Source organism: Zalophus californianus, chromosome 11 (genome assembly GCF_009762305.2).
Source record: "Zalophus californianus isolate mZalCal1 chromosome 11, mZalCal1.pri.v2, whole genome shotgun sequence".
Lineage (NCBI taxonomy): Eukaryota > Metazoa > Chordata > Mammalia > Carnivora > Otariidae > Zalophus > Zalophus californianus.
Genome location: NC_045605.1, coordinates 101,129,084 through 101,250,979, shown reverse-complemented (window position 1 = coordinate 101,250,979; position 121,896 = coordinate 101,129,084). Strand labels below are relative to the sequence as shown.

The following is a 121,896-nucleotide window of genomic DNA, read 5'->3' as shown; positions in this document are numbered from 1 at the left end:
GAATCCAAGCTATTTGAGCCATTTTTTACTTGTATTCTCTATGTTTGTATGTCATTCACAAGTACTTTCAGATACTTGTCTAAACCATCAATCAACCTGTGAAGTTGTCATTTCCATTTCATAAATGAGGAAGCTCAGAAAAGGTGACTTGTCTCAAAAGTTTGGAAACTTACCAGGTTTGTCACAGAGCAGGATTTGGCACAAGTTTACACTGGCTTGATCCAAGGAAAGTGAATTACAGAGATCGAGAACGGATTCCAACATAAAATGATCTCAATTGCTAGGTGGCCCATGGCAGTGGGGTGTAGTGAGTCTGGGAGCCATAACTAAAACTCCAAACCTGTCAGGTACTAGGAGAGGGACTTGGGCAAGCTAATGCGCATTCTCACTTCCCTCACTTATGAGATGGTCTCTCAGAAGATAAAGGATAATATCTGACATAAGTAAATGCAGTACTCATACTACCTTGAACATGAGGATAAAAGTACAGCACCTCTTGGTAATTTTTCTTTCCCAACTTAGTTTCTACCTTCAAACTAGACTAGAAATGGGCTAATTGCGGTTCTTCTCTGTCCTTCAAGTTTGCCTGGGGTTCAAATACTTGAAATTTAACCATACGAAAGGAAATTTGCCTCATCTGCAGGCTAGCTGATAGGTATGGGGCAATCTACCTTTTCTGGGTAGACTGGCCTTGGGAGTTTATCCCAGTGGCCTGGCATCATGGTGATTTACCTGGCACGCTTGACTGAGCATGGCCCTGGCTGGGAGGATTACATTTCATCCAATGTTGAAATCACTTGAAATTCTTCTTGCTCATCCAAAGATACAGAAATAAAAGAAGCAACTCATGGTCCTGCTGAGGCGAGATCTTTATTGTTAGCCGTTCTTGGATCTTTATTTTCTATCTGCCAAAAATAGATGGATCCAAGTAATGTAAGAATCACATGCACATGGATGTTACTGCACACCCCACACACATTTCACCAAAAGATCAAATTATATTTTTACTGTCTTTATCTGTAGACTTTAGAGCTCTATAGAAACTTTTGAATGGAAAGATGGCATTTTTATCATTTCCACTTTTTCAACGTACCAACATTCAGAGGGTTCATTCTTGGGTGGGACGAAGCAGGAGGCCAAACCATTCTTTTTAAATGCCCTGGCCTAAACACTGTCTAGAGACTAACCCACATGCACACACACCGTAAGTCAATCGAAGTAATATCCAAACTCCTTTTTTCCCCCTTTTCTCTTCACCAGTCCCTTTCTCATCATGGTGAAAGCCCCTTTGCTTCCTGCATTTCTATTTTACTCCTTAGTATTAATATAGAGAAGGTGCTCAGCTACTTGCGGAGCTAAGGATTCAGTCATTCTAAACCACTTCTGAGATAGGTCTCCCTAAAATATTTACTGGTCCTCTGCTTGTTTGAGGCTGGAATGACAGCAGTACCAAGGCTATGACTTTATTAAAAACTCTCAATTCCCTCAGACCCATTTCAAAGCTAATTTTATTCGATGCTTGGCCTATGAGTTTGTGCCAATTTGCAAATTTTTTCCAAATCACCTTCTCAAATCAATGTAAAAAGAGTTTATCTTCTCTCATATATGCAATTCCTTAACAGATTCAAGAAAACAGAATCTCTCTCCCGCAGAGGACTTCTACAGGCTGTGGGAATACTCTTTACAAAATACAAGTTAGGGGTTAGGAACTACATTCATGCCTTTTTATTATTACACACACACACACATATAACATATATATCACTATATAGTTACATGTTATACATTATATATAAATTTTATATTTATGTATTATGTAATATAGTTTACACATATATAAAAATATGATTCCCCAGAGATCCGATCCATATATAGATCTAAGGAACAAGGAAACTAAAATCTAAAGGCCAAAAATCTCTTTTCGGTTCTGGATCCTTAAAGAAACCATACTTCCACAGTGTTGCCATTATTCCTATCTGTATTTAAGACACACACCTAGAACATGGACCTATTGTTGGTCCCTTCTTCACGGTGTTGTCCATTTCAGATAAGCATGATGCAGTCTACACATTTAGATCCATTCACGCTTATGACTTTGTTTTTAAAGTTAAGTGCTCACTTCTCCCTTATTTTATCTACACTTTTCTAAGGATTTTCTCTATACTTCTTTTGAGGCATATTGCAAGTTTTTTTGAAGAAGAAACTGGTACGGAACTCTTAGCCCAACGCTGGGAGTACACTCTCGAGACTTGCTGCTTGTGACCTAATCGAGACTTCTAGAGCTTCCTATTTCCTCCCATTCAATAGTTAGTACTTGTACCTCTTCTGGACCCTCTGCCACTTTAAATATGCCTCTTATATGTATAAATACTCCTTCACATGTAACTCAGGGCTTAAGCCATGTTCCATTGACTTTTGAAACTTCTGCCGACATCTGCTCTGCCACATCTGCTGAATATAAGGACAAACCCTCGGAGAGGGGTCACTCCTTTCAGATTCCGCAAGTCTGTAATCAGTCATTCCCCACTAAGAATTTGTAGTCACATCTTTCTCATTTGGTACTCAGACAACCTCTGAGACACAACTGAACTCTGCCCTCCTCCAGAAAGGGATTTTGGGCCCTTGCTGAGCTCCTTTTAACACCCTAACACTTAAACCTGTGCCTCCCTCCCAATTCCAACCATTATTGATGTTTTCTACGCATACAAGCTCATTTCCACAAATGCAGACTACAGAGCAGGGCCTTATGTCCTGTTTTGCCACGGTGCCCAACCCAGAATCCTCCTAACACTGACCTCGGGGAGTTTTGGACACAAACCCTTGTGGGAAAAAGACACGAGCTAGGTCACCCCATCCCATCTCATGCAACTATGTGTGCTAGCCCCCTCTGACTCATGGTTCACTTAAGAGCACAGGAGCTTCAAATAAGTAAACTAAATTGATTTGGGTCCCACATCCGAGATGGTGGGTTTAACTGGTAGTGTGAAGTAACATTATACCTGAGAACTTTTGAATTTACATTGCACCACTAGTTTCACAGGCATGACCACAAATGACCTTTCCATTAATGCCCACATTTACCAGTTGTCTTTCACACTGTTTCTCTCAAGAACATTAAACAGGGCATCCTGCCCCTCTGTTGTGAAGCATGGAAGCTGTGCTCTATATTGTTTCAGAATCGCTGGCATTCCCGCGGGGAACAGAGTGGGCCTCACCCTCTCCTCATGACTAAGTCCAGAGAATGTGTGGTAAAGGAGTTTGTGACATTTTAACCTGAGTACTATTCCAACCATTGTCCATGAATGCTTGCTTACAGTGCCTGTATCGCCACACTGCTGATCACAGTAAACGTGAGGTAGGCTGCTATGAGCTGTGCCTAACCCAAAACATTTGTGGATACTTTATAAAGCAGGCTGTATTACTGCACATCCTCAGTTTCCTAATTTCAGAAGTCTGGTGAGCCTACTCTTTTCCCCAAACAGAATCTTAACATCTCCACTGCTCTCATCTTTGCCAAGCGTGGGCAACAAATACTGCCTCTTTAACACAATTATGTCACTGACCTATCAGGACATATAATGGGGATTGTTTTCCAGTGCTGAGGATAGAATACTTGAATGTATTTTCCAACCCCGTGGCAAAGAGGTGCAGTGATAAAGGGTCATAATCAGGCCTCTGAAGTGAAGGACACATAGCCTTTGGGATGAGAAATATCTGGGTTCAAACTTAAGTGTGCCATTTGCTAGCTGGGTAACCTTGACCAAGTTATAATTTTTCTCATCTGCCAGATGGGAATAACACTACCTCCCTCAACAGGGTTGTTGTGAAGATTATAATATACACAGAGCCCCTGGCATACCACTACAATATAGTAGATACTCAATAAATGTTAGTATTTTTATTATCCAAGAGTTTGAATTGGCTAGAGTCCAGGATTTTTAATTAAGCTTCAATCTTCCCAGAAAAGTCATCTAGGACTAAAGTTAAACATATTATTTATCCTGTCAGACTGTTAAATCCTTGTAAACTTAAACTTAGTGGGTAGAAAAGGTTAGAGCACTAAGGTGGAAGGATGCTGCCCTTGCCCCCATTCCCTTATGCTCCCCCCCACACACACGCACGCCCAATTGTCCATGTCTCCAACCCTACTTGATGATGAAAATGCCTATGGTCTCAAAGGTTAGAAACTTTCAACCTTTCAAAACTTAAGAATGGGAAAGTGAGGTCTCAGGCCTGTGTATATTCCATTAGAAAAGGAAGGAGGGAGAGAGAGGAGGGATAACTGTTATATTTTCTTGTCATTAGCAATATAATGGCTCCCATGCATTGGAATCCCAGTCTGATGAGAAATGACTCGAAGGTCATGGATGGACCTCACTGTCCACTGTGAAAGCTCTCGCAACACCTTTAGGCCCCATAGCTTCTTCTCAAAGAGACCACCATCTCCACCAATGATGGGCATCCCATCAGCCTCGTTGGGGGGGATCTTGTGTTCCAGGAACATCATTAGTTCCTCCAGCTGGTAAGCAAAGGCAGCAACTTGGAGTAGAATGGTATGTATTGCTTGATGGAAATCCCCTTCAGCTGGAGTTAAATGCACCTGCTGGTCTTCTAAAAGCCTGCCCAACATAACATGGAAGGCACGGTAAGCTTGGAGGTTCTCTTGGAGTCGCTCTGCCTCAGTCAGCTCACTCCACTGATCAGTGCTTGCCAATGGCACACCATCCACAGAGTCCAGGTTTATGTTCTCGTTCAGGCCCTGATGCTTCATCTGGCCAAGGATACATAAAAACATCACATCTTCTGTAATTATCCCAAAATTCTCATTTAATCCCTAAATCTCATGTAAAGTCTTATTCACCTTCCTTGTCAAGGATCCAAATTGTAAAGAAAATAAAAATGACTAGACTTTAGGAAGACCTTATTCTCTCTGAAATGATACATACTGCTTTGACTACCTAGTCACTTTTGTGGGAGAATCTGCAGCTTTCATTAGATTCTAAAGGTTGAAAAACACTAGTCTACAATTTTTCCTTCCCACTTTGAACTCCCTCCTGGAAACTGGAGTACCTGAATCATACTGGAGTTTTAAGTATTTTAAACATACTTGAAGACACTGACCAGACCTTAGGAAGCCCTAGAATTAACCCAATGCAGCATTTTTCTAACCCCCTCTCCTTCATTATCCACTCTCAATGGTGAGGACAATCCTTTAGAGAATTCAGTGGGAATTAGTTAAATAAAAATTAAAAAATAAAAAAAAGGCACTAAAGAGTCTGATTTCTAACTGGTGAGGCTGTACAAAGATAAACCAATTCTCAGAGAACTTAAATTTAGAACTCTCCTTCAGTGTTTCTATAATAGTAAGCCTTAGGTGGAGACTGATGGTGATCTCCCTCTATCAGAAAACCAATCTGGAACTCCATGGTTAGTTCCTCTGACACTTCCCTAAGTACCCAATGAATCTTCTAGGGAATCCTTTTGATAGTGTAGGTGACCATTCTATTTAGACACACAGAAACTTGATATATGTAATGAAAAAGTGGGTGGCTAATACTGTACAGAAGAAATTCTTTGGGTTTATGCTGCTCAAAAATTCAGAACAATGTGAATGAAGAACCCACACTTAGAGGGCACATGGTTAATCTATTCTGGTAGAATTCAGATTGTAAGCAAATTAGGAACAGCCTCCATGACATGCAGCCAATCCCACTCAGAAGCCTATGTCTATTTTTCTTATTCATAGATCAGGTCTCCTAAACAGCCTAGAGAAAAAAATAAGGGCACAGGAGTTTCCTTAAGGTAAGGAACCATGTCAAATAATAGGTGCCCAATCTATGAATGACTATATGATTAGGGCCTTCAATGATTGGTATTGGGAGCTGGAACATGATAGGAAGGGGCTGCATCAGAAGAGATGAAGCGAAAACAGACAACAGCAAATCAGGCAACTTACATAAGATTCCAAAAGAGCAGTCAGGTCTGAACGAATCTTCCTTGCTAGCCAGATAGAGCGGCTACAGAGGTCCCGGCGGTGAGGGGTCAGCGGTGAGTGCTCTGCAAAAGCCATCCCCTAACTCAACTGTCCCAGGAAACAAGTGAGCTGGGTTTGCTACTGTCTACACTGGTCCAAATAAGAAATGTGACTCTCAGACTAAATCCACTGGGCATTCTCTACTAATGGGATTGTGCACCCCACCCCCACATCCCTGCCTGACTCAGAGGTGGCAGCAAATTCCTGGCTGTGGATTTTTGTGCCTGTGGAATCAAAGGCCCCTTTTTAATCAGCTTTTTTTCCTGCAGTGTCTGCCTCCATCCCTCTCCTCCACTCAGTGCTGAGCCTACTTGTTTTTATGTCATTGTTTTGCTTTTGCACTTAGCAACAAGGTCACTATCACACTAATCCTCATGACACCCCTGCCTAATGTGATCTACTTTACATACACATTTTGTTATCACCCTCCCTTGCACTCCCCATGTCCTCTTCTTTCTCTCTCCTTTTTTGGCCTAGTAAAGTATTCAATAATATTATGTTATTATTATCAATACAGCTGCCACTGATTAAGCCTAGCTACTCTGGGCCAGACACTGTGTGAAAGGCTTTAAAGCCTTTATTTGAGTTTTAGAATAGTTCTATGAGATAAATATTATTTTCATTTTACATTAAGAAACTGAGGCTTAACGAAACTAAATAATGTGCACAAAACCCAGCAAGCAGGCACAAAACTTAAATTAGGTCTCTGATTCTCCCATTGACTTTGCAATTTCATTCTGTAGGATTTTCACATTTTGTTCAAGAAACAAAATTTATGCAAAATAGGTCCTTTAAAAATATAGCATCTTTTCATTGTGTATTTAAAGTTAGTTTCATTTACACTCAACTAAAAATCAGCAAAGTAAGTCATCTCTAACCTTGATCATGGTGCCTTCCTTGCAGCTACAGGATGAGGAAGGTACTGTTCAGGCCTGTTCTCTTCCAAAGGACAGGAAACACCCAACCCTGACTGGGAAACATTTCTACGGCAGTCTCAAGTGACAACATGCTTTCCTTTTTCTTCCTTATCCCAGTCATACCACATTGCTTCTTAACAAAATACGAGAATGAGCTGGGCTTTGAAATGAGGACAAAAGAGTTTAAAAGCACGTGCAGAGTTCTCTTCTATTGCATCTAACTTAACTCTGTAGGTTAGATAATGCTCCCTGAGCAAGAGCTGCAAGTGTCATCCCCAAATCAATTAACTTTCACTATTTCATACCATAGACATCATCTCTAAATCGAAACACATGCCTTTTCAGGTGCAAACTTCCATAGGGAAACAATAAACAAGGGGTGGAGAGGAGGAAAACTGAGACTGGCACTCACAGTAGGCCTTTTAAGAAGGTAGGAGGATTCTATTTTTATCTTTTTTTTAAGTTAGTACTCATTGTGGACACTGAGTTTTATGAAAAAGCACTGATATTAAATGCTATCAAGGTTCTGTCATTATCAGACTAACATAAACCTCATAGCATCCTTAACGTTCTTTCTACTAGATTAATAAGGCCATCTTTTCTGGAACTCTGTCAAAACACTGGAGGGGTTTCCAAGTTGGCCAGCTGATCAAAGAATCCTATGGCAACTCAGCATTAGAGATCAAGAACGAAAGAGTCAGAAGTGAACTGACTCTGCCGGAGAGAAGCAATAGTACCTGCCACATAAACCCTGCGCTGGGGTCACTGGATTCTCAGCAGCAATCAATTGTTTTAACCCTTAGGATAACTGTAACTCAGTACAATCAAGGAAGACAAGTTGCTTCCATGAAGACAACTTTTATTTTTCTTCTTTACATATTTATTTTGGATATGCCTTACCTAGATTAAGAGAAAACAAGGATTTGAAAAGCAGAGTATCCCTTTTATTATAATTTCTTTTTACATAACCTTTTCAACCTAGATTCAGGTAACTACCTGTCTCTCCCATCAAAGGAGAAGGGTCCTGCACATTATAACAGGCAAAAAAGGCTTTTAGGAAATAAAAATATTTTAAATTGATCCATTACAATTTTTCAATTTTCTTGAGTACATTGGAAAGTGGGAAAAAGAAGGAGGGAAAAATGGTACTTCAAACAACCAGACTGTAATAACCTTAGCTGGGTTTAGTACACTCTTTGTATTTTTTCCAACAGGTACAAAGGAGGTTCAAGTGCTCTATGTAGAGGCTTTCCATACCTGAATTCCTTTTTAACTTCCAGTAATCCTGGCCAGTGTTTATCCAAACTCTCTGGAGCACAGTAAGTCTCAATTATGCAAGTAACCCTGGGCAACCAGAGACTAGGGGAAAGCGCATCTCCCAGAAATAATACTTGTATCTCAAACTACCTTTTCAGAATTTTGAACTGCCAATTCAAATTGGAGAATGTGCAATGGGAAGAGTTATTAAAAAGGTTACCCAATTTGATTAAGAGTACAAAATGCAGAATTTTAAGACTAAAAGGGCTCCTTGGAAGGACACAGAAGTAAACAGCATGAGAAGCAGACAGGGAAAGGGAAGAGGGCCTAGTTAAAGACGGCTTACTTACACCACTCTTATTGTGCTACCATCCCTTTATCAAAAGGAAAAAAGATAAAGTCCAGGGAGAATATTTGAAGACTGATTGCAAACTGCTATAATAATTTATTGAAGGAAACGGTAGGCAAGTGGTACCTATAAAGAGGTCAAAAAACAAAAGGAGAAAGAACAGAAAATTTCTAATTATTAGAACTAACTTGTTGCTTTGGTGGGGAGGAGTGTGGTATAGGGAAGAACGTATTTTCCCTCAATCTCATCAAGTTTTTTTATGCAGTTTGCTTCTGTGTAGGTGGTTAAAATATCTGATGACTAACCACTGCAAAAACAACTTACAGAGACAAAGGAGAAGATAAATGTGACAAAGACAAAAGGTAATAGTGTGGGGTACAGATGCGAGCTAGTGAAAAAGTACAAAATGGACTTATAATGGGAGTGGAACAACTTTGTTGTAAACCCACCCAATCAACCTGATAGTATTTTCAAATGTACTCAACATACCAAGTCAATTCCAAATCCTTACTGTGGGCAGGAAAGCATATTCTATATCCCTTCTATCCTTATTCCATTTTCTACCCCCACACTGGAGGGATGGCAAATCTGCAACACTCTGAAAAGAAACAATAGTGCATTTAAGTCTATTCTCTGTAGGTGTCTGACTCCCTATTCCCTGGCATCCCAACCACTGACATCAGTGGGTGTAAAGTAAGCCTCTTTCAGAGATGACATTGTTACCCCTCTTTTTGGGAAAAAAATAAATCAAAGAGAAAACTGATAAACTTTATAGTTTTAGTGTTTGTGAAAAACAAGCTGTTCCTTATTTTGCTCTCAGCAAAACTTCATTCTTTTCCAGCAGCCATCACACATTTCTGACAAACAATGAATAGGGAGAGCCTTTAATTCCAGCTTGTGAGGTACACAGAAGGAGAGATACTGCCCTTCTAATTCTCTAAAAATGAGCCAAAATAGGTTTTTAGTCTTCTGGGAGCTATAAACGTACAAAAACACCTCCTGCCTCTCCCATGGCCAGTAATAGGCAATCCACCCCAAGAAAATCCCTATCTCAATGGAAGCGGTTATTCCCAGAATTTTAGGTGAAAGCCAAAGCCATTATTATAGATTATTGTCTATGGAAGCTTTCCTCTTCTGAAGTGTTACTTTTATAAAAGGGAAACAAAACAGAGTAATTTTGACTTCAAACTGTACGAGTCATAGACTATCTCTTCACTAATGGTAGTGTCCTTCACTAATTGGGAGCTGGAATGAAACAATGATAAAGCAAAGCAAAACCAAAAACAAAGCAAGGGGCCAGAATTGGGCCAATAGGAAGGTGTATAGAAAGAATTGATGGGGATAAAAAAAGAAAATAAATTCACAAGAGAAAATCTTTTATCTGTAATTCAGACCCTGAACAACCCTTCTCTCATCCCCTCAAAATTCCTAAATCGCAATGCTCTAAAAACTGAAAGAGCACTAGTTACCAAAAACCTAACATCCTTCCCTAAAAAGGCTTCTTCTGAAAAAGCACTAGGCTACTGTAGTGATTTTGTTAGTGCTGAGGACCAGCTTTCTTTAAAGGCCACTGGAGAGCTATGATTTTAGAGGCTGGCTGTGCTTCTTCAACCCTATATCTTGCCTTCAAAAGTACCTCTTATGGAAAGGACCCCATGTCAGAATAACCTAATCTCTCCCAGCCCCACAAAATATAGCAACGAAGACCCCCCCCCCAAAAATATCAGACTTTCCGTTAATAAATAAGGAATCTCAGGTTCCACAACACAAAAACACACATGTTCAAAGTGCAAATTTCTGCCATTAGTCTGGGACTTTTCTCACTGATACAGAGCCCTCCCTTATGGTCAGAGAAACCATGTAGAGGGCAGCACCCCCCCCCCCACGTTGGGAGCCTGCTTCCAAGCTAGTGAGCACCACTGAGAACCAGATGGAGGTGTTGGAAGGGGACTGAAGTGCTGGGGTCACAGAGGAGGGAGGTTGTCCCCGTGAATCCTTCCTTTCCAAAACCCAGCGGGGAATGGAGGGAATGGGCTTGAGTGAGAGAGGTGTGCTGTTTTAACAGCTCACCCTAAGGGGCCTAAAGTGCCAAGTCAAGCTGCCAGCCTCCAGAGATTAGAACTGTATGATACTTTGGGGATAAGTGTGCTGCAGTGGGTAGAAGCCAGAACCATAGGGCAGCAGTGAAGGAGAAGGGGTTTAGAGGACAGTAATATACTATCAAGAGTTAAAAGCTGATCCAGAGCACATCAGAGTTACAGGTTTAAGAAGGGATCTGCCGGTGAGCAGGAAGTCTGCCTGGCTGGAACTGAGTAGGAGGATAACTCTCACTTTAAGAGCTTCTTTTTTGCCTACCTTTTTGGTAAAGGCAACATCAATTTTATAAAGGGGACAATAGAGGGAGAAGAGGGTGGGTGTAGGTGTGTGTGCTGTGATCCACAATGGAAAGAGCAGGCCCTTCAGTTATTTTACTAGATTTTAAATGCTTTAAATTTTTTTTGTCCTTTTTATCTTTTAAATACAAAGTCTGAGCTGTCCCAGTGCCCAAAGTCTTCCCTTCCACTAAGGTCCAGTAGAGTCTGAATCTTCAATCAGAACCTCTGTGGTAGCACCGAGTATATCCGAGTTCATGACCAGCCCTTCAGTGCCCCCACTGCTGCCACTTCCCACAAAGATCTTCCCATCAGCCATCAGGCTCACCCGTTCTGTCCCACTACAGTATGACTTTGACATCCCTTCAGCTTCTAGCAGGAGGCACTCTCCAGAGGTGGAGTTTCCCAATGGCTCAGGAAGAAGAGGAAGACCCTGCCCATCTGCAGGTTGTGTTAGGGACTCTGGGTTAGTGCCCAAGATATCTGTGCTGGTGATGAGGGCGCCTGCATTGGCAGCCAGAGCTTCGGCAATCAGCACCTCAGGGTGGCTTTTTGCTTTGTGTGCCACTACGCTGTCCTTCTTCTCAAATTTTTTGCCACAGATATTGCAAGAGAACTGGTAGAAGGAATCTGCATCATGCTTCTTCATGTGCCAATTAAGGGATGCCTTCTGCCGACACGTAAATCCACAGATCTCGCATCTAGGAAGAGTGGAAGAGGAAATGGATGATCAAACAAGAGAAATGAAGAGGGCTCTTCTTCAGGGTCAGGACAAGAATTTAGAGGTCACATATATAGGCAATAGTCAGTAACACACTTCTTGGGAAAAATTAGAAAAAGCTAACCAGATGGAAAATTCATCTGTTTCGTTTGTTTAAAAAAACTGAGGGAATGAGAAAAAGTTCACTAAGTAGCATCCCCAATCAATAATCACTCTAATTTGGTAAAAGTCAATAGCAGTGGCGACTGAAAAGTCTGCACAGGGACTAACCAGCAAGTAGGGGAGATCTGCGCTTTCCCACATGTCCACCAGTAAATAACACTCACTGTAATGGCTTCTCGCCAGTGTGAATCATTCGGTGCACTGCCAGATTGTGAGAACTCTTGAAGGCCCTAGCACAATATTCACAGATATAATCCCTTTGATCTAAAAAGAAAAATAATGTGGTTAGTGTTCCATTTAGAATCCTTCTAAGTATTTAATTTTCCCAGTTCACAATAAGTAAGCAGATAATCAGTCAAGTCAGTTACAATAAAAGCAATACTGTTTTCAATGTACAAAACACCTTGGATAAACAAAATTTTAAAAAGAAATATACCATTTTCAATTTTTTTTAAAGTCCACACACTCAGTAGCATAAGGACTCGTTTTAAAAAAAAAACTAAACAAAGCAAAACAAAAACTAATGGGACTATGAGAATTAGAACCCCAATCTCAATCCCAGTAATCCAGATCTTGGATAAATTGCTTAGTAGTAAAGAACATTTTCCCTGGATTTTATTCTTTAAAACAGTTTTTTCTGGTTGTGAAAGCTGAAAGCTTATATATAAAGAATTTGGCACTGAGACCACCACCACCACCACCACCACCACCACCACCACCACAGAATTTGGTATTCCCTAGAAGAAAAGTGATCCACGATTAAAGTGGTAATCATATCTTCTGTTTCAGGTTTAAAAATTGTTACCCAAAATAAACAATTTAAATTTCTCTCAGAAGGTTCAAGTTGCTGCTATCAAACATATGCAAACAGTACCTGTATTCTTTACCTTATTCTCCTACCCCACCCACATCTTCTGCACCATTCAACTACCTCCCTTTCTTTCATTTCACAATCCCCCCACATTTCACAGGATTTTTGATGTATTTGGTAACATGGTGTAGAATCTAAAGGGCATTGCACTTAATTATTTCTTTATCACTTGGTTGGGAGAGAAGCAGATAAGGAGATGCTCTGTATCTCTTGAATAAATGACCACTACTGTTTTCTATGCCTTTCACTTAAAATTGCTACAAAAAGTCTCAGTGAAAACATGAGGGTAAGTTAAAAGGCAAACAATATGCAATTTAATTCTATATTCCATCCCAAACAGTTCTAAAGCCAAGTGTCGAAGAAGAGCCAAGTTTGTCCCAGGCTTGAATACATTTAGGAATCACTGGGGGAATCTTAGTAAATGCAGATGCTAGCTGAGCAGGTGTGAGACAGAGTTTGAGATGCGGTATCTCTAACAGCGGCTCAAGTGACGCCAGTGCCTGCTGGCCTATCTTCTACATGCTGAGTAGGCAAGGTCTAAAAATGCACTTTTAACCCAGGGACAATTCTTAGTGTCTCCCAGGTCTTGTCCACCTTTCTAGCTTCATCGTTGCATGGCAAACCTGGGTGGGGCATCCACTTGCTTAAATAAATCACATCTTCAAAGGGAATCTGCACTAATTTGGAAAAAGAGAACTACAATAACATCATAAAACTATACTAACCAGATGTAAATATTTGGAATGGACTGAACTTCTAAAACACTAGTTTGTCATAGTAGGCCTATGACATTTAGCTAAAGCTGGTTGTCAGAAACTACTTTGTAGAGAATAAAACATAATTAACAGGGAGAAGGAGTGGAGAAAAGGCAGCACACAGCAAGGAACAGAGTGGAGACAGCTCTCTCCCCGAGGCCACACAGTACAATGCAGAGACTGGAGACTCAGCAGTGATTCAGGCCTGACCTCAAGTCCTGGTGCTCTGAAATGTCCATTGTGTGCCAGACCCCGTGCAGCAAACAGCACTTTATATGTGATCTCATTTTAACCTTACACTAACTCCACAATATCGGCGACATTATTATCCCCTTTTTTCAGATGAGGGAAAGTGAGAAGTAACTTCTCTAAGTCACACATACAATAAAAGTAACCCTGGGTAGGAGACAACCAGAATTCCTAGTCTTACCCTCTACAACTGCTGGGAAGATGGTGTGTAATAATCCAGTGTCTGGCACCTACTCAATTAGCTCTAATACCCAGCTTCATTTGTTCCCATGAGCTGAACTGCATGGAGATTGTCAGTGGCTACAAATGAATGGAATTTGAAATCATTCTACATTATGTATAACGAAGACATTAGGTTTCTCTTTTTGAGTCAACAGTTCCTACAGGAGATGACACGTGAGGTCAGTGGCTAGCTTTCACAACTGCAGCAGCACAGAAGTGCCAGGAGCTACTTACTAGTTACCATAAACCAACAGGCAAGCCTCTTTATCACTGAGGCTCTCTCTTCATACTCCTCACTTCTAGTCCATAAGAGCTACTGCAAGTATCTCCTGGAAATGGAATCAGAAAATCCTGGTTCTGCTAAAAACTAGCAGTGTGACCAAAGGCAAGTTATGTAATATGCAAAGCCTCTGGTTTCTTAGCTGTAAAACAAGGATAATACAAGCAAACTTGGTGATGCTGAACGGATGGATAAGCAATAACAGTTGATACAGGATATGTGCTCAATAAAAAATTATCCTGGTCATAAAAGTCAAAGAATAAAAGTAAAAAGCCCTCATTTGTTCATCCCTTATAAAATTTGTTTTATTACATTTTATTTTCATACCTTTCCCTCACACTTGACTGTAGACTCTTAAGATTTACATTAGAAAAAAATATTACCAATCTACACATTTAAAAGTAGAATGCATTTAACACTTGATAAAACATTTTATTTCAGAAAGTACCTGTATGATGTTTGGCATGTCGTAGAAGTTGCTTCTGGAGCCTGAAGAGTCGCCCACAGGAGGGATGAGGACATACGTATTTCTTCTTCAGCAAATGCTGATACTTAATGTGGTGCTAACACAGTAAGAGAAAATAAAGAGAGATAAAAATGAAGACTTCCTCAAAGTTTGTTCCTTTGCTAAGTCAAAAGTTTTAATGAGGGGCGCCGAGGTGGCTCAGTTAAGCGTCCAAATCTTGATTTTGGCTCAGATCATGATCTCAGGGTCCTGAGATAGAGCCCCACATCAGGCTCCGTGCTCAGTGGGGAGTTAGCTTGAGATTCTCTCTCTCCCTCTCCCTCTGCCCCCATCCCCGCCCCCTTAAAAAAGTGCTAAAGGGAAACCAAATATTCTGAATATGGAAGGGGGGTGCAGTATAATAAAACAGTTAAGAACACAGGCTATGGAAATAGACAGACCTGGATTCCAATCTGGGTCTATCATTCACGAGCAGTGTGACCTCAGGAAATGTGCTTAAATACTATGAGCTACAGTTCTCATTTGTAAAATGAAGACAACTGTAAGTGTCTCACAGCATTACTGCAAGGATACAGAGATCATGTGTTGTATGGTGCTTAGCAGAGCACACGGCATACAGTGGAAGAACAGAAGCAATCACTATTAGCACAGAGACAGAATCAGAGAGTAGGGCCTTAGTCTCATATTATCCTTGCTGCTCAACTAAAAATCAAACAGGCATTTCTTAAGCTTTAGTGATAAACATTTCACTTTCATGCTTTCTGCCAGACCTAAATAGAAGCTGTATCTTTTAATTCATTAAAAAAAAAAACTACTAAAAACAGAAAAAAATAAAAACTCTAAAAATTAATTTACTTTAAACATTATTCAAGAAATCACAGGTTAGAGTTGCTAATTTTATTTTTTAAAAATACACATTAAAATAAAGTGTGTTCATCTGTGCCTTTGGTTTGTTGGTACCATCATCTCTTGTATCAGAAGTATTTATATCACAATGGGAAACACTGGACTATTCCAAGATTCCAAGGAAATCCTTTATTTGACCTCATGTTGTTAGACATTTTTAACACAATGACTTAAGTAATTTTATGCCTTTTTAAAGAAAGATTTTTCTTGACACTGTATGTCAATGATAAAGCCTACACACAAGTGCACGAATTATAGCATCCCATGAAATAGAAAAATCAGTAATGGAACATAACCTGAAAGGCTGCCTTACATAACAATTTACTGACCTGCAAATAGCGAGGGTGAGCCAGAACAGTTCCACATCCTTCCATCTCACAACGGACATACTGGATTGGAGGCTTTTTTCTATTATCAATATGTAGGAGAAAAGTTAGTAAACAGAAGAGGCACTCTGCACAGTGGCTTAACTCAATGCACTATAGGGAACAGCAATTTTATAGCATTTTAAAATCTCTTTACTAGTATATAGCTTGCACAGAATTTATGTTAGAAATAAGCAGAAACTATCAAATGTTTGATAAGAGTTTTAAAAAAAACAGCACAAAATAAACTAGTGACCTCCCAAAAGAAGTGTTAAGATTTTTAGAAACTTAAAGACCCTACAATGGAAATAAAAACACAGGAACTCTGCATCAAGGACATTAATAAAGTTGCTTTTGAGAGATTTTTACATAGCCATTCCTGCAGGGTAATTATAAGTAATTATGTGAGTAAAGTGCTTACCACCAGGAATAAGGAACATAGTAAGAGTATAAATTACCTCCTTTTGGGTAATCGTGGACTTTTGTCATCTTTTCGCCTTCTTCCTCTCCTATAATTAAAGAACAGAGTAACTGTCCACATATCCCAGATTGAAGCTTACAGGGTGAAGGATGGCGAAAGACATATACTCAAGACCAAAGAGCAGGTGGCAGAAACAAAGGATAACACAGAATACACAGAGTCAAAAACGTATCTGAGAAGCTGAACAAAGATGTCATTCTGAAGTAATTTCACTTAAATAAATCTGCACTACAAGTTAAATACATACCTATCACAAACTATACATTACTATGGAAGATTTGGATAAACCTCAAGGTTACTACTTGAAGAATCATTCCAGTAAAAAGTCTATCACTTAAATTTAATCAATTTAAAAAGTAGAATAATCTATTATCTAAAAACCCTAAGAATATAAGCTATACTCTCCTTTTAATAGAACGAAAAAGACTAAACACTTAAAAGAAATCTTATTTCTGCAACAGGCAATGGTTGCTGGACAGGAAGTCAAGATTCTTCAATCACTTGCCCTCATCTGCCCTTCTTTTGAGGATTCACATTTGGCATACTTTTTCTTGCTACCCCTACTCCCTCTGCATCCCATTAGCTGCTGTCCTGCCCACTCATTTAGACATCTTTAAGTATTGCTTTGGATTAAATTTAAACTTTTCAGAGAGCCTCTGCAATAAAACTGTCAGCTGCTTGAGGCAGCAGCATGCACCTGTCAATGGCCCCCCTCACACTCCCACTCTTTTTCCCACCAGTGGCTTCAAAATCTGTTAGGTTTCCATTTTTAGTAGTAATTGCCTACTCACTTCCTAGGAGGTTCCTCATCCTCCCTAATTTCATTCTCTTCTTCTTTCACCTCTACCTCAACTTCCACTTTAATTTCTTTCTTCTCCTTCTCTTCTTTCACCTTCCCTGATTTTCTCCGTGGTTTTGGGGTTTCCCTGAAAACACAAACACATTTCAACACTGGTATCCAGCAAAGGATCTTTGCAAAAGGAACTGTAGACAAAAGGGTAAAACCTGCGATTATCATCGATTTATTGTAAAATTATGATCCTTAGCTCATGAAATGTGATTTCCAGTCAATTGTTCCTCACATGCACAGTAAAAGCCGTTAGGCTAACAATACCTGGGAATCAGAATGCACTACAGTTGTAAAGAGAAAGACAAAAGTAAAAAATTCTAAATATTCAGGCAATTGATGATACTTTGTATCATCAAGGTAAAACATGCAGACAGCCAATAATTTGGATATGATCAAAATAAAGTTATATGACTAGAAGAGAAGGCTGTGTGAAGGAGTTATAGGATAATGTTAAATTGGCAAAACAAGTGCATGATTAATTACTCATTTAAAATTAAGTCTATACCCATCAGTTCAGCAACAAGGTGAAATAAAAGCATGCAACAGTGCTTTCCTAACTTATTTTTCATCGACACGTCTATAGTAAAATCTGAGACATGCCTCTCTAAGTGAGGTTTGTAGGTCTCATCTCTTGGGTCATCTTTGAATGGTATTTCCTCTTCACTGATTAACATCTCTTCTTCCTCTTCCTCCTCCTCATCACTACTAAAAAGAAGCAAATTTCTGGATTAGAAATTCCAGTTGTAAGGATTTTATCTGACTGGATTTTATTTGCTAATTTATTTAGAGGTTGCCAAAGAGTCACACAGTAAGTTATCTAGAATTTTCATCCTTATGGTCTAATTGGACTGCAATCTAGCTGTTTTATCCTCACAATGATAATTGTAACTAAAAATACATAAATCCTAGAAATGCTATTACTCGATTAAATAAAGGTAAGAGATGACAGCCCAATGGCACTAAGAGCTAAACAAAACAAAACAAAACAAAACAAAAAACAACGGACTTTATGAGGTGCCTGAGTGGTTCAGTTGGTTAAGCGTCTCTTGATTTCAGCTCAGGTCATGATCTCAGAGTTGTGAGATGGAGCCCCACGTCAAGATTCTCTCTCCATCTCCCTCTATCCTTAAACCCCCCTTCTCCCTCTCTTAAAACACAAACAAAAACAATGGACTTTATAATCCTGTGTCTAGTAATCCAATGATCTGCTTTACCAAAAAGATCAACAAAGCAAAAAAAAAAAAGAAGAAGAAAAAAGTTCACATGATTTACCATGGAATACAAATTTCAAAAATCCTAGTCAAAACATCCACACTTCCCATCAGTGGCTAGCACAGAATAAGCCAGAATACAGAAAGTACTCAAGACCTGCTTTCTGGAGGTGCCTGGGTGGCTCAGTCGGTAAGCATCTGCCTTCGGCTCAGGTCATGATCCCAGGGTCTTGGGATCGAGCCCCGCATTGGGCTCCTTGCTCGGCAGGAAGCCTGCTTCTCCCTCTCCCACTCCCCCTGCTTGTGTTCCTGCTCTCGCTATCTCTCTGTCAAGTAAGTAAAATCTTAAAAAAAAAAAAAAAAAGACCTGCTTTCGGAACTAAGGTAACTAAAGATTACGTGGTTAAAGCTCTAATCAAGAACAAAGTGACATCTAAACTAAATACTAAAACCAAATTTTTTTTTAAAGGCTCAATGTTCTTTCAAGCAAAAAACAACTTTTGTGTGTACTCTATGTCCCCAAAGGTGTAAATATGAAATATGAAGTTTCTTACCTAATGCCACCTGGAGACTGATGTTCTTCTGCCCCATCTGGATAAAGAAAGCATAACAAAACCTTATCTTTATAAAGGAAGCCTGTATCACCACACCTACCCCTGAAAGGTAAGCTGTTCAACATTACATTTAAAATCAGCAGGCAATTGGTTATTAAATAACCATACTCCACTTGTACTGTACCATAATCAAGCTGATCTGTATTTGGTTCTGACTTGCAGATGAGCTGCAATGAACCAGTCTTTGACCTAGAACTTCGGGTGTTCTCTGTGTCATGATGCCTAGAAACAGACGTCCTGGTACTGCTGCGCCAGCCCCGGCTAGGCCTAGTTGCAGCAATGGAAACTTCCTGAGGGAGGGTAGAATCATCTTCTTCCTCTTTCTCTTCCTTAGGATCTGGATGAAAACATATACCATTTGTTTATGGTTAACCAATAACCGTCTCAGTATACCAACTATTGTAAATAAAAAGTTAATAAAAAAGAAGGTAAATTAATTTTTTGTTCAAGCCCCTCAGATTTTTATATTGAGATAACAGAAACAAGATAGGAGAAAACTTACCCTTACTGTCATCACTCTAAAAACGTCCATGTTGTCAAGCAGTTTTATATCGTCTTATTTACTAAAAAATGCACTGCTAAGAAGTATGTAAAATACACCAAATTCAATTCATGGGATTTTAACCTTTACATCTGAGACAAAAGAAACTGGGAATGGTCCCAGAAAGGTGGCCAGAACTTCTTATAGAAGTACAAGAAAGAAAGAACCACAGGTCCAGATGTTTTAACAATCGAACAACGCTGAAAGAAATTGTGAAAGAGGGATCCCGTATTAAAAATGCCTTCCCTTGACTCTATTCAATAGTTCTTAGAACCACACCATGAATTTGAATTGGTCTATAGCGCAATCATGACAAGCTCTGCTTCAATCATCCTATGAGATGCTGTGCAAAGGTACACAATCTGGCCCTGTTATCCTATATTTTCTTCATGCTTTGAAGGGCAAATGAAGTGAGGTAGGGCCATTCACTCCTGAGCAATAAATAAATAATAAAAAGCTCAATTTAACTTTCATCCCCAGAGTAACTTATTACGTATATATAAGTATATATATACGTTAGTATATTAAAAGTATATTCTGATTATGGACAATTCTTATAATATGTATGTATATATACACGTTAGTATATTAAAAGTATATTCTGATTATGGACAATTCTTTTAATAATCTCAGGATGGGAAAGGCCTTTCTAAGAATAACACAAAATTTTAGGTCTTAATACTGAGACCTGTAACTATATAAACATAAAAACAATTTTCAGCATGGCAAATTCCACTGTAAGCGAAGTCTAACAGCCCAACAGAAAAAGAGCAGTTCAGTAAAAACACATGGCTTTCACACAAACAAAAAGGTCAATCCTCTCATAATGGGAGAAACTCAAATGAAAAGGATTAGTGTGACACCACTGTTCCCCTATCATACTGGCAATGATCCGAATGTTTGACAAGTGTATATTGGGAACGCTGGGGGAAAGAGACAGTAACACAGATGATGGCACGTGCACTGGCAAAACCTCTAGGAAGGACAATTTGGCAGTATCTATCAGAATTATAAATGCGTATCTTTTCACATTAATTTCAGCTACTAGGAATTTATCCTACAATTACAATCACACTTATGAAATGACTTATGTATAGAGGTAGTCATTACAGCACTGTTTTTACTAGTGAAAGAGCAGAAAACTAAACATCAGGAGAGGCCTGGTTACGTGAATTATGATACATCTAGTCAGTAGGCAACTGCATGGAAATAACTCCATGACACTTTATTATGAAAAAAAACCCATATCATAGGTATACATTTGTTTTATATGTAGACATAGAAATAAATATGCTATACATCTAAGAATGTATCTTTTATAGGATAATATTATTTCTGGACAGATATACAAGAAATTGATAAATACCGGTCACTTCCAGAGAAGGTACAAAAATATGCCCAGTAATTCCTCAGTATCTACCCTAGGAAAACAAACTGGCATATGGGGGTTCATGTTTATAAAAGCTAAAGAATGGAAACGACCTATCCCTCACTCAACAAGAAATGTTCAAATAAACCATGGCATATTACTGAGATCGTATATAGAGGTATCTGTAAAGAATGCCATGGAATTGTTGGAAAAATATTGTTAAACAGAAATTAAGCAAAAAATAAGACACAAAACTATATATAACATTTTTTTAAGATCTGAAAAATATAGTTTCCTCCACTGTGGAACACGGTGGTGAATGGGGGGCTACTTCAACTTTAACTATACTCTTTGAAAGTTTTATGAAAATACATTTAAGTAATGAAATAAAACTAGTTTGAAACGCACAGAACAGCAGTGGGAAGTTCTAATAACCTGACATAATTATTAAATCAGATATGCATTTCCTTTCAGTTTTCCTTCCCACTCATTCATTCTCAAAAACTGTTGGACAAAAAAGGACACTGTATATTGATAAAAGGGTCAATTGAGAAGATATAAAGATTATAAACATATACACACCTAATGTATGAAGCAAAAAAATGACAGAATTAAAGGGAGAAATAACCAGTACTAAAATGAGAGAGAGAGACTTCAATACCTTACTTTCAGTAATGGATAGAGTAACTAGTCAGAAGTCCAGTTAGGAAATAGAGGACTTGAGCAATACTATGAAAAAATCAAACCTAACAGATATATAAAAAATACTTCACACAAAACCAGAATACACAGTCTTCTCAAGTGCACACAGAAGATTCTCCAGGGAAGACCATATGCTAGGCCACAAAACAAGTCTCAAGAAATTTAAAAAGACAGATCATATAAAGAACGTTCTCTAATCACAATGGCATGAAACTAGGTATCAGTATCAGAAAAAAAACTAGAAAATTCACAAATATGTGGAAATTAAACACACTCTTCAAACAAACAGGTTACAGAAATCACAAAGGAAATTAGAAAACACTTAAAGATGAGTGAAAAGGAAAACACAAGATAGCATAACTTACTGCAGCAAAAGCAATGTTTGGGGAGAAATTTATAGCTATAAACGCTTACATTAAAATAGGAAAAAAAAAAAAAAAAAACCTCCACATGTCAATAATCTACACCTTAAAGAAAAAAAGGGAAAAAGGAAGCCAAAGCTAGCAGAAGGAAGGAATTGAAACTTTCAACTAAACTATTAAAAAAAAGGCTCAAATTACTAAAATTAGAAATTAAAGTGACTACATTAGACCTTACATAAATAAAAAGGATTGAGAACACAATTAACAACTGTATGCGAACAAATTAGATAACCTACATGAAATAAACACCTAGACATACACAAAAACTAACTCAAGAGGAAGAACACACAAGTGAAGACAAAGAATCAGTAATCAAAAACCTCCCAAAGAACATTATCAACCATAGTCAAACTATGGAAAGAGCCTAAATGTCTACTCACTGATGAATGGATAAAGACACACACACACACACACACACACACACACACACACACACGGAGTATTACTCAGCCATCAAAAAGAATGAAATCTTGCCATTTGCAATGAAATGGATAGAGCTAGAGAGTATTAACCTAAGTAAAATAAGTTAGTTGAGAAAGACAAATACCATACGATTTCACTCATATGTGGAATTTAAGAAATAAAACAGATGAACATGTGGGAAAGGGGTAAAAAAAAAAAAAGAGGGAAGCAAACCATAAGAGTCTCTTAACTACAGAGAACAAACTGAGGGTGGACGGAAGGAGGTGGATGGGGTTGGGCCAAATGGGTGATGGGTTTTAAGTAAGGAGGGCATGTGATGTTATGAGCACTGAGCATTGTATGTAAGTAATGCATCAATGAATTCTACATCTGAACCAACATTACACTATTATGTTAACTAGAATTTAAATAATTTGAAACAAACAAAAAAATAAATACAATGACGACTTCCAAAACCAAATACCTCCCAATAGAAAAAAAAGCCCAGGAGCAGATGGTTTCACTGGTGAATTCTACTAATCATTTAAAGAATCAACACTAACCCTTCTCAAATTCTTCCAAAGAAATAAAAGAGGGAACACTTCTCAATTCATTCTGTAAGGCCATCATTACTCTTGATGCCAAAGACAAAGACTCCACAAGAAAACTACTGAACAATTTCCCTTGCAAACCAAAGTCAGCAGCACATGAAGACTATGCAGCATTTTAACACTAAGATCAAATGGGATGTATCCTAGGATTATGAGGGTGGTTCAATATACAAAAATCAACTGTTGATATACCACACTAATAGAATGAAGGGAAAAACCCCACACAATCATCCCAAATGATGTAGAAAAAGCATTTAACAAAATTTAGCAGACTTTCATGGTTAGAACACACAGCAAACTACAACAGAATGAAACTTCCTCAACCCGATAGAGGGCACTTATCAAAACCCCAGGGCTAACATACTCAATGGCAAAAGACTAAGAGCTCTCTCTCTAAGATCAGGAACAAGACAAGGATGCCCCCTTTCCTCCATTTCTTTTCAAAGCTATACTGGAAGTTCTAGCCCTCTGGCTAGAATTAGCCAAGGGGGTGGGGGAAGCCACCCAAATTGGAAAGAAAGAGGTAAAACTACCTCTATTTGCAGATGAAATGATCCTATTTCTAAAGAAAATTCTGAAGATTCCGCAAAACTTAGGTAACAAATTTAGCAAAGTTGCAAAATACAAGATCAACACACAAAAATATTGTTTTAAATGTACCAAATGAGTAATTGAAAAAGGGAAATAACAATTCCATTTACAATTAAAAACAATAAAATACTTAAATACAGGTAAAATGTCAAGAGTCCCCAAATTGATCTACAGATTAAATAAAATCCCTATCAAAATCCCAGCTTCCTTTTTTGCAGAAATTGAGAACATGATCCTAAAATTCATATGAAAATGTAAGGGACCTAGATTATCCAAAAACAATCTTGAAAAAAGACTCATTTTGTTCTTACCAGTCTTCACAATTTACAACTCACAACAAAGCTGCAGGAAACAGGGCGCCTGGGTGGCTCAGTCCATTAAACGACTGCCTTCAGCTCAGGTCATGATCTCAGGGTCCTGTGTTAGAGCCACACATCAGGCTCCCTGCTCACCAGGAAGCCTGCTTCTCCCTCTCCCTCTGCTGCTCCCCCTACTTGTGCTCTCTCTCTAGAATAAATAAAATCTTAAACACCCCCCTACACTCACACAAACAAAAAACAAAACTGCAGTAATCAATCAGTACCACAGTGTGGTACTGGCATAAGGACAGACAGAATGACCAAAGGAACTGAATTCAGAGTCTCAATATAAACCCATACATCTATGGTCAACAGATTTTCAACAAGTTTGCTGAGACCATTAATGGGGAAAGAATAGTCTCCTCAACAAAGAGTGCTAGGACAACTACATATCCACATGCAAAGAATGAAGTTGAACTCTTACTTTATGCCATATGTAAAAATTAATTCAAAACAGATCAAAGACCTAAATAGAAGAGCTAACGCTAATAAACTTTTAGATAAGAGCCTAATATTCAGAACATATAAAGAACTCACAGTTCAACAAAAAGACAAACACCAACTAAAAAATGAGCAAAGAACTTTAAGACATTTCTCCAAGGAAGATATACGAATGGCAAGAAAAAAAAATACACAAAAGATGCTCAATATAAATCATCTGAGATGCAAATAAAAACCATAATGAGATTACCATTTCACACTAACTAGGATAGCTCTAATAACCTAAAAACAACCCAGAAATGGGGTGCCTGGGTGGCTCAGTCGTTAAGCATCTGCCTTCGGCTCAGGTCATGATCCCAGGGTCCTGGGATGTAGCTCCGGGTCGGGCTCTCTGCTCGGCGGGAAGCCTGCTTCTCCCTCTCCCACTCCCCCTGCTTGTGTTCCCTCTCTCGCTGTCTCTCTCTGTCAAATAAAGAAATAAAAATCTTAAAAAATAAAACAAAAACAAAAGCCCAGAAATAAATGTCGGAGAGATGTGGAGAAACTACAACTCTTGTACACTGCTGGTGGGAATGTGAAAGGCTGCAGCCACTGTGGAAAACAGGCAGTTCCTCAAAAACAAATATAAAATTACCATATAACCCAGCAATTCCACTCTTAGATATGGTCCCCCAAAATTGAGAACAGGTATCCAAACAAATACTTGTACATGAATGTTCATTTCAGTACAATTCACAAAAGCCAAAATGTGAAAACAATCCAAATGTCCATCAAAAACTGAAAGGATGAACAAAATGACGTATATCCATACAGTAGCATATTACTCATAAAAAGGAATGAAATACTAATATGTATTAACACATGCTACAACATTGATGAACCTTGAAAGTACTATGCTATATAACAGGAGACATGAAAGTCATATGTAGAATTCCACTTACACAAAATATTCAGAATAGGTAAATTCAAATTAATGTTTTAAGGTACATGAGGTAAAAGCAGATTAATCTTTGTTAGAGGCTAGGGAGGGGGGTAATAGAGAATGACTATTTTAATGGGCATGGGGTCTTGTTTGGTGGGAATGAAAATGTTTGGAACTAGATAGAAATGATGTTGTATAAATAACATTATAAATGTACTAAATGTCACTAAATTGTAGGCTTTAAAATAGTTAATTTTGGGGCGCCTGGGTGGCAAAGTTGGTTAAGTGTCCAACTCTTGATTTCAGCTCAGGTCATGATCTCAGGGTTGTGAGATCGAGCCCGGAGACAGGTTCCACACTGGGCATGGAGCCTGCTTGAGATTCCCTCCACCCCTACCCACTCTCTTTCTCTCTCTAAAAAGTAAAATAAAATACGAAAATAATATGGTTAATTTTGTTGGGTGAATTTAACCTCAAAAAATCCCCAAACAAAAGGCACTGTCAGGTTCCCACAGCAGAAATTGACAACCAAAGGATAACCCATACATTAGGATAAACAATCATGACCAGACAGAAAAGAACCAAGTTTCTTTTGTGTGACACTTTAAAGATAACTTCTAGCTGTTTCTTATAATAGCAGTTGACTTTGAAGAGGCTCCTTGATATATAGTAAGAAAGAAGAAAAAACCCCCACAATACCCTAAGTGAAGGAAGACATCAGGCAAACTACTGTCTGAGCAACATAACATGGAGGCACAGAGAATACAACCACATTCTTGAAAGAGGAAAAAGGGACAAAGAAAGAATAGTTGATAGTATAATTACGACAAAAAGATACTGTCACTAATGGCAGGGAAGTTACTCCTAATTCTTTTAGGTAGCAAAAGATGAAATTTAACAGTAATTTATCTCAATCCTACAGCAACAGATAATTCTTTCAAAACAACCTAACTCAACAAATTCCAAAAGATGAGAGCCACTTCATCATGATAAAACACTTCAAGGCAGAAGGGCTATTCTACTATGATCTGGTTTTCCTTCAGGTTGCCCTAGTTTTCTAACTGAAGCTTAGAGAAATTAAATGCCTTGTTCAAGATTACAAAGCTAACATTGACTGTGGGGTGAAACAGAATGGTTGGTTGGTAAGCTGGGAAGAAACCACAGTAAAGATCTTCTCATTTCTATTTAAATATTTACATTTTTTCCCTGGAAAACTAAAAAATACTTGACAAGTATTAAGTGCCTGACAGTATGATGATATATTTTTTTCAAATTTAGTCCTCATAACTTTGTCTATTCTTGTTTGTACAGATGAGGAAAGTAAGTAACTAACTTCCCCAGCCTCACAAATTAAGCTGTGGAGCTGGGATTTGAACCCAGGTATATTCAAGCCCAAAGTCTGTATTCTTTCTATTATACCACTCCTAACCATACAAAAGAGAAATGGCAAAAGCGCCGGGGAAGGGCTTAATTCAGATTTGGCTTATTTCCACTCAGCCGAAGGTTCAAGGTGCCAAGAGAGGGTCTCATTTATGCAATATAATGACTTAAAGACCACAAGAATTATTCCATGAAAGTGAATTTTTAATCTAAAACTGCACATATTTGTTTTAAAACAGAGAAACAGAAGGCATATTTTATGATTAAAAACCAGAACAAAGCTGAGAGATTTTCAAACTTCAATTAAGAAATTAAATGATTAGTATATTTCAGTCTGGTTCACTCATTTTTAAATCAACAAGACTGTGTGTGTGTGTACATATGTGTTAATACTTAGGATTTTTCTTTCTTATTCCAGTCATTTTCTTCACCACTTACTATATCTGTGCTTTTATTTTCTTTCTTACTGGGCAGCTGTCAGCCACTGGAACACTGACAGAAAGAAAGTGAAGGATAAAAAAATACTAAGGAGCATTTATAAAATTTCTATGAATCTTAAAATTTTAGGTCAAAAAATGAGAATCACAAACTAAGTTATTAATTTTCAAAGTACAGGCATTAGGTGAATTAGTTCTGTCTCTTAAAGAGACTTTGCTTAGATGCAGGTTTGAGAAAGTGAAAGGATGTATTCTTGACACTGTTGCTTTGAAAACTAGTGTTAACTGAACAGTCTCTATAGCTCAAAATTTAATATTTAAATTTGAAAAGATATGGTTGGACTCTGAAGGATGAGTAAGTGCTAGCTAGGTGATAGACGGGAAGTAGGAAGAAGAGCATGTGCAAATATCAGGAGATGCGGACTGGAAGTAAGAAGACCAGTATGACTGGAGCAGAGAGAACAGGACAACTGTCATCATTTATACTGTTGCTGAAAAGGCAGGAAAATGTCTAATAAAGAAGGTCCCTGGGGAGCCTAGGTGGCTTATAGTTGGCTAAGCGCCCAACTTTTGATTCTGGCTCAGGTCATGATCTCAGGGTCGTGAGATGGGAGCCCCAAGTCGAGCCCTGCATGGGGCTCTGTGATCAGCACAGAGTCTGCTTGAGATTCTCTCTCCCTCTGCTCTCCCACCGCCCCTGCCCCCGCCACTGTACTCAAGTGCTCTTTCTCTCTCTCAAATAAATCTTGGGGGAAAAAAAAAAGATCAAAGATCCTTGAAGGATTTTAGATTTTATCCTAATAGCCACAGAAAGCCAGAGGAAGAATTTTAAGTCAGAATGTGGCGTGATAACATTTGCAGTTTTAATGTTCACTCTGGTTGCAGGCTAGAGAATCACCTCTCTGGGGCGGGGGGGGGGGGGGGGGGGGGGCGCGGGGAGAGTGGACTCAGAGGGACCTAGCTAAAAGTCTACTGCAACTGACCAGGCAACAAACAATAGCTTGAAAAGGAGTAATAGCACTGGAGATGAAAAGAACTGGAGATTTGCAAAATACTTAGAAGACAGACCAGAGAGGACTAGAAGAATGACTTCATAAAAGGATAGAGGGGGACAGAAAAAGGTCATGGATTTAGTTTCTAGATTTATGACCTGGACAACTGGATAGATGGTGAAAGTATTCACAGAGAAAGATCAGGTGTCTTTTGTTGTTTTGAGGAAACAGTAGCAAGAATATGTATTCCATTCTGGACAAGTTCAATTTGAGATGTCTGCTGAGTAAAACATCAGTGGGTCTGAAGTTCAGAGGAAGGGGTCTGGGCTACCTACCTACAAATGGGAATTGCCATTATCATATTCAATTATAGTGCTATGATCTAGATTTAGCATTGTCCACATAAAATGATCATTTTCAACTTTCATGAAATACGTTTTTAGCTATTCCCAACATTTGCTTATTCACTGGTTTCTCTGTTCCAGAAGTAGTTTTGTATTATAAAATCTATTTAAAAAAATTAACCATAATATAGTTTTGCTTTGTTCAGGTCTTTGAATCCATTCTCTCCTAAGTATTCTGTCCTATTTTGATGGTAAAATGTAGCGTAGCAGGGTATCTGGGCATATAAAGACAGTTGTACTGAAGTATGGGTGTGACGCTGACAATGAAGATAAATCTAGGAAAAGGAAAAAGCACAACAGTGCTGCAAAAACAGAAAAGCTCAGAGATAATGGGGAACTGGAAATATTATAGGGAGAAATTTGGGAGTCCACCTAAGGAGAATTATGAACAATAAGGCTGAAGAAATATAATTCATTTACACTGTAGAGGCTCTGGATCTAAGCCTAAGAAATTTGAAGTTAGAGAGATACTACAGGATCTCTGAAGGTTATAGGGTAAGAGTTACAGGACTCGAATGGAGATCAATCTGGCACATGGTGAATTCATAATAAAGGAGCCATACTGAGCCTCAACTCAACTCAGTTCAACAGTTGTGTTGTTGCAATTAAGAAAATCAACTGGGATGCAACTGTAGTATATCTAATTTTACTAAGGACCTTACTTAAAAAAAATTTTTTTTAAGATTTTATTTATTTGACAGAGAGACACAGTGAGAGATGAAACACAAGCAGGGGGAGTGGGAGAGGGAGAAGAAGGTTTCCTGTGGAGCAGGGAGCCCGATGTGGGGCTTGATCCCAGGACCCTGGGATCAGGACCTGAGCCGAAGGCAGATGCTTAACGACTGAGCCACCCAGGTGTCCCTTAAAAATTCTAATAGATAAAAGGTTGATAGACTTGAGGTCAGGTTTGGTGGGGGGGGGGGGGGGTTTACACAAAACAAGAAGATCCTGACCATAGTGAGATGTAGAGGTAAGGAAGAAAGGGGCATCCTGGCTATGTGGCCTCTGACCCTGCTATTCCACCAGAACAGCCGTTGTTCAGGTTCCCAGCGTCTCCCATGGAGTTAGATCTGACATTTTTCAGTTCCCATCTTATCTTTTGACAGTTGGCTTTCACAGTTTCACACTTTCTTGGTCTTTTTTTCCTACTTCCCTGGTTTCCCCTTTTCAGTTTTCCTTGGTAGATTCTCCTCCTCCTCCTCTGTCCTTTAGATTTAAATGCCAAAGCTCAGTCCTAGAGTCTCCTCTTATTCTATACCATTCTCTCTGTAATCTACTTTTGCCTGTCAAATAGTATCCATAATAATAGCCACCTTCCTAGGGGTTTCAATATGTACTCAGTATAATGGGTGAGAGACAATGGTGATGCCATGTACTATGAAAGAGCTGCCTTTTAAATAATTAAAGTACAAATCAATATAAAATGAATATAAAATGAAAATACAGCACATATGCAAAATCACCTAAAATGAATCTAGCATGTGAGCTAACCTAATAAATGACCAATAATAAGAAATATTATCATGTGACTGCCAGTGTTCTAAGTAGTTCACATGAATCACCTTACATTGAATTCTCAAAATACTCCCATTAAGTACTTATTACATACTTTCCTAATTTTATAGACAGGCAAACTGAGAGACCTGGAAAAGTTAAGAAAACTTCCCAAGGTCACATGGTAAGTTCAGAGCAAAGCAGAGTTCAAATCCAGGTTGTCTGATTTTGAAAACTCTGCTCTTTAACGGTGATACTTACAGTAAAGAAACCCTGAACTCACTTCTGCTCTACATGCACTTTCTCTATCTCAGCATTATACATCATCATTTCTAGATCTTGCACTTTGGTTGTGATACTACTGTTCCTCTAAGACTGCTTTTGCCAAGGTCAACAATGTTGAGCAGGAGCTCTTACCTTTGTGTGTTATGGACTCCTCTGGGGGATGTGGTAAAGCTTATATACTCCTTCCCAGGATTACTATTTTTAAGTATACAAAATAAAATAGGATTTGAAAAGAAGACTTACAAAGAAAACTATAATGGAATATGGTTAATCCACAGATCCCTTGAACTAAAGCTAACGGTATGATACCTTTTTGTTCTTAATCATGCATAATCTTTCGGTAGCCTTTGCCACTACTGTCCCAGTTACCCTCTCCGAAAAATTAAAATGCTTTGCCTTTCCTTCACTTCTACCATTTGTTCTTGGACCTTTCATCCTTCTCGGTCTCATTTGGGCTCTCCATACTCTACCTGAAATGTTGGTGTTTACAGGCCTGCTTCTCTTCTTACCAAAACACCCGCATGATCTCATCCACTCCAAGTTCAAGGACGGTCTAAAAGCCCAAACTTTTATAACCAACTATCTACTGATCATCTCCTCTTTAATTTCGAGACTTGTGAGACCCGAAGTGGAAGACCTAGCTAAGCTGTGTCCAGACTCCTGACCCAGAGGAACTAACAGATGATAAATGGGTGCTGTTTTCAGCTTGTGGTAATTTGTTACACAGCAACAGAAAACTAATCCAGTGGTCAAACATGGTGGTTCTAGCAACACCTTTAAAAAAGAATGCATGAGTTACCAAGTAACCTGATGCTAGGAAATGCTGGAATCACATAATTCTCCTTCTCCTAGAACCTCTTTTTTTCTAACACCAAGTCCACCAAGCAACTTTCTAATCCTCTGGTTTTACAGCAAAGCCCAAGATTTTTAGTGATACAGAAAGGTCCAAAACAACAGAAGAGAGTTCTGGTGATGGAATATAAGATGCAAATGTGACACAAACAGAGGTTGAGAGGCACTTTTGCAAGTGAGTCTTGCCGTTTTGGAAAGCTGCCCAGAAACTGCCATGTTATTAAGAAGCTGGACTAGCCTAGTGGAGGATGAGAGGCCATGAGGAGGAAAACCATGGTGCTGGCTCACAGCCAGCAACAACTGCCACACATGCTGGCGTAGCCATCTTGCTCCATCAAGCCCTTTCAGCTGTTATGTGACTGCAGCTGCCCAATGAGCCCAGGAGAACAGCAGGAGAACCATCCAGCCAACCAAAGAACAATAATAAACTGTATTAAGACACTAATTCAGGATGATGTGTCCTAAAGCAAAGACATAGCTGATAGTCTCAAATTTTCTCATTTATAAACTGAAGGATTAGAGATGATCTCTGAGATCGTCCCCAACATAATGATTCAGTCTTTCACTCTTCACATTCTCAGATATAAGAAACAAAACAACAAAAATAGATTTGGTGGGATGTTACATAGGTTAGACGGAATAAGAGGAATATTAGAATTAATCAAGGTTTTAAGTTTTAAATAATGTGCGGGGGACTTCAATACTGTTAAACACAGCAGACTGAAATATACCTTTTTTTTTTGTTTCCTTCTAAAATGTCATTAAAATGACTAAGAAACACAAAGTCAAAGGAACTCAAAAGGAGACAACAGTCCTATGATTTCATTTAACAAAATTTTAGAAGACCAAAACCAGGAGAATGATAAAGATTTTATACATCAAGAGGAGTTTAAATTTACACTAAAGGTGGGGAAATAAACGAGTAGCAAGCAAGCACACATACACATATACACTTTTAGCCACTTCAGAAAGGAATAGGAATCAGAGTCACAGGTACCTCTGAAAGAGGTTACAAAGAATAAGACTGAAAAGAGAAAAGAGCAGGTGGAAGGTTTTAAAAGCAGTAAGAACAACCAGACCCTTTCATCCCATGCTGCCAGCAACTATCCCTCCTTTTGAGCAGAGGTTTACTATTTAGGAAAGGCTGAACTAGACAGGCTCTGACGGCAACAATTTCAGGTAAGAGCAGAGGTGAAGTATTATCAGAGAATAGGGGTAATTAAATGGAAGCAAAAATAATAAATGCTAAGGACCCTCCTCATCGATCTCCCACCTACCTCATGTAACCAGATAGCAGAATTTCTCTCTGAAGAAACAGAAATGGCCTACAGAAAGACCAGGCCCACATCATCTCTTTATAGCAGATAGAAGTCTAATCTGTGTACACAGACCTCCCAATCAGCATTTTAGTACTTTACTCTAAAAAGTCAGAAGAAAGTTAGGGAACACCCAGAACTTAATAAAAATTTCTGAGAGGCTAAAGAAACAAATGGGAAAAACAACTTGAAAGAAATGGGCAATTCAGGGAACAGAAAAAAAAAAAAAAAATATATATATATATATACCCATAAACATATCCTAGGATGGGAGGCAAGTATATCGTTAAAGAATATAGCCACCTGGGTGGCTCAGTCAGTTAAAAGAGCCGACTTTTTTTTTTTTTTGAAGATTTTATTTTATATTTTATTTATTTGACAGAGAGAGATTCAGTGAGAAAGGGAACACAAGCAGGGGGAGTGGGAGAGGGAGAAGCAGGCTTCCCGTGGAGCAGGGAGCCCAATGTGGGGCTCGATCTCAAGACCCTGGGATCATGACCTGAGCTGAAGGCAAACGCGTTAACACCTGAGCCACCCAGGTGCCCCTAAACAGCCGACTCTTGATTATGGCTTCGGTGGTGATCTCAGGGTCATGAGATCAAGCCCTGCATTGGGCTCCGTGATCAGCGGGGAGTCTGCTTAAGATTCTCTCTCTCTTCCCCTCTCTACCTCTCCCCCAACTCACACTTGCTCTCTAAAATAAATACATCTTTTAAAAAAACCAATAGTAATACACTCAAAAAAAAGTTTTTGGAAATTAAAAATATGATAGCAAGAATTAAAACCCTGAAGAAAAGGTGTTACGCTGAGAAAATAGAACAAAAGTAGAAAGGGTTAAGAAATGGGATAAAAGATCAAATTAAACAGAGAAAGCAAAAGTAACAGTTAACAAGAACATAAAACCTGCTATAAATTGAAGACATGAATTTTAATTTAATTTAAAGTCATTCATGTGTTAATTTTATGTGTCAACTTGGCTAGTGTGATGTTGTGATCTGTAAGAAATATATTAGGTCTTCATCACAAGTTCCTAACTTGCAGCTCCCCAAACCCTTGGAATTTCCTGTTAAGAGTGACAAAGATGTTTCTTGTCATGTTAATAACAAGACTTCTGGACCCCATCTGAGGAAGGTAGTTGGTTGCCAGAAGGTTGAACCTTTATTCTCCTGCCCCCTACTTCTGGGGAGACGAGGGCCTGGAGGATGAATGGAACAACAACAGCCAATGATTTAATCAATCGTGGCCGCAATGAAGCCTCTATAAAAACCCAAGACAGGGTTCAAAGAGCTTCCAGGTTGGTAAAGACATGGAGATTTGGGGAGAATGGCATGCTCTGACTGGGGAGGGAAGGGAAATGACACCAGCTAGACCCCAAGACCTGACCTTTACTGCCCACCTGCTTGTACTCACCGACCTCTGTCTCACATTTTTTACTTAAAACTCTTCTTTCTAGCTTATCTCTTAACTCAGGCAAATGGAAACTGCAACCACCCCTCAAGCAATAGTGACTGTCCAGACAAGACCTCCAGCCAGCCCACACCACCCAAACCAGTTTGGATATAACCCCTGACTTGTGCCTGCCCAGATGGATCATGGAGTAACCCCTAGAATGACCAACTACTGTCACCTCATTATAATACTAAAATCTCTGGCCAAGAAGGAGCACAAGCGTCATTTACAAATATATATGTATAGGCATGTTACCTTAAGGCACATACATGGCCTTACACCAGCCTCTACATATGATAAGGCTTCTCTATCTAAATATTCATCCTAACCCTAAACTAACCCTAACCCTAACTCCTTACTAGGAGAGTCACAGCTTTGGAAGTTATTCTCCGAGATCACCTTATTTGTTGCAAATAAAAGTTTCCTTTCTTTTTTTCTGGTGTAGTTTCTATCTATGATTCACCAAGGAGCTAACTCATGTTGGTTCCGTTACAGAAGCTTCTCGCCCTTTCCCCCATACCTTGCCCTATACATCTCTTTCACCTGGCTGTTCCTTAGTTATATCCTTTTATAATAAACAAGTGATCCGGTAAGTAAAATGTTTCTGAGTTCTGTGAGCAGCTCTAGCAAATTAACTGAACACAAGGAGGGGGTCATGGGAACCTTTGATTTATAGCCAGTTGTTCAGAACAGGTAACTACCTGGACCTGCTACTGGCATCTGAATGGGGAGTGGGGGAGCAGTCTTGTAGGACTGAGCGCTTAACCTTTGGAATCTGATGCTATTTCCTTATAGACAGTGACAGACTGAGTTGAATTCTTGGATATCCCGCTGGTGTCTGAGAATTGCTTGGCTGCTGTGTGGGAAACCCTCTCCTCTCCAACCCCACTATGGTGCCTAGCTGTTTGGTCAAACACCAGACTAAATGTTGCTGTGAAGGCCCTTTTTAGATAAGATTAACATTTAAATCAGTAGACTTTGAGTAAACTACCCTCTATAATGTGGGTGGGCCTTATCCAATCAGTTGAAGGCCTAACCGCAAAGACAGATTTCACCGAGTTTGGCTTCACGATTCCAAGACCACCTCTTATCTGAATTTCCAGTCTGCTGATTTGCCCTGTGGATTTTGAGAGCCACCACCATCACAGAAGCTAATTCCTTAAAATAAACCTCTCTCTGTATATGTCCTATTGGTTCTGCTTCACTCAAGGGCCCCAACTAATACAGACTCTGGTACTGAAAGTGGTTCTAGAGGAAGAGAATACATTTTTTAAATTTCAGTAACATTTTTAAAATTTTAAATCCAGTATAATTAACACAGTGTGATACTAGTTTCAGGTATACAATACAGCAATTCTACACATTACTCAGCGCTCATCATAGTAAGTGCATCTTAATCCCCGGGCGCCTGGGTGGCTCAGTCGTTAAGCGCCTGCCTTCAGCTCAGGTCATGGACCTAGGGTCCTGGGATCGAGCCCCACATTGGGCTCCCTGCTTGGCAGGAAGCCTGCTTCTCCCTCTCCCACCCCCCCCCACCTGTGTTCCCTCTCTCGCCATGTCTCTGTCAAAAAAAAAAAAAAGAAAAGAAAAGAAAAAGTGTATCTTAGTCCCCTTCACCTATTTCACCCATCCTCCCTGGACCTACCTCACCTCTGGTAACCATCAGTTTTTTCTATTTAAGAATCTGGGTATTTTTCTTTTTTCTTTGTTCATTTATTTCTTAAATTCCACATATGAGTGAAATCATAGGATAGATGGCTTTCTCTCATTTATTTCACTTAGCATTACACCCTCTAGATCCAACCATGTTGTTGTAAATGGCAAAATTTCACTCTTTTTTCATGGCTGAGTAATATCCCATTATACATGTATATATAGCCACTTCTTGTTTACCCACTCTTCTATCGATGGACACAAGTTGCTTCCATAATTTGGCTATTATAAGTATTGCTGCAATAAACACAGGGATACAAGTATCTTTTCGAATTGGTGTTTCCTTATTCTTTGGGTAGATACCCAGTAGTGGAATTACTGAATCATTCAGGAGTTCTGTTTTTAATTTTCTGAGGAACTTCCATACTGTCTTCCACAGTTGCTGCACCAGTTTGCATTCCTGCCAACAGTGCAGGAGTGTTTTTTCTCCACATCCTCACCAACACTTGTTTCTTGTGTTTTTGATTTTAGCCATTCTGACAGGTGTGAGGTGGTATCTCTTTTTTTTTTTTCCCACTGTGGTCTGACCTGCATTTTCCTGATGATGAGTGATGTTGAGCATCTTTTCATGTGTCTATTAGCCATATGGAGGTCTTCTTTGGAGAAATGTCTGTTCATGTCTTCTGCCCGTTTTTTTAAATTGGATTTTTTTTTGGTGTTGAGTTGTAGTTTTTTTTATATATTTTGTATACTAAAACTTTATTGGGTATGTCATTTGCAAATACCTTTTCCCATTCAGTAGACTGTTTTGTTGATTGTTTCCTTTGCTGCACAGAAGCATTTTGATGTAAATCCCAAGAGTTTATTTTTGCTTTTGTTTCCCCTGCCTCAGGAGACAGAAAAAGTTGGTATGGCCAGTATCAGAAAAATTACTGCCTATGCTCTTTTCCAGGATTTTTATGGCTTTCAGGTCTCACATTTAGGTCTTTAATTCAAGTTTTTTTTTGTATATGGTATAATAAAGTGGTCCATTTCATTCTTTTGCATGCAGCTATCCAGTTTTCCCAACACCATTTATTAAGGGGACTGTCTTTTTCCCCATTGGATATTCTTGCCTCCTTTACCAAAGACAAATTGGCCAGAAAATCATGGGTTTATTTCTGGGCTCTCTATTCTGTTCCACTGATATGTGTGTCTATTTTTGTGCCAGTATCATACTGTTTTATTATAGCTTTGTAGTATAGCTTGAAATCAGGGATTGTGATATCTCCAGTTTTGTTCTTTTTCAAGACTGTTTTGGTTACTCAGGGTCTTCTCTGGTTTGCTATAAATTTTAGGATTATTTGTTCTAGTTTTGTAAAAAATGCTATTCGTATTCTGATAGGGACTGCATTAAATTTGTAGATTGCTTTAGGTCACATGAGACATTTTAACAGTATTTGTTCCCCCAATCCATGAGCATGAAATATCTTTCCATTTGTTTGTGTCATCTCAATTTATTTCATCAATGTGTTACAGTTTCTTTCACCTCCTTGATTAAATTTATTCCTGGTATTTTATTATTTTTGGTGCAATTGTAAATGAGACTTTTCTTAATTTCTCTACTACTTTATTATTAGTGTATACAAATACAATGGATTTCTCTATATTGATTTTATATCATGGGACCTTACTGAATTCATTTATCAGTTCTAGCAGCTTTTTGGTGGAGTCTTTAGGGCTTTCTGTATCTGCAAATAGTACGAGTTTCACTTCTTCCTTACCAATTTGGATACATTTTACTTCTTTTTCTTGTCTGAGTGCCATGGTTAGGATTTCCAGTACTATGTTGAATAAAAAAGTGCTAAGAGTAGACATGCTTGTCTTGTCCCTGATCTTAGGAAAAAAGTGCTCAGTTTTTCACAAATGAGTATGATGTTAGCTGTGGGTTTTTCATTTTTTTTTTTTTATTCTGTTGAGGTTTGTTCCCTCTAAACTTTGTTGAGGGTTTTTCTCATGAACAGATAATGTACTTTGTCACATGCTTTTCCTGCATCTATTGAAATGATCATGTTTTTATCCTTTCTCTTACTGATGTAATGTATCATGCTGATTGCTTTGCAAATACTGAGCCACTCTTGTGTCCCAGGAAAAAAAATCCCACTTGATTGTGGTGAATGATTTTTTAAATGTATCGACAGATTCAGTCTGCTAGTATTTTGTTGAGGAATTTTGCATCTATGTTCACCAGATATACTGGCCTCTAGTTCTCTTTTTTTTGTAGTGTCTTTATCTGGTATTGATATCAAGGTAATGCTGGCCTCATAGAATGAATTTGGAAGCTTTCCCTCCTCTTCTAGTTTTTGGAATAGTTTGAGAAGAATAGGTATTAACTCTTCTTTAAATGTTTGGTAGAATTCACCTGTGAGGCCCTCTGGTCCTGGACTTTTGCTTGTTGGGAGTTTTTTGATTACTGATTCAATTTCATTGCTGGTAATGAGTCTGTTCAAATGTTCTATTTCTTCTTGATTCAGTTTTGGGAGGTTATACGTTTCTAGGAATTTATCCATTTCTTATAGGTTATCCCATTTTTTGGCATTTAATTTTTCATAATATTCTCTTATAAATCTTCTGTATTTTTTTTAAAGTAGGTTCTATGCCCAGTGTGGAGCCCAATGTGGGGCCTGAACCCACAACCCTGAGATCAAGACCTGAGCTAAGATCGAATCAGACACTTAACCAACAGAGCCCCCCAGGTGCCCCAGTCCTTTGTGTTTCTGTGGTGTTGGTTTTTATTTCTCCTCTTTCATTTCTGATTTTGAGTTCTCACTCTCTCTTTTTAAATGACTCTGGCTAAAGGTTTACCAATTTATTTTTATTTTATATTATATTTATTTATTTATTTTAGAGACAGCATGTGTGCACACATGCGTGAGCAGGGGAAGGGGCAGAAGGAGAAAAGAATGTCAAGTAGACATCCCACTGAGTGCAGAGCCGGAAGCCCAATGCAGGGCTCAATCTCACAACCCTGAGATCATGACCTGAGCCGAAATCATGAGTCAGACGCTTAGCCAACTAAGCCACCCAGATGCCCCTAATTCTGTTGATTTTTTCAAAGAACCAGCTCCTGGTTTCATTGATCTGTTGTAATTTTTTTCGGTTTCTATTTTGTCTATTTCTACTCTACTCTTTATTATTTCCTTCCTACTACTGGGTTTGGGTTTTGCTTGTTCTTTTTCTAACTCCTTTAGGTGTAAGGTTAGGTTGTTTATTTGAGATTTATACAATACAGGCCTGTATTGCTATAAACTCCCTAGAAGAAGAGAATCTTAAGGATGAGTTTTCTGAATTGGTTCTGGGATTTCTGGAGTTGTTTCTCTGATTAGATTTAAAGATACTAATGACTAATTTTCAGAGGTAAAGAGAACACTGAAAGTCTCTGGCATGATATGGTAACAGAAATAGGTAAAAAATCACCAATGCATACTCCTGATCAAATACTTATTAAATAAGAGACAAGGTTCTGGTTATCATGTACTTGATACCTTAGCTAATGAACATGAAATTGGCTAGCTGCTTCTAATTGCACTGAAGTTGAGAAACTTATAGGCATGTGCTTAGGGATTCAAATTCCTAGCTCAAGCATCACATAAATGACCTGAAAGTTTCTACGCCTGCCCTGAAAGAAATCTCTACCTCCTACAGCTGCACAGCTGAGATTGCTGGAAACCAAACCAGAGTCTCACCAAGGCCAATCTCCAGTATAGGCACTGCCGAGTGCCATCTGCTAGCCGCAGAGACCAGCAATAAGTCCCTGATATGATACCATTCCCCAGGATTATCAGCCAGCTACCTAATGGCAGGTTCATTAAAATGGACCACTTCCATTATGGAAGTGGTAATGTTTTGATCTTAGTTGAATCAACACTCTGGATATAGATTTGCCTTCCCTGCCTACAGTGCTTCTGTAAAAAGTCCATTTGTGGACTTACAGAATGCCTTATCCCAGTCATGGTTTTCCACACAGCATTTCTTCTGAACAAGGAACTCACTTCTCAGCAAATGAAATGCAGCAATGGACCCAGACTCATGGAATTCACTGGTCTTACCATGTACCCCACCATCCTAAAGTAGCTGGCTTGACAGAATACTGCAATGACAACAACAAACACTGGTGAAGTTGTGGAGAAACAGAAATCCTCATCTATCACTAGGGAACATAAATGTCACAACCACTATGGAAAACTCTTTGCCAGTCTCTTTAACATACATTTACCATATACAATCCAGAAATTTCACTCGTAGATATCTACGCATATATACCCAAAAGAAATAAAAACATCCATCCACACAAAAGCTTGCCCATGAATATTCACACTATCATTATTCATGATAGCTAAAAAGTGGATTAACTGATAAATGGATAAATCAAATGGAGTATTTCCATACAAGAAATACCACACAAAGGAATGAAAATACTGATATGTGCCACAACATGAATTAATCTCAAAATTATGCAGTGAAAGAAGCCAGAGACAAAAACAAAAAACACATATTCTATGGACAAGTCCATTTATAAAATGCCCAGAAAAGGAAAACCTATATGGATAGAATTATAGACTTGAAATGGGTGTATTTTATAATGGTAAGTTATGTCTCAATAAAATCATATTAATAATATATGCATCACAGCACCAGTTATAAAAGCCAGTAACTAAAAGCTACCCAAATATCAATCAACAGTAATATGAATAAATCATACTTTCACAATGGAATACTATGCAACAACAAAAATGAACAATAACAAACACAACCTAGAGAAACCTCACATAATGATGAGCAAAGAAGTTCTACCCGAGAGTACATACTCTATTATTCCATTTATGTAGAATCCACAAAATGGCAAAACAGATCTGTGCCATTCAAAGTCAGAGCGGTGGTTATGGTTGGGGGTAACTGATCTGGTTCTGTTTCTTGAGCTGGGTGATGATTACCTAACTGAGCTTGCCTCGTCAACATTCACAGCTGTACGTTTATGCTAAGTGTTCTTTTGCATATGTATCGTGTATCTTAAAAGACTTTCAAAAAGACCACCTGTAATCCTAGAAAAAAACCCTGAGAATTATCAAGTGTCCTTTAATCAGGTAAGGGTTAAACAAATTGTAGAATATACCCCATCCATAACAACAAGAGTAACTAAAAACAGTAAAATGATTTTGAATAAAAGGTGAGACTGAGAGTTTAATACAAATTTTTAAGCACCCAGTGCTTCAAAATATGTTTTCCACAAATTCTAATTTTATGAACTATCCATTCAAAGGGGGGGCTATCTTATAATCAATTAAGTTAGGTAGTTACTGCATATTTTGGTACTTATATTGCCTTTTTTTTTTAAAGATTTTATTTATTTGTCAGAGATACAGAGCAAGCGTGCACAAGCAGTGGGAGTGGCAGGCAGAGGCAGAGAGAGAAGCAGGTTTCCCGCTGAGCAAGGAGCCAATGTGAGACTTGATCCCAGGACTCTGGGATCATGACCTGAGCCAAAGGTAAACACTTAACTGACTGAGCCACCCAGGCGTCCCAGTATTTATATTGCTTATTACTCACAATCAAAATTTCGAGAGGTCCTGCAACAAATAAACCAGCACACTGATGACTCCAGCACCTACACTGACTCTAATACTCATTATTCCACGAAACACGTGAAACTCACTTTAGTAAACATTAAGATATTATAGTCTCCCTTTTTAGTAAGGCTTTATCTTGCACAGTTTTAGTTGGAGGTTTGAAAGTGAAAGAAAATTAGTGGATAAGGTAACACTAGAATTACTAATAAACTACACTGAGACATAATCGCTATACTTCATTACTGTATTAGTTGAAAACAGAGAACAGAACGAAAACACAAAGCCAAGTTAAAAAGGACCCTGCCAGGGGCGCCTGGGTGACTCAGTTGTTAAGTGGCTGCCTTCGACTCAGGTCATGATCCCAGGGTCCTGGGATCGAGCCCCGCATCGGGTTCCCTGCTCTGCGAGAAGCCTGCTTCTCCCTTTCCCACTCCCCCTGCTTGTGTTCCCTCTCTCGCTATGTCTCTGTCAAATGAATAAATAAAATCTTTTAAAAAAAAAGACCCTGCCAGGCTCCACCTCTCAAAATTTCTGCTAACACTCTTGGAAGCCCCACTGTGATGATGATAATCCTCTGGCAGTGGTAAACTAAGTTTTCATGTTTCAAGTTTTCCCCTTTTTGCTTCTTCTGTGTGGGATGCTCTTCATCTGGCTATTTGCATATATTCAGGTCTCAGCTCAAATGTCACCTTCTCAAAAGAGGTCTTCCCTTGACATCTTAACTTCATCAAACACTTTATCACATTATTTTAATCAAGTGTTTCATTGCACTGATTTGATTATCGGCACAATCTAGTACCTAGAATAGTGCTGGACACATGGTGGGGTGCTCAACAATTACTTGTTTAATGAATTAATAAACACTATCTTTGCAAATTTCCACTTGTTTTTATATATACCCATCAGGATTAAATAAATATAGCAAGAACAGGGACCACTATTACTTCAGTGTGAAGAATGAACATGGCACTTTGCAACTTAATAATTTTAAAACAACAGCAAGTTGCTTTTTGTGTGTGTGCAAAACTATTTGTTCAAACATGTCAAAGGTTCTTATTTTTGACTGAAGGAAAGTATATTTCAAGTCATTTGGAGTAAATAAGAACAATCCTGAAAACAAAACAATCCTGAAAACATCTTGTCAATATTCATGAAACAGAGAGCTAGTAGTACCTCTAGAAAATATCAAAACCTGTTCAAAGTTTTTAAAAAAACCTCAACCTCTGAAACAAGTACAAGTTACTTCAGTTAAAATTCAGCAGACTGAACATGAAAACTACTCCTGAGTAACAGAACAACTTTCTGAGAAGTGACAAGAAAAAGGGAAAGAATTGAGGTGAATTCTAAATATTACAGAGCACAGGGAAAAGTGACCATCACAGCCTCCATTTCTTTATTTCCTGATCTAGTTGTTTAAATGTATGTAAGAATCAGTTCTTATGTACCTATTTACTACTCAAAGTTGAACAGCTACCATAATAGATAAAACCAAGAGATGAAGATGGGAGTTGGAGAGTATTTTTTCAAAATTTTACAAACAGCTACCTTTTACTACGTGTTCACTGGATTCCAGGTACTGAATTTGCAATAAAAGGCAGAACTTGAATTCAAACCCTGAGCTCTAACTCTAGATCCAGAGCATTTAACAAGTGAATTAGAGCGGGATTGATTTTGAAACCGAGGTTACCCAGAATGGAGTTGTGATCTCGCCACAGCTGCACAACTACCTAACAAGCCAACTTTTCTGGTTTAAGACAGCTACACAAAGAGCAATTAATTTATCTCCAACAGGGATTCAAAATTTCCACCACATCCTCCAAGTTCTCCTCAAGGCAACCCAAGTAATTTCTTTATACATACTCTTTAGACACGTGAAGTACTCTTAGCTTATAAAGACAGGTTGGGGGTTTTGTCTTTTGTTTTAATAAAAACTGCTCTGGTACTTGACTGCCACCTGTCTCTACATTTTCACATCATAACATTTCAAAATGATCTCTGAATAAGGAGCACAAGACCTTCCATGCTTGGCAGACATACCCTATTTTTCAAGCAACAGCAGCAACAAAACCGAAAATCTGCTAGACAAATTAGTCATGCAAAGTTTTCTACATAAAAAATTTGCCTAGAACAAATACTTCTGCCTGGTAAACTATGAAATACTAGCCTCAGATTCTAAAATTCAGAGAAAAAAGAAAACTGATCACTGATAGCTAATTATTTACAAAGCAGCCACCAATTCAAGTTACTGGTTCCTAACCACAGTATCATTCTTCTAAGTAGCGTAAAATCCAGGTTTTAAACTTGCCTTATACATGTTATATATATTTTACATATTCTCAAAGCATTCTTTGTGAAGAGAAAAATCTTAATTTTTTATATATAAACACATGCACATATATAATAAATTGGCTAACCCTCAGTTACTAAGTAGATTTCTGTCAGACATAATAAATGAAATATGCTTAGGAGTATATCTATTCAAGTTGTAAAAAGGGTGCTGCATATTAGAATTTAGCATCAAGAAATGTAGCCAATAACTAGAAAATATAGCATTTTTTATACGAATATATTTTATATGAATAATGAATGAGCAACTGGTCCAGCATATTAGGGGCAATTTTAATAACCCAAACTGCAAAGCCAGAATGAAATCTTTTTAAAGAAATGTTTAAAAAGAGAAAGGTAGACATTAGCTTTCCTTCGTAATCCTGATAAGCAGAAGACCACCTTTAATACATATATTTGTTTTGGTAAAACTCTTTAAAGAGAAACCACCAAATGATCCCATTTAATTATTCACCAGGCTGAAATCTCAGAACACATTTCTTCCCGCATTCTCCAAACTGCATTTATAATTTGAGTCTCTACCAGTACTAAGATTTTGTCTACACTTTACTCTGTGTTGTGTATCATTCCTCTCCTTGTTACTTTACTAAAAATAGCTAAAAACAAATTGTAATAAATTAACATTAAATAATCTGATTTCCCATCATTAGGTTTCCAAATAATGCCAAAATGTTTCACCAGCCCAAACTATTAGCCAAACAGGTTCTAACTACATCAATTATTTTTTTTTTTACTAAATGAAGGTCACTTTTAAATGGGAATGATCTGAATTATCAGGCTGAAGCTTATTCTATTTCCTATCAGATCGTAAAGTTATCAGTGTTAATATACATGACAGATTAAGAATGACCAAGTCTTACCTTTGTCAGTTGTCACTTTGTCTACACATCTGAAAGAAATGAGAACCAAACATTAAATAAACAATCTTGCATACTTTCCTAAAACACAGATATTTATCTCTTTCAGGTTCATCTTCAGAGTGATACAGAAAGCATCTAGAGTAGTGTGGTAAATAAACTTTCTGCAGTGATGAAAATATTCTGTATCTGCACTGTCTAATATGATAGTCATGTGTTGCTACTGAGTGCTTGAAATAGCTTGTTTGTAATTGAGGAAGTGAATTTTTAATTTTAATTAATGTAAATTTAAGTAGATACCATGCAGCTATCAAAGCTTACAGCATACAACTAGAGTATCATTCAAAAAGTTTTTAACTGTAAAAAAAATTAATACAAAGAAAATATTACTAATTTTGTTATATTAAGTGGTTATATAAGAAAATGTCCTTGTTTTACTAAATGCAGTAACTAGGGGTGAAATAATGTTTGAGATTTCCTCTAAAGTACTTCAGCAAAAAAAAATAAATTAATTAATTAAAAAAATAAAAAGAGGCAAAGGGAGATAAAGATAACAAGCATGGCAAAATCTTGATAACTGCTAAATCTAGTGGTAAATATTGGGCATTTCACTGTACTATTTTTTCTACTTTGTGTATACTTGACAATTTTCATAATAAAAATTTAATGAACCTAACAGAAAACCCCAAATTATTATTTGTTATACCCAAGTCAAAATCTATTTCTATAAAGGCAATAGACTGGACCTCAGAAATTAATATAACTTGTACTTTACAAATTAGCAACAGTGAAGAGTCTAATGTTGTAACAGTTATAAACTGTTAAAAAATGTTGTCATGTTTTTAATTTGGTAACATTTCTTTCATTCCTAACTGTTAAGCACAGTATAATGAACCTCTATGCTGGAGCCATTACCCAAATTCAAAAGTCCACAGGTCCTGGATCTTTACTATAAAGATGTCACATGGTATCTCTGAGCTAGTACAAAGTTTTTTTGTTTTTGTTTTTTGTTTTTTTGAAAGTAAACCTGATGTAAATGAGGACTGTTATGTCACAAAGAATATCCAAACAGAGAAGCAATGTAATACAAATTCGTTCTCTTTAGAAAAAATAGCTGTCATTTTCTCATCCCACTTTTTAAAAAGCTGGGTATTACTTTATTTTAAATTATATCATCAACATCCCAAATAATAATTAACACAAGACAACTCTAAAGAGAAATACAGATGTAATACCTAAATTTTGAAACATTACACAATAAACTTCCCTCCAAAAACCTTTTGGAACAGGAAGATGTTTCTTTACCATACTGATTGCCCTGGGAGGAAAAGCCAGAATTTTAAACTTATACAACTGTAACTTTCTCCAAAGAGCCACAAAAGTTGTTTCAATTCAGAATATTACTGCCTTTTCATTCTCACTATCCATGACATTCACTTTTTCCATACAAAATGATATAGCAAGAAAGTGTCATCTGAAGCTTTATTATTATTTTACCTTAAGAAAAAAATAAAGCAAAAATGGAGTTCCATATCCCAGAAAATAGAGCAATATTCAGGAACCCACCTGAACTTATAGAAGTATCTCTAAGAATATGCAGTTTTAGCCAATAGGGTTACTCAATACCTAAATTAGAAGTTTAAAAAAGTATTTATTGAAGTTTTATATGAAATGCATTGGATATGAAATGCAGAGGACTTATTATCATGGTAGAATGAAAAGAAGCCTTTTTGCAATTTAAACTAGTCTTAGTCTAACAATTAGTTTCCGTATTAGTAGAAAGCCTGGGTGTTTTAACTTTATGAATCAGAAAAAAATTGGTACTATATATACTGAAAATTAGACATGTATATAAACATCTGCATTTAAAATATAAGAATCTGGGGGCGCCTGGGTGGCTCAGTCGTTAAGTGTCTGCCTTCGGCTCAGGTCATGATCCCAGCGTCCTGGGATCGAGCCCCACATCGGGCTCCCTGCTCGGCACGAAGCCTGCTTCTCCCTCTCCCACTCCCACTGCTTGTGTTCCTGCTCTTGCTCTCTCTCTGTGAAATAAATAAATAAAATCTTTAAAAAAATAAATAAATAAAATATAAGAATCTGAACTCGAGTTTATGGACGAAAATACAGTAAATGATGAGCCTAATTCTTAAGTAGTACTGATAGATATAACCTTTCTTCAAATTTGGTTTCTTTCCTTGTAACTGGCTTTAAGTTTTATTTTAAAATTATTTTAGCATTTAACTTTATGCCTTTCTCTTGAGCAAATTGCACTAAAAAATTATTTCCTTTCACAAGGATTTCCTGCTCTTTTCATTAACTTTTCAATGTTTCAATGCAAATGAAAATGTTATAAACATAAATGTGTATAAAAATTGTAACTTAATTATCATTTATACACATTTATGCTTGTAACAAATCATAAATTACCAGTTATAGATAAAGACACAGATTTAAAGAACTTAAGTGACTTGCCTGGGGTCACTCATTTAGTAGAAAGCTGAGACCTGAAACTTTCTGACTATACAGTCCAATGCTTTTTCCACTGCACTACTTTGCCTTCTAGCAGAAAGGTTTCAATCAATCCAAATTTCTGTATTTACTGACCTTTTAAAGTACTGTACATTTTGCTGTCTCTTCAATCAAGAGAAACAAATGTAGGTGAAACAGCCATTACTGAGAACTTATAGGAGGAAATGGTGGGATATGGTAAAAGAACCTGAATAGAACAAGTAATTAAGATAGAAATAAATCTCTTACTTCCTTTTTTAAAAGGGTCACATGTTGTTAGGAATATACAGGTCAGAAGGTACTTGACCAAGACTCAGTAAACTGATACTCAAAATCTCATGAAATGTCTTACAGTATTAAATTTCTTACTTAAAGTTTATCACTCTGAAAATCTGTAAACCATGCGTACATTTGACAAACCTCCACTAATCAATTCATCTTCCCCTCATACTGCAAGGTCCTTGAAGACTAGGGCCATGTCTCATTTACCTTTATAAAACCTATCACACAACAGCACCAGGCCCAGTTACTGCTCAATCATGATTTCCAGGGCATGCAGTAAATTAAAAATGTGTAACAAATAAATTATCACTTAAAATTTAACAATCTGATCAAAACTGTGTAACTTAAAATACATAATAAAGAGACAGTTCTGAGGCTAAGAGAAGGCAAAAGAACACTACTATCTTTCATGATATTGGATGTGAGAGGGAGGGACACTAAGAATTAAGACTGTATTTCTCTCCCCACAGGGAATAACATGGAGAAAAAATTGAAGGGATTTAATTAAGTCATCTTCATCCAAGTTCAACTGTTTTAACATTTATATTGTAGAAATAAAAACTCATAAGTACTTTTTTGCCAAGAGTTAGTAAAAAAAAACCCACAAAACATGAAGTGGAAAAAACTACCACACTAGGTGTCATTATCTTAAAATATCATTTCTATAAGTAAACTGGTAGAACAGTGGGAGGGAAATGTGGCAAGGAAACCTAGGTATATTTAACTCTCAAATGGGTAGATGAGGATGGAAGGGCATTTAAAAAATATATTGTTATTAACCTTCCCAGGTATGGCAATAGAAATAAATGAAAAAAATTCTGCAGCGTTTACATGAAAATCGCTACACACCACTTATACCTCTATCATTCCATTACCACTCAAAACAATAATTTTTAACAAATATTGTATGTACTACGTGCCAGGCTTTGTTAAGTGCTTCACATGCTATATTTAATTCTAACTAATTCATCTCATAAGGATTAACATTATTTCCTACAGATAATGAAACTAAGGCATATACAGTTTAACAAATTTGTTCAAGGAATTTAATCCAAGTAAGGGTAATGACAGCTCTTTTCAAATTGGTAAAATGAAATATAGAATCTTAAAATTTTTGTGACTGTGAAAATTCATCTATAGCAATTAGAATCCTAATTGCAGCCAAGTGATTTGTAAGTACAGATCTTTGTTGTCCACAGAACTGTAGTCACACAATAAATTCTCTAAATTATATTAACTTCAATAACATTCAAAAATTTGAAGCACATCTAATACCGCAATATGATACCTTTGAATTTTCTCTTCTTCTAAGGCAAGCAAGTCACAGACTTAATTCTTAACTTTGGAACAGGAGTGTTTCAAGTTTTAAATTTGGTATAAGCCAAATCTTGGCATAATCTCTATGGGAGGGGACCCTTAAAACTGTGATTCCCCCACTCCAATTTGTCCTTTTATCAATTTTTTTCACTTGAAAGTCAAAAGACACAAACGATGTTTTCAGTAACGAATTCAATGACTAATATGATTAATTTCTACAATTTACAAACACATGCACTTCAGTATTTTCAACAGAGGAACATTTTAATACTAACAATTTAAAATATGTATGTATGTTCCTGGGCACCTGGGTGGCTCAGATGGTTGAGCGTCTGCCTTCAGCTCAGGTCGTGATCCCAGGGTCCTGGGATCAAGTCCCGCATGGGGCTCCCTGCTCCTTGGGAGCCTGCTTCTCCCTCTGCTTCTCTCTATCCCTCTCTCTCTCTGTCTCTCATGAATAAATAAAAATAAAATATGTATGTTCCTAGTCCCTCCACTATCTCTAGGTAATAAAGTAATTCCTTTCAGAGTAGCCTAAGTTTTAAGAACGAAGTTCCTACATTAAAACATAAGCACAAGCAGACAAGCAAAACTAAAAAAACAAAAAAAACACTAAAAAATACCCAGCTAATCCTGTTGTATGAACGACTACACTTAAAATTGACAGAGCTACGTTTTACACTAAGTACCAGATTTCTAGAACAGGTGAAACGTGATGTGAAAATTTAGCAGAGTGGAAAAAGCTATATGAAGCTACTAGTACAACTAGCCCTTGAGCTAATTAATGGGGGGTGGGAGGGAGACACACACTTTTGAAGGCTAGGATGGTGTTGTTGATTTCCTAATGGGGATGTGATGTAATACCGGAGAGCCGCCGTACGAGGGGAAGGGACAGGCTGACAAAGGGAGTGCAGATGCCAGAGTGCGGGCGAAGCCTGCGGCGGCAGGAAAGAATACGGTCACTAAGGAGCGAAAGAGGTGTATCCCACAAAGAACGACTTCAGGGAGAGGGGAAGTGGCCCCACAGTCAGAGGACACGGGGGGAGGGCCAAAGAGCAGCGACAAGACAGGAGCAGGGGAGCGGCGTGACATCTGGCGTGCGAGCGGCAGGGGGCAGAGCAGGCAGGATGTCACGTGGAGTGGGCGCTACGGGAGCCGAGAGGGTTGCGTGCGGACAGAGGGGGGTCTTTCCCACCGCCTGAAAGACTGCGTTACTCACAGGAGTCGCGGACTCTTCTTGCCCTGAGCTGGAGACGGGGGCTTCGTGGCCTGGGACTGCTGCCCTGGGGCGTCGGGAGGCCTGGCGCTGGGGCTGCTCCTCCGCCGGCGGGGATACTCGGCCTTCCTCCGGCGAGACACAGCGGCGGCGGCGGCGGCCGCAGCGGCCCGGCCCCGGTCCCGACCTCCCCTCAGCACGCGGCTGCTAGTGGTCCCCGCAGGCGCCGCCGCCGCCGCCGCCTCAGGGGGCCGTTGTTGGGGCTCCTCTGGAGCCGCCTTGGCCGCCGCCGCCTCTCCCCCTTCCTGGTCCTGCTGCTCCGGGGGTCTCGGCTCTTCCGTCTCCCCCGGCATCGGGGCTCGTCCGTCCCCCACCCCCTCGTCCCAGGCGGCGGAGGCGGAGGCGGCGGCGGCCGCGGCGCTACTCCCCCCGCCCCCTTTGCCTCCCGGAGCGTCCGGCTCAATCTCACTCTGCGCTCCTCTTTCCCCCCCCTCCCCTCTGCCCGGCTCCGAGGGCGCCCCCCCCGCCCCCTGCCACTCAAGGCCCGCTACCGCTGGCGGCGCGCGCGCGCTCGCCACAGACGTTCAGCGGACCAATCAGAGAGGAGGGACGGCTTCTTCGCCCTGCCCCTCGTGGTCTCTCACGCAGCGACGTCCCGGGTTCCCTCCCCCACCCCTTCCTTCGACCAATCAGGAAACGGCTCTAAGGGAGCGCGCGAGGTTTCCTTCCCCGCGCACCCGTTCTCACCGTTAAACGGCTGCGTCTCGCGACAATCCTAAAGTGACCTTCCTCCACCCCCACCCCCCGCGCCACGAGCTCAACGCGCGCTAGGAGCAGTGGGAGGAGCAGGTCCCGCGAGGAGATTGGTGGAAGGAAAACGCACCTTTTTCCCCGCCTCGCGCGCACCCTGGACTGGCTGCGCGCGCACCTGCCTCCCTAAGGAGCCGCTAATGCCACAGGGCTCTTTCTATCCTTCTTCCTTAAGCCGCGGAAGTAGCCTTGGCGTTCTTCTGCCTCCACCCAGATCCCACTTTCCTGTCTGTGACCTTTCTGTCCCCAGCGCCGCCAGGTCTTGCGGGAAGAAGGGGGAAATTTTTTGAGTTGTCGCTTCTCCTTTAAGAAAAAAAACCCCGTCGACTGCCGGATGAAAGTCTCTGAAAAAATGGCGGCGGTAGAACAGAGGCGGGGTCGTGAGGGCAAGGAGGGCCCTCCTCTTGGCGCATGCGCAAAACTAACTTGTCAAAAGGCATCTTGGGAAATGAAGTCCTAAATATCCTGAGCTTTAAAGATGAGAAACCAGAGGCGGAGAGGATGCTGGGAGGTTTTTGACTGATGCACAATGGGAAAGGTAGTTTACTCTTTCTGTGGTCGGCGTTTGCTCCTTCAGGGAGGTAGTAGTTCCGGGTTAGGCCGCGACGCCCGCACAGATCTGAGCAGAAATGGCGAGCTAGTTGCTGGTTGGGATAGCTTGGGATGGTTTTCCTGACTTTTAAGTTGGTGTTGGCGAAACATTTCTTGGGTGGCCACGTTAGTAGCCCTTAGTTTGGTTACTTCGCACCGCTTAGCGTTCATGCCTGCGGTATTCGCCTCGTCATCCTGTGTGTGACTCCCTAATCTGTGAGCTCCCGGAGGTCAGGGACTGAATCTGGATCCGTCGGGTGCTCGGGGTGTAGCACAGTTCTCAGCACTCCTTTGGTTCTTAATAAAAGTCTGGAAAGAATTGTAGAGTTGCTGTTCTACTAGATGTTTTCGGCGCCAAGGAGCTGGCGTCGTCTGCTTGGCTGTGGTCCCTGGGCTGCAGGGAAAGGGGAAGGGTTGTTAGTGTGATTCTGTGACCTACTCAGAAACCGAAGGCCTCCTGCGTGCTCCCTGCCTCGAAGCCACTTGGCTTCTGTGGTTTTGAATGTTTCTGCTGCACAGGAAGCACAGTTAGAATAGCAGCTTTGTCAGAAACTACTTTTCTGCCCACTAGCGCGTGCAACTAAATTATCCTAATGCGTCAAATGGGAGTTTCCATTTGTTTTCCAAGTTGCATTCAGTGACAGCAGTGGGCCTCCAGCATTCCTTCCTTTCTTCCTTTCATGCACTATAATCAAGGAGCAATTTGAAAGAACGGTTCTTACCCCTGGAAAATAAAGCTGCTGGGGTTAACCCCCCGTGTGCCCCTACCCTCCCCGCCCCCCCAGAAAGCGGATGGAAACAAGATCTAGGGATCCAATTCTAAATTTCACATTAATCATTCATTTAACCTACAGAGAGAGTCTAATATTTGCAAGCCAAGTGCTGAAGTGCATTTTTCCTCTCGGTGTTTTGGCTCAGTTACCACCATAGATTAGGCAAATGTTTTATATTCGCTATCAAATGTTCTGCACTTTCATAGGACTAGTGGCATTTCAGTTGTAAAAACTATGGATTAGTGTGGATGGGAATTTTTTCAAACCCATTTGGATTTTTGGAACAAACTTTTGGAACAGCACTGACATCCAATGGCTGCTCAAAGTAATGCAGAGTGGGAATCTCCTTTTTATTAAAGAAAAAAAATCTTAGCATCACAATGGAATGGGAGAATGAATGATTCCGTTACATCACCCTAAAAAAAGACCACGTATTGCAGAGGAAAAATCACAGGGATTGAAACTAAATCTGGACTATAGTAAATAGTAAAGCTACCTATAATTCTGTTATCTTTAGCAAGTTACTATTCCTTGAATCTATTTCACCACTGGTAAAAATGGAGATAATATTATGTTTCACCGAGCCATAATTACAGTTCTTTACATACTGCTTTCTCATAGTAGGCCTTTTGTAAATGTTTTATTTAATTCAAGGTGAATAAAATCACAGTGGTAGAAAAGGTGAAAGTTAATCTCAGAGTCCCTTTTCAGAGAAACTGCTCTTAGGCAACATAACTAGGCAGGAATTGTGCTTCCCTGAGGCATCTGCAGCTTAACACCTTGTGTCTTGCCTTCCAGTTTCATTCTTTATGATCACTATAGTTGTTTGTGTTTTGGACCACAGAAATAACCCTGAAAATCCAAATGTGACTGCTACTCTGCCCTGCTTTTAATGGATTTACAGTCTATTCAGGAAAGGAGGTAAGCATAATTTCTGGATCATTAAGTAAATAGAGACAGCAGAATGAATTGGGTGCTGGTTAACTCTGATGGAAATTTTATGAAGGCAACCACTTCCATGGTCATCAGCTTTACACACACACGCACACACACACATACACACATTCACACACATACAGGTTTTCTGATGCACAGTCACGGTGGGATACCCACACTGGGAAAAAACACAAGTGCAAATCTGCCATCCCATGAATTCAAGATGAATCCTGGTGCATAGTAGGTGCCCAATTTTTTAAAGTTAATTTTAAATCTTTCTCACCCTCACCAATGCACTAACAGAATAACAGAATTCAGATCCCACTACCCACCTTTCTATGTCCCATTTTCAAAACTAACATCGAAATGAAAGAAAGAAAGAAAGAAAGAAAGAAAGAAAGAAAAAAAAAAAAAGAAAAGGAACTCACCAAATCAAAAGAAAGGAAGTGCTAAGCAAATACAGGAACCAAAAAGGGTTATAGAGGCTGCTTCACGCTGTCTCATTCAGTTCCTTTGCGGTCCTCTTCTTCAGCACATGCCAAAGCAGTTCCTCACAACCTGTGGGACCAGAGCATCTTGGGTGTGTGACAATGGAAGAGTTGGGTGAGTGAGGACCTTCTTGGAGGAGAAACTGAGGGAATGAAGACTTGGCTGCCATCTCTGTGGTGGGGTGTACTTCTAGCCAGAGGGAGGGTGGTGCTGGAAGATTTTGTTTCCACTTCTCTCATGACCTCAGCCCAACCAAGAGTGAAGCATGAGGAACTATGATTGTTTTGGGGAACTACAGGTTCACTCTTTTCAGTGGCACAAATAGGCTGAGAGTGTGGTACTCACCAGGGTAAACTATGCACAAATACGTTTGGACCGAATTGTGATTGAGATTGTCATTTTATTATGAGTATTTGCTTCTTGGGGGCTGTTGCAGGTCATAGGGTGGTCACACAGTTGGCACCTGCAGATTTGTGATTTAGGAAGAAAAAAAAAAGAAGGGAGAGGGACAAAGGCGGTGTTATAAGGAGAAGAAATGGAATAGAAGAACAAGAATGAGACATCTGTAAACGTTGGACAAAGGCCAGGGTAGTTTCATTTGTTCCATGGTTTAGTATTAAATCATGGAGAATTAGTGCTAAAACTCCAGTGATTCTGTTGCTAAGCTTTTTATTCAGAGGAATTCTGAAGGAACAGATTACTGTGGCCTGCAAATATGATACTCTTTCCATTTCAAACAATTAAAACCAGCAGTGAAACAATTGGCCACATTGCTCAGACAGATCCCTGATTTCCAATCTTTGGAGTAATGGAAGGTTTGTCATTCTTGGGATTCATTCCTTATCCTTTGCTGACTTTTGTTGCTGGCATCCTTACTAATACTGAGTCACTAACCTTTTACTCAATTTCCAAGCTGTATTAATTCCACAATGTTCTGGGTTTTTGTATGTTTGGGGTATGTCAAAAGTGTGATTTGAGGGCTGGAGGAGCAGAGAAAGGAAGATAGGCAAATTACAGGAGGGAAGAGATGTTAATGAAGAGGGAAAAGTGTTATTTAATAAATATTGAACTGTTTTGGAGGCAAAGTCTATTTTGATGCTTGGGGTAGAATGTGTTTTGGACTTGGAGTAGAGTCCAGATTCTTACTCTGTGTGAGAATTGGGGAAGTTCACATTTCTGCCTGAGTTCAAAGTCCAGCGCACTAGAATCTAGCCCTTCTTTCTTATTTTAGCAATACCTAATGGCTTTCATGCAGGTAATTCAAAAGGGAAGTAATACGTATTTAGTGACTTAAACTAAAACTTGACATTTTTACATATATTAATCATGTTAGTGTCTGAAGCAACTCTCTGAAATAAGTATTGTCCACTTTTTTTTTCCAATGAGATAACTAAGAAAAAAAATAAATGTGTTCAATATCGCTCTCAGGTGCCCCTGACACCAAAACTGATTAAGCTACAAGGCAATCTCCTATTTTAGCAGTGCGTTGGCTCAGGAGTTCCAAACAATAGAACAACCCAGATAAGTAAAAAATTAAAAATTAGATTTGCACAGTTTTGCACTACTTGAGCAGGATGAATGGTAGAGAAATATGGTGCAGAAATGTAGAAAGTACCAAGCCTCCTGGAAAGTAACATTCATATAATCTATCTGGGTGGCTAAACCTCAGCTGTTTCTTCAGATTATCAGCATTTCAGTAACTACCCAAAAGACTTAGGGTGGGTCTTTCTTCCCTGCTGCAGAGAAATAGGGTGCAAGACAGGTCAGCAAAGGCAGGCGGATATTTCCTTTTTGTAGTACTTCCTCCAACGTTGATGGTTTGTTTCCACCCAGCAGATTTTACCTAAACCTTCATTACTTGGGGATGCTAGATAAAGGAGAACCAGGAGCAGACTCTAGCTCTGAATGAAATCATTCCAATCCAGTGAGATCCCCCAAGAGACCTCACTTTATTCCTTTCATGTTACTGTTGACATTATCGGATTTCTGCAGATGAAGGGCCGTAGGGAAGGACTACAGAGTTTTCCGTATAATATTTCCCTCCACCCCTTATAATCCCACATTTGTCATACTGAAATTAGTCATCTGCAAATTACGGAATTTGGCAGAAGGCAAGATAATCTTGAGTATTGGTGTTATGTGCACTCCTAGGAAACAGGAAGAGAAAAGCCTGTTAACTCATGACTCAGAGGGGAGAGTTTCACTAAACTTTGGTTCACTGGTGCGTCTAAGGGTAACCTTCTCCTCTTAGAGATATGGTTTGCTTCTCTTACAGAGGGTCTCCCCTCTCCCCTAATCTTTACTGTAAATGTCTTTTTATTTTGAATACAAGAAGATCCATGATTTCTGATTGGAGCAAAGCTTAGAAAATAGAAAAGGGCTATATCTTAATAGAGGGGTACAGAACAAAAATTGGGAACCCAGAAGTTTGGCATTCAATCTGGCTAATAAAGTTATGAGAAAACAAGTTTTTCTTTCTCTTTCTACATTAGTTTTCTCTCTCTTTTTAAAAACCTTTTATTATGAGGAATTTTAAAATATACAAAAGTAAAGAAAATAGTTTAATAAAGTCTAGTATACCCATCAACCAGCTTAAACAGTCATCAACTCTTGACCAATCTTATTTCATTAATACACCCACCCATTCCTTACACTCCTGGATTATTTTAAAGCAATATCAGATAATGTCATGTTCATTGGTGAATATTTCCCTATAGCCCTTCATCTGCAGAAATCAAATAATGTCAAATAATAGAATCCACTGTTTTGCAAACTTAAAAATCATGACCTGTGGTAAAAAATCCAATTAAAGATCCACTAATGGGTCTCAACCCACAATTTGAAAAAATTTGTAATAGAATTGCTTCATTATGTAGATGAGGAAGTGGCTTCAGAGAAGAGCATATCATGCCAAGATGATCCTGAGAATCCACATGAAGATGGGGACCGGAATTTTTGACATGAAGTTAGTGCAGGGGCTGGGATCAGATAGCCCAGGATCAGATAGGATCTGCATTAGTAGCAGTGATGCTACTTTTTTTCTTTCTTCTTTTCTTTTCTTTTTTTTTTTTAGAGGGAGGAGGGAGGTAGGGACAGAGGAAGAGGGAGAGAGAGAATCTTAAGCAGGCTCCGCGGTGCTCAATCCCACAACTCTGAAATCCTGATCTGAGCCGAAATCAAGAGTTGGATGCTTAGCCAATTGAGCCACTCAGGCGCCCCAGTCTCTTTCTTGATCTACAAGATAAGGACAATAATATCACCTGCCTTAAAGCATTAGGGTGACTAAATTAAATATATAAATTCCTAAGCATAGTGCCTGTAATGTGTAAATTTTTATTAATTATTATTAATTTCATCATAACAGAAAAGTGGTAGTGTGATACTTGTAAAGTGCATTGGTTTTTTCCAAGAAAACTACAGGAGAAACAAATCTCAAGATTTGGATTGCAACATCTTCTTGCTTGATTTCACAATATCTATTTTCTCCTTGATCCCCCCCCCTTTTTTTTACCCTATATGCCCTAAAAGACAGAACACTTCTACTTTGTTTTGAAAATTTTGTTACATGCTTGGGATATAAGAAAAAAATAATCAGGTTAAGAATAAGCATTACTCCCCAACACTCCAGCGGTAGTGGGGGGTGGGAGGGATGGGGTGGCTGGGTGATAGACGTTGGGGAGGGTATGTGCTATGGTGAGCACTGTGAATTGTGCAAGACTGTTGAATCACAGACCTGTACCTCTGAAACAAATAATACATTATATGTTAAAAAAAAAAAGAAGAGGGTGCCTGGGTGGCTCAGTCAGTTAAGCGACTGCCTTCGGCTCAGGTCATGATCCTGGAGTCCCGGGATCGAGTCCCGCATCGGGCTCCCTGCTCAGCAGGGAGTCTGCTTCTCCCTCTGACCCTCTTCCCTCTCGTGCTCTCTATCTCTCATTCTCTCTCTCTCAAATAAATAAATAAAATCTTTAAAAAAAAATAAAAAATAAAAAAAAAAGAAGAATATAGCAGGAAGGGAAAAATGAAGGGGGGGAATCGGGGGGGAGGTGAACCATGAGAGACTATGGACTCTGAGAAACAAACTGAGGGTTCTAGAGGGGACAGGGGTGGGGGAATGGGTTAGCCTGGTGGTGGGTATTAAGGAGGGCACGTATTGAATGGAGCACTGGGTGTTATATGCAAACAATGAATCATGGAACACTACACCAAAACAAATTATGTAATATATGGTGATTAACATAACAATAAAAAATTTAAAAAACTAATGATGTAATATATGGTGATTAACATAACAATAAAATAAAAAAATAAAATGAAGCATTACTGTCTTGGTACATTTAGAAAAAAATGTGATTACTTACACTTTTCTGATAGGAAAAATATATAGGATTTACTTTTTTTCTAATTGGGGATCTTTGTGGACAACCCACCCTTCATGAATGATAAAAATTAATACCCTGCAATATAAGAAATCAAATGCTTGAGTGATGCTGTGAAATTGGATGCAACCATAGGAAATAGGTCACAGTATGTGGAGGCATTAAACATCCTCTGGGAGAATAGACTACATTCTTGAAGTAAAATAAAGAGTAAGGGAAGATATTTGAAGATAGCCTTAACCCAAGAGAAGAAGGAGGTGAATGGAGGCACAGGAGCGATATTTAAGGAGGAAATCATCCCAGAAGAGGAATCATCCCATGTTCTGTATTATGATTCTCTCATATCTTATGATACAGATGCCTTATTGGAGGAACTGGAGCGCTCCACCCTCCAAGACAGTGATGAATCCTCCAACCCAGCTCCTCTTTCCCTGGATCAGCGCTCCAGAAAGGAGAGTAACCTTGCTAAGACTTCAGAGACCCCTTCTGTTCAGAATGATGCAAGTCCCTTGCCGGTAACTTTTCATTTATTGCAGTACCTTGAATATACATGTTTGAGTGCCTTTCTGAAAATTAATTGTATCTCACATAAAATGATATGAAGGGAGAATCGTGTATCCAGGAAAGAGAAAGAAAAATCCCTTATGAAAAACTTGAAGGTGACTATTTTTGGAAAGGATGAGAATTGAGAAAATCATCATAGAAGAATAAGCCTTTGAGAACTGAATTTTTTCTAATGAGGGCATGGTAACACAGTATTCCCTATTTTACTCAGACTCTTCTGGTAGGACTGTCTGGGCATCAGAGCTGCATGTTGCAGTTTGACTGGAATGGCACTCACCAAGACTGGGGGTCACCTGGGCAAGGCCGAGTGGCAGCTCAGACAAGTCTTTTCAGGGTGACTTTTTAAAGTCACAACTTTCCAGGTCTTATTTTCTGTTGAATTATTAGGAAACCCAATTAGTAGTACACCTACAGGTGATGGCACTCTAGGGAACCGACACAAACAAGCTATACTCATAAGAGATGGTATATAAGAAAAACCCAGAAATCCAATTTATTAATTTCTGGTTAGAGTCAAAACCATCAAGTACAACGGAGAACAGTATTTGCTGATTCGCATATTCCCTTCCTGTTGGTAAGTCTACATGAATCTACTTTATAATGAGGAAGTTGCTTGATGAAAATGGCATTAGTTTAAGAGGAATTAAGTAGATACTCTTCATATGCAGTGTTTTGAACAGTATTCTGATTCATCCTTGCGCACTTGGTATGAACTCATGGTTGCATGGCCCTAAAATTTGAGCCTGTGTTTCTTTCCCCCTTTAACTGTTCTTCCCTTCAGCTACATATATACAGTTTTTTTTTTTTTTCATATATATAGTTTTAAGGATGCACATTTATTTCCCTCCTAGGATGCTATTGTCTTTTCTCCTCAAGGCAAGATCACAGCCACAGGCTCTTAGCTGGTTTGCTACACTTGCCCCCTGCATTTTATTTTCAGAGTAGCAGCCAAAGTGATCCCGTAAAACTTAAATCAGATCTCATCATTCCTCTACTCAGAATCCCACTGTGAATTTCCATCTCCAATTGAAGTAAAAGCCATGGTCTTTACACTGACCTTAGTGGCGTGACTGAATGTCCTTGTTCACTTGGAAAAGCCCTGGGTTTTTGCTTGTTTTCTCAACATTCTGTTATTGGCTTTGCCATTTACCGTAGATTTTCCATATTTTATGAAGTTTTCTTGTTAGCGTTTCCACTAACGTAAACCAGGTTGGGTTGATAGACCTCCATTTGGTTCTTCTGGCTTCTTCCAACGTCTCGTCTAGTAGCATGTGAAATATATTCAGTGAACAGAATTCTAACTTTATTATGGCTAAATCCAAAAGATGGCTAATGATAACTCATCTCTTCTTTCCCTGATCCTGTTCAGACAAATCCTAACCGGTAAGCACCCTTTCAGGGATAATATGCAGAGTGCTGATTGTTAAAGCTAAGAGCTTAAGCACAATCAGTCAGGAACAGCCAACTCCTCTGGTGTTAGGTGGTGGCAGGAAAACTTTCGAGGCTTTTCCCCCAGCTGGCCACTTGGTATACCACCACTCGTGCTTATGAGGTACATAGAGCCTCCTCAGGATCAGAAAAAAACATGGGAAACTTTGGCTTAATGTCATACAAATTATGTTTAGGAAATAGAGGCCAAGCATTCTTGCCATTGAGTGTAGCATAATCTAAAAGTTCTCAGTAAAGCAGTTTTGGCCTTAATGGTATATGTAAAGCTGTAGCTATTTATTTCATTATTTGGCAATGTTTTTATTTTTGCATTCGATGCTTTGAGCAGCATTTGGCTCAAACCAAAACCAAATCCAAAATTACATGTTTAATTTTCTCAAGAAATTGATGGGGGATGTGTAATTTGCCCCAAATATTTGCCAACATTTCCTGGCCACCCTGGAGGCAAGTAGATTACTGCCCCCTTGGAAGACAGGAAAACACAGGTATGGGGAAGAAGCATCAGCCTCTACTTCAGAAGTTAATAGTTTAAGAAGAGTGTGCCCAATGATTTAACATGTACAACTGCAGGAGATGTGTCTACATGTCATGGCGAAGCACACCTTTCCATTTGGGTCAAGTGACGCCTCTAAATTGGTTTTGCTCATTGTCAGTTTCAAGTTATCTTGTGCTTGTAACTAAAGTGTAAACGTGATGATTGAGTTGATGCCCTTTGTAAACCACCAAATAATGTCAGCTTTATATCAGTGCCACCTCAGTCAGGACATTTGTTAATTCCAAAAGCTTTCGTTTTTTTATCCAATCCAAAGGATCGAAGTAAAGTACTTGGAAATTCATTCTTCTGTCAAAAAGAATTGAAACATCCGATATTGTTAATGCTATTGTAAATTTAGTTGAGACGTTCAACATTGAAGAAAAAGTGGGTGGTTTTTTTTTTGGTGGTAATATGAATATAAATTTTGGTGGAGCACAGATTTATGATAAAAAAAATGTTCTTTACAGACTTAAAAACCTATGAAGCAGAAACGTGCCTGGAATTGGTTGTGATGTACACAAAATTCATGACTGCATCCAAAGAAGCTGCAGGATTCCATCAATCAAACTAGAAACTGCAAATGTCAAAACTTACAAATATATATTTACACATAATCACAGTACATGTATAACTCATCTACAAAGCTCTCGTGACAGAAGCTGATGTTGAATACAGAAACATTTCAGTATGGCTGCATATGCTTTTCTGTGTTGCCTGTCATCAGGTTTTAGAAATGCCTGAGCCTTTGAAAAAATGCTTTGTAAAGCAACTTAAATATAGGTTACATTATGTGCAAGATCAGTCAGAAATATTTAATCAAATTATTCAGTGAATGTAGCATGGAAATTCAGCTTTTGAAGCTTTTAGCAAGTTGCAATTATGTAAAACAAAGCTTGCAGAAAGGAAAGGGCTCAAATGTCTCTTGACAAAAGCTGGGGAGGAATTGAACAAGTTAAAAGATGAGAGCTCAAATGGTTTAATTACCTAATTTGAAAATCGTGCTTTGGAAAAATCTTGCCTTTGGTGGAGTTTCTAATTTTAATTGGATAAATTTATATTCTCCACCAGAATGGGATGGAATTGTGAAGGCCTATGATTTTGCAGTATCTACATTTGGCAACATGTTAAAAAGAATCTTGAATAGAGACAACTTAAGAGCTCATCTTGTAAAAACATTACTAAAGAAAGGTGCTCCGGATGGAGGCAGAAATACAGCACCTGTGAAAATATTGGGGCAGAAATATTTATACATTTTAATATGGGAAACAATTGAGGATATTCTCCATTTAGCAGAATATGCCCTGAATTTAGAGGATCAACAGCAGCTGAGTGGGAGCCTTTGCTTAATTGAAAAAATTATGGTTTATAGAGAAGCATCAATTAAAAGTGTCAACAACTTCAAAATATATTAATTATGAAATCAGCTCTGCGGAAGTTTGCAATTTTATTAAAAATATGAAAATAAGATCAGATTAAAAAAAGACATCTTTCAGAAAAATTTCCACATCACAATGTTAGAGGCAACAATGGCTAGGTAACCAATTAAGGGATATGAATCTATATCAAGAGTAATTATTTACTGTGCTGTTTAAAAATATTCAAATAATATAAAAGTATTTTTGTTGGTTTTTTTTTTTTAGTTAATGTTTGGGGCGACTGGGTAGCTCAGTTGGTTAAGCATCTGACCCTTGATTTTGGCTCAGGTCATGATCTCAGGATCATGAGATCAAGCCTCAAGTCAGACTCTGCACTCAGTGGGGAGTCTGCTTGAGATTCTCTCTCTTTCTCCCTCTGCCCCTCCCCTGCATGCGTGCACTTTCTTTCTCAAGTAAATAAATAAATCTTAAAAGAAATTAATGTTTTTAGCTATGTGTCATTTTAAAATATTCTAGAAAATTTTATTTTGAAAATAAGTTTTCAACAATTATTTTGTAGGTCCATCAATACAATAAAACCAAGCTTTTGGTCAATAAATATATATTTTAAAAATTATAGAGTATTAATTATTTTTGGTACCTTCCCCTCGTTCACTTTCAAGAACATCCCAGTTTGAACAATAAATTATATGGTCACCCTACCTGCTTGATCTGGCCTCTTTTACTCCCATCCCTGTCTCACCAGTTCACTGTGCAGGCCACCCCAGCCTCCTTTCTGTTCCACAGATGCTCCAGGGTGCTGGCCCCCTGAACCATGTTCCCCCTGATATCTGCTTACTTCCCTTACCTTCTATGAATCCTCACTCAAGTGTCCCCTTCTCAGTGAGTCCTTCCCTGATCAATATATTTTTAATTGCCATCTCTCCCCCATTTCTCATCTCCCACCTCCTGATGAGTTTTACATATTAATGGATTTATTCTTTTTCTTATTAATGTTTTTATTACCTGTTTCTCACCACCATAATGTAAGGTCAGGGTAGACAATTTTTGTTTGTTCGTTTAGTTTTGTTTTTTGACTGCTGCATCCCTGGCCCTGGCACATGACAGGTATTCAATAAATATTTGTTCAATAAATGAGTGAGTTGCTAGGCAACTACCGTTTAGAGACACACATTATTATTATTTTTTTTGTATGTTAAATTTAGTTGTGTTATAGTCTTCCCCTAGACACCATCCTGTCTAGTTAAAGAGCTTTGTTCTGATTCATTTTGTTTGTTTTGTGGTTCCTATGTGAGTACGATCAACTTCTCGATTTCAGTGCTTTGGGGGCAGGGAGAGGGACATTATTATTTGCTTAGAATGTGGCCTTTTGCTGTGGGATGGCTGTTTTTCCTCTCCCTTGTGAAAGATCTCAGAGATACGCTAGTTACCAGTCCCGTTTAGAAGCTAAAAACATCCCCTAATTCTGGGTGTAGATGAGTGTCAACATTCTCCTAACAGACACTCATTCTCTGCTCTTCTCTGTCGCTTACATGTCTTAGGTGCAGCTCGTGTATACTACCCATATCCAGGAGCACAATATCTACAGGTATGTTTTTTATTAAATACTTAAAAAAATTAAAGTTATTAGATAATTTTATCAATCTGTGTTTGGATGCTTTTGCGTGTGTTCATTATTAGAACTCCTGCTAAGTCACTCCTCCTCTTCCCCAGTGTTTGAACAGAGGTGGAATTCTGCCAAACTCACTTGGCAGTTTCTCAGGGTACGTGGCTTCTAGATGGGTTGTCTGGGCTGGTGGGCTCTGCTATTTCCTTCACCACCTGAGAAAAGTGTAAATAGTTTGAGTCACCACACATGTTTTGGCTGGGCTACTCTAAATAGCATGTTCCAGATCATGGAACAGGAAGTACCTAATGAAATTTCAGCAAGATGCCAACAAAACCAGAGCTAGGATTAGGATCAAACCGAGACAAGAGGGTCTCTGCAGCATACTACTGAATGTGTACTTCTAATGAATCTGTACTTCTTTCTATATTTGCTCAAGATTTATTTAGCCAGGGAAGGGGGTTTCCTTTTAAAAACATTACATACTGAAACAGACCCACTTACTAAATCATTTCTTCTGGCCAAGGCTGCTTTTCTTGTTCTCTCTTCAGGTAGTGCTTGTCATTTAAAAAAAAAAAAAAAATCAGCTTTCTGGGAAACAAATGGAAGGGCTTAAGAAATTAAAAGGGAAACAAGATAGCAAAGGCTCATGTGTGGTAAAGAGTACCACACCACACCTTATTTGGTTCTAGAATTGCAGCCAGTAGCGCACACATGATGCCAAATAAGGGAAGGACCTGTGTTATCATGAAGTCTTTTTATAACTTCCCACCTGAGTACTCTTTCTACTTCGATGGGAGTAAGGCCAGTTTATTAATATAATTGCCAGTTTATTCCAGTTCCAGGAGATGGCCTGGTGGGATGTCCCCTAGACCACCCTGTCCATCCTTCTTTTAAAAAAAATAAAATCAAAACAAGTAAAACAACAAGAAAACAGTGCCTGGTGCACATAGACTTGCAGTAAATATTGATTTTTAAAAACTAGGAAACCAAGACTTCAACAGAAATATTAGTGAACACAGGCACCCAGAACATAAAAGCCAGCACAACTGACAGCGATTTTTCTGTACATCTGGCATTGTGGTCAATTGATGGCACACCAATGTATAAGTCTTTGATCTTTTTCCCATTTCTTTCTCTTTTCTTGCTCTGCTCTGTATTCCAGGGGAGCTGACCCCTGTCGGTTGGGTTTTCCAGGCTCCAGGATTATTAGTTGGCTTTCTCTGGCTTTGACCAATGGGAGGCACTGTGCAGAGAGAGCTGGAGGGCGAAAGGCAAGGCAAGTCAGGACATTTCTTCCCCTAGTCTCTCTCCACAGGTCATCCAGGTCAGCAAGCTACACCTCCTTTATGGCTTCAGCTCGAGCAAGACAGAGCCGCTGTGATTCCAGCATGTGCCTATCTGCCTTGGCCCCTGGCTTTTAGTAACTTTGCTTTTTTTTTTTTTTTTTTTTTTGTCCCTTTGGCATAATGGTTACAGGCTGTGGCTTATCTCTGAGTTACCTCAATATCTTCTGTTTAGTTCTGCCATCACCTGTGTAATCAAATTTCTGGATTAAATTCCTTCGGCTTACTCCCAGTATGTTTGCATTTTCCGGAGTGGGCCGTGACTGATACACCTCCCCAAGTACGGAGTGATACTTGCCCTGAAGATTTGCGTGAGAGATTGATAGGAAATCCAGGTGGCCTAGTCAGTATGTAATAGACTGAAACAAATCCATATGGCTGGTGTAACTCAGAGCCGAAAATGCTCCCAGGCATAGGTAGAGCTTGAGACTCAGAAACCAGATTCCCGCATCCCACTTTCACAATTTCCTCTGTCTTGTTTAAGTGAACTGAATGTTGCTCTCAACCTTGAAACTATTCAATACTAGTTGCGAGTATAGTGACGTGATAATATTTCTAATGTAGTTATATATCAGTAGCAATATGAACAATAATTTAGAAATGTACACATGAACAAAAATAATTTTGGTAAGAATGAGGAGAAAAAATTCATAAAAACATTTGCAGAAGAATGAATAGGAGAAAACTCCAGCACAGTGAAGCCCCTCACGTGAGGAGTCTGTATTCTTTTAAACGCATCTCTTGTATTTGGATATTATTAAAATCTCTGACTCATGAATTACACTGTTGCTCATGACATAGCAGAGCACTTTTACCATCTTCAAGACATGAGGGTACAATTCAAAGGAGCTCTGATTTTGAGGTTCCTCTCTTTTGAGGAACACTTCCTGTAGTTATGTAATCACCAACTCTTTAAGGCCTTTCCATTCTTAGTTAGAATATTATATTGTCGACTCAGTTACTATTAGGGTATCACAAATATGATTACTTCTCTTTCCATACTGCTCTAGGAATCTTGCTAAAAACCAAAAACAATTTTTTTGAGTAAGCACAAGGATGCCCCAACTGTGAGACAGACAGGTTTTTAGGGTCGTACAGACCCATATAAGAAGCTACATTTATTCTACACGGGGAAGCAGAGCAGAGAATGTGCTGACAGCCCTGTTGCCTTTCGTACTTTCAAGACACATGCCTGTGGCAGCAATGACTGTGGGATTATGACTTAAAAGTGTTGTGAGGAGCTCCCCTGCACTTTCTTGGAAGCCTCCAAGGACCAAATCAAGCACTTGCATACCTGACCGTTTTTGTTCCTAGATTAGACAAAAAAAATTATGCCTGACAGGAGGCCATGTTGTACCTAAAAGACAAAATCTTTTATCTTTGGAGGGGAAGATATCCACTTCCTCCTACTTTTTTCTTATAGCTAAATACTCAAAAATAAGTTAGTAGTGGGACATGTGGTACCCAAAAGACAGTCTTTTTTCCCTAAGAGAGGAAGGTATTTTCCTTCTGCCTTTTGGCTGGTTGATAAATACACAAAAATAAGTAAAGTAGTACATCTATGTTTTCATCTTTGAAAATATATTTAGTGGAAGACTTACAATATTTGGTTTATTTATGGCTTTGCGTGCATGTGTGCATGTGTGTGAGAGAGAGAGAGAGAGAGAGAATGTGTCAGAGTCAGTTTGGTGGATTGTTAGCTAAGCTTAGTTAATGTTGGTTACAACATTACTCCAGAGTCAGTTACCTATATGATTCAAATTCCACTTCTCAAAATTTACTCTGGAAATAATCAAATATGGGTGCAGATATTTATTTACTGTATTATAACAGTGAAAATCAGAAACAATCTAGGTGTCTAGTGATAAATGGTTGGTTTAATAAAGTATGGTACATTCTACATTTGAAAGCTGGATAGCCTTTAAAGATCATTTTGGAGGATAGTTGAGTGTGGTGCTAGAGGACATAAGCTTTGCAGTCTGTGGGCCCAAATTCTGTTACTTACCAGCTGTATTATATAGAGCAAAGCTTTTTACTTCTCTAAGCCCCAGTGTTTTCTTCTGGGGGTGAGAATACCTAGCTTTTAAGGTTGTTATAAGGATTTAAGGAGAACATGTGTAAAACCCTTTATGGAGGGCCTGACATAGAGTGGACAGAAAGTGCTAGCTGTGGATGCCAAGTTAGATAAGAAAATACATAAAGATACTTCAAAATACGAAAAAAGGTCATTCTAATTTTCCAAAATTAGGCACAATCATAGAAGGGCATAATGGTTTAAGCCAACATGTCCAGAATGATTAATTGCCTCTCAAAAGGAGAATTAAGTGTGATTTTAATTTTTTCTTTATATCTCTCTGCATCTTTAAAATTTTCTGTACTTACATTAACTTTATATTTAACCTGTTAATAGTAAAAATAACTAAGAATTCAGAAATATACAGAGTAAAAAGTTAGACCATCTCCCTTTGAACGCATCCTCCTACCACCATTAATTGCTATCCCCATAGGTAACTGCTGTCAGATATGTCTCCTTATAGACCTTTGTGTATGCAAAGTCACACTTAGGTTTATGTGCTTATAAATTCACATGAATGGAAGGATAGTTTTCATATTGTTGTGGGCTTTGCTTTCTTAACAATGTATCTTAGAAGTCTTCCTTAATTTGGGGTGCTTGGGTGGCTCAGTTGGTTAAGCGTCTGCCTTTGGCTAAGGTCATGATCCCAGGGTCCTGGGATCAAGTCCCACATTGGGCTCCTTGCTCAGTGGGAAGCCTGCTTCTCCCTCTGCCTCTGCCCCCCCGCCTGTGCGCGCTCTCTCTCTCTCTTTGTCTCTCTGTCAAATAAATAAATAAAATCTTTAAAAAAAAAAAGAAGTCTTCCTTAATTCATATAAATCTATGCCTGCATTCTTTTTAGCAGCTGCATGGTATTCTGTAGCATGTATCTATAATTTATTTAGCTATATGTCCATTTATTTTATTTTTAATTTGTTTATAAAGACTGTACTTTTTTGTCTTAAGGAACATCGACATATACCTTTTTATGTATATCTTCATTTTCTTGTAGGATAGAATCTTGGAAGTGAGATTGCTAAATCCCAGGATATATGCATATGAATTATTGATAGATACTGCCTTGCAAAGGATATAATAAATTTACATTGCTACCTATGATGTATGTAAATGTATATGTGTAAGATAATCCTGACTTTTGCCACCACTGCATGTTATTAGTCTTTCAGATTTTTGACTAATGGGTAAAAATTGGTATCTCACTATTTAATTTGGATATTAAAGATTGAGATTGAACATATTTTTATATGGTAATAAAAATTCAAATTTCTTTTTCTGAAACTTGCTTTTCTTCTTTTAATCCCCTAGCCCATGTTTCTATTAGCTTGCCTTATTTGTAGACTTTTTAATATTTGGATATTATTTATGTTTTAAATACTTATGTATGTTTAAATTTTTTTGAGATTAGCCCTATTAATATTTTTTCTTTTTTTTTCCTTCACTTCAGAGTTTATGCCTTTCTTAGGAAAGTCTTCATCACCCCAAATTATAAAAAGTGTCCTCCATTTCCTTTTTTGTTAATGTTTAAACGTATTTATGTCTTTAATTCATTTAAAACTTATTCATGTGTAGAGTTTGTTAGAGATCTAAATTTATTGTGTTTCAAATAGGTTGTCATGCATTTTGTGTCTAATAGTCTATTTCTGATGATTTGAAATGGCACATTTAGCATATGCAAAATTCTCATGGTTCAGGAGTCTCTTTCTGGGCTTTCTCTCTCTTCCATTCCTTTGATCTGTTTGTCCATTTCTTTACCAACATCACACAAATTTTATTGTTAATTTATAGGAAAGCACAGCAATTGGACAGATCTTCCTTCTTCATCTCTTTTTTTTTCCCCAAAATTATCTTGAGTATTTTAGCCCACGAATTTTAGCATCAACTTATTAATGAACTTGAATAATTCTATTAGGATTTCTGTATGAATTACATTGAATTTATAGTTTAACTGGAGAAACTGACATCATATTATGTATCATGATTTATGTGCATCTTGTATGTCTACCAGTGGGTTTCTCTTCATAGAAGTCTTGTTAGAGTGATTCTTTAATATTTTATAGTTTTTTTGTTGGTATTATGAACATGTTCTTTTTTCCCAGTGGATTTTCAAATCAGCTACTACTGGTCTATAGGAAAGATACTAATTATTTCATTTTATTCTTTTTTTATTTTTAAATTAATTTTTAATTTTTTTTTTAATTTTAAGTAGGCTCCATGCCCAGTGTGGGGCTTGAACTCACGACCCCAGTATCAAGAGTCACATGCCCTGGGGCCCCTGGGTGGCTCTGTGGGTTAAGTGTCTGGCTCTTGATTTCACTTAGGTCATGATCTCAGGGTCATGATCACAGGGCTCCAGGCTGAGTGTGGAGTCTGCTTAAGAGTCTCTCTCTCCCACTGACGCTTCCTGCTCCCTCCGCCCCCTCCCCAGCTCATGTCCCCACACACATGTTCTTTCTTTAAAAAACACAAAAAGAGTCACATGCTCTACCTACTGAGCCAGCCAGGCACCCCCTCATTTTATTCTTGTGCCTAGTAACCATCCTGGTATTTTCTATACATTCTAATAATTATCCAGTCACTTATCTTGCTTTTTCCAGGTAAGTGATCATACCATCCAGTTAAAAGAGAAAATAGGAATGAGAATGTTTTACCTTTTTCTTTCCAATATATAAATCTCGTATTTGTATTCTTAAATGCATCCAGTAATGCGGTCTGCAGTGACACCGCAGAGCAGCAGTGATAGTAGGGTCCTTGTTCTTCTCATCCTTCTCTTTTTTAAAGATTTTATTTTATTTTAGAGAGGTGGGGGAGGGGCAGAGGGAGAGGGAGAGAATCTTCAGCAGACTCACCGCTGAGCACGGAGCTCTTCTCTTAATTAGAAATGTGTTTAGTATTTGCACATTAAATATGAGGTTCATTATAGATTTTACACTTTATCAGGTTACGAAACTTCTTTTCCTCGATTCTCCACAACAGGAATGGTGGTAGAATTTGTTTTCTACTGCTTTTCAACACCTATCAATATGTTTATAAAGCTTTTCTCTGTTCTTGGGTATAATGAATTATAGTAATCCTTTTTCTAATGTTGAACCACACTTGAAAGACTGGCATAACACTATCTAGCCAGGATGTTTTTAAAACTCATTTCTGCTGTTTTTATTGAACTTCCCTCCCTCCCCCGCCCCATGCACCCATGCACATACGCGTACACACGTACACTGTGCTCTTTTTGTCTGGTTTTAGTATTGAGTGTCTGTGATATTTCTAGAACTTATTTGGTGATTTTCCATATTTTTCTATGTACTTGAAATTTACACAATTCTCCCCCAAACCTCAGTTTCTGTTTGTTTTCTGTTTCAATAATTTACGCTTTTAGTTCTTCTGTTTAATTATTTTAGGTTTTTTTTTTTTTTAGATTCTTGAGTTGAATGTTTTGTTTATTTGCTTCTAGCCTCTTATTTTTCAATATTGCACTTAAATCCATTTGTATTTTTTCCTGTTAATAGCATATTGGTGGGACGTCTGGGTGGCTCAATTGGTTAAGAGTCTGCCTTTGACTCAGGTCATGATCCCAGGGTCCTGGGATCGAGTCCCACATTGGGCTCCTTGCTCAGCAGGGAGTCTGCTTCTCTGTCTCCCTCTGACCCTCCCCCTTCTCATGTGCCCACACACATGCATGCACACTCTCTCTGACAAATAAATAAATAAATAAAATCTTTAAAAATATATATATTGGTTCCACTTTGAAGGGTGTGTGTGTGTGTATGTGCTTTCATTGCTATTTCTAAATAGGTTGAAAATTCAGTTTATTTTTTTCTTCACAAGAATTATTTGGCAGTGCTTTATTTTTTCCTAAGCGGGTAGATTTCTTATGATTAATTTGTATTAAAGCAATAGAAGAATATGGTCTGTATTTACTTCTCAGAATTTATTGAGCTTTTATTCTGTGCTCTCATACACAGTTAATTTGCTAACAATTGGCTGGGATGCCTGGGTGGCTCAGTTGGTTAAGCATCTGCCTTTGGCTCAAGTCATGATCCCGGGGTTCTGGGATCGAGCCTTGTCGGGTCTCCCTGCTCAGTGGTGAGTCTGTTTCTCTCTCTGCCTGCCGCTCCCCCTGCTTGTGCTTTCTCTCTCTCTCTCTGACAAATAAAATCTTTAAAAAAAAATTTACTAACAATTGGGCAAGTATTTGAATAGACTCTGTATTCTGTTTCTTGGGTCCAAATTTTAATCATCAATTTAGTCACAATTATATGGTTGTAAAACGAACATCATGTACATTGTCTAAACTCTCTCAGTGGTCTTTTTCTGTAAAGGGCAGACAGTAAATATTTTGACCTTGGACCACAAGGTCTCTGTTGGAACTATCCAACTCTGTAAGAAAGCAGCAGTATGTAAATGAACGGGCATGGCCAAATTTGGCCCATGGACCTTAGTTTGCTGTTGCTTGCTCTTTATTCTTACTTAGTTTTTATCTTTCACCTGACAATGAGAGAAAGTGTAATACTTTATAATTTCAAAAATAATGCTTTGCAAATAAAAAATGTATATTGGGCCATTGTCTTCTTTTTTTTTGTTAAAGATTTTATTTATTTATTTGACAGAGAGAGACCACTAGAGAGGAAACACAAGCAGGGGGGAGTGGGAGAGAGAGAAGCAGGCTCCCTGCAGGGAGCCCCATGCGGGGCTCAATCCCAGGACCCTGAGATAATGACCTGAGCCAAAGGCAGATGCTTAACTGACTGAGCCACCCAGGCATCCCTGGGCCATTGTCTTCTTAAAGGTCTTTTCAGAAGCTGCTTTGCACCTGACCACTGGGGGACAATGGCCTGCCAAGCTACCTGTCCAGCGCTTTTCTTCATTCACTTGAGAACAATGGTCAGTTTTTGAGATGACTAGAACGGAGATATAGAGACAAAAGGCAGGGAGACCTTGTTCAGATTTTTAGTCACTACCTATTTTTAAATACTCTCTTTCTCTAGTTTTACTCACATGTAAGGGGTTAATAGTTAAAACTGCATTTTCTGGTATTTTATGTGTGGCTTAACATTTATCTGAGTTTTGATGTGTTAGGATTTTTTTTCTCCCTATAGTGAGGCCCAAAAGCCAAAGGAAGCACCACATCCTCCGAAAACCTCAGCAGCTGCTCAGCTGGATGAGCTCATGGCCCACCTGTGTGAGATGCAGACCCAGGTGAGTGCAGTTCCTGAGTGTGTCTCCGTGCCTGAGTGTGTCTCCGTGGAGCTCAGCTCTGCCGTCCCCTTTCAGAACTCTTGGTTGTCATTCTTTTTTCCCAGACTAAATTTAATTCAGCAGATGAACTCAACTTTCTATTATGTATTAACACAAAAGATAATACGATGCGGGCTCTGATCTCAAGGAATGTGGAATGTGCTTGGTAAAATGAAGCAGAAGCCCATGTAACATTTGTAGATTAAAACACAGATAGTTTATCAAAATACGGGCAGCCAACATTAGGAATGTGGAGACTTTTATCAGAGGTGGGGATGGGATGTGGGATGGACTCCAAAGAATGGAAAGGGTTTGGATACAAAGAGATAAAAGAAGAGGCCCTTCCAGTTGGCATGAGCCCCAAGGGCATGGGCATCTACAGCTGGATGCAATGTGGTGGGACCGTGGGAGACCTGCCTGAGTGGGACAGAGGAGGGCAAACAGAGGCAGAGCCAGGGAGATCAGAGTATGGCTTTGAAAGTAAGGAGGATGAGGAGTCCTGAGCCCCATACAGAGATAAAAATCCGCCTCCTTGTTCTAGCCTCTAGAGCATGAGTGGTGAGCTCACGTGGCCTGGCAGGGGATGGAAATCAGAGAAGTGGGCTTAATAATTTATTAAGGGAAATCATCTAGAATTCTTAAGGTGGAGAATTCAACCACTTTAAATTGATTGGAGGATTTGATATGCACGCATGAGTGACTATGAAATAATTGCAAGGCAGTATATAAAAAGGTGTGTCCCTGGAGAGGTCAGGAACCTGATCTTTGTGGCTCACCTTTGGACTCCCAATGCCTGCACAGTTCCTGACATATTAGAGGAACAAATGAATGGACGTCAGAAACAAATTTTCTTCACTGCCTACAATAGAGCTGGGTACATTCCTCATTGTATTGTATATCTGAAAATACTGGGGAAAAAATCTATATTAGGAGTTTTAATTGTGTTTCCTAATTGATTTAATGTGTGTCATGGTTTATTTACATTTTTAAAATATCTGTTTATTTTTGGAATGAGCCATAATTCATGTTGTGCAAAAATCAAAAGTACAAAAGTTTGCAGTGAGCTATTTCCCTATTAGCCCTGTCCCCAGCCATCCTGTTCTGTCCCTGTTTCTTTCTTCTTTTTTTTTTTTAAAGATTTTGTTTATTTGACAGAGAGAGACACAGCAAGAGAGGGAACACAAGCAGGGGGAGCGGGAGAGGGAGAAGCAGGCTCCCTGCAGAGCAGGGAGCCCGATGTGGGGCTCGATCCCAGGACGCTGGGATCATGACCTGAGCCGAAGGCAGACGCTTAACGACCTAGCCACCCAGGCACCCCTCTGTCCCTGTTTCTTATATATTCACTCAGAAGTATTCTGGAATATGTAAGCAAACAGATGTAGATATGGATAGATATGTGTGTGTGTATATGTATGTGTGTATATACATATAAAATTGTGTTTTTACTTACTTCATATTGATGATCCCTTTGGGCTTTCCAGACGGTAACCTTTGGAACACTAATCTCTTCAACATTAAGTAACATTATATAATAGAGGAGGAAGGAAATCTGTCAGTTGATAAGTTTCTTGAAGGGAAATGAGCATTTTGGATTAGTGAGATAATGCAAGGTTATTCCTGGCGGTGAAAATAGGATATGTAGAGGCCTGAGGGCAGACACTAACAAATCACCTTCAGGAGACTGCAGGGAGCCTGACTGGCCTCAAACAATGGAGGCTTTTAGTGACTAATGAAAGGTAGATTGGAAAGGTAAAGTGAGGGCAGCGAATGGGAGACTTTGGATGTCTGTCTAGTGCATGCAGATCTGATGCTGTGGAGGCCGTAGAGAGCACCTGTTTCCTGATCAGGAAGTATTAGGTCGATGGTAGTAGAAGCCCAGTCGGAAAGGAGTTGAGAGAGAGAGAATCAGGACATGAAGTGATGAAGGACAAGCTGGGCATCGCATCATTTTTGTAATTCGAGGCTTTTCCTTTGAATGAATTATAATGACTATTTTGGGGGTTTTGCTTAAATAAATCCAGTCCATCAGTTAGTCTTATCTGACAGTTTCTCATCGCCTTCTCCCCTAACACTGGATCAAGTCATTATTTCTGGTTTGTACTGTTAACAATAATCTCCTTCCAAACTAGTGTCTTTTATTCCACTCTTGCTTGCCTACACTTAACTCCTCACTCAGCTACCACAGGGATCTTGTGGATCAGATTCTTTTGCTCTCATGCTTAAACTCCTCCAGAGGCTCCATCACCCTTGGAATAAAACCTGAGTTTACCATGAGGGCGCCACATGATCTTTGCCTCTCTCTCCATTGTCTTCTCCTGCCACGCTTACTCTCACTCCCTCTGTTCCACCCCTCCCCCCCGGCCTTTCTGACTTTCTCCTGACGTACCAAACTGTTCTCTTCCTCTGGGCCTCCCTTCCCTCTGGAATGCTTTTCCCATTAATTCAATATTTCTGAGCCCCTAAGCACATCATGGAATAATCTGTCCCACCCTCTGGCACTTCTATCTTGATATATAACTTATGTCTTATCTCTACCTGACATCACATCATACATTTAATCCGTTTATTGTCTATCACCCAGAGAAAATAAACTCCATGAGGGCAGACTCCTCAGTCATCATGTATATTGCTCTACACCAAGAGCCTGGAGCTGTGACTGGCACAAACTAGGTACTCAATAAACATTGCAGAACAAATGGGCAAAAAGAAGATATGATTAGTTGTTGACCTGTGGTCATTGTAGGAGTGAGGAAAGGTATCATCTTCATACACTCAATTTCCCATGGTCAGAAAAGATTTACAAATGGAGGAAGATTACTCGTGTTTCACCTGGCCCAAGGAATTTAGGATAAAAGGGAGATGGAAGCATTTTTATTGGTGTTACAATGTTGGACTCTTCCAGTGCCTTGGCCAGAGGTTAGGTACAGAACAAAGCATCAGTCAGTAGAGGTGAGCTTGTGGAGTCATGTAGAAGATGCCAACGAGGGCAAATATTCATGAGACTGATTCTTTTTCACGGTTCTTTCCCTGGTGCCAGGTTGCAGTGAAAGCAGATGCCAGCAAGAAACACACAGCAAATAAGCAAGATCCCAAGGCCTCCCTGGACTCAATGCTGGGGGGTTTGGAGCAGGATCTGCAGGACCTTGGAGTTGCCACAGTGCCCAAGGGCCACTGTGCTTCCTGTCAGAAACCGATTGCAGGAAAGGTGCGGTGGGCCGAGATGTTGGTCCTGCCGCCATGTATGACTGCGTGTATGTCTGTCTCTGTCCCACCAAGGATTACTCTGTCACCTTCTATCCTAAGACATTTTCATAATAGTGAATAATCACGCATCCCTTACAGTGCTCCAGGCACTGAGCTGAGCACTTTGCCAAGTATTCTCTCTTAATGGTCACATCAGCCCTTCAAGGGAGACTCTACTATTGTTCTTTTGTAAAGACAAGGGAACCAAGGGCTCCAAGATGTTAACTGACATGTCCAAGTCTAGAAAGAGGTAGAGGGAAGATTTGAACCGGGAGAGCCTGACTCCCAGGTGTGACTCTTAACTGCCTTTCTGTACTTCTGGTCCTGGGAGGGACTTTCCCACTGTCCACTCTGTCCCAACATTCTCAGTCAAGTTGATTGATGGTAACTTTCACCTGACTCAGCTCTGAATCATGGCCACAGACTCCTGCTCTGCATCATCCTTCACCAAAACCACAATAAAGGGCTCTGATGAGATCTGACTCAGTGTGGGGCAGGAGATGAGGTATTCAGACCAGAGGAATAAAAACTCTCATTTGGCCTTTTCCTCTTCCAGGAATTCCTCCAGGCCAGACTGTAGTTATCCCTGTCTATCGCTACTATGCTCGATTCTGATTCCCCCACCTCCAGGGCAGTGTCGTGGTAACGAACACTTACAGACTTTTATCAGCATGATTAGTCAGGAAACTTGGCTCCCTTTTACTATCCGTAAAGCACGGACACCAGACCGCATAGGTGGGACCTGGGTCTAGGCCTCTGTGTTGTGTAACTCCGTGGGGGCACTGTTTGCGTGGAATACTGTGTAAAAAGTTCTGTCCAGAATTGTGCGACTTGTAGGCCCTCCAGGACCTAGCTGCCATCGCCTGCCATGCTTTATTTCCTCCCCAGGTGATCCATGCTCTAGGGCAAGCGTGGCATCCAGAGCACTTTGTCTGCACTCACTGCAAGGAGGAGATCGGCTCCCATCCCTTCTTTGAGCGGAGTGGCTTGGCCTACTGCCCCAAGGACTACCACCATCTCTTTTCCCCACGCTGCGCTTACTGTGCTGCTCCTATCCTGGATGTAAGTCGTCCCCCTTCCCCTGCTTCTGCACTGGGGCCCTGGTTTATAGCTCTGGGACTCTCTAATATGGCTCCGTGTGTTCCTTTTCCAGAAAGTGCTGACGGCAATGAACCAAACCTGGCACCCAGAGCACTTCTTCTGCTCTCACTGTGGAGAGGTGTTTGGTGCAGAAGGTACGCCTGGATAGTTGCAAGAAGACCAGTAGAGCTTGTCCTTGGTTTGCCGCGGTAGTCCTGGCTCCTGCCGCTAGCGTCCAAGTGCCCATTTCACTACTAGATGCCATCCCTCCTTACCTTTCCCCGGTATTTACAAATTTTGTTTAAACTGGTTTCTTAAATCAAAGAAATGCGAATGCATAGTTCAAAAGCGGAAATATGTTAACCATAATAGTGAAAAGCATCAGTGCCTTGCTTTTCCTTTCTCTACCCCTAAATCCAGTTACCCTCTCCAAATTTTTTCAGCTTTTTCTTCTATGACTTACTTGTGTATTTTAAGGAATATACTTAAATTATTATAGGTTTCCTTTTTTTTCCTTCTAATTTTAATCATTTGTATTAACTTTCTACCAGGGAAGATGAGGATTTACTCCCCGACCTTATCCCAACATACTTCCTCTCCCCCCCATTCTCAGTATATAATCAGGTCATAATTATGGGTCAGACCAGTATTCAGTGTGCACAGATTGACAACTATGAAAATATTGTTCATTGTTGAGCCTTGTAGCAAACCTATGGTTACAACAGAGCACAGATTTTAAGAGTTTAGACTACATGGTTCAAATCTGGGCTGCGGTATTTATTAGCTATATGATATCATTCAAGTCATTTAACCCCTTCGTACCTTGCTTTCCTCATTGATGAAATGCGCCTAGTCATAATTCCTACCCTGTAATCTTAGCTTACAGGGTAATTATGAGGATTTTAAGATACAATGGCCATATAGTGTTTAGAACGGTGCCTGGCACATGGAGACTCAGTAAAAATTCGTATTACTATCATGGTATCCTTCTCATATAAATTTTTTCCTGAAGTTAATATTTAGATTTCTTTTTCACTAGCTTAATTTTCATTGTACCTAGCTGTAATTTATGTGACAGAACTGGGAGATCATTCTCAAAATGGTCAGCCACCTCTAGTAGTAGGTCAGTTCCACTTGTTTTGTCTTGGAGAAGTCTGTCCAGGAGACTTCCATCCTCCCGCCCAGCCTGAAATGGCTTCTCCTCAGGCCTGCTGTGAAGCATTTATTCTGGGCCATTCTCTTGGGAATTCCTTTTACTGCTTGACTTCTTTTTTTCCTTGGATCCTGTTTTCTGGGTCCCCTTTTAATACACGTTACTACCTGTATTTTGGTGGAGCAGCTCCTAGGAAAGAATGAATAGGAGGTAAAATTTTTGAGACCTTGAAATACCTGAAAATTTTGTAATTCCGTTGTCTACTTTAAGTTGCCTGGGCATAGAATTCTAGGCGAAATTATTTTCCTCTATAACTCCGAAGACGTTGCCGCTGTCTTCCAGCTTCTGTGGTTGAGAGGTTTTTAAGATTTTGTTCTTATTCCTGATCTTTTTTGTGTGATCTGTTTTTCTCTCTTTGCAAGTTTTTTTTTTTTCCTTCTTTTTTCTGAATTACCTTGATTTTTTTTTCCTGACTTCTTTTTATGTTTGTTTGGAACAAGTCTGACTCACGCGTGGAACCAGAAAGCTTCTTTATTTTGTTTGTTTGTTTCCTGTCCTTTTTGAATTAACTCAGTGGGGAAACTATTCACCTCTTTCCTAAGTAAAAACTTGGGCAGTCCCATCTGCCGTCTTTTCTGATGACTCTTATTAAACAGTTCTAAATAGAAAATCAATTTCAGACACAAAACACAAAACTAAGTCCTTGGGTAATTCCATCTGTGTAATAGCTAAAGCATCCAACTTATTTAAAGTGACCGCCACTTTAAAAAAAAATAAACAAGTAAAAAATAAAGTGACTGCTACTCTCCCCTGGTCAGGCCTTTCAGCTGCTGGAGACCAGCAAAGGGCATTATGGCCCTTCATCCGTCCTTTCCTGCCTTTAGCATCCACCACCCCCACCCCTGTTGCTAATCTTGATATCTGACCCCTTCAGGGCTGAAATAGGAGGGGAGGATAATGAGCCTGGAGGGCAGGTAAGTCCTAACTTGCCTAGTGCCATCATAAATTTGCTTCATGCTCTCTGGACCTGGCAGATGTTTAACTAACTTTTTTTTTTTCCTCAGATGCTTTTGTGGATTCAGTACAGGTCCAACTTCAAACTCTTGATTACCCTTCACTTGTCTTAGCTAGCTGTTTTCTGCTTGGCCCATTTTAGGACCCATTCCACACAGATTAGTTTTGTGGGTTTTCATTGTTCCCTCCTGGTGATCTCTTAGAAATGATTACAGTGGTCCCAGATGTCTCTTTCACACTTTCCTATATGGACCGTGGGAAACTGGCACCTTTTTCTTATACTCAGTGAGATTGTAGTCAGTTAACAGCTATGTCTCTCTACTCAACCAGACTCATTCATGGACTTTTTCCAGGAGTGAGTCAGATACCATTAACTATATCCCACTGATGGCTCGGGACATATATCCAGCTCCTGAGTGGCTCTCTCGATGTCCCTCTCTTGACTTGAGGTTAGCTGGAACCATGCCATACCTCATCCCTCTTGGTTGTGCGATGGTGGTAGAGCACCCATAGCTTTCTCCAAAGAAACCCCTCTTTCAGTTTCCCTTCCTATCTACCTGTTTTATATCCTCACAGTGCGTGAGGAGTTCAAGAATCATGTGAACAGTCCATGGCTATCTACTTTGAGGGATGTCTTGAAGTTCATTTTGCAGTTTGACATTGTTACATCTCATGCCTTACACCTTGTTATACTGGTCTTGGCCAAATGCTGCTGATCTTTGGTTGCCCATTTCCTACTTAAGAATGAGACACAAGAATGTTAATTGGAAACTCTGTGGGTATAAGCAGAATTTGTCGACTGATGGACTCAACTGTATGGTACTCAGTGCTCTGGCCATTTTGCTGGGAGACCCCTGACTATTAGTATGTTCGGTCTTTTAGTGCCTGAGACTCTCTGGTTTGATATTTTCAGAATTAATCACTACTCTTCAGACTTTCAGCCAACCCATTTCCAGCCTTGAAGACTATTTTGTACATTCACTTTCTGAGCCCCTCTGATGCTCTGGAGAACCCCAGCTTGAGTTGTCTTAGCCCCTCTCCTCTGGAGAAATGTGGGCTTCAGTTTTCCTGTTTGCCAAGCTAGTTGCCACTGTTATACCTACTTAAAATTTTGGAAAATTTTATTGATATCTCATCTATGGCATCTCCTCTCCTTTTCTCTTATTCCTTGTGGGTGTTTCTATATTAAATAATTCTTTAACTATTGTGTTGGTGGTATTTCAAGAGGGAGTGAAAATAATCCTATGTATCCTGCCCTTCACCAGCACAGAGACCCACCTAAATGTCAGGTGTGTTATTATGTATATTCCTAAAATATTATTCATTTAATCCCCAACGCCGTCTTATTAGGGTATTTTTATCCCACATTTTACCTAGTTATAGATGGAAACACTGAGCCTCAGGGAGGTAACATAATTTTCTTAAAGTTATACAGCCAGAAAGTCAAAGAGTAGGAACTGAAGCTCAGGTCCCATTTCTGTAAGTTCTGTGTTGTTTCTATATCACCACAACTGCTCCCTGACAGAGACTCAATTCTTCTTCTGCTGTTGAATCCCTTTACTTTCTTGGCAGCACCATGGTCCACTTTATTTGACAATAGAGCCAGATACAGTGGCATTGACATAATCTACTAACAAAGTGCTTTGTAGTAATTTGCTTGTTCACTGAAGCTTGTTCAATGCTTTTCACAAATCATTAGATATTTCATTTCTCGATTGTGCTTTAGTTAAGCAGGATTTTTTTTTATTGAGATTTAATCTAAATCACATTAAAGTGTGTCATGGTAAATTTATATTGTACTGGTAGCCATAGAAGTGTGAGAGTTAGTTGAGTAGAACAGTCAGCAAGTGAATACTGCCCACAGACTATTATGATGTGGAAGTTGCCTGAGAGCAGAGCAATAGAATACAGGCATATTTCAAGAAGAGATATAAGTTAGATACAAAAGAAAAGTATCCCATCCATAGGATGACCAGCAAGCACCACAAAGGTAGCTAATACTCATTGTTCTTGACCTCGGCCCCCTCTAAACAGACAAGTCTTTTATGACTTTACGTCCTCATCAGGCCACACTTAAAACATTTATTGAGACACCTGACAAAAGAAGGCCATTTGTTCATCAGAAGCTCCTCCTAGATTATGTTTTTGTTTTTGTCCTTTGCTTTCTGTAAGTGGGTCTCCTGCCATATGATTGGTCCATTAGTTGGGTGGCATCCGGCCTCACCCTAAGTTACATAGTCTCACATGGAGTTTCTGTAATGAGAGCTTAACCACTGAGCCTTCTGGGAAATTAAATTCATCTGCATTTTTGTTTCAGTTCAGAAAATTCCTCCTTAAGGCTCAAGTTTCTAAGCATTTCAGGCCTTGGCATCCTCCCGTAGGGACCAGGTCCTCAGTGCCTGTCTTTCTTTTGAAATTGTTCATTATCCCGGCCATGCAGGTGCTCCCTAATTTCCCCTGTGGCTAGGAGCCTCACCAGAGTATAAACACCTCTCTCTCTCTCTGTGGCACTTTTAATTGTTAGTGTTTCTTATCCGTTCTCCAGAGGTAATTGGCCCCAGAGAGAGCCTCCAGGAAAGTAACTGCTGAAACTTTCTCAGTTTATTGGATCACTAAATGCAGGGGCATCACAGCAAGTTTGGCTGATTGCTTTTGATTCCTCTCCTGAGACTCACCCTAGTTGAAACAGAGGCTGTTCCTTCCCTGCTGTGTCATTCTGGAGATCAGCTACCCTGCAAATGCCTAGATGAGGGTCATTCCTAGGTCAGTTGGCATGTCTTAACAATTTTCTCAAGTAACACCTACTTATAGGCAAGTTCAGTTTTATGTCACCTGCTTATACATGCAAATTCTTGGGCCCCCATCCCAGACCTACTGAATCAGAAACTCTGGGGGTGGGACCAAGCAATCTGCATATTGACAAGCTCTCCAGGTGCTGGATGCACGCTGAAGTGTGAGAAATACCTTGCCACATAAAAGCAAGGAGGATGGTTGTGGATGCTGGTTTGTTTTTCTTAAATGGAAGGCCTTCCTGCATTCAGTTGTCACTTGATCAGACTCTAGACATTCTTTGATAAAGTGAAAAAAGTATGGTGAGTGCTTCTGTGTCTAGGGGCTTTAGAAGAACACAGGACAGCTTATAGAATTATTAGTTTAGTTTCTTAGATCTGTAGGCCTCAGAAGTCTGTTCATTTGTCTGCGCTTCAAAGACAGCCTAGTTGAACAAAGCAAGGGATGTCAAAAAGTGACCAGAGAGAACAGAAAAACTGTAGTTGCATGATTTGGGTCCCAACCCCTGGCTGCTCCCATTGCCTTTTTGGATCTGGCTGCTACTATCAAAATGGGTCCTAGAAATAATGTTTCTTGGGTAGGCTGCTTTTCAATCCACTGTGCACACTTTGCTTACATGCTCTGTTAGTGGGGGTACAGGTAGAGCTCTCATATTTACAAAGCTTTTGGGCTGTGATATTTGGGCTTAGCTGATGCTATCAGTCCCCACAGAGAGGTCACCACCAGGATGCATTTAAATTAGGGGCATGACATTGAAGTTAGGCTTTGAAGTTAGGCCTAGATTTGAACATCAGGTACCCTACTGACTAGTTTGTTATTTGTAATTTCTCTGAGCCTCCCTTTTTTTCATTTGTAAGATGGGAGCATTGCTGTGAAGAATTTAATTTCAATTTAGTACCGCAGGTAGAGCCTTCAGTTGGAACAGGTACAAAGCAAGTGCTGCATAAATGGGATTGCTGATAGTCATCTTCACTTTACACAGGCTCTCCTGATGGATGCTAAGGAGAGTTCCTTACAGAAGAGTTCACCTATTTACACATATTCTAGTTAGTCCTGGAGAGATTCTAAGCTACAACATACTTCTGGAGCCGATGGTCTCAGTTGTGCAGTTGTAATATTGTTGACATGTCTGCTCAGTCAGTAAATATTTATTGAGCAACTACTCTCTATGTGTCAGGTACTGTTCTAGGTACTAGGGACACAGTGACAAAAGACAAAGCTCCCGCCCTCATGGTGCATATATTCTAGTGAGAAAGACAGATAATCATCAAAACTAGCCGACTAATTAACTAACTTACTCTATGCTTAAAATTCACTTATAACTTACTCTACATGTTAGGAGAGGGAGTGATAGATAGGGTGCTGTTTGAGATAGGGTGGTCGGGTCTGCTGTTCTCTTAAGCAGATCCCTCAGTGATGTGAAGGACCAAACCATCTGGGAATCTTGGAGAAGTGATTTTCAAAGCAGAGGGCACATATTACTTAAATAGGTGCTTGAAGATGAATTGATTTATTATATTTTTCTTTCTAAAATGTAAAGATGATAAAAAAAACTTGCTGAAATCTTCACTTAACAACCTATTACCCTTGTTAACCTAATGCAACATAAAAAAATTTCCCTAATAATGTTTTTCTACATTTGTTAATATTTATGTATACCTTAGTTAGGTGTACCTAAAAGTCCTTTTTATCCTTAAGCATTTCCTCATGTGGCTTTGTAATTTTATAATAATAACCTTAATAATATCAATTATTCCATTAGGGCTTTCTGTAAACAAATTATAAAAAATATGTGCTTAAAGATGTTCCTTGAAGCTTTATTTATAGTTCCAAATATTGTAAACAAATATGTTCATAATCATATATTTAGATTACTTTTTGTGATAGTGAATATCTTTAAACATAACATTTTCTTTCAGTTATTTGTATAGATTAATTCTCAGGAGAAAGATATCTATATACTTATTTAAATTCTTGATACACATTACCAAATGATTTTCCAAAAGAATACTAACATTTAACTTTATCACCGGGAATATATAAATCGTGAATCACTCCATGTATTTTCCAGTACTAGGTAGTCTTATTTAACACTGTTTTTACTACTTAGCTAAAATTAGAAATTAAACTTACTAATTAGCAAAAATTGGAACTTTACTTTTTTCTTTTCAGTTTCATTGTTTACTCACGTTGAACATATTACTACTAAAAGTATTTCATCTGACGTTATTCGTCTCTTTATGAGGCTGACTTATTTTATTTTATTTATTTTTAAAGATTTTATTTATTTATTTGTAAGAGAGAGTGAGCTAGAGAGAGCACAAGCCAGGGGGAGAGGCAGAGGGAGAAGCAGACTCCCTGCTGAGCAGGGAGCCTGATGTGGGGGCTCGATCCCAGGACCCTGGAATCATGACCTGATCTGAAGGCAGACGCCTAACCAACTGAGCCATCTAGGCACCCTGGGACAACTTATTTTAAAAAAGTAATCACCTTGGGTTTCTCATCCTTCTTTATCCGGGCATAGGATGTGTAAGACTCAAGCCAGGGGTTTTCTAACGTGAGCCCAGCTGTGAAAATATCCAGTATTAAAGTATTTAAGAGAAAGCCCTTACACATTAACAAACTGATTAATTTTTTTTATTATGGAAATTGCTTCCTGCCTGGCTTCACCAAGTATCTGTGTTTTACCAAACTAATTTCCTCTAACCTCCACCCACCTTTCTACCCATTTTTCTTGCTGGAATATTTAAAAACAAATAATAGAAATCTTATGTCACCATTAAAAACTTCAACCTGCATCATCTTTAACTGATTATCAGCACTTTTTTTTAACGTAACTACCTTCACAACTAATGAAATTATTAATTACTCATTATCATAAAAAAACCCACATCTAAACTTCTGAAATTTCTAAAACACATAATTTACTTGGTTTGTTTGAATCTGTTGGGTCCAGGCAAAGCATATGCCTTGCATTTGACTGTTTTATCTCTCAAAATTTAAAAATCCTGTAAGGATCCTCTCTTCCCCATTTTTTAAATACCATTAATTTGTTAAGAAACTGGAACCTGTGTCCTGTAAAATGTTCCATATTCTTGATTTGACTGGCTGCTTCCTCATGATATTGTTTAACTTATTTGCTTTATCAGCCCACCCCCTATTTTTCTGAGATATAATTGACAAATATTTTCTTTGGTTTGTCCCTTGTCTTGGCTTTGCTTATGGTGCTTTTGGTCATGCACAAGTCATTCATATATATTTTTTCCATTTTGTTTATTTATTTATTTTATTAAATTTTATTTTATTATGTTAATCACCATACATTCCATCATTAGTTTTTGACGTAGTGTTCCAAGATGCATTCTTTGCATATAACACCCAGTGCTCCATGCAGTACATGCCCTCCTTAATACCCATCACCAGGCTAACGCATCCCCCACCCCCCTCCCCTCTAGAACCCTCAGTTTGTTTCTGAGTCCAGAGTCTCTCATGGTTCATTTCCCCCCTTCATTTTTACCTTCCTATTATCTTTTATTTTTTTAAACATATAATGTATTATTTGTTTCAGAAGTACAGGTCTGTGATTCAACAGTCTTGCACAATTCACAGCGCCCACCACAGCACATACCCTCCCCAATGTCTATCACCCAGCCACCCCATCCCTCCCACCCCCCACCACTCCAGCAACCCTCAGTTTGTTTCCTGAGATTAAGAATTCCTCATATCAGTGAGATCATATGATACATATCTTTCTCTGATTGACTTATTTTGCTAAGCATAATACCCTCTAGTTCCATCCACATCATTGCAAATGGCAAGATTTCGTTCTTTTTTGATGGCTGCATAATATTCCATTGTGTGTATGTATATATATATATATATATATATATATATATACCACATCTTCTTTATCCATTCATCTGTTGATGGACATCTTGGCTCTATCCATAGTTTGGCTATTGTGGACATTGCTGCTATAAACATTGGGGTGCATGTACCCCTAGGGATCACTACATCTTTATCTTTGGGGTAAATACCCAGTAGTGCAATTGCTGGGTCATACAATAGCTCTATTTTCAACTTTTTGAGGAACCTCCATACTGTTTTCCAGAGTGGCTACCCAGCTTGCATTCCTACCAACAGTGTAGGAGGGGTCCCCTTTCTCCGCATCCTTGCCAACATCTGTCATTTCCTGACTTGTTAATTTTAGCCATTCTGATTGATATGAGGTGGTATCTCACTGAGGTTTTGATTTGGATTTCCCTGATGCCGAGCGATGTTGAGCACTTTTTCACGTGTCTGTTGGCCATTTGGATGTCTTCTTTGGAAAAATGTCTGTTCATGTCTTCTGCCCATTTCTTGATTGGATCATTTGTTCTTTGGGGGTTGAGTTGGATAAGTTCTTTATAGATTTTGGATACCAGCCCTTTATCTGATATGTCATTTGCAAATATCTTCTCCCATTCTGTCGGTTGTCTTTGGTTTTGTTGACTGTTTCTTTTGCTGTGCAAAAGCTTTTTATCTTGATGAAGTCACAATAGTTCATTTTTTGCCCTTGCTTCCCTTGCCTTTGGCGATGTTTCTAGGAAGAACTTGCTGTGGCTGAGGTTGAAGCAGTTGCTGCCTGGGTTCTCCTCTAGGATTTTGATGGACTCTTGTCTCACATTTAGGTCTTTCATCCGTTTTGAGTCTATTTTTTTGTCTGGTGTAAGGAAATGGTCCAGTTTCATTCTTCTGCATGTGGCTGTCCAGTTTTCCCAACACCATTTGTTGAAGAGACTGTCTTTTTTCCATTGGACAGTCTTTCCTGCTTTGTCGAAGATTAGTTGACCATAGAGTTGAGGGTCCATTTCTGGGCTCTCTATTCTGTTCCATTGATCTATGTGTCTGTTTCGGTGCCAGTACCATACTTGATGATGACAGCTTTGTAATAGAGCTTGAAGCCCGGAATTGTGATGCCGCCAGCTTTGCTTTTCTTTTTCAACATTCCTCTGGCTATTCGGGGTCTTTTCTGGTTCCATACAAATTTTAGGATTATTTGTTCCATTTCTTCGAAAAACATGGATGGTATTTTGATAGGGATTGCACTAAATGTGTAGATTGCTCTAGGTAGCATTGACATCTTCACAATATTTGTTCTTCCAGTCCATGAGCATGGAACATTTTTCCATTTCTTTGTGTCTTCCTCAGTTTCGTTCATGACTATTTTATAGTTTTCTGAATACAGTTTCTTTGCCTCTTTGGTTAAATTTATTCCTAGGTATCTTATGGTTTTGGGTGCAGTTGTAAATGGGATCGACTCCTTAATTTCTCTTTCTTCTGTTTTGTTGTTGGTGTATAGGAATGCCACTGATTTCTGTGCATTGGTTTTATATCCTGCCACTTACTGAATTTCTGTATGAGTTCTAGCAGTTTTGGGGTGGAGTCTTTTGGGTTTTCCACATACAGTATCATATCATCTGCAAAGAGTGAGAGTTTGACTTCCTCTTTGCCGATTCGGATGCCTTTTATTTCTTTTTGGTGTCTGATTGCTGTGGCTAGGACTTCTAATACTATGTTGAATAGCAGTGGTGATAGTGGACATCCCTGCCGTGTTCCTGACCTTAGGGGGAAAGCTCTCTGTTTTTCCCCATTGAGAATGATATTCACTGTGGGTTTTTCATAGATGGCTTTTATAATATTGAGGTATGTACCCTCTATCCCTATACTCTGAAGAGTTTTGATCAAGAGAGGATGCTGTACTTTGTCAAATGCTTTTTCTGCATCTATTGAGAGGATCATATGATTCTTGTTCTTTCTTTTATTAATTTATTGTTATCATATTGATGGATTTGCGGATGTTGAACTAACCTTGCAGCCCAGGGATAAATCCCACTTGGTCATGGTGAATAATCCTTTTAATGTACTGTTGGATCCTATTGGCTAGTATTTTGGTGAGAATTTTTGCATCCATGTTCATCGGGGATATTGGTCTGTAATTCTTTTTGATGGGGTCTTTGTCTGATTTTGGGATCAAGGTAATGGTGGCCTCATAAAATGAGTTTGGAAGTTTTCCTTCCATTTCTATTTTTTGGAACAGTTTCAGAAGAATAGATATTAATTCTTCTTGGAAATGTTTGCTGGAATTCCCCTGGGAAGCCATCTGACCCTGGACTCTTATTTGTTGGGAGATTTTTGATGACTGCTTCAATTCCTTAGTGGTTATAGGTCTGTTCAGGTTTTCTGTTTCTTCCTGGTTCAGTTTTGGTAGTTGATACATCTCTAGGAATGCATCCATTTCTTCCAGATTATCTAATTTGCTGGCATATAGTTGCTCAAAATATGTTCTTATAATTGTTTGTATTTCTTTGGTGTTGGTTCTGATCTCTCCTCTTTCATTCATGATTTTATTTATTTGGGTCATTTCTCTTTTCTTTTTGATAACTCTGGCCAGGGGTTTATCAGTCTTATTAATTCTTTCAAAGAACGAGCTCCTAGTTTCTTTGATCTGTTCTACTGTTCTTTTGGTTTCTATTTCATTGATCTCCGCTCTGATCTTTATTATTTCTCTTCTCCTGCTGGGTTTGGGCTTTATTTGCTCTTCTTTCTCCAGCTCCTTTAGGTGTAGGGTTAGGTTGTGTATTTGAGACCTTTCTTGTTTCTTGAGAAAGGTTTGTATTGCTATATACTTTCATCTTAGGACTGCCTTTGCCGCATCCCAAAGGTTTTGAATAGTTTTGTTTTCATTTTCATTGGTTTCCATGAATTTTTTTAATTCTTCTTTAATTTCCTGGTTGACCCATTCATTCTTTAGTAGGATGCTCTTTAGACTCCATGTATTTGAGTTCTTTCTGACTTTCCTCTTGTGACTGAGTTCTAGTTTCAAAGCATTGTGGTCTGAAAATATGCAGGGAATCATCCCATCCTTTTGGTACCGGTTGAGACCTGATTTGTGACCTAGGATGTGATCAATTCTGGAGAATGTTCCATGGGCACTAGAGAAGAATGTGTATTCTGTTGCTTTGGGATGGAATGTTCTGAATATATCTGTGAAGTCCATTTGGTCCAGTGTGTCATTTAAAGTCTTTATTTCCTTGTTGATCTTTTGCTTAGATGATCTGTCCATTTCAGTGAGGGGGATGTTAAAGTCCCCTCCTATTATTGTCGATGTGTTTCTTTGCTTTTGTTATTAATTGGCTTATATAAGTGGCTGCTCCCATGCTAGGGGCATAGATATTTGCTATTGTTAGATCTTCTTGTTGGATAGACCCTTTAAGTAGGATATAGTGTCCTTCCTCATCTCTTATTATAGTCTTTGGTTTAAAATTTAATTTCTCTGATACAAGGATTGCCACCCCAGCTTTCTTTTGATGTCCATTAGCATGATAAATGGTTTTCCACCCCCTCACTTTCAATCTGGAGGTGTCTTTGGGTCTAAAATGAGTCTGTTGCAGACAACATATCGATGGGTCTTGTTTTTTAATCCAGTCTGATAGCCTGTGTCTTTTGATTGGGGCATTTAGCCCATTTACATTGGGTAACTATTGAAAGATATGAATTTAGTGCCATTGTATTACCTGTAAGGTGACTGTTACTGTATATTTGTCTGTGTTCCTTTCTGGTCTGTGTTACTTTTAGGCTCTCTCTTTGCTTAGAGGACCCCTTTCAATAATTCTTGTAGGGCTGGTTTCGTGTTTGCAATTTCCTTTAGTTTTTGTTTGTCCTGGAATCTTTTTATCTCTCCTTCTATTTTCAGTGACAGCCTAGCTGGATATAGTATTCTTGGCTGCATATTTTTCTCTTTTAGTGCTCTGAATATATCATGCCAGTCCTTTCTGGCCTGCCAGGTCTCTGTGGATGGGTCTGTTGCCAATCTAATGTTTCTACCATTGTAGGTTACAGACCTCTTGTCCCGAGCTGCTTTCAGGATTTTCTCTTTGTCTCTGAGACTTGTAAGTTTTACTATTAGATGTCAGGGTGTTGACCTATTTTTACTGATTTTGAAGGGGCGTTTCTCTGTGCCTCCTGGATTTTGATACCTGTTGACTTCCCCAAATTAGGGAAGTTCTCTGCTATAATTTGCTCCAATATACCTTCTGTCCCTCTCTCTCTTTATTCTTCTGGGATCCCAATAATTCTAATATTGTTTTGTCTTATGGTATCACTTATATCTCAAATTCTGCCCTCGTGATCTAGTAGTTGTTTTATCTCTTTTTCTCAGCTTCTTTATTCTCCATCATTTGGTCTTCTATATCAGTAATTCTCTCTTCTGCCTCATTTATCCTAGCAGTTAGAGCCTCCATTTTTTTATTGCACCTCATTAATAGCCTTTTTGATTTTGACTTGGTTAGATTTTAGTTCTTTCATTTCTCCAGAAAGGGTTTCTCTAGTATCTTCCATGCTTTTTTCAAGCGCAGCTAGTATCTTTATAATCATCATTCTGAACTCTAGTTCCAACATCTTACTAATGTCCGTATTGATTAGGTCCCTGGCAGTTGGTACTCCCTCTTGTTCTTTTTTTTGAGGTGATTTTTGAATCTTGTCATTTTGTCCAGAGGAGAATAGATGAATGAGAGAACAAAATGCTAATGGGGTAACAATGACCCCAGAAAAATATACACTAAACAAAGCAGAAGAGACCTGAAACCAGGGGAAAAGAAAGGGAAAGAAAGAAAAAAAAAAAAAAAAGAAAAAGAAGAAAAAGAAAATGATAAAAGAATATGGTCAAATATGATCAGGCTGGTGAATAGATCAGTGCCACACCCTAGATTTTGGACGTATTTTGGTCTGTTAGAAGAAACTGCCTTCCAAAATTTTAAAGAAATAAAAACTTATATATGTACAAAAATAAGGGTAGATACAATGAAGGGATGGAATATGAATATAAAGATGAAAAGTATAAAAGATTTTATAAAAGGAATTGGTAAGATAAGTTGGTTGAAAAAAGAAAGAAGAGAAATTAAAAAAAAAAAGCGAGAGAATGTGATCAGGCAGGAGACTAGAACAGAGCCATACACTAGAGATTTAGGGTATATTTTGGTCTGTTAGAAGAAACTGTATCCCAAAATTTTAAAGAGAGAACAACTTTATACACACACACACACACACACACACACACACACACACACACACACACATATATACACCAAAAATAATGTTAACTACTATGAAGGGACAGAATATGACTCTAAAAATGAAAAATAAAAAAGATTTTTAAAAAAGGGATTGATAAGATGTTGTTTGAAAAAGAAAAAGAAAAATCAAAAAAATATATAGAAAAAGAAGAAAAATTAACTTTGAAAGACTAAAGAATCAGGGGGAAAAAGCCATGAATTCTATGTGCAGTATTCCCCTAAGTGCTGGAGTTCTGCTGTTCTCATTGATCGGTAAACTTGGTCTTGGCTGGCCATTCTTGCTGATCTTCTGGGGGAGGGGCCTGTTGCCGTGGTTCTCAAATGTCTTTGCCGGAGGCAGAATTGCCCCACCCTTGCGGGGTCCAGGCTAAGTAATCTGCTTGGGTTGGCTCTCAGGAGCTTTTTTACCCTGCAAGCTTTCCATATAGCTTTGGAGGATGAGAGTGAAATGGCAGCTTCCCAATCTTCGCCCAGAGGAGCTGAGAATTCGGGGCCCCACTCCTCAGTGAGCCCCCAGAGAAAAGCAGTCAATCACTCCCGTCTCCTCGCCTCTGGTCGCACTCTCTGCTCACCTGACCTGTGACTGAGTGTTTCTATCTCTGGCACCCAACTCAGTGTGGAGTCTCCAAACCCAGCAGATCCCCGCGGTGCGCTCCCGCACTGCTCCTCCCGGGGGAGGAAGGGGAGTCTCCCCGGATCTGCCGCTTGTTGGGTCCCTGCTGGAGGAGCAGGGGCCCGACTGTGCCGCAGATCACGGTTTATGGCCACCCCGAGCTGAGAGCCCGCGCCTCGGCTCCATCTCTGCAGCCGGCTTCCCCGCTCCGATACCTGGGAGCTCTGCCGCACTCAGGCACCCCCGGTCTTTCTGTGACCCCGAGGGTCCTGAGACCACACTGTCCCGGGAGGATTCCACCCCCCCGCTTAGCCACTGGAGCGACGTCCCTCAGCAGAGCCGAGGTCTAAAAGTTCCAATTTTGGGCTTTGCGGCACAATCACTTGCCAGTAGCTGGCTGATGGAGGCCCCCTCCCCTGCCGTCTATTTCCTGAATATCGCCTCAGATTCACTTCTCCACACGTCCTACCTTCCAGAAGGTGGTCGCTTTTCTGTTCAGAGAGTTGCTGCTATTCTTTTCTTCAATCTCCTGTTGAGTTCGTAGGTGTTCAGAATGGTTTGATCCCTATCTAGCTGAATTCCTGGGACCAGACGAAATTTAGGTCTCTGCCTACTCCTCCGCCATCTTGCTCCTCCCCCCATTCATATATATATTTTAATGGACCTAAATTTTTTGATTTTTTTTAATTTATTGGTTTTTAACTTGCTTTTGAAATTTGAGCCAAGTTTACTACAGTTTTCTCATTCCCAGGTTAAAGAGGGTCCCACTCAGTTTTGATTCACATCTTTGTATGGCTTAAACTGTTACATTTAGAATCTTGCATCCATTTGGAAATTATTGTTTCATAGTACTTTCTTTTTAAAGATTAAGCTCTTTTGTGCAGGTGCTGTTTTAGGTACTAGAGTTATAACATGACAAGACCAACAGTATCTAGTTTCAGAGCCATGCTCCAGTTCAGGATGACAGACCACCAAGGTAGTTTCAGATAATGGTAAATGCTGGAAAGATGATTTTAGAAAAGATGAAGTGATAGATACGGGTAGATAACAGGTGCCTCTGATAGGGTGATATTTGAACCGATTTCTGAATCATCAGATGAGATTAGCCACACCAAAGCCTGGGGCAGAGCTATGCAGGCCAGCACGATACTTAGTACAGAGATGTCGAGCAGGAATAGACCTTAATACTAAATGCTGGGTATGAGCCAGGCCTAGCACTAACGCACCTGTTCCCCATTACCTCCTGTATTTATGTATTTATGTATTTCTCTCTCACGTATTTCTTACAATGAGCTATTGAGGTTCGTATTGAATATGAGGACACTGAGTTTGGGAGAGTTGAAATCACTGGCCTCTTCTCAGCCTCCAGCTTAGTGGAAGGTGTCACCCTGCACCATGAACTGTTGATTTTACTTCTCCAGGCTTTCATGAGAAGGACAAGAAGCCATACTGCCGGAAGGATTTCCTAGCCATGTTCTCACCCAAGTGTGGCGGCTGCAACCGCCCCGTGTTGGAAAACTACCTTTCAGCCATGGACACTGTCTGGCACCCGGAATGCTTTGTGTGTGGGGTCTGTACACTCCTCTTTTGGACCTCTTTTGGACTGAGGGAAAGTCAAGAGTCTTCCTTTTTGAGGGGCAGAACAGCAACTGGGAAAAGGGTTCACAGCTTGGGGTGAGGGATTGATGCAGGCCTGGTAAAGGAGGCTGGGGGCACTTGCTCATGTCTTTTGCAAGTGGGTAATAACTGGCAGGAATTTCTAGGCTGCAAGTTTTACTTTGCTGTTGTTCTACTTCTTGACATCTGCATTCCTTTTTCTTTCCCTTTGCTCTGTCCTGCAGGACTGCTTCAGCAGTTTTTCTTCCGGCTCCTTCTTTGAACTGGACGGACGTCCGTACTGTGAGCTCCATTACCATCAGCGGCGGGGAACACTCTGCCACGGGTGTGGGCAGCCCATCACTGGCCGCTGCATCAGTGCCATGGGCCACAAGTTCCATCCCGAGCACTTCGTCTGTGCTTTCTGCCTGACACAGCTGTCAAAGGGCATCTTCAAGGAGCAGGACGACAAGACCTATTGTCAACCCTGCTTCGTGAAACTCTTCCCCCTGTAATCTCAGCTGAACCCACAGTCTCCACAGATCCCCTACAAAATTTAAACCAGGCGGGGAAGGAGTATACTTTGTTGTTACTGCTCTTCAGCTCAGTGGGCATATAGAGAAAGTAAAGGTAATGAACTTGTAGTTGTTACATGGCTAGGCTTGTTTAGGTTTTAGATTTCTAGTCTTATTTTTTTTTTTTTCTTAATCAGGTACTTGGATTTAGATCTGGGTCCCACTACTCGTGCCTCTGCAGATGCATCTTCCACATGCACACATTTATTCCACCGCTGGTTTTCTCAGATTTCTCTGCAGATGCAGATGCATCTTCCACATGCACACATTCATTCCACCGCTGGTTTTCTCAGATTTCTCCCATTTTCACTCCTGCGATGGCCCTCTTCCCTGGGCCTTTTCATACCTCCCTCATTTCCCCGTGACTCACTTTCCCATGACCAGTGCATTGTCCTCGCTGTCAAGAATCCTGATGCCCCCCCAAAGCTCTCTGCATCTCTCTTCAGTGTACTTCTCTTTTTCAAGAGCAAGTAGATTTTAACTGGACCACTTTGAGTACTGACATCATTGATAAATAAAATGGCTTTCAGTTTTAAGGTCTTACTGTCATGTTTGGAGATAAACTGCTTCCTGTGTTATATACTCAGCACCATGTGCAGTTAAATCCATATCGTATCTTTTGTTTACTTCCATACAATAGGCACTTTTTCTTAATCAAAAGAAATTGAAAGGAGGGACTCCTGTTCACCAACTTTTCTCTTGGTTTGGGCCCATAATATTCATTTTATTTTGTATTTTGAACTGAGATGATTGAATCATCTTAAAAGGTGGCATAGCCTCTTAAAATTGTTTACCCAAAGTGAAAAACCAAATCTCCACTAGACACTTGAAAATTCATATTTGTATGCATTTCTACAAACTCATGCAATTGTGTATATTGAATAAGTTCAGTTTTTCTGTATATCAATTATATCTCAATAAAGCTGTTTTTAAAAAATGAAACATACATCTTCCTCAACTTCACAATTATCTCAAAAGACAAACAAGATGGCTGTTTTATCTCTAAAGAAAGTTGCTATAAAGGATCATTTGATAATTTCCAGTTTGGATTAGGAAATCTAAGCTCCAGAGAAAATCTCCATTTAATTATTTGTTCATCTGCAAAACATCAAAGTATATTTGTAGAAAAGCTTGTCAGTTATTAACAAATCTGACTTTCTCATGTCCTGGCTCAAGTAAGCTTCAGGAGTCCTGCTTCCTCGAAGGATATTGATAAGATCTGTACTATGTCTTTCTTACCATGGTCTTAATTATGTGACTATTTTATTTTTTTAAAGATTTTATTTATTTGACAGAGAGAGACACAGTGAGAGAGGGAACGCAAGCAGGGGGAGTGGGAGAGGGAGAAGCAGGCTTCCCGCTGAGCAGGGAGCCCAATGTGGGGCTCGATCCCAGGACCCTGGGATCATGACCTGAGCCGAAGGCAGATGCTTAATGACTGAGCCACCCAGGCGCCCCTATGTGACTATTTAAAAAAAAACAACCCAGAGTTTAAGGTACTGAGGAAAAATCCTTTACCGAGGTTATTTTTAAAAATAGGACCAATGTATATGTATATAATGGAGTATTATGCAGCCATCAAAAATGAAATCTTGCCATTTGCAACGATGTGGATGGAACTGGAGGGTGTTATGCTGAGCGAAATAAGTCAATCAGAGAAAGACAAGTATCATATCTCACTGATATGAGGAATTCTTAATCTCAGGAAACAAACTGAGGGTTGCTGAAGTGGTGGGGGTTGGGAGGGACGGGTGGCTGGGTGATGGACATTGGGGAGGGTATGTGCTATGGTGAGTGCTGTGAATTGTGTAAGACTGATGAATCACAGACCTGTACCTCTGAAACAAATAATACATTATATATTAATAAAAAAAATAGGACCGATTTAATGTCTTTAGACTGGTATAGGAACAGGTTCCTTAGAGAATGATTCTTGTTAAACTTGATCACATCTGTCTCCTTCATGGGAATGGATCGTAAGGGGTTTTTGAGAATTACAAGGAAGTGGTAACAGGAACTTCAACATAGCCAAGCTGCATGGGAGTTTTGCGCAGGGAGCCGTCAGGCCTCCTGCCCTGTTTGGTTGAGACCAGACTGAGCAGAGTATTCCTTCTTCTTCCAAACACCGTCCTTACAGTAGCTGCACTCTATGATGTCATGTGCAGGTGCCAGCATGACAGCGTTCGTGGCTGTCTTGGCACTTTGACAAAGTTCGCTTGAGGTCGTAGCCCTTAAGGAAGAATGTTCAGGTGCTAACACTTTTCTTTTTTAAGGATTGGCTATTTTGAGATATTGGTAGAATCTATAGATTTAAAAAGCCGGAGAAAAGGCAGTGTTGACCAGGTGCAACTAAGAAGTGAAGACTTTTTCTCCTTACAATAGTGAATGTAAGTGGTAATATTTGCTCAAGAGGAGAGCTGCATTCAGGGCCTTTCAGCAGCAAGGAAACCATTCACAAAAAGTTTTCCTTAAAAAAACAAACAAACAAACAAAAACCCAAGAGAAATACTGTTACTCAAACCGATCATCTACCTGTTTACTCTTGGTTCCAAGTAACTTCTAGCTTTGAAAAGATAAAATCTACCTTGAGGGAATGGGGCTTTTCCACCAGTGAGCACTATATATTTGTATATTTGTATCTATATCTATATATTTATATCCACATATATATATTTCTCAAAGATAAATTTCTTAATTCATTTGGCCAGTTATTCTTTGGGATAAGTATAGAGTACTCCAAGGTGGAGGCCAACAATTATTTTTCCATACAAGTTCTTCTATGGTGGTAGGATGGCTACCAGCCACATGCTGTCTCTTTCATGATCAGTAGAGGGAGGAAGAGCCCTTTCTCCAGCTTTGCAAGTGAAAGTCCTAAGATTCATCCTCACTTGGAGTAGCTTAGGTCATTACTCACCAGTAATTTTTACTGGGGAAATGGATTATGCAGCTTGGCTTAAGACAAACCAGACCATTCCTAGAGTTAGGGGCCGGGCTAAGTTCCTGAAAGCACAAGGGCTGTGTGGAGGACATGTGAATTCTTTAAAAATCTGGGTACTGGTAAGAAGGGGGTAATGAATCTCAAAATTCAATGACTATATATATTTACAAGCAAAAATATTAAAGCATTTCTGAGTTTCAAGGTAATACAGACGGTAAACAAGCAGATATTTCTAGTGCCCCAAGGGAACATGTCTGAGAACCTAACAGAAATCCAAAGCAGAGGACAGCCAGGAATGATGGTGTCATGAAGAAAAGGGGGCGGAAGTATTGGTCTTCGCTGGGACCCTAGAGATACAGCATTAGGAAGCATCAAAAGCAGCTTCAGTCTGTGAATCTGAAGAGCGAGCTCTTCCAGCTGAAATAAAAATGAGAAGGAGTGACAACTTTAGGGGCAAGTGTCTTGGGCACAAGCAGGTTCCTACTAAGGGCAGTGGTGGCAGCCACTCACACATGGGGCTGAAAAAGTGACCACCTGCCCCCTGAATCCTGTGGAGGCTGTGTTATCAGGTAGAACTCACTATGAGGGCAGCACCTAAGTGCTGAGAACCCAGAGCTCAAAGGAGAAATGGAAATCTACTGGGATCCACTGGATGAGAAAGAAAGAAATCTCAGATAAGAGCTGGGGCTTGAGTTGTGCTTGTTACAAATTTATAACTTTGCCAGGAGGCAGCAACATCTCAAATTTATTCTATAAGAAATAAGACAGTTTATGTAAGAGCTTTCTCCTTCCTAGATATAGTAAACACACGGTACCTAAATGAATTTTCTGTGGGAAGATATGTCCTAATTGCATTTAGGTTCACAGATTGTGGATTCTGGACAATTGAACAGACCTGCTGGCATCCTGCTGAGCGATTCTTCTTCCTTCCTATTTTGAATATCACCACATCTCAACAAAGACTGTATTCTAGCAGGAACACTTTGGCCTGGGATGACTACTTCAATTCCACTGAGATGATATCTCAGGTCACAAGTGCTGATGGAAAATCTCCTATAGCTCAGCATGAGCAGACCAAGAAATCAAAGAGGACTTGACTTCCTTTGAACTTGACTTAAAGTATGTCAACTTAACTTAATTAAACCTAAGTTATGTCCTATGACTGGACATAATTGGGGATGTGAAATTGAATGGGAGTACCACATTGCTCCCATCTCTGGCACAGGTGGCTAAGTGGGGCTGTCCATCCCTTAGCTCTTGGGATGGACACACATCTCAGGCCTGACCAGTAAGTGTACTTTGTTCTTCTGGACCAAGGTGATTGGATCAAGCATAGTCCTGTGACCCAAACAAAGCCAACTAGATTTTCCCAGAACCTTTGCTGGGTTTACTGGGGAAGAGATGTTCTCATTTTGTTGAGATTCTAGCTCTGACCATAATAAAAACACATCACTACTGAGAAATAGCTTTATGGTCACTTACGGGGAGCCTGCCTGAGAGAAAGAAGCCAACACAGAGGAAAGAACTGCTGAGTCACGAAGAGGCCATGTTTCAGGGTGCCTGGGTAGCTCAGTTGGTTGAGCGTTGGATCTGGTTTTGGGCTCAGGTCATGATCTCAGGGTTGTAAAATCGAGCCCCGAGTAGGCTCCATGCTCAGTGGGGAATGTGCTTGGGATTCTTTCTCTCTCCCTCTGCCCCTCCCCCCCATTCTCTCTCTTAAATAAATAAATCTTAAAAAAAAAAAAAGGCCATGCCTTCTTTTCTTGAGCCACTCAGTCCTACCATATCAACACCTTAACCCCAGACCAGGAAGTTATGTGAGCAAAGAAATCTTTTTTGCTTATACTGATTTGAGTTGGAATACTATCACCAAAGAATTGTGTAAGCAGAACAGGCCTATTCTCTCCTTTATAGACTTAAAGTCTTGTGAAAGAATGGATAAATGAATGAACAAACCCAACAGTGACACTCTATGAACATTGCATGTCACCTTGCAAAACTATTACACAAACATCTGATCTTCCCAGGGCTTTTTACATGAGAGCACAAAGAAACACTTTGTATTTTAAGTCTGAGGCATCCTGTGGATAGCTGTATTCCTAAAATACAAACTTCTTGATCCTGTCCAAGTTGTTAGTAAAACTGAGTAATGTGTATCAATATCTCTAAGGGGAAGGAGGGAGGAGAGGGTGCTGTCATTCTCTATGCCAAAAATGTGTTGGAAATCGTGTTAAATGTGCTGCTTTATCTAGTGCTCATCCATAGAAAACTATTATAGCTTTAATGTTACTGTAATGCTATGTATTTATAAGGAAAATAGTTTTAGAAAAATCTTGATGTTTTACTTGCAAACAAAAAAAGAAAATTTGGAAAATTTTAAGAGAATTGGATTTACCTTTATCCTAAAAGTTGGTACTTGACAAAAATTGCTCAGAAGAGGTTGAGGTTGAGGAAGAGAAAGAAGACATTTATAGTGATTTTGAGAGGCGATCTTAGGATACTTTTCAGTGCTTTGGAGGCTGAGGGTGATGATTTTCGTTATGTTCAATGACACTTGGAAAATATGACTTTCCCTCTCCAGGTGCTCTTGCATTTTCAGACACGAGTTAAGAAATATTAGAGGCTCAAAAATAAAGTGAGGAGCTTAGGAGAGACATTTTCCTAAAATAATCTAAAATTTGAAAGGCAGTGAAAGTGGGAGGGGAGAAAATTATAGAATATATAAGGGAACTTGTGAGTTAGACAAGATGAAATTTCCAGAGCTTCCAGCAAAGGAAGAAACATGGGTTAGAAGAAGGTGACATACGACACACTCTCTGTGAGGTAAAGAAAGGCAGTGAGGATGGGAGGGGGAGCGTCACGCAGTGAGTGACGGATGACCTTATACAAACGGCCAGGGGAAGCTATCACTTATTCTGGAGTGTCTCGGAGTTTGGGTTTTCCTAGAGGTGGATCCTGAGGCTAGGATTTGTGCGCACTAGTCTATTGAGGAGGGGATCTCTGGATGTATCGGTGGGAGAGATGGGAAAATGAGAGAGCAAAGGGAAGCAGGCCAATTCACTGTGCGCTGATGTGAACAGGTTACCGCTGCGTGTGGGAAGATGGAGTTCAGGGTTCTTGAGGATCTCTGGAATTTATTGTAGGACCCATGGGATGTCAACCAGTGCCCATACCCCACCTCTGCATCCTCTAGCCTGCTCCACTTTGCAAGCTGGACATGTTTCTGTGGCCAAAGAAAGCCCTTCATCTAAGTCACGGGTGCTTGAGCACTTTCAAAGAGCATGAGTGTGCACCTTGCAGCAGTGCCAACAGATACGGGTGGGGAACTCACAGTGTCTGTTGGGGAAGTTATGAAGGGGTCAACATATGGGCAAATACTCATTAGAAAGTTCTTCCGATCACTGATAATCATAATACTTTGAAACAATACATTTTGTTTGCAAAGCTTCAAAATATTCCCAGCTCTGGGAAGCTTAATGAATTTCATCTAAGTGTAGTAAGTGGTAGAGGGGATCTGAGGAGGAGAGGGGGCAAGGATTACGATTTCCAGTTCACCTATGGAAAAAATGATCAATTACATGAATAGGCCAAGATCACTCAGTTTTAGTGATGACACTAGAACTGGACCAAAGTTTGCCTCATCTTTGCCTGGGACACTGGCTCTTAGGCTGAGGCTCTACATCAATGATTTAAAGCCCGTCTCAGAAATATGGCCTGGGCGATACATTTTCAGGAGACAAGTGAGGGCACCAGGACAGGAAAGTGATCCACTGCTGCAGCCTGGGCTGTTTTTGGTTATAGTATCAAGAACAGTAGCTTTGGCACCAAACAAATCAAAGTTCAAATGTTGATTCTTCCACTTAGCAAACTGCGTAAACCTTGGTTAAGCCACTTATCTTCTCCAAACCTGTTTCATAATAGGCTAAATGTGGGGAATAATACCTCCCACGTGGGTTTGCGTGAGGATTAACCAAGATAATAAGTGAAAAAAGGGCTCTGTAAACCACCTCAAGCCATACATAAAAGGCATTGACAAAAGAGTCCAAGAGCTAAATGAAGTCAACATCGCTTCCATCTCTGGCATTGCCGTGGAGACTGTGAAACCATGGCAGGCTTTTCGTTGTTTCTGTATGATTTTAGAAATCTTTTTTAAGGCTCAGGATGAAAGCTGATGGAATTGAAAATGCTGGGAGATTAGAAGAGCTTGAATTTGAGCCCATAATCTTCCTGTGCAGCAACAAATTGACAAAGCAATGCTCTCAAGTGAGTGATTTCCACGGCGCAGGAAATCCATCCCGTTAGCTGCTCACCACAGATAGAAAACAGAGAACCTGGGTTGAGGAAGCAGAGCCACAGGGAGGAAGTTCGGAAACCTTCCAATGTTATGATTTTCACTGCCTGTCATTGGCCTAATCATAATTCAAGGGAAATACCCGGGAAAATCCTTATCATCATCACTACTTCTATCAGTCTGCTGGGACTACCATGACAAAACACCAGAGGAGGCGACTTAAACAATAGAAATGTGTTTTCTCACCGTTCTGGATGTGGGAAGTCCAAGATCAAGGGGTCAGTAGGTTTGGTTTCTCCTGAGACCTCTCTCTCTGGCCACTTTCTCACCGTGTCCTCACATGGCCCTCTCGCTGCGTGCCTCTCTAGTATCTCTTCCTTTTCTTGTAAGGACACCAGTCCTATTGGATTGGGTCCCCACCCTCTGACTTCATTTAACCTTAATTACCTCTGTAAAGACAACTTCTCCAAACACTGGGGACTAGGGCTTTAACATAGGAATTTTATGGGGCCATAACTCAGCCCAAAACATTACTTCAAAGAACACAGTGGCAAAGATACCATTCTACATGCTTTCTGATGGCCAGATCGGTGGTGTCACTCTGTTAGCTAATCCCAAACTCACCAACGGGCAAATTTTGGTCTTTTTTTTTTTTTTTTAAGACACACCTTATTATCTCCACAGGTGATAAAATCCCAGAGCCACCGATAGGCAGGTAAATACAGACCTGCTAAATGTTTAATATTATCAAGCTTGTGTGACTGGAGCGTGGTTTTGAGACTGTTGACCTCGGGTCTATCTTCCTGTCTGTCTGGGTAAGGGTGAGATCTGGCTTGGCATGAAATGCCACCCTTTCTGTCTTCACTTCCAGAAGCTTCCTTTCATTCATTGAACACAATTCTTTCACTCTGCTTCTTTCTAGGTTGAAATCAAACTTGCTCTCTGTCCAGATTTTCATTGCTTCATCCACTACTTATTCTTTTAACAGATGCAGTTCCCGTTTTAGTTTCTCACTTTCTGCTCTGAGGGATGAAAATTCGTTCTTCTCCAAAACAGCTACTCCATTTTCCACATTAGCACCCCGAGATGTTATTTGCCGAAGAGTGACCTCGGCTGCATCTTGGTGACCAGTCTCTGAAATGATATTCCTGTTGGCCTCCATGGTCTTGACCAATGTATATATAGTACATAATGATTTCTGCTTGTTGTGTGGTGATCCCATCTTCTTTGAGTTAACACAAGAAGTCATGGTTCACTTGTGATGACCTTGGGAGTGGGTCTTGCCTTCGGGTGTGGGTTTCCATCCAGCTCTGCTGCTCAGGCGTTCTGTTACCTCGTGCAGCATCCCTTGAGTTTTGATCATTTGTTCATTCATTTCATGAGCATGAACATCTCTTTTGAGATGTTTTGTGGAAAAGAAAGTTGCATTAGAGAGGTAGCTCTAAGGGTAACCTGAGCGGAGAAGTATTTTCTAGATATTTGTATGCTGAGGGGATGAGGGCTGCAGCAATGGGGATGCTGGAGCTTAAGGTGAAGATTAAGATGAATATGGAGATTTAAGATGAAAACTTGATTAAACCAGGTTCTAGAGGAGACAGATGAGGTGGAGGCAAGAGCCCAGATGAGAGTGTTATCCTTAGGAAGGAGGATGGTCCCGTCTTCTATGTGTTTATATAGGCAAATGCGCTGTGATACAGAGGATGGATGTTGGTTTCCTTTTCAAAGGTGGGAGATATATTTCAAGGCACCAATTTAAACTGTTCCTTTTTATTTTTCACTAACAAATAAGCCTTCAAGGTTTACAAACTTACAAAGAGATAATTTTCCATTTTTATCTCCCCCTTTTTAAGTAAGCTCCATGCCTAACGTGGGGCTTGAACTTGTGATGCTGAGGTCGAGTCACATGCTCTACCTATTGAGCCAGCCAGGTGCCCTTTCCATTTTTATTCCTGATGAGAATCACATAGTGCTGTTTTTAAACTACCGTGTCTGGTGAGTTAAGGACAAATTTTTCATAAATGAGCCCCTCAAGTGACATTTCTGTGCCTAGGTCTCTGTGTCTCATCCAATTTACTAAATAGAGAATCTGGTGGGATTTACACTGTCTACAGGCACTGTTCTAGGTTCCAGGAAGTAGCCTACGAGGAGTGAGACACAGTGTCTCTCCTCAAGGAGCTTGAGGAAGGGTGGGCTGCACATTCAGTCCTAATATGAGCTTGTCCACACAGGATAATTTCTTCCCTGACAACAAGGTCATGAAAGACATAGGGACATGGGGTGGGAGAAGCGAAAGTAGAGATCTTCCTTGACTTACAACGGGGTCACATCTGGATAAACCCATCTTAAGTGGAAAATATTGTAAATATACGTAATACACCTAACCCACCAAAGATCATCGCTTAGCTTAGCCTACCTTACTTGTGCTCAGACACAGACATTAGCCCCCCATTGGGCAAAATATTCTCACACAAAGCCTACCTTAAAATAAAGTGTTGTCAGTCTCATGTAGTTTATTGAATTCTGAACTGAAAGTGAAAGACAGGATGATTGTGTGGGTAGAGAATGGTTGTGGGTATATCGGTGGTTGGTGCTTGTGATGGTGGGGCTGACTGGGAGCTGCAACTTGCTGCCGCAGCCCCGCATCCTGAGAGAGGATTGTATTGCATATCACTGGCCACAGGAGAAGATCAACATTTAAAATTCGAAGTATACTTTCAGCTGAACGTGTATCACTTTCACACCGTCATAAAGCCAAAAAATCATAAATTGAGCCATCATAAACTGATGGCTTCTGAGAAAGGAAACAAAAGGAGAGAGAAAATGTACAGAACTCAATATTATAAGGCACTTTGGGAAAGTGTTATAAATAGAAGGCCACACAGGTTTTCCATAACCCCAGAGAAAAACTTCATGGTGGAAATGGCTATAATTTGAACCTACACGTGGAAGAGAGAAAATGGAGCATTCCAACCAGAGGGAAAAGCATGAAGTAAGGCAAAGGGGGAAATGTGCATGGTGTGGGAGTTGGAGAAAGGAGCTCATCTGTTGAGGATCCCCTTTGGACCGCACTCTGTGGTAGCTAGCTGTTTGGGGGTTTGTGAGGATAAGAGGTAGAATACACAGTGGTTGTGAAGAGAAATCAAGCTGGAAAGGTTGGTTGGGTCTAGTTTGCTTTGAACGTCAGGAGGCAGAAGCTGCACATTATCCTGTGGGCAGCAAGCGAGCCATTATGGTTTTGAACATGGTGGATTGAAGAGAGGGGGAGGCAGTGGGGGAGGGGGACTGGCCACACACAAGCTGAGGTTCCAAGCTTCCCATGCACGCTCCATCGTCCCACTGGGTTTTAGTTACAAAGCACAGATTTGAAGTTAAAATTATCCATAATTTGAAGATGCGAACTGCAGAGCATTAAACCCCAAGAATGGGGCCCTTCTTGGCACAGGGCCCTGCGTGACTCCACTGGATGCGTGTCTGTGAAGCTGGCTCTGGAGTGACCTTTAAGAATATTGTTTCAGGGGCGCCTGGGTGGCTCAGTCGTTAAGCGTCTGTCTTGGGCTCAGGTCATGATCCCGGAGTCCTGGGATCGAGTCCCGCATGAGGCTCCCTGCTCCGCGGGAAGCCTGCCTCTCCCTCTCCCACTCCCCCTGCTTGTGTTCCCTCTCTGGCTGTGTCTCTCTCTGTCAAATAAATGAATAAAATCTTTAAAAAATATATTGTTTCAGTGGAAGGGGTAGGGTAGTTGAGGCTACAGGGAAGGAGGAGAGAATGGAAGATGAGGTAGACCACCCTTGATAATTTTGATGGTAGAGGCCCTGGGATAGCACAAGGGTATGCTGGGGTGGGGGAAAGCCTTTTGAGAGTCTTGGGGGAAGGGATGGATGACTTAGGAATGTTTGTGGACACAGAGGGTAGGAGTGAATAAGGGAGGGCATAGAGAATGGCCAGTAATTGCAGTAGCAAGATCTCACAAAAGTTGAGGCAGGATCAACAGTGTGTGAGTGGCAGGGACCACCTGAGAAAAGAGAAGAGAAGCTCTAAGATAGGAAGGTGGAAAGGAGACAGGATGGATTCAAGGCATGGCCGAGGCGAAGCTAACATCAGATGGCCTCACTCTCAGTAAAGGAGGGCAAGACATCATCCTCAGAGAAGCCAGTACATGAGTGGGGCTCAGGAGTCAACAGAAGCTCAGGAAATTCTGGGGAATCAATGGATAGACACAAGCCAGGAGTCTTAAAGCCCTGGGTTTCCATTATGCTGCTCATCAGTGGCATGGCTTTAGGCGGATCACTTCACCACTATGAGTCTGTTTATTCCTGGAGAAAATTAGATATTTACAAAATAACACACATTTATACGGTGCTTAGTATTCTGAGTACTTTGCATCCATTAACTTAATTAATTCTCACAAGAACCCTGTAATGAGAAAGCGAGGAATGGAGAGCCTAACTGACTTCATGAGCCTTCCAGGCATTAGTGGGGAGAGCTAGGATTTGAACGCAAGCAGCTGCTCCGGGGGCTGTGCTTATCTCCTCTGGGCTTTGGTGTTTTGCGTACCATAACACCCAGTGATCTTTAAGTTCGTAAAATGTGCTGACATACGCTGTGTCCATGAAATAAGCTTTTTAGACAGACTAGTAGCTTCTTGACTCTAACTCAACGAAGACCAGCTCTCCTTCCCAGCCAGCACCACTGGGAATGGCTCATCACACGGAAGGCATGAAATGGCCGCAAGGTGGCAGCGTTAACTCAAAGATGGAAGGAGAGACACCGCTGTTTGGGCTTGAACTAGCCCCCGAGTCAGAATTGGCCCCTGTCTTGCCCTTCATTTTTCGGAAAACCCAAGGTATAGCTATTTGGATGTGAAGTCACTGTGTAATCTTGTGAGGAGACCAACTGTTGAAGGAGCCCGAGAAGTCAAAGCAGAAGTATTCGCTGGGACTCAAGGATCTTCCAGAGAGAAAATGAAGACACGCTCAGTGCTGTGAGAAACTGAGGCTCAAAGAGATCATGTATCTGAGGCATCTGTTCAGTAAGCAGCACATTCTAGGTCTCTCACTCACCACTGCCCAGGACCATTCCACTTCACCATGATAATAGTCTCCATTTTTAGCTGTGTAATTTTTTAAAATATTAAACACTGATAAAGAAGAGTATTAAATTATTTTATAGAGCCAGGTGTTTTTGGCTAGATTGTCTCAGTTGTTCGTGTTGGTCCTAGAAGTGAAGTTTTCTCTGCTTTCCTCCTCCCCCCTTCTGTCTTCTCCCCCTTCTCCCTCTCCTCCTCCTTCTCGCTCTTCTTCTTTCTTTTTTCCTTTTTTATTTATTCATTTGAGACAGCGAGATACAGAGAGAGAGAGCAGGAGCAGTGGGGAGAGGCAGAGGCAGAGGGAGAAGCAGACTCCCTGCTGAGCAGGGAGCCCGACGTGGGGCTCGATCCCGGGACCTGGTGATCATGACCTGAGCTGAAGGCAGTTGCTTAACCATCTGAGCCACCCAGGTGCCCCTCTTCTTCTTTCTTCTCTTTCTTTTTTCATCTCTCCCTCTCCTCTCTTTTCACCTTGGTTGCTGTATTGATCAAATAAAATAATGAGGGCATCTAGTCTTCAGAGCTGGATGTGTGGATCAGGAGATTAGATGCTACAAAATTCCAAGAATGGTGCAAAAACTCCTTGGTCTCATTTGACCTAACTTGCCACCTATTTGGCCACTTCGTATTTCTTTTTTTTTTTTTTAAATAAGATTTTTTTTTTAATTTGTTCTAACAGGAAATTTTTCCATGAAAATATTTTCATGAAAAAAGTAAGTAAATAAACTTCACCAATGGGGCCAACTTTACTGGAACAGGCATTTGTGAGAGTCTATGAGAAATAGGACCTTTTCTAGATTCTGAGAGCTTCCCTGCTCTTCCACACTGACTCCTACAGGAGCCGTACGGCATGGTGTAAAAGTACATAGACTCTGAGTCAGACCAACTTGAGCATGTCCTCACTGGAACTACAAGATGCTCCAGGTTTGTCTGGTATGTTCCGGTCCTAAAACCAGTCATTTATCCAAGGAACCCTGGTTCCTTCTCTTGGAAAACATTATTAGAAAACAAGGTATATATTGAAGTTTTCATATCTGTAAAATTGGGAAAGAAATGCATTTCTTACAGAGTTGTGTGAACTTTAAGTGAAATAACATATGTATGTAATAAAGGCCTGAACCATAGGAAGCACCTCTTATCTGACAACTCAGGATAGAATCCTTTGCTTCTTATAGGCTCCATGTTAAAGCACATTGAAAACCAGATTGATTGGAGGAAAAAAATTCCTGAAAGTGTTTTGATCCACAAAGCTCCTCGGAACTTGGAGCTCTTCAATCCGAGCTGAGTTTAGGTAAAGTGGAGATTCTGATGTTTACCATCTGTATTTGGCATTTAAAAAGTTCTCCCCATTTAGTCTTGGAGAAAGAACCAAATTCCACTACCCACAAGAAATCTGTTGGCTGAGGAGGGACAGTTGGACCATCCAGATCCTTTGAAGACATTTTTGATGGAACTTGAGATCAATAATTTTCACCTGTGCTTGAAGAACTGGGGCTCCCCCTGGGCCTAAAGCCTCTTCTGCATCATGCCAATGTTTCATTCCCTCAGGAAAGTGGTTGTTTTGATTGCTCGTTTGCATGAGATGAGCCCTGGGTTGGGGTTGAGACCTCGGGAAACATCCCTCCAGAGGATCCCAGGTCTGCCTGGCTGCGCGCTCCTGGTTGGCCCCAGCCCCCTCACAGTTTGGGATGACTCACTTGGGCTCTGAAACAAACTAAAAGCACCCCAGCTGCCTTTGCACTTTTACTACGTAGCCTGAGGAAATCTTTCACTCTTTGAAATCTGAGGTTCTCAGAGCCTAAACAACTTTGCTTTTCTTTTTCAGATTCAAAAAGTCTGGTACTTGAAGGCAGTTAGATATGAATTGAGATCTCATAATTCCCCAGGAACCAGGTATGTTTTCCTTGACCTTTTCTAAAGCAGCATTCTTCACGCTGTGGGTGAAAATAATGAGTTTGTCTAGGAGAAAGGGGCTCAGAAGTAGGTATAAAAAATGACTCAATTCTATTTTCTTCATTCACCTCTGCCACAGCTCATAAAACATGGAGACAGAGTGAGCCTCCCATAGGTAATTTTGGCTCACCTTGTCTTAAACAGGAACTGACATAGTCATTGCCAGATAGAATACTGATACCAATTGGTGTTAATAAAACCCAGAAGCCATGTTCGTATGATTGACCAACAGTTTAGCAGAAAAAGAAATAAATTAGTTTGTGTTGAGCACCCACCACAGACCACATAGTGGCTGGATTTTTCCATAGTTTATCTTACTGACTCCTCTATTGATAGAGGGAAATTGACTTGCCTACAGTTGCCCAGCTAGTAAACATTAAAACTATTATTCTAACTCAATTGTTGAGCTTCTAGTCCATTCATTCATTCAACAAATATATGAGTGTACAATGTGCCTGGCACCAGTCTAGATGGTGAATAATGATGCACAAAACAGTGACAGACCTTGTCTCTTTCTTCGTGAAATTCAGTCTAGTCCTTTTCCATTGAAGACCCTCTTCGGAACTCCCCAGATGGGATGTGATGGCCAGGGGTGAGTCTTCAAACCCCTTTAGAAACAACTGTGATGAAACTTTTATTTCCAGACTCTCTATCTTGGGGATTTAGGCTTCTAAAATTCCTTAAGTTTTAATGTTTTTCAGTTTTCAACACATTTTCTTATTTCTTATTTCTCAAAGAAGGTGGTCTATTCCATATTATCTTTAAATATTTAAAAATGTCTTTATTCTTTCAAGGCTCCTTCTGATATTTATTTTAGGCCTTTTCAGGACTTGGGTAAGAGAAATACAGTGGCAGGAGCACCACGGGGTTTGGATTCTGGCCTTGAAACCCTTGAGGGATGGCACTGGGCTAAAGAAGCCTCCAGATTTCTCTTTGCTGCTCTGGATCCAGACACATTTATCAATAGTGACTACAGTGCATAATGGAAAGGGTTGTCCATCATGAGAACAAAGAAAATGCCTTGAGTATTAATTGCTAACATATGAAGATGGCAGTCTGGGGCAGTTCAGTAGAGGGACTGTGTGATAACTATAGCTTAGGTGAATATAATCGGGTGGGCAGTTCTAACCAAGGAAATTGATCAAGCAAACATTTTGAGAAGGTGCTTTGGAATACAATTCAGAATCCATGCTGTTAGCTGCCTTTCATTCTTGGAGTCTTTCCAGGTTGTTTATCCTCTCTTGGGTTGGGGAAGAGGTTGGTTTCTGAGCTAGGAGGGTGAAGTTCTTGTTAGTTAAAGGATCACAGTACTTAATAAGTGGTTTTCCCTTCCTGGTCTCCGTGCCCCCCCACCCTCCTGCCGCCAATGAGCAGCAATATTTGGCTGGAACTCCAAACCTTGAACTAGACACTTTATCTCACCAAGTCTTAGTTTCTCCATGTATATATTTACATGAATATAGGTATTTTTATATATATGTGCATGTGATGTAAGATGTATAGTATACATGACTCATGGAATTGTGATTAAATGTGGAACTGAACACAAATAGAGTTTTATAAACTCTAGAAAAGTAGTTCTCAAAACTGGGGACAATGTTGCCCCCCACCAGGAGGGAACATTTGAGACATTTGGGAGTGTCTGGAGACATTGTTGGTGGTCACAACTGGTAGGTAAAGGCCAGAGATAATCCTCAACATCCTACACTTCATAGGACAGCAACCCCCCCACCCACACCTGCAACCAAACAACTGTTCAGCCCATAAGGTCAATGGCACAGGAGTTGGGAAATCCTGCTCTGGGGCATTGCATGGATACTGCAATTAAGTAATTGTGTGATCTCAAGGGGGCACCACCTACCTCAGCTTTTAATATGTAAAATCAAGAAATTGCCTATCATAGATGATAGGATATAGTAACCGCGAAATTATAGAGAACAAGCACAAAGCACAAAAGTCAAAAGGAAACAGAAAAATCAAAGGACTGGATCAACGTAATGGAAAGTGCTACAGTTTGGAAAGTTAGTTGGTACATTAAGGGATGGGAATCTATCAATAAGCAAAAGCAGATGAAAAATATACAATTGTAGGATTTATCCTAAGGAAAAAGGAAAGAACGAGGAGTCACGTGCAGGGGTATTCACTGGAACATTGTTTGTAAAGGCGAAACACTGGAAAGCAAGGAGTGGCATGGTGAAGCTTGTTCCTGTCCTGTAGCATTTCACGGGCTGGCTGAGCTCGTTCTTGTGACACCAGCACAGCGCTGGTGTGTGTAACCCTCGCCCAGACAGGACAGGCTTGGCTGTCTCCTTGTTTGATGCTATAAGAAAGGCTCCTAGTGGTGAACATAGCATATTGTATAGAATGGTTGAATCACTACTGTGTATATCTGAAACTAATGTAATGTGGTGTACTAACTACACCCCCCCCCAAAAAAATGCTCCTCAATCTGATGACCACAGCTGCTTTCCAAGGTAAGCCAAGGTCAAGCAGAGCTGAGGCATTTCCCCCTTCTCATCCCTGTTTCTCCCTTCCTCTCCTCCCTCCACACTTTGTCTCCCTGTTGAGCCCTTCCCCCCACCCCCCCCCAACCCCCCCCCCCCCCCCGCTCTGCTTCCAGGGACAGGAAAAGCCTGTAATCGCCTCGGGCTGAGGGAAGACAACAGTGAGAGAGACCGTGCACTCAAATCAGGACACAAGCCCTTCTCCAGGTCTGCTGGCTCCATTCAAGCTGTTGTTTCTGAATATTTTTCATACCACAAGTCTAAGCTAATATTTTGGCAGGAAACATGGGTCCAGCTAGACGAGAGAACAATAAGCTGTTTGCTGTGCAGTTAGGTAGCATGAAAAAGGTTTAAACACTTTGCTGTTGATGTTCTGTTCTATTCATCAAGTATTTATGTGTGCCAAAGGGCCACAGTAGGCTGGGTGGGCCAGAGCCAGTGAAGACAAAGGTCCCAACAGGCTTAGAGCTAGTTATGGAGCTGGGTGGTTGCCCAACTAACTGTGTGATAATCAAGCCAAACTCTAGAGCTTTGAGGGAGCAGAGGAGGGAGGACTTAATAATAACCAGCATCAATCACAAAGATTTCTTTTTTTTATTTATCTAAATTCAATTTAGTTAACATATAGTGTAGTATTAGTTTCGGGAGTAGAATCTAGTGATTCAACACCTACATATAACACTCAGTGCTCATCACAAGTGCCCTCCTTAGTGTCCATCACCCAGTTAGCCCATCCCCCACCCACCTCCCCTCAAGCAACCCTCAGTTTGTTCCCTAGAGTTAAGAGTCTCTAATCGTTTGCCTTCCTCTCTGTTTTTAATCTTATTTCATTTTTCCTTCCCTTCCCCTATGTTCATCTGTTTTGTTTCTTAAATTCCACATATGGGTGAAATCATATGGTATTTGTCTTTCTCTGACTGATTTATTTCACTTAGCATAATACCCTCTAGTTCTATCCACGTCATTGCAAAGAGCAAGATTTCATCCTTTTTGATGGCTGAGTAATCTTCCATTGCATATATATACCACATCTTCTTTATGGATTCATCTGTCAATGGACATCTGGGCTCTTTCCATAGTTGGCTATTGTGGACATTGCTGCTATAAACATTGGGGTGTGTGTGCCCCTCTGAATCATTATTTTTGTATCCTTTGGATAAATACCTAGTAGTGCAATTACAGGATCATAGGGTAGTTCTATTTTTTAACTTTTTGAGGAACCTCCATCCTGTTTTCCAGAGTGGCTGCACCAGCTTGCATTCCCACCAACAGTGTAAGAGGGTTCCCCTTTCTCTGCATCATCACTAACAACCGTTGTTTCCTGAGTTAATAATAAAGATTTCTGATTTCTGATAGGAGGTGAGAACATCTATATTCCCATATAAATACGTAAATGTCAATTGAATTGCTGTTGAAGAATAAACTCAAAAGACATTAAGGGTTGTGATTAACACATCTTGGACTTAACATCAGGAAGACCAAGGTTTTCATTCCGCTTCCAACACTTACTAGTTATGTGACTTTGGACAATAGTTACTATCATTATTATTATTATTATAGCTTTCCGGTCCCATCTAAAAGCTACTGGATTTTAAGAGCAGATAGTAGCCAGAAAAGGGAGAGTGAGCATAAAATATACTGCCAACTGGAAATAATCTAAGAAAGAGAGCCAAATGCTCTATCATGGAGCACTGTTTATAAAGGTGAAAAAATGGAATTGAGTGAGTGGGGTATTATCATTATGCAGTTTCTCCTTGTGTAAAAGGAGGAAAATAACAGGATCAAAACTGAAGAGTTAAATGAGTTAACAATGAGTAAAGCCTAGCATATAGTGAGCCATTGTTAGGGTTTCTGTGATTACTACTATTTAGTTATATGTGCACGGAAAATGTTAGGAAATCTCCTTGGAGGCTATATTTTTGGGAGTGGAATAAGAAGACAAGAAATGAGGGATTTATACTTTTTACTTCTTACTATTCTCTTTTTGATTTTTTAGAAAAGATTTTTATTTATTTATTTAGTTAGTTATATCTTTTATATATAAGACAGAGAGTGTGCGAGCAGGGGTAGGGGCAGAGGGAGAGGGAGAGGGGAGGCAGACTCTCCTCTGAGCGGGGAGCCCGACAACGGGGGGCTTGGCTTAATCCCAGGACTCTGAGATCATGACCTGAGCCAAAACCAAGAGTCAGATGCTTAACCGACTGAGCCACCCAAGGGCCCCTCTCTTTTTGATTTTTAAAAATGGAATAAATAAAATCTTAACAACTATGCTAGTGGACTTTTCATAATTTATTTTATATGATGTAAGCAGTCAGGATAATTCAAGCTGTGAATGTATGGGACTTTGGATTCAGGAATATAAAGGTGTGACCTTTGATTCTGACCCCTGCTGATTAGGTTATTTTGGTCAATATTAAGCTCCTTGAGCCTTAACTTTCTCATCTGTAAAATGGGTATAGTAGCACCTACCTCACAGGATTCAATGCTATAATATAATGTAAGGGTCTTGCATGTGCCTTATACATTGTCAACACATACTGGTTTACTATTTTCATACCATCCCATTTTCCCTCCTACACTTTCTTCTCATTTTCATTGACTCTTCTTTAATCACCAGACGAAATTCAAGTTGACCAACGGACAATAGCACAAAAGCCACAGAGTTCATCCTCTTGGGATTAACAGATGACCCTAATCTTCAGGTCCCCCTCCTCCTGGTACTTTTGTTCATCTACCTCATCACTCTGGTTGGGAATAGGGGGATGATGGTGATCATCCTCTCAGACCCCCACCTCCACACTCCGATGTATTTCTTCCTCGGTAACCTCTCCTTCATAGACCTGGGTTACTCATCAGCAGTAGCCCCTAAGACGGTGGCCACCCTGCAGTCAGGGAGCAAAGTCATCTCCTACAATGGCTGTGCTGCCCAGTTCTTCTTCTTTGTGGGTTTTGCCACCGTCGAGTGCTACCTCCTGGCCTGCATGGCCTATGACCACCATGTAGCCGTATGCCGGCCTCTTCATTACACCACCACCATGACAGCAGGTGCGTGCGCCCTCCTGACTGTTGGCTCCTACGTCCGTGGCTTCCTCGATGCTTCCATTCACACAGCAAACACCTTTAGACTCTCATTCTGTGCTTCTCATGAGATTAATCATTTTTTCTGCGACATTCCTCCACTCTTGGCTTTCTCATGTTCCAGCACACACATCAACAACTTGGCTGTCTTCTGTGTCGTGGGCTTCAGTGTCTTTTTCATTCTCCTGGTCATCCTCCTCTCTTACCTCTTCATATACATCACCATTCAAAGGATGCATTCTGCTGAAGGACGGAAGAAAGCCTTCTCCACCTGTGCCTCCCACCTCATTGCTGTAACCATCTTCTTTTTTTTTTTCCTCCAAATTCCTGGTTTAATTAGGACTTGTTTATTTTGAGAAAAAAGGGTCCCAAACATTGGGCTGTTCTCAAAAATAACCCACAGTATCAACTTTAGAAAACAAATCTTAAGACTATTACACTAATTATTTTTCTAGAGGATGCATTTGACATGCCAACTCTCATTCACAAAAATACATTGTTACATTTGTGTTGAACAGCCCCACATAGCTCTCTTACGTGGGGTATAACACACATACCTCTAACTCAAAGCTGCTCTCAGGTGCTACTCAACTAATGCGATTGCCTCTGCAGTTAGGGAAGCAACTACTGAGCTCATGTATGAATGAATGGAAAGAACTGTACTCCCTGCATAACAAGAGGTTATTTTGGAGACAGTTGATAAAAACCACACATCCTTTTTATTGTTAAGTCATAAAGAGGTATCAAAATTAAAAGCAAAAATTACAGGGTAAGACTTAACTACTAGGAGCGTCAAAGGAAGTGAAAATGGGACAAGGCGCAGGGCAAAATGAATTAATGTAACATGGGAAGGACAAGGATGGGGAGAGCAGTGAGCATGTGCTGAAGATACTAGGGGAGAGGGTCTGGTGAAAATTTTGATCTTAGACAAGCGCCTAGGTAAAGAAATAATGGGACAACATTTCTAAACCCCACTATGTGCTTAAGAGTCATCCTCGCCATTGGCGCTGTCTGTCATCCTCTCCTTCCTCAGCCTCTTTTTCATCATCCTTGATCAACTCCAGCTCCTTGTTTGCTCTGTTCTTTCTCAATTTTTTCCAGGCTTTCCAGTAGAGAATCCACTTTTTGTTTTATCTGGGTCAAGTCCTTCTTAATGGTCTGAAGGTCATCACCTTTCAACTTTCCAGACTTGGAAGAAGATCCTCGCTGTCCACTCTTAGAATTGAAGCCAGTTTTGCCCCTTCGTGAGGTGTTTCCTGATACACGCTGGCGTTTTGAAGGAACTACAGCCCGAGCAATAGGAGGAGGAGGAGGAGGAACACGTGCTGGGTAACTATACATCCTGTCATAATAATCTCGTTGAAAGTCATAGTCCAAGTCAAAAGAGCAGCCGTACATCTCCGCTGCAGATGGTTTCACACCTGCTTTTCCTCTGTTCACTTTTGGCTCTGCGGCCAGATTAATATCTAAAACCTGGCCAGCAATCATTCTGCCATCCTCTCCTGCCACAGCAGCCCGGGCATTTCTCTCATTAACATACTGAACGAAGGCAAAGCCCTTATGGACAGAGCAACCAACAATTTTGCCGTATTTTGAGAAGATTGCCTCCACATCAGATTTCTTGACCACAAGAGTATTGAGATTCCCAATGAATACACGGGAATTCATGGAGCGAGGGTCTGTCTTGTTGGTAACATTGCTGGCCATTTTCTTTGATGATAAGGTTCCTCACAAGGCCGAAAAATGTAGCTGAAGATCAAAAAAAATCTCACAGGAGGGGGAAGGGAGAAGAGATTCGATTCTGAATCTCCTACTCCAGAGTTCTACGTGGAGAAGCCAACTGCTGCTCGAGGTCGACAACGCAACCACACCGCTCAGTCTTCGTCTCTCTGCCATAACCATCTTCTATGGGACTATCATCATGTACCTACAGCCCAGCTCCAGCCAGTCCATGGACATGGACAAAATCGCTTCTGTGTTTTACTCGGTGGTGATTCCCATGCTGAATCCCTTGATCTACAGCCTTAGGAACAAAGAAGTAAAAAATGCTCTCTGGAAAGTACTCAACAAACTTTATCCCAAGTCTGTAAGTGTGAATAGGAAGTAGGCAGGTAATGGTGGGATAAACCTTCCCCCAGACCTCAATGCCATCACGACTTCTGAGGTTTGGCAGATTCCAGACCTTTCTTCTTCAAGAACAGTGGTTACTTCTGCTACTTAGAGGAATCAAGAGAGCAGCACTTGGAAATGTCTCACTCAGGGAGATAATCTTATATTTAGTGAATAACAACATTGGACATTTAAACCCTTCTTGCACTAGTTTCTTGATATGATTCAAAGCAGAAGATCAAAGCATAAACTGAATCCACTGAATTTCCTTTCCCTAATTTTAATTGGAAGAAATTTCCACTCACCATTAAAATTTGTGTAAGGATCACATTTTCATTGTATAATACTTATCAGTTGAAATGCACAGCATTATGCTTTCCATCTTTGGTCCATGTGTTTGAAAGTTAAAGTTTCTTAGGCAGACAAAAGATGTTTTAATATTTTTAATAATTCCTCCAGAATGTTTTAACTCAAAGGACAGGGCACTGGACCCGGAGTTAGATGACCCAGCCTTCAACCCTTCAAAACCCCCAACCCACATCCCTGCTCACCCATTGGTTGAGCACCTTTGTATTTTCTGGCTCCTTCCGTTAATGTGTTGGGACAACTTTGGTAGAAAACAATGAGCCACCTTTGTATGTAACGGTTTCAGTAGATAAATTGTTTAAACTTTAACCCAAATCAACATATCTTTCTTTATAGAGCTTGCACTCTGTTCCATGCTTTTGGCCTTTGTCTAACATAATTACCAAAGCTTGCAGAAGGTTTGGAGGAAAAAACATTTTTTTGCATGGGCTATGAAAGAGGAGATTTGTCTTCTGAATTAAATGTTTGCATTTCTCAGCACCCTTAAGTTTGGAGAATCTATTATGGGCACACATAATAGCTTTCTGTGCCCTCTTGGCTTCTGTTTTTTCAATAATTCAGTTCCCCTCTGGATCCCTGTTGCATTGCAATGTTCTGTAATTAGATGCTGCAAGAATAAAAAAGCTTGTAGAAATGTACTTCCTAAATAGGAACGGCACAATGATGCACAGCCCAAGTCCAAGTCCACCTTCAGGTCTTGTCTTGTGTTCTGGATGGTATCCGCGAATGTGTGTGTCTGTGTGTGTGTGTGTGTGTGTGTGTGGCAGGGGCCCGGGGGTGGAGTGGTGGTGATTAATTTTACTTCTCACATATCAATGGCTTGATGGTGTTTGTAGCCGCAATTGGTCTAAGTCACTACATATTTCATGATATCAAGGTCTCAAAGACAACAAAACAAGAATTTTTATTCTAAATGAGAGAACCGGAAATCTTGGTGGGCTAAATCAGGGAGCTCAGAAAGTCAAATTAGTTTTGAGACCATCAAACTCATTAGGCACAGGGCAGCCTCTGTCTGAGGAGAGTGGATCATGGGGCTTGTGGAGAGAAGAGTGAAGAGGGAGTTTTGGAACAGAGGCTGACCTATAGGAGAAGCTTCCTCTAGCACATGGCCACTGCCACCCAGTGAGACCAGGAGCTTCTCCTGGATCCAAGGCCTTGACTACCTGCACCTGCCTCATCTGTCCTCCTGCCACCCGCCCTTAGCAGGGTGGCCTCCGGAGCAACACACATAGAATAGTCATTAAAGGCCAGCATCCACTTCACATGGGAGCCTTCTCAGTGACTGCCAGAAGTCACAGAGCTCACGGGCACCCAGACTTGGAAGCAGGGAGGGCATTTTGGTCTGAGCTCAGCTCCTTTTCCCACTTGATCCGTATAATCGACTTCTTTCTTTTCCTCTTTCTTCTGTCCCTCCTTTTCTACTTCCCCTTCTCCCTTCTCTTCTTCTTCCCCTTTCTTTGATTCTCAACCCCTTTCTCTCCTAAGCTGTTCAGTCCCTATGAAAAATCAGATTTTATAGTTTGTGTATCATAGCTATTACTGTACCTAGTAAGGCATATTTCTGGGTGTGTTTCTTTGTGCCTCGACACCCCAGTGTGGCAGAAACATGTGTGACTCTTCTAAGAGCTAAAGGTCTGATGCCTATATATTTCCCTTTCTTACTGAAGCCCTCCCCAATTAGTGTGACAGTTGACTGCCAATGGGTATAAGAGAGTACTAGTTCTGGTGTCAAGAGATGATGAAAATCCTTACTCTTCTTATCAGGTGTCAAGAAAGCCATTTAATCTATTTGACCTCAACATCAAGGTTGAACTGTGAAGATGACAAAATAAAGCATTTGAATGTGCCCAGCATAATGGATGCATATTCGAGACAGTGGAGACTCCTGTACTAGTTCTCACTTGGCTGCCCTCTTGCTCCCCACTTTTGGCTTCTGAGCTCCCTCCCTCTCTCCACCCCATCCAAGCTCAAGTTTTTATTTCTAGCCATTACTTAACTGCCTTTCTTCCAAGCTCCTCGTTCTACATCAGACACATTTCAAGCTGATATTACATGAGTATTCATTTACAGAAGCTACTCAGAAGGAGACGGCTTGTCGCCAGCAAGACATTAATTTTCAGAATCCACATTCCTGTGGGAAGCTTTTCACTTCCACATGGGAAATCTGTCAAATGGAGACTAAACGCCCATTTGGTTATTAACAACTCCCACCCTCTCTCTGCAGGGATGGCCTGATGAATGGGAGGCAGTGAGTAAGGCTCATGGCTCAGGATAGTAAAGGTGCAGGAAGGTCTCCTTCCCGAAATGGCCAAAAAGAGAATAAAAACACATCAATCAGGACAATCATTTATATCGGGATAGATTACCCCTTTGAAAAAAGGATTCATGATTGAATTATTCTAAATACAAGGCTCCCTTTGTGCATTAGATGATTTGCTTAGCTTTATGTATGGGGAAAGGAAAACGAAAATATTGGGAGTCTCTGACAATTGAAGCTAACATTACAGAGTCATAACTCTTTAACCTTCAGAGAGCCTTTAAAAATAATCTTGACCAACCCTCTCATTTTACAGTTGACAACCCTGATTCCCACAGTTTAACTTGCTTCAACTCACAGAGAACCACGTCTTATTAGACTCTTATTCATCCTTTACATTGTATAAAGTTCTTGAAGTGTCAAAAGACATTTTTACATTTTTACTTTCATTTTTCACCATGAGAAAGATTTCTGTGCTTCAGTTTTGCAATTGAGGAAACTGGAGTTTTGAGAAGTTAGCTTACCTACCTACCATTAACAAGAGGATCCCAGATTTGAACAGTAGTCTTGCCTTCCCAGCCCAATTCTCTGAGAAGGAATAAGTAGCTTTATATTCTAGTAAGTTTCAACAGAGGACTTATTTCATGTATAAATCATTTACAGACAGTCTTTCCTGATAAGTCCCTGCAGTGTGGAAAGGCGCTGTGGAGAATACAAACAAATATAAAACTATAAGATATAATTCCTGCATATATGGTGACCGATGCAATGCAACTTTGAGATTAATGACTCAGTATTCAATAACTTTGTCAGCAGGAATTCTTCCTGGATGCTATGGAACTTAATGGATCAGAGCACATTTGTTTTCAGCCTTGAGAGTGGGAGTTGAGTCTGCAGCCTACAGAGAGAGCAAGCCTCAGTCAATGTTCACTGGGCACTGAGCGCAAGCTGCAAGAAAGGCATGGCATGAGATCTGTGAAGGAACCAGGCCATAGTCAATGCCATTCTTGCTTCAGAAGCAGCTCGCAAACAGTGCAGTAAAACAAGGCACATGCTTCCAGATAGCTGGCAATTTGAGGCATTTGTGGTCATGGTCAAGTGAGCAGTATGGAAAATAATAAGAAGAACTCTTCAGAGATGAGACAGAATCCTGTGGGCAGCGAAAGCTCCTTGGAGGAAGTGGAATTCGAGCCAAGCTCTGAAGGGATAATGTAGAAAGAGCCCAGAATTCAACAGAGTAGGCTTAGCTTCTAGTCAAAACCCTACCACTTACTAACTGGGAGACTGGCAGAAGTCACTTACCTCTGAGCCAACTTCCTCCTCATTAAAGTGGAGATAGTAGCAGGCCAAACATTCCTCAAGGATGTTGTAGGGTCAAAGGAGATAATGGACAGGAAAGCGTTTTTAGAGTTGCTACCTCTCGCTAATGACAATGAAATTATTAGCAGAGCTGACTGGGGAGTTTCTGACCAACAGGGACCAACCTGAACCCAGGAATGAAGATGGGACTGCACATGGCAGGAGGTTCTGTTGGCAGAGGCTTGTAGGAAAAGTAAACCACTCAGGTGTCAAGTTGACGGACCACCAACTCCTCAGTCCGTTACTTCTGCAGGGACTTAGGACTTGTTGCCATCCAGCTGGATGAAGGGCCTGGGTCTATGAGAGCAATTGTATCACCATAGACAAATCCCTTTCATTGCAAAACTTCTGTAGGATCCTACCACTCAACTACCCAGACCCAAGTCCAAGAACCTCACCTCCTATTCATGACATGAGATTTCTCTGTTGTTGGTCTGTGATTATTTCATAAGGTGTGTGTGGGGTGGGGGTGGGGGTGAGGGGGGGATGGCGTAGGAAGAAGGTGGCTAGTTTTTATAGTATATTTAACCAGGAAAAAGTTAGTGTCTACACATGTGTGTGTATGTATTTGTATATATATATAAAATATTAAATATATTCATAAATATAAATATAAATATATATATACATATATATTAAAGCTTCTTACACATCAGTGGGAAAAAGACAGACAGCCCAATAGAAAAACACAAAATTGAATCACCCAGTATTTGTTCATGTTGATTTTACTTATCTCCAGTTTGGGGAAATGATAAACACTGCTGATGTGAACTTTTTGTCATGAGTCCCGGTGCGCATATGCATTCAGTTCTCTAGGGTATATGCATCTGAATGTGGAACTGCTGAACCACAGGTAAATAATATGGCACCAGTTTTGAAAGTAGTTATACCAATTTATAATCCCATCAACAGTTGTGATGTCCCACTGTCAACGCTTGGTATCACTGGGGTTTTAAATTATGCCAATCTGAAAAGAGGTTAGTGTTTTTTATTGTTGTTTTAATTGTATTTCTTGATTACTGATGAAGTATCAAACACACTATGGTGGGTTTTCTTTTTTCCAATTCTTTCAGCCATTTTTCTATTGCTATGTAAAAATACAGCAAATCACAAACAGATCCGAACAGAATTGTGGAATGAAACTTCTGCTTTATTCCTGACTTGGATGGTGTCTATATTGACGTTTGCTTCTTAACTATTATTAAACTCAACCTAGATGTTTTATGCACTTTTTTGAGTATATGTATATATACTTATATATGTAAGACACATATATATGTATGTAATCACAGTAAAAATGTTTAAAAAGGAAAATGAAACATAGTTCCTGTATTCATCTCTATATTTCATCACAGAACTTTATGTACTTTTCCATTATGTATCCTGTTATGTACTATTCTGTATAAGATGTATTTCATAATACAAATGTTAAAAAAGATACGTCCAAAAGAGTTCCTATATTTAAGAACTTTATAGCGTAAACTAAAGTGGAGACAGCACCTACATATAAATAAGTTTAATTCAATGTAGCAAATTATAAAAACCAATAAGAGATACAGATAAACTGTTATGGTAGATTGCAGAAAGACTAGATCCCGCGGGGCGGGGTGCAGTGCGGGTGGGCACTAAAGATGAAAACACTTGCTCTGGATAAGACACATGCAATGAAATGAGAATGAAGCTATGCAGATGTATTCAGCAAAGTGTTCTATTTGTCTGGAATGTAATATTCATGAAGAGAAGTAATGGAAAATAAGTTTGGAATGCTGTAGGCTGGTGCCCAATTGTGGAGAACATTCTCTTTCAAGTTAAGATTTTCCAATTTAAACTAGATTCAAACTCAACTGTGGAAAGTCCAGATATCATGTAAATATCAGAAGTAGAGGAGGGATCCCAAATAGTGTAGATCATTTAGAACAGTTTTGCTTATGCACCTATGTTAAGGCAAAGCATTTGTTTGCTTCAGGCATATTGTCCAACATTTTATGTGTGAGCACATAGCCACCTAAAAAGTTATTTTAGCCCCTGTTGTAGCAGACATTGGTCATTTTTGAAATATCCAGAATCCATTTTCTTTCAGTTTTTAAAAAGATTTATTTATTTATTTTTAGAGAGAGCAAGAGACTGAGAAAGAGAGAGAGAGAGAGAGAATGAGCAGGGGGAGGAGCAGAGGGAGAGAGGGAGAGAAAATCTGTTAGCAGACTCCCTACCCTGAGATCATGACCTGAGCTGAAGTCCGATGCTTAACTGACTGAGCCACCCAGAAGCCCCCATTTTCCTTCTTAAAAACATTCTGACCTTCCTTTTGGAGAATGATCTCATACCCAAGCCTATGGGAAGCAAAGTAAGGGGAAACCTTTCCTTCTCTGCCCCTATAAAGAGATTTCCTACAGAGAAATGCACAGAGGTGCACAGAGGGCAGGTATGAGTTCTAAGCTCAGCCAATAATTTCTCACTCTCCCAACTTTGAACCTGAAGCAAGTGATACACACATTCACAGCCCAAAGGCTTGGGTTTCATTTGCCCCCGTGGTGGGATTCCGGTTGGGCCATTTCAGACAGGATATAGTTTCTTTACAGCGGACTTCTGTTCCTTAGGCCTCCAAAATGCCCCCAGTTCCTGCCTTTTACCCAGTTGCCCACTGATTCTGTGAACCTCTGTGATACCCTTTTAATTACCTCCTTTTTTCCCCTTTATGTTAGCCTGAGTTGGTCTGTACTAAAACATAACTGATATATCTAGCATGTGAGAAACACCCCACCAGGGATTGTAGAGTAAACAA

General features: G+C 40.0%; 5 protein-coding genes and 1 pseudogene across 7 annotated transcripts; 2 read left to right on the top strand and 4 right to left on the bottom strand.

The window, feature by feature from the left end:
* Positions 1 to 855: 855 nt before the first annotated feature.
* On the bottom strand, positions 856 to 7,737 carry CNTF (ciliary neurotrophic factor). The gene is made up of 2 exons (XM_027580968.2): positions 5,957 to 7,737; positions 856 to 4,771 (listed from the first exon to the last, which is right to left on the bottom strand). Exons 1-2 carry the CDS (start codon positions 6,068 to 6,070, stop codon positions 4,286 to 4,288), a joined length of 600 nt encoding a protein of 199 aa, XP_027436769.1. The 5' UTR covers positions 6,071 to 7,737; the 3' UTR covers positions 856 to 4,285.
* A 203-nt stretch (positions 7,738 to 7,940) lies between these two features.
* On the bottom strand, positions 7,941 to 50,986 carry ZFP91 (ZFP91 zinc finger protein, atypical E3 ubiquitin ligase). Of its 2 annotated transcripts, none has more exons than XM_027580965.2 (11): positions 49,840 to 50,986; positions 44,517 to 44,545; positions 19,207 to 19,419; positions 19,023 to 19,059; positions 17,858 to 17,962; positions 17,199 to 17,333; positions 16,385 to 16,435; positions 15,891 to 15,969; positions 14,638 to 14,752; positions 11,977 to 12,076; positions 7,941 to 11,630 (listed from the first exon to the last, which is right to left on the bottom strand). In XM_027580965.2, the coding sequence occupies exons 1-11, from the start codon at positions 50,187 to 50,189 to the stop codon at positions 11,120 to 11,122; spliced, it is 1,725 nt and encodes a 574-aa protein (XP_027436766.1). In that variant the 5' UTR covers positions 50,190 to 50,986; the 3' UTR covers positions 7,941 to 11,119. The 2 variants fall into 2 exon arrangements, with proteins under 2 accessions (XP_027436766.1, XP_027436767.1); XM_027580966.2 differs by having other exon boundaries at positions 17,858 to 17,959.
* A 2,433-nt stretch (positions 50,987 to 53,419) lies between these two features.
* On the top strand, positions 53,420 to 94,086 carry LPXN (leupaxin). 2 transcript variants are annotated; one of them, XR_003517598.2, is made up of 10 exons: positions 53,420 to 53,549; positions 58,172 to 58,329; positions 63,280 to 63,326; positions 71,858 to 71,957; positions 75,034 to 75,201; positions 76,128 to 76,301; positions 76,393 to 76,474; positions 92,424 to 92,572; positions 92,844 to 93,228; positions 93,311 to 94,086. XR_003517598.2 is itself a non-coding variant. In XM_027580967.2 (9 exons), the coding sequence occupies exons 1-9, from the start codon at positions 53,537 to 53,539 to the stop codon at positions 93,111 to 93,113; spliced, it is 1,161 nt and encodes a 386-aa protein (XP_027436768.1). In that variant the 5' UTR covers positions 53,420 to 53,536; the 3' UTR covers positions 93,114 to 94,085. The 2 variants fall into 2 exon arrangements, 1 of the variants encoding a protein (XP_027436768.1); XM_027580967.2 differs by having other exon boundaries at positions 92,844 to 94,085.
* A 6,988-nt stretch (positions 94,087 to 101,074) lies between these two features.
* On the bottom strand, positions 101,075 to 101,706 carry LOC113913538 (annotated as a pseudogene).
* Positions 101,707 to 112,578: 10,872 nt separating this feature from the next.
* On the top strand, positions 112,579 to 115,130 carry LOC113913539 (olfactory receptor 5B21; the record flags this gene model as incomplete). Its single annotated transcript, XM_027577849.1, has 2 exons — positions 112,579 to 113,317; positions 114,919 to 115,130. Coding segments are annotated over 2 exons (951 nt in total), but the record flags the coding sequence as incomplete, so codon positions are not given.
* LOC113914484 (heterogeneous nuclear ribonucleoprotein C-like) lies at positions 114,053 to 114,906 on the bottom strand. Its single transcript, XM_027579744.2, has one exon. It carries the CDS (start codon positions 114,728 to 114,730, stop codon positions 114,068 to 114,070), a length of 663 nt encoding a protein of 220 aa, XP_027435545.1. The 5' UTR covers positions 114,731 to 114,906; the 3' UTR covers positions 114,053 to 114,067.
* Positions 115,131 to 121,896: the final 6,766 nt, after the last annotated feature.

What these genes read in the sequence shown, in the direction of transcription:
- ZFP91 (XM_027580965.2), bottom strand. Translation starts at nt 50,189, where the DNA reads ATGCCGGGGGAGACGGAAGAGCCGAGACCCCCGGAGCAGCAGGACCAG. An exon ending in CAAAGTGACAACTGACAAAG is followed by an intron (nt 19,420 to 44,516) that starts GTAAGACTTGGT and finishes GTTTTCATCCAG; the next exon opens with ATCCTAAGGAAGAGAAAGAG. An exon ending in ACATGCCAAACATCATACAG is followed by an intron (nt 12,077 to 14,637) that starts GTACTTTCTGAA and finishes TTTTCTTTTTAG; the next exon opens with ATCAAAGGGATTATATCTGT.
- LOC113914484 (XM_027579744.2), bottom strand. Translation starts at nt 114,730, where the DNA reads ATGGCCAGCAATGTTACCAACAAGACAGACCCTCGCTCCATGAATTCC.
- LPXN (XM_027580967.2), top strand. An exon ending in ATGATGCAAGTCCCTTGCCG is followed by an intron (nt 58,330 to 63,279) that starts GTAACTTTTCAT and finishes TACATGTCTTAG; the next exon opens with GTGCAGCTCGTGTATACTAC. An exon ending in CGGAATGCTTTGTGTGTGGG is followed by an intron (nt 92,573 to 92,843) that starts GTCTGTACACTC and finishes TCTGTCCTGCAG; the next exon opens with GACTGCTTCAGCAGTTTTTC.
- CNTF (XM_027580968.2), bottom strand. Translation starts at nt 6,070, where the DNA reads ATGGCTTTTGCAGAGCACTCACCGCTGACCCCTCACCGCCGGGACCTC. An exon ending in CTGCTCTTTTGGAATCTTAT is followed by an intron (nt 4,772 to 5,956) that starts GTAAGTTGCCTG and finishes ATCCTTGGCCAG; the next exon opens with ATGAAGCATCAGGGCCTGAA.